Genomic DNA, 107,084 nt, shown 5'->3' with positions numbered 1-107,084 from the left:
GTAAAACGCCGAAGGTAGATAAGGTGGCTTTTTGGGTTGCTGTTTTAGTGTTTACAGGAATCTTCAACACCTCATTTCGCTCCCACACCACCGCCTCTCTAATGGAGGTACCTGGTACTGTGAGCAGAGTAACATAACCTCAGTCTTAGTATGTGGGAGGGTTTTGGTGTGGTTGAAATTAAAAAAAATTGGTGTAGAAATGTGCAATTAATAAGCTTGCCTAGTGCCTACCTCCTAAACCCAGCAGCCATGCAGCAGTGCATGTATTTACCTACCACAGGGAACTGCTGCCTTCCAGCTTGTTTATAAATTCACACCAGAAAACTACTGGGGAAGCTCAAAGACTTTTCCTACACAGTGGTCACATACGTTCCTGATGCAAATATACATCTATCTTTACCCTGCACAAACAGAAAAGGTTGCTCAGGCAACCTTGCTCAGGTTGCTCAGCTTCGCGTGTGCTGCTGCCCCTCTGCACGGCTGCACGCTGCTGACCAGAGCAGCCCCTGGCAACGCAGCGCCTGCGGCAGCGCGGTGCCACGAGGGTCTCTTCGTGACTGAAGTCAGACCAGGGGTGCTCTGCTAGGGCTTCTGTTGCTTTTTTTTTTTTCCAAGTGGTTTGTGCTGAAATGCAGTAGTGAAGTCAACCTGCAAACACGTTGAAGGCAAACTTTTACACTTAAGGAAAAAAAAATGCCAGGAGCTGTCCCAGCCTCTCAGGCAGAAAAGCACAGCTGAATGTCTACCCCCTGGGCTTTCTGTATTGATAATTGGCAATAACCTGAGCTATTTGGAGCAGAGCAGAGGTGGGCTCCCAAGGCACCGTGAGCAGCAGAGGGGAGCTGGCACCGCGATCCTGTGGTGCGGCAGATGCGAAGCCCCGTGCTGCCCCCTCAGCCTTTGCTCCCCACATCCCCACACCCCAGCTCTGCCTTGTCCATCACCCCGAGCTGGGGGTCAATCCCTGCGCCCCGGCTCTGCCTCATCCATCACCCCGAGCCGGAGGGTCAATCCCTACGCCCCGGCTCTGCCTCATCCATCACTCCGAGGCGGGGGTCAATCCCTGCGCCCCAGCTCTGCCTCATCCATCACCCCGAGCCGGGGGGTCAGGCAGGGACCACTCCCACGGCTCCGAGCCGCTTACCCCCAACACAGCCACCTCCATGGGCTCATTTTTCTCTCTCCCCTGGGATTGTTTTCCCTTATTGGCTTGATTTAGCCTCTAAATTTTATCCTTGCCCGCTGCTTCGAAAACTCCGCGGTGCTTTTACTCTCCTGTTACTGTTGTTCTGACCCTGGCAGGAGACTGTAGCCTGAAAGCACGGCTTGAGCAGGAGTCTTCTGGTTGTGAATGAGGTGGAAATCTCTTTTTCTAGTGAGTAAAATCAAACTGATCACAACAGAAAGGTCTAAAAGGAAGGAAAAAAACCTGCTTTTTAACTTTACACTCCCACCTACAAATGCTAACAGAAAACTTCTCTAAAATAAATAAATCTGATGTAAAATTAAGAAAACTCTAGAAGTACAGAATTAACAACTTTACTGACCAATTTCCCTGTAAACCAAGTTATTCATTAAGTTTTTTCCTGAGGGAAAGCAGTGTTTTATATGGCTATTAAGGGCTTGACTTGTAGAAAGCAGGAATAAGCCATTTGACAGGCACAAGTAAAAGAATACCGGTGTCTGATTTGAAATGGGTTGGTTGTGTGTCCAAGTACTGTGACTTTGACCTGTTTGTGGGCAGAGGCTTTTAAAAGGTACCCATGCACATGCCTATTGCACCTCCCCTGTGCTGGAAACATTTGTGTGCTGGGGGTCCCTCATGCTGATCTCCCTGTGGTACCGATGCCCACCGCGCAGACCAGGAGCCATGATTAAGCTGTAAATCAGCAGGATATTCCCCCGCCATCCCCCTGCCCTGCAACTACTGACCGTGATTTATTAATTCCTAAAAAGAGATGAAAAAAATAAATGTTCTGGGACTCACAGCCACCAGCACTCAACAGGAAACTGCAGGATCAGGCTGTTAGTGATGCACCATCACTGGGGGGCAGGCGACCTCACTCACACCACAAAGGATGGATGCTTGACCATCCCAGCCCTTCCCAGGAGGAGCATCCCTGACCCCACGGTGGTCCCTATGTCTATCCCTTGCTCCCACCAGGGCTGGGAAGCTGCAAGTGGTGTGATTCTAAGGGCAGAGGAAGAACAACCCTTTCATCTTGGGGCTGAGCTTGCTCTGGAGGAGTTCGCTGCTGCAGTGATGGGTCTCTGGCCAAACCCTCAGGTGCTCCAGGTCCTCCAGACCCACCATGGCCCAAGTGCTGCCAGATGCTGCTTGGGTACTGGGCACCAGCACCCCCCACTCTGGCTGGGCCTGACCTGGGTACCCCGATGGTGGCTGTGGGGGCTGCATGGGTCTGCAGAAAGATGCTCCCTCCCATGGCAGGGCTTCCGCAGGAGCACCCCAGGCACAACCATGGGGCCCTTCCATCCCACCCAGCTGAAGCCCCAGTCCCCACCAGCCCTTGCACTCCCACAATGTCCCCCACACCCCCTCCCCAACTGCTGGAGGCAGGGTGCAGCTAAGGGCAAGCACCCAGGGGTGCCTTCCCCCCCCCCCCAGGCCCTCCCTCCCCACAGGAGATACTGGGGAAGGGCTTGGCACCGTCTCCCAGCTGATGCCCCTGTGCTGTGGCAGTGCCCTCTGCCCACTCCATCCCCAGGCTGGGGAATTGGGTACCCACCAGCACAGGGGTGCAGCCCCCTCCCCTGACCCCCTCCCCATTAACGACACCAAGCCCTCATTCGTTGCTGCCTCCGCAGTGGTTTATTGGTGTGGGAGACAAGAGCCCCCAAGCAGCACTGGGGAAGGCACCGTGCAGGTGCCGACGGGGCACCCCAAGAGCCAGAGCCCTGGCTCCTGCAGCAGGGACTGATTTCCAGCCTCACTAAAGCAGCAATGTAATACTGGAGAGCAACAGGTAATCCCAAACTCCAGTATTTACGTGCTGCTAGAGCACTGCTGACAGCTCTCCATCCTAAGCGCCTCTCCACAGCCTCCAGACCCCCCCCTTTAACCCCCAAACATGGGCCAATTGAGTACCTTGGCCAATCCTCTGCCCAGGAAAGGACTGCAGAGCAATAGGGGAGGGGTAAGGTGTCAGCTGAAGGCACAGTGCTCAAGCCACCGTCGGCCATGCCCACGTTGGAGAACAAAAAGGAGCTCTAGGTCCTTCCTGCCTGCAGGGCCAGCCCCACTGTGACACACACACGCACACAGACTCATAGGGAATGTATTTGTAGCTGCGAAGGATGTGCACAGATACAAGCACCAGAAGAACTTATCTACACATACCTGGTCAACTGAACTAAAGAGATACAAGGGAAGGTGTTAGCTTCCACATCTATGATAACCAGAAGCTCACTTTCTTGTCTTATCCTTGAGGTAATGCGGCAGCCCAGAATGGTCTGTATCTCCTTGTCCCTACAAACCATGATGTGCTGCTACATCTCCTCAAAGCCCACTGAATGTTGACATTCCAAATGGTATTTTGAATATATATGTATTTTTTTTTAAACCATGATATAAGGTACTGAAGAACACTCTACAATGAAGACATTTAACGTGCATGCATTACCACCACAGGACTTTTTTTTTTTCTTCACGGGTGCTATCAGAAAGTCTGTAACTATAAGAGAAGAAGCAGTTACACAGTGCAAACAAACCAGTTTCAGCAACAATATCAGAAATTAACTGTTCCCCCCACCCCCAAAGCATACTTAATATTTGGGTCCCGACAAATTCACACTTTCAGATCTAGCAGATCTGCTGCTTTTGCTACTGTAAAGAGCCTGCAGACCTTCCTGGCCCTTCCAAAGGGTCTGTGGGGAAATGTTACCTTCTACTTTCCTCTCAGGGGCTGCTGAACATCAGCACAGGGCAGAGGAGGCTGCAGCTCTGGAGCACGCAGCTGCCAGACGCACTTACACGCCAGCCTGCAAGGGCCGTACAGGAGCTGTGCAGATAGCCTGACGTTTTGTGTGTTTCCTTTTGACTTCCCCCCCCCCCTCCCCCCCTCCCCAGTTATGTGACAACTTCCTTCAATTCATTTTCTTAAAAAGCAGCATCACAAAAAACCCTGAACAATGTCAGAAATGACGCCATTAGTTCAAATGCTCGTGCCGTCCCCTCGTGCTCAGCTCAACACGCCGCTGCGCCGTTCCCGTCTGTCCTCCTCCTAGTCCCTGCCTGTTTAGCAAACTTAAAAATAGGAATTTCAAAAGCTCTCGTGACCCGTGCCGAATCATTGCAAATTTTAAATCAAATATTTGCCAACAAAAAAGCAGTATTTTTTTCGCCACTTCAGTCTCCTCAATGCCGACAGCACCAGCTCCAACTCTCTAACGAGCAACTGCTACTTGCTGCAAAGCCAACAAGTACCCAGAGAAAGTTAAACCTGCGCAAGCCAAAACAACCCCCACGTAATTTTACCATTAATTATTTGTGTAACAATATTTTACTTGACTGTACCTGGGTAGTCTTATTGCTTTCATCTCCTCAAGAGACTCAAAAAAAAAAAAAAGCAACAGCAAACAAGCTCAGCTCGAGAACCCACTTTGATTGTTTGAGGTTCACATTTTAATTAATGTTTCTTTATATATATAAACTAGTCTTTAGCCCAGTTTGACAAGGGGTGCAAGAGCTCTCTTCAGCAAGGAAGACTTTCCAAAGCGAGGGCTCAATACATCTCCGCCAGCCTATTCTCTAGCACAGAGAGAAAAATCAACGTTCACACCGAGTATTGGGCAAGTGGAAATTTGGGATAGGCAGTGAAATACGTATCTGAGCAACTATGCGTGTTTATGACATGACAGCATAATTATTTTAAGCAATAGAAAGCTCTGTGTTTGAATCAGCCCATCTCACACTTCAGCTTCTTTCAGACTTAGTTTGTGCTTTGGATTCTCAACGTTAACTCAGAAAGATGGCAGCTGAACAGGACGGCTGGAGCTTATCTCACCCTCTCCGAGGCGTTACCTGCAGCACCCGAGGAGGGATACGCATTGCAGAGGAACCTGCATTTCTCCAGAGGGATGCAGACGCTGCAGGTATTTCGGAGCAGGTCGGGCGCGCGAGCTTACCTTCCCCACTCACCTCTGAGCGCGGGCGCGTCGGCTCCTCCCGCGCTGACTCTCCCAGGACACAAGGCAACCGCTGTCTCAAGGGGAACTAGAAAGCAACACACAGGAGGGTTTACAAGGCGCTCGCAGAGGCACCGCCATGCTTCTGGGACCGGGGCAGCCCCAGAGCGGTTCCCTCCCTAGGTACGTGCAGACCACACAGGCTCGGGTGGGCACAAATATTTTTAAAATTAGGGGAAAAAAAAAAAAAAAAAAAAAAGTTTTCACCTCCAGATAGGCCAGACTGAAGCAGCACTTAAAGAGCATTCACATCCCTCCTCTCCCCGTTCCTGCAGCCGGGGCTACCGGCACCGTTGCCGCCAGGAGCGTGACTCTGGGCAGTGGTACCCAAGGCGCACTGGTAACCCCAAACCATAACCCAAGTGCTGCACAGCCAGGAGGGACAACACAGCTCCTGCCAGCCGAAACCAGCGGCAGCTCCGAGGTCACGCAGGAAAGCCACAGCACACAACCACGGCCGGCAGCAAGCCCACCTCCCCTCCCCGAAGGGGTTAAAACAGCAGCAGCAAGAGCAGCCTATTGGTCTTGGCAGACCAGAAGCAAAGGGAACATCTTATTTATGCTGTTTTAGGTGATAAACCACCTTCAGGACAAGCAGGCAAGATGCAGAGAGGCTATTTGGGGGTTGGGGTACTTCTGGTGGCACCATCAGGCACTCAGCTCCTCACTGCCGGGGGAGGCAGCATCCCAGGAGCACCCCCAGCCTTTGAGCAGCACCCCACCGCGGCTGGGACGGGGAACCCCTGCTGTGCTGTCAGCCCCAAATATCAAGAGAACTGCCCCAAAAGCTCTGCCTCGATGCAAAGGCATCGCAACAGCTCTTCTGCTGCCACAAGCTCCACGCCCGCAGTGCATACACGAGCTATTTCTAGAAATCGAGACTTCTACCTGTCACCTACGTAAGCCAGCCACCTACAGAGGTTTAATTAAATCCCCCAAATAACTGGGGAATTTGAACATGCAGGAATCCATTAACGTAGCTCACCAAAACAAAGCAACTTCTGCTTGCCAAAGTATATTGGGCAATTAAGTAAAAAACACCCCCTCTGCCCTGAGCCCAAACACACGCACAAAATCAAAAGGAATTCACCCTGAAATAAAGGGTTCCCTTAAAACACAACCTAGTCCCTCCTGACTGACACTGTAACCAGAAAAAAAAAAGTAAAAAAAAAAAAGTGAGAAAGAGCGCCATGGGAAAGGAAAGGAAATAAATATACGAGCCCATGACAGCATAGATTTGCATACAGAGCCGTCACTGACTCGCACACTTCAGGGCTAGGTAAGCTTAACGACAAGTAAATATTAAGCATTTCCTACATATGTATATATATAAAGCACAGGAAAAAGAACCACAACTCTGCTATAGAACAGTTTTTCAGGAGACATGCACAAACAAATCCTGAAGTCATTGTTCTCATTTGAAAGCAGAATTAAAAAAAAAAAGGCATTTACTATTTTACAAAAAGACTAAATCATCTCGTTACAGCTGAAGGTCCCAGACATTAATTAGCGAGACACAACTACAGTAACAAAACGAAAACACGGGGGCGAGTAGCACCACTGAAACATTTCATATCTGCCCGGGTCTGAAAATCACACCACTTTCATTCCCGCCTCCCTTTGAACGATGAAATTTAAACAAAAGTCACGTATTAGTATTTACAGATGTGGCTAATGGCTGGAACCAGACCCGATGCTCGATCGACAGCCACCAAACGGTCCCGGCTCTCACAGTGCCGACGCGACTTGCCTCGCGAGGCTGCCAGAACTGGGCGAGGGCTGTGTGAAGAGCAACGACTATCAGAGCACTAACAGCCGGCCGTGGGAACTGCACGCAGCCCAGCTACTTTCATTTGCATGGGCACCTACGGCTCATCTCATCTCCTCGGGCGCACGCGTCGCGCGAAAATCGCTGTCAACGCTTACGTTTTAGCCAGCTACGACTTCTTCCTGGGCAGCACAAAATAAAGGCATAAAATATGTTTTCTCCCTGTTCATATGGCAAAGCTGTATACAAGTGGGTAATTTCTCACATACTTTATTACAAATAATTTTTTCTCACTAATTTACCCAGAAAAAGGTCAGAGCAGCGGCATGTATTTCAGATAAATAACAGCGTCTTAGAGCTACATTTTAATTTTAGCACTGCGTACCTTTCGCGCCTTAAACCGCCCAACTTTAACGTGCTCTTAGGTGGGGCAGAACACCCAAAACCAAACCGCAGCCGCAAAGAGCAAATTCAAATAACGCGAAAAATTAATTCGTTGGCTTTGCTCGATTTGAAACTCGACCCCGGCACCGTTACTAGCGGGAGCGACCGTATTTCTCAAGATGGGTCTGAACACGAGGGAAAGCGACTGGTGCTCGCAAAGGCCTGCGGGATAAGACTTCAACTTACAGCACTCCAGAAAACCAGTAAAATCCACGGTAAAATTCCAGGATCCACAATTTTTTCTTGACACTGCTGAGGAGAAGAAAAGTACGATGCTTCTTGTTACTTCCATTTTTTTGCATTGTCATCTCATCCAGTTTTAAACAACAAGGGACAGATCTGGAAGCCCGACTCCTACAAAGTTTATTTGTTAAGAACAGGAAAAAAAAAAAAAAAAATATTTTTTTTTTGTCAGATGAACATTAATTCAAAACATCACAAGTGCACAGTAATATTTTTTTTTTATATATTTGGGGTCTGTTCGCCCGAAGCATTACTTAAAGCTTCCCTCTTATATTTCATAAATGTTTATTGCATTAGCAGTTCAGTTTTACTGTATTTCCCACCAAAGTGGATTAACTAAATACAGACTTTCACAGTTGACGGTGAGCAACGGAGTTCTTTGGATTTCTTCAGAGCAGAAGATGATGAAACTTGGCAGATGCTCCCTCACCTACACACGTACACACGCGCACAACACACAAGCACAATTTCTTTCTTTTTTTTCCGGGGGGGGGGGAGGCAGCAATTTATGTTTTAACCTTGGAAAACTCACTCTCTCAAAGCATAAAAATTGTCTTTATGTACCTGATGCACAGGTGGGAAAAATATTATATTTAGGATAAATTAAAAAGGGAAAAACCCCCAGCACGGTGCGTGTTGCTCCGGTCAGCTCAGCGAAGCTGCACTTGGAAGTCGGCCTTTGCCAGGATATTCAAATTTCCTGTACAAAGCAAGTAAAAAAAAATAGGAAAAGCTGGGTGCCAATTTTTTTGTTAATATTTTAAATTATTTCGCCGAATTATTTTTTTTTTGTTATACTAGTTAACTTTTAAAAAAAATGTATAAAGCTGTTTTCTCACGTGCGCCCGCTTTGGCAGCGGGAGCCGGGGCGAGCGCGGGTGGCCGTGGGGACGGGCGGGCCCGACGCCGGAACGACGCGGGGACCGGCAGCCACGGGGCTCCCCGGGTTTGCGTTAAAAAACGAGGGAAACGGGAAAAAAAACCCAAACAAACAAACAAAAAAACACCAAAAAACCCACCGCAAACCCCACCGACCCCGAGCCACGCCTGCGGGGGGCGGGCGCGGCTCCCCGCAACGCCAAAAAAAATATTAAAAAAATTATTAGGAATAAAAACCCACGAGCAAAAGGCGTCCCCGGGCGGGGGGGGCTCGGCGGGGCGCCCCGCACCCACGTGGGAACCGTCCCACCGCGCGGGACCAAGGCGCCGCGCGCCGCTCCCGCCCTAACGGTCCGGCGGCGGCCGCGGGGGGGGGGGGGCACCGCCCCGCCCGCCCCCCCCGGCCCCGGCACCTCCCGCTGTCACTGCCCGCTGCGTCACGGGCCGCCGCTTCGCCACCGCCGCCCCCCCGGGGCCGCCGACCCCCCCTCACCCCCCCCCGGTACCGCCTTTGTGCGGCACGGGCGGCGCCGCGCGGGCGGGCGGGGGGCGCTCTCGGTGCCGTCGCTCGCCCCACCACCCCCCCCGCCAAAAAAAGTTGTTTTTACACCTTTTTCCCCTTCTTCCCCCCCCCCCGCCAAGTTTCTCCCGGGCCCGTGTCCCCCCACCCCAGTCCCGGGGAGCGGCGCGACCCCACCCACGGCGGCGCGGGGGAGGGGGCGGGAGGGGGCCGCGCCGTGCCCCCCCCCCCCGCCCCGCCGACGGGCAGCGCAGCGCGCCCCGTCCCGCCGCCGCCCCCCCCCGCGCCGCCCCCCCCGCCATGCCGAGCCGGGCCGGGCCGTCCCGCCCGCGGGGAAGGGAGGGAGGGAAGCGGGGGGGCGGCGGGTCGGCCCCCCGCGGCGCCCCGGCCCCGCCGCCCTGCCCGCCCTCCCTCCTCACCTCCGAGTCCACTCGAAAATGGCGCCGAAACCGAAAAAACTTCGCAAATTTCATTGTAGGCGGTTGCAAAGGCTGCTGGGAGCGGGGGCGGTGGCAGCACCGCCCGCCGGGGCGGGACGGGGACGGGCACGGCCGCGGGGACGGGCAGCGGGGCGGGGCGGCTGCCGCCGGGCTCCGCGCTGGACGGGCCGGGTTGGGGTGATGCTCCCGGCGGGGGCCGAGCGGGCGGTACCGGCCTCGGTGGGGCGGGAGATGAGCATCCCCGTGGGCGCGTTCCCGCGGGGTGTGGAGGCTGGCCGCTCACCGGAGCGGCGGCGGGCAGCCCCGCGGGTCGCAGCGAGGCCGGGGAAGCGGAGGCAGGAGGCGGCCGGGGAGGTGGGTTCACCTGCCCCGGCTCTGGTGCCGTGGCGGTGCGGTGGGTCAGGACTTCTGGGGCTCCGCGGCAGCCAAGAGCTGCCTGCAGAAGAAAACTCTCTGGGAGTTTTCTCCCAGAAAATGGGAATATAGGGGGAAAAAAATCACAAGATCGATGGGTAAGCTCAGCTTTGCCCTTTGTGCAAACGGGCTCGTTCCGCTGCCTCTTTCCTCCATGGCTTACAGCCTCATATAAACCTTCCAGAGCGTGGATAATGCTTTTTCAGTCCTGGTTGGGTGAAAGTTGATTTCATGCTATTCGTGTGTGCCTCTGTCCACACACTGTACGCGGTATCAGACTGAGGTTTATAATTTATTCCCCTCCCTGTTACTGTGATACTCGAGTTCTCCACAAACACCGATCCCGTGTTCCCGTGCTTGGCTGGCACAGCTTTATAACCTGCCCGGAGCCAGCCAGGAGCAACGGGAACGGGATTTTGGGGCCCACATCACACCTCCTGGGTGCGGGATGGCACCACAACACACTTTCAGGGAAGATGGATGGTTTCGAGACATGGTTTTCTGAAGATTTTTGAATCTAAAGAGTCAGAGGTTGGGAGGATGGTAGTTTGTGCCAGTAGAAAGCCTGGGAAGCTGAGGCCTGAGGAAAAGTGTTGCTGGGGCAAAGTGGTCCCTTCCAAAGGGACAGCCTGGATCTGGAGGTCAGAAACTTCCAGGTTTTTCACACCATCTTTGGGAATGGGCAAAGCTGTGAAGTCTCTTGTTGGCTTGGTGGGTTCATAATCTTCCTGGTGCAGTTTTTAGTTCTGCCCCCACCCCAAACAGCAAAAATAACAAACTCTGTTGCTAAATAATTGCTCTGTTCTCACAGGTGAGCAGTGAAGCTCAATTAGTTATGCTTTGTGAAGCGCTTCTGATCCTCTGATGGAAACATGTAAGGGCAAAACACTATTATTTTGCAAACTTGCAAAGGCTGATAAGAGCGCTGAAAACGGAAAAGCTCTTACCACTTCAGGGTATTGCAGCCCTGCGCTTTTTTCCACTTGAGATCTTAGAAACTAGCTGATGGCTGCTGCTTTTCATTTAGAAGGGTTTTTCCCCCCCTTTTTGAAAGAAACGCAATCACTACCAAGTATTCTGGAGGGACTTCATCTTTAAACAACTAATGTTTTTCTTGTTGGGTGTGCACTATTATTTTCTTAATTATTCCTGGATTTCTGCCTGTTCCACCAAGAGTTTTCTCAGATGGCAGAAACAATTGGTCCTTTTTTTATTACGCTAATAGCCAAAAGTATCCCTAATAAAAAGACTCTGTACATCCCATAAACTCAAACAGGACACGTTTTGCCAACAATCACACCTCTTCATTGAGGCATCATATATAGGGTTTTTTTCTCTTTTTTTTTTTTCCCTACATTACTACTATTGTTTACTACTTGGCCTCGCTGGCTGACTGCGTTTTGGTGTCAAAACGAAAGGAATCGAGTCATTTATTTAGCACCAAAGCTCTCCCACTCACCCTTAGTGTGTATGTCAAGATCTTGGCAGATGTGGCAGGGAATGAATGGGCGAAGAGATTCACCTACACCTCTCACATCTACTTGTGGGTGGCCTCTAATTAATTTGGCTTCGAGACTCTGCTGCAAGGTAGATGGGTTAGGAAGTCTGGCTGGGAGTCGTCTGTTTGAATCATACCTATTTTATGGAGAACTTCATTGTGTAGTTGTGTCTGACCCGCACCCTTGTGAAAACTAATTTAAAAAAAAAAAAAAGCCCCACACTTATTGGAATGTCAAATATAAATATCAACCTTTGAAATGAAAAGGTATCTTGGGAGGCTCCTGCACATTTAATCAGCCGGTTGCACCATCTCTATTGTGGACTCAAAAGCAGCAGCAAGAACCACGAAAGGCACTGGCTTGACATCAGCAAAAGTGTTTGCCAAGCTTGGATTATGTCACTGCTTTATGATCTTGCTTTGTAAAGGGAGAATACTCTTGGGGAGAAAGGACTCGGCATGCCGGATCTACAGCGAGAGCAAGGAATGAACGCTGCTCGCAGAAACCGGGGGGGAGGGCGCAGGATTGTGTTTGCTGGGGTGTTTTTGCAGATGGATGCTTCACGGCCGCCTTCTTCGAGCAGAGATGCGCCCCGCAGATCACTCGGGCTGAAAGCAGAAAGCCCAAAATACCCCAGTGAAGCTGTTTGCTGCTTTCCCCCGCGCCGCCCTCCCACGGGCACACCTGCCGGGGCCGCTGCCTGGGTGCTGCCTGCCCGGCTCTTCGTGCATCGCTGTTTTGCTCCAGAGAAAGAGGCGAGCGGCGCCGAGATCTGCTGGCTTTCCCTACGTCTGCGGATACAGACACTCGACCGGGTTGGGGCTTGTTGAATAGTCACAATGTGATGCCTTTGCAGAGGTGGCAGCTATGGAACTGGTTAAAAAAATAAACATCCCTGCACCACACATATTAAATATGGCCTGCTGAAATGCTCCTGCCTCCTTGTAGCCGGGACGAGCATGGCCACCCCTTCTGTGCTGCAGGGTCGTGGCAAAGGTAGGAAGCTTTCTTTGAAGAGCCCAATTCTGTCCGTCCAGCACCAGCCTAAATGCCGGGCTCGCCTTTGCTCTCTGCAAGTGGAAGGAGAATAAAGCACAAAGCCTGGAGGAGTGCTGGTGGTGGGACGGGGGACATCGGAAGGGACAAATGGCTGAAGAGAGATGTCTCTTCAAAAGTAGCCCCTGGGGTTTGAGAGCTGTGCTGCCCGCGCTGCCCTTCCTTTCCTGTTGCAGCGAGAACCTTGTACGGACCCCACTCCCCCCCCAGCTCGCTGCTGGAGCATCCTGCCCAGCCTGGAAACTTTCCACAGCTACTGGGCTAATAAACTGCGGCTGCTTCTGAATGAGTGTCTGGCCAGCACGGAACTGCATCCCAGCACCAGGGTTTGGCATGGGAAGGGGGGTCCCTGTGTCTGCAGGGGCTCTGTGGGGACACAGGGAGTGCGGGTGGCAGCCTGGGGTGCCCGGGGCGGTGGCGAGGGGCATGCTCGGGTGTGCGTGGCCACAGCACCTCGTGGTTCCCCGCGTGCAAGAACAGGGAGCCGTGCCTTTGGTTTATCGCGTTACGCACGCGGCGCAGAGAGCTGCCCACCTCGAGCTCCGGCTTCTGCACTAACCCTTCCTCCAGCGTGTCGGCCCCCCTGCAAGCCAGACCGAAGGGTTGTGGTTTGGGCTTGGTTTCTTTGTGGGGTCTCCCTTTCATCTGCCCTTGTGCACCAGCCCTGGCATTTTGCAGTCCCCCCCACCTCTGTGCATGGCGTGGCAGTCCCAACCGCGGCTTTCCGAGCACCGTCAGTGTTTGTAGCGGCCTCAGCCACTCGCCCCAGTGTGGAAAATGGGTGTGGTGGTCGCGCCAACGGGTTTTTGGCAGCATCTCTTGCCTTCTCTTGGCTCAAAGTGTGCCCAGAGCATAGCACTGTCTGGACAGGGATTTCATTACCCGCCATCCAGCCTGCCAGCGCAACCTTGTCATTGCAATTTGTCACACATATTTGGTATGTGTTTAGTATCTCGCTGAGGGCTTGTTTGCCAGGCGATTCATCTAACCGCTCCAATTTGTCTGCTGCAAACAGCAGCTTGGCCTTTGCTGGGCCAACGCGGGGTTGTGCCGTGGGGCTGTGCCGTGCTCTTGGAGGGAGCGCTGGTCCTCCAGAGCAGAGAGGTGTGAACCAGAAGCATGATATTCCCTACCATCAGCCTCCTTTTTCCACTAGAGGGGGGTTATTTTTGTAGAAAATGACTATTTTTGTCAAAACAGTAATTTTAAAGGACTTTGTTGTTCAGGGATGGAAACTTTCTGCCGAGGCACTGGCTCCCCACTCCTGCCCTCCTTGTCTTTGCAGTTATTTGCTCTATTTATTTACTGCAAAATTTGCTGTATTGCCTGACATTTTTCGGTTATCAAAATATTTTGATTATGTGCAGGGGAGGGGGCGGGTTGATAGTGCGGCCAACATCTCCATAGAAAATTGCCTGTAAAATATCCTAACTAAATTCAGGGCAGGGAAGAGTGAGATACTCCAGCCTGTCTTAGGCAAAGCCTTAGCATTGCTGCTGCGACCTGGGCCTGTGCAGAGCCCCGGGTCAGCTCGGACGCATTTCCCTGGGATATTTCCAGCCCTTTTGGGTTCAAGAGCTTGGCTGGAGTGTGAGATCTCCCCATGGATGCATCAAATACAGCAACCATGGAAAGGAGGGCAGAGGAGGAGATGCTGCTGTACGAGACATGACCTGAAACTGCTGCGGAGGTTTTGATGCAGCGTGAGAGGGGATGGAGGCAGGATACAAAAAGCAGAGCTCGGAGGGGCGGGAGGGGAGTTGCACATCAAGGTCACTCCGAAAAGAGCTGCAGCAATTTCCACTTTGCTTTCTCTTGCTGCGAGAAGCAGAAGCCTGGCTCTCTGTGGGGTGACCACCAGCGCGTTGGCCGTGGAGATATCCCCTGGCTCTGTCCTTCAGCAAGTGCCATCAGCAGGAGACGGGCTGACATGTGAGTGAAGAACCGCTCACATCTTGAAAGCAAAGCTACTCTCACACATTCAGAATAGCATTGAGAAATTACATATTATAGCAGCTCTCGGACGTCCGCATGCAAATCTGTTAGCAGTTTTGAAGACCAATATTTATTGAAACAGCATACGATGACTTTGCTGTTGCAATTTTTCTATGTCTAAACAAGCTCGTCTTACTTACCCAAAGCCAGCACGTTTCAAACTTTTTCTGACTTGTGTTACCAAACTTGCAATTTGTCATTAATACGGTATCCTGTCAGAAAAGCAGGACCGTGGGCATGTACGTCTAAATATTGTGTTCTCCTGGCAAAGCAAAATGTCATGATAGGATAATGTGTTATTTAATACAGAGCTGTAGATTAGACAGGGATATTTGCAATACAAACCAGTCCTGACATCAGACATCTGCAAAAGTCCCTGTTATGCTGATACAATAGGAAAACTGATATTTTCAGCTGAATATTTTTCATATTGTGCTCCTTGACCATCCCATGGACCTCTGCTTTTTACCCTGAATTACTCGGTACGCTGAGTTGCACCTATTGTACAAAAGAGTGTTTTCTTCTCTGAGGAGATGAAGAAGCATTGCGTGTACTGTAACGTCAGCACTGGCAGAACTTGTGGCAGGCCCTTGGTTCTCATCTTCCCTTCTTCCAGAGCTTTCTGTTTCATGGTGCCTCCTACTTGCTGGGAGGCTTCAGAGGTGAATCTGGAATTTAAAGCCACACAGGATCTGACTTTCTGTGCAAAACTGCAGGCTTGCACCAGGAATTAATTCAGCAACGCACAGTGCAGAAGCAACAACAAAACAGGCTTCAAACTGTATTTCTCGTGTTGTCCTAGGTGCAAAGAGATGCTGCATGTGCAGGAGGCCAGAACCTGCGTGCAGTATGGAGAGTGATTGCACTACCCACTGCTCTGCACTTCCAATAGTGCCATTTGGGGTGGAAGACCAGACACTTACCTGCCACATCTGGCCCAATTCCAGTGAAAACTAGTAACAGCTTTATGCTTCCCACCGAAACTGCAAACTGTAACATTATTCGTAGAGAAAGAAGTAATACAAGGAAATGGTTGTTTAAGATCATGGCTGGATGTCTGTCTTTTCAAAGCTGCCGTCGTTCCTGGGGCTTGTGATGCCTCCGTGTCTCGGTACCTGTGACCTGCCCTGGCTTGTGCAGAAGGCTGCGGGTGGCTGGAGCTCTGCATGCAGGGGAAGGACGCCACACAGCCCGGGGAAACGAAGGTAAACTCCTGCCCTATGTCTGACCAAGGGGCAGCCATCGGGGCTTTGTGACCCCCAGGCACCAGAGCCAGCCGCCGTGGAAAACCCCTGCGGGGACGGCTGTAGGTGGAAATGAGCTGGGAAAAGCAGAGAGGAGAAAACGTGGGAGAGAGGGAAGTGGCAGCAAAACCAGTCTAACCCAAAAGGCAGAACGCTAAAATGAGACCACCCAGAATATGTTTAATTAGCACTTTTCCTAAATTAGTCTTTCTCTCTGCACTCGGTGCTCATCTGCACCTTCATGAAATGTCAAGTCAAATGGGTGTGATAACATGGTGCTCTCGTGGGGAATGGGTGTGCAGGCGGTCAGGAGAGGGTGCGGGCAGTAACTCAGGGCTGCCCTCAGGATGGGGTCCCAGCAGGACCCCAAAGCCGGTCCTGCTGGGAATGGGTTTGTTTTCAAATGGTGCCGGTGGGGGGGACACCACCAGGTGTGAAGGGACGGAGCAGAGCTGCTCGCAGAAACGTGCACGTACGTCCAAGCTGCTGCATACTGCAGAGTCCCCATCCACCGTGTGAGCTGCACAATTCAAAAAGCATGTGTGGTGTCTGAGTTAGCCCGACTTTATTTCAGTGGATGCTGAAAACTGTGAGAAATAATTAGTGGTTTTTAAGGGAGGGGCAGGGAGATCTCTGCTTGAAGAAGGAAAATCAAGTGCTTCAAAAACGGGGCTGTGTTCCCATCACCAGTGGAATTGCTGTCGCAGTGGTTTGCAGAAGGGAGATCTCTGAGCTCAGAGGCTGGTTTCTTGGCCGTGTGGGTGGTGGGCAAGGCATGAAGGTGGGTGTCTCGTGGGTTGGCTCCCACTGCTGCACCCTGGTTGCAGCCCTGGAGGGCGGTGGGAGAGCCACGGGTCATGGAAGGCATTGGCTTCCAGGGAGGCGGCTGGGAATGCTGCAGCTTGGCACCCTGCCCCAGCCAGACCCTGCCCACGGGGAATGCACGGAGCAGCCCAAAACGTGCCACTTTGCTGCGGAGGTGGGTCCTCCTCGCCCCCTCCTGCAGTGCAAGTGCCTGGCCCCAGGCAGGGGCAGATGTGCTGGGGTTGCTCCTCCTGCGAGCATGCCTCCCCTCTCGCCTGCACCGCATTTCACCTGCCATCATGTCACCCAACCTGTGACAGCCTCGCGCGGCCAGCTTGGCTGTTGCTTCCCAGATAGCTTCAAACTCTCTGCAAATTGCACGTCCCCAGGGCACCTGGCTCCTCACCCAGGGTTCAGCACCGCTCAGCCCTTCCTGGCAAGCCCATCGCCTGGGCAGACACATGCATTGCACGGTCCTGAGCATCCCGGCTTCACAGGAGCACGCTGAGGAGGTGGGAGACACGGAAACCCACAGAGCAGCAGGGCGGTGTAACCCACGGGGTGAAGCCAGGGAGGGAAGCAAGGCGCCTGCCTTTTTGTTTTCCAGTCTGATACGTGATTTGGGAGAGGTGACGATGAGACGGTCTGCTGGAGCTGCTGCCTTTTAGTTTGTTCTTTTGCACTGACTACATCTAATAAAATATTTTAATAAAAAGAATAATGAATTCTGAATCTTGCTTCTGGGAACGGGATCTACATTTCTGTACTCCTTACAGGAAAGAAATCCAGTTTTGTTTGAAAGAAAGAGAAATTTTTAGCCTCTTGGGAAAAATACCTGACTGTAAAGAGACAGAAGAAAAAGCCCAAATTAGTTTCATGATGTCAGTAAGTGATACCATGAATTGGGAAATCCATGAGTTTCGCTGAAACTAGTCACGGTTTCCACCTCCCCCTGCCTCTCATCTGCTTCGAAAAAACTTTGTTCAGGCTCGAGGCTGGAGGAGTGCAGAGGTAGCTAAATATTTCCACATCTGGTTTGGGGAAGATTTGGAAAAATAATTTCACTGAAGAATTAACAACAGTAATGGAGTTTATTTGTGTCTCTCAGTATATGGCAATATATTGTAGTGTTCGTCCTTGAGCACGTGTGTGCCAGGGCTGCCTAGCCTGCTGCTACCAACTCACCTACTCCTCAGAGAGGAAGGTTTGCTGCCTCCCTCGGAGATAACTGGGCTACTCTCAACCATGGAAAAACATTTACTGTTTCATTTTATCCGCCTCTGGTTGGGAAGGTTTCACCATCTGAGCCCTTGTTCTTCTACACTTTCAGTGACTTCAACTTTGCGGTTTCATGCACTGAAAGGAAAGCAGCTGTCGATGATACCAAGGAAAGTTAACACAGGAGACAACTACATGTGTTTAACTGTTTATTGGCATCCACAAAAATACTCCCAGAAAGCAGAGGGATCAATTTTGAAAGATGAGGGATTTCTCTCCGGAAAATATTCTGCCTGATGAGTTGTGCAAAGTGAAGGGGTCAATGATGAGGCTTCACCTGGTGAATGCTCCATGGTGTGGGTCACCGGCTGCGCCCGTCCAGCCTGCTATGGCTCTGCAGTAGTCGGTCAGGTGCAGAGTTTCACCTTCTCGCAGGCAAAGACCAATTTGCAAAATGCAGAAGCAGCGGGTTCCTTTTGGCAAGGATCACGGGTGGGTGCCTGCACTGATGGGCAGCCGTCCCCTGCCAGTGCTGCCAAGGCAGAGCAGGACACCTGGGAGGGACTCGGAGCGGTGGTTGGGTGGGAATAGCCCCATAATGCACAGAAACCAACTGCAAGCTCTCCACGAGAAGAGGTGTCCATGGGGCATCACCCAGCACGTGCAGTGCAGTTGGCGTTGGCAGAAGCTCCGGCCACTGGCAGCTCCTTCTGAGGGGGCTTTGACTGGGTGCCCTGTAGCAAGGAGGGTGCTCGGGGCTGGGGAGAAGCCACAGCTCATGATGCCAGTCACCTCTGTGATCTGACCGCGTTGGTGGAAGGCATCGGCACGTACCGAAACTTCTGGACAGGTTTTGTTTTCTCCAGCAGTCGCAGTTTACAAACCGGAGCCAGCGCTCACCTCCTCTCTGCCGCCTCTGCCGTCCCCCCAGGGAGGGCGGCGGGCAGGGAGCCACCGCGCTCAGGAAGAGCCTTTGTTGCAGGGCTCAGCCATTGAATTCAGCGACTTTCAGAGAACCCCACACTTCTTTTAAAGAATTCTTGTTCTCTCTGGAAAGCAGCCCTGGAACGCCAAGTCTGCACACCCCAAACACCGGCGGGTTGCCCCCAGAGAAGGCTGAATCTGGACCCTGTGCGGAGCTGCCCAGATTTTGGTGTGGTGATGGCAGAGGCCGGCGTGCATAGTGTGCCCAGCACAGCCTCTGCGGTCAGTGGTGCACAGTGGGTCGCTGGGGCTTCCTGGGGTGCAGTGGCGGTGGTAGGGAGGAGGAGGAGGCTGCGTGGAAAGCATAGCAGCATTCTTTTTGTTGTTGTTGTTCAATTTACATCCTCTTCCTTCTCCGCTGCCTTCAAGCTCCTGTCATGTCGGGCTGCTCCTGGGGCACAGCGAGGGTTTCAGCTCACTTGGGGCAGGTATTTCACCTCCTTTGCTGAGTGGCAGGTCCTCTCCAAGTCCCAGAAACATCAGGAGCATGACCAAACCATGGCAATGAGTGGGGCAGCTGGACATCACTGCAGGGACAGGGGTGGGGACGGGGACATGGGGCTCTGAGCCAGGAGGGCTGGCTGTGCGGCAGCAGCCTCCTGTGCCGGGTCACTCTCTGGGATGTCTGACTGAGACAAGGCAGCCTGAGCCATAACCAGGCTTTTATGGGGCCTTGGAGAAGGTGTCTTGGCAGCTGTCATTTAAGCCGTGCAGAGTCCAGCTCCCCCACCTCCGTCCCCAGTTGGCAATAACTGCTCGAAAGCAGCCTTGAAACAACAACCAGCTTTCTAATAAAGTATTGCCAAGACAGAAAATGCAGGAGAACCACGTGCGATCATGGAGCACAGCCTGCAAACCAGACCTTGCACTGCAACGTCCTCGCCCGATTCGGTGCTTCCTTGTCCCCTTCGGCAGGATGGTGGCTGGCAGCTGCTGAGCCTTTGCTCCATGCTGGTGTCCTTCTCTGCTGGTGGCATGTTGGTGGCCAGGTGTACCTGGGCAATGTAAGAGGGAGACAGGTCACCGCTGACGGTGGTAGTATGTTGCACAGGTTACACAAACAATGCAAGCTGTGGAGGCATTGGTGCAAAAAGCTGCACGGTGTGTTTGTAAAAAAATAGGCTGACAAATCCACAGTGTCCTGTCTGTGCCTGTGCGTGACTTTTTATTTAATAAAGTGATCCCTGCAGTACCAGTCCAGTTTGTGTAATCTCCATCATAGCCGTGTGTTGTAGTATCAATCCCAATAGCATTTTTCAAAGCTTTTATTTTGGGGGAAGGTTTTTGTGCTGTTTCTGAGGATGCACAGATCCTGTCTGGATCCTATGATGCTCTGCCCGGTGCGAGCCCAGCAGCACCCCTCTGCCCGGCTGGCACCAGGGACCTCTCCTTCGCTGCAGGCTGGCTCCAAGACATGCTTTGGGGTGTCGCTGGCCCTGGGGAGCAGGAGTGGCCCAAGGGCTTGGCAGCACCAGTGCTGTGCTGGAGTGGTGCCGGAGCGGTGCCGGAGCGGTGCTGGTGCGGTGCTGGTGCGGTGCTGGAGCGGTGCTGGTGTGGTGCTGGAGCGGTGCTGGAGCGGTGCTGGAGCGGTGCTGGTGCGGGGCTGAGGGCCAGCAGAGGGAGCACAAGAGTGCAAAAATCCCACCTGGGAACTGGGGGCGATGAAGGCTCTGGCTGCATTGGTGTGAACTGGTGTGCACTGGTCCAGCGTGGGCTCCACGGCTGCTCTGCCCTGCAGGTGAGACACCCGCTGCCCCATCCCAGAGCCGTGGGGCTCCCCATGGTCAGCGGGACCTACAGGGAAAGCACAGAGCGGCACAGCAGCCTCTGTCACTGGGGCTCTCCATCAGCAGCCCCCTGAGCCGCTTTATCCGTTGGGACACAGCGGAGATAAGGGCTCCCATGCTCAGGATGCAGCTTGTGCGGGCACTCCACATCTCTGTAAGGCACAGCACGGCCAGAGCTCTGCAGCGATGCTGCAAGCTCATCAGGTCTCATTTCAGTTCTGATTTTCTGTCCCCTGAAGCTGAGTCCCTCTCCTCAGCACGCTGCTGGAGCGAGCAAACCCCTCCTGCCCCAGCCCGTGCCTGCCGCTGGGGCCGGGGGGCAAGGCAGTGGGTCTGTGCTGTGCCCCAAAGTGCCAGGCTGCCCCCCAAGCCGTGCGAAGAACCTTTCAGCATCTCCGAGCCCAACTTGCTTTTGGAGTTTACTCTGTGAAAAAGACACCGTGGCGAAGTCCTGGGGGTTATTTTTGATGGAAATCTATGTTCGAACGAAAACAGAGCAGCCATCCAGCTGCTCTTGTAGCCAAAGGACCTGATGATACCCCAGCTGCAGCTTGGTGCTGCCTTTCTTGCTGCAACGCTTTTTCTCCTTGAGCCAAAGGTACCATAAGGCTCTGGTTTACACCAGGTTATTCACACCCAGGGCATCTGCTCTTGCGTTTAGTGTCCGCAGCCTGCCTGTCTTCCTTGAATAAGTCTCCAGATGCGAGGCCCATGCTGGGACCTCCTTCACCACCCTGTGCCCGGGAGCAGGGCAGGTTCCTGCACTGAACAGACCGTCAAAACTGGCTATCGCAGGGGCTCACAAAGTAAAAATACAAATTATTTCCAGCACGTCACTGCTGGTGGTGTGGTACTGAGGGCTGGTTTTGCTTGCTTGCTCAAGAAGAGGTGAATTCCACCCGGGAGGAATTCACTCCTCGCCTGTGCTGATATTAAAAACTTGCTGGATGGTTTAATTTTAGGCCCAGTTATCTTTCTCGCTGCAGAGTTTAACACAATTGCGTGGCAGGATGTCTGCAGAGGTCAGATGGGAATAATAGAGGTGTTAGTCACTCCAGAAAAGGAATTAAATTGTGCCGGGGAGTTTGTACAGTTACTTCTGGTGCCACCACGGGGAGAACTGCTAGGTCTTGTCTAACAAAGCTTCAGCATTTATTTAGGAAAGCATAACCAGCATTTTTTACATTTTCAACTGCCTTGCATGGCAGGGCAGCAGGTCCATGTGGCAGCTGCCGTGGGGGACTGTCCCACCGGCAGCTGGGCGCTGAGGGAGGGTCAGTGTCCCATTGCGCGGGTGGGAAATGCAAGTGCGGCAGTGCAGAGCTCTGCTCAGAGGTTCGCAGCGGCTGAGCTCGAGTCTCTGGGGGCCTCAGCCCAAACCTTAACTACAAAACCATCTCTCATGCTCTTCCGCGCACCGGGAGAGGCAGCGGGTTTCAGAGCAGCCCCCTCCCTGCTCATGACCCTTTGCCAGCAGCTTCCCTGCGCTTGCAGTGGGGTGTCTCTCTGGAAACCCTGCCACTCTCTCCAGCTTAGGCAACAGCATGGATAAACCTCCATTGCAAGAGCTTGAGCCCCAGCCAAATTTCCCAGAGACTAGCCTAGCTCCAGCAGTGAAGAGCCAGGCAGGGTCCAGCTTGCCCCAGCACCAATGCCCATCTCCAGACCCTGGGGGCTGGTCCCTGGGGTGTGGATGCCAGCGACGCCATGTGTGACGTCCATGAAGTAAGAGTGACCTGAGGACCTTCTTAGTCCCAAGGACCTCCTCAGCTTAAAACACAAGCTGCAGAGCGAAGCGTGCACCCGCCTGAAGCTGCTACGGAGGACAGGGGCTGAACTAGCGCCGGCGGGAGGGAATGGCAGTGTTGGAAATGTGTGAGTCATGCTTGGGGCTGACATTCGAGATAAAAAAGCTGAGATGTGAAGGCTGTGCTGGTTTTCTCAGCTGGCGAGAGGGCTCTGGTGGGTGCAACCTCGCAGGGCCCGGCCCCACCACCCCGGGGCATCCAGACACACAAGAGCAATTGTGGCTTTCTTGCTGTTGGGCAACGAATGGAGCCTGAATATTGTTGTGGATTTCAATAGAAAATGCTTTCAGATTGAAATGACCTTGATTACAGCTGGTTGTATAATCTGTTGTGAATAAGATTCTGTGCAAAGTTTGGCATTTTTGTTTTCATTGCATAATAATTAATGATTACATCTTTCCAGTATTTATCCTGTGCTAATCTTGATATGATCCTGAAATGCCCGCAGTGCCACGACAAGAACCAGCATCCACACCAACCAGGGCATTATTTGCTTTCTATAAGCCAGGAATACCAAGCAACCCAGTATGGCTTCTCTCTCAGAAACATACAACTCACTGATGCCCATTTGGCTATTTTTAATTTTATTAAGGGCTCTGCGAGTCCCCCTTGGGGGACAGATGCAAATAGGGAGATGTGTTCGTCAGGCCTGTGCACGCTGCGAACATAAACTTTCCACAAACATGTATTCCCATGTAAACCAATTTATTCCCACAGTGTTTCTTTCCATCATTATGGGATTATGGTTTTAGTAATGAAAATGAGGATGAATAGCCCTTGGTATTTACGCTGATCATTTACAGAAACAGAACTTCTTGCCTTCTATGCAATTTCTGTCAAAAACATGTCAACGGAATTATTTAACGAAATAATAATAAAAATCAGCGACTATTCATAGAAATGCAATTTAGATTCAATTCATCTTTTTGCACAAGATACGACTCTAAGGACATGCATGGAATTGCACTGATTAAACAACAGATGCAACATTTAAGGTGGGAAAAAACCTACATGAGCATCACTATGTCTTACCCTAAGGTAGAATATGTCTACTTTAAATTGTTTGGGAGTGGGTTTTAAGTAACCCACAAAAGAAGTCTGTTCTAAACCAACCTGATCGTGTCTGTACAGGAAGTTACATCTGTGTATTTAAGCTGATGCAAATTCATGTGCAGATGAACCCTGCGTGGCGTGTCCTTGTGGACGGTCACATTTCAAACTTACAGCATGCTGTACCTTTTGTATTGACTGCAAACCAGGTGAGCATGAAGAGCTAGGGTAGAAGCTTGAAAAAATGGGAGATGGTTAAGATTTGTCTGTGGTGATCGATGAATCCAGGACAAAAAAGTTGTACTAAGTTGTCAGCTGCAGTGAATTAATCACCTGGTATTTGTTTGCTGTTCTGCTTCCTCCATTGGGTCTCATCGAATAGTAGCATTCACAGGAACTTTGTAGCATTTATAGGAACTTCATTTTTTAGGTGAAATGTGATTTCTTTGAAGGATAACTATGAATTGCAGTCAATAACACCAATGACTTCAAATTCTTGCTCTGACTGTCATTGTGGTGGGTTGGCTGACATGAAGATGAGCCTGTTGTCTGTGCTCTGTATGTGTTCAGGCTGTTGTAAAGCACCAACAGGGCTCTGGGACTTGCTGCTACTCCAAATCCAGCAACACAAAGGGATGGCTCCAAGTATCCATGTGAATTGGGTGGGAAAGACATTGTTGGAGCATCTCCAATGGGGCATCTCCAATGGGGCATCTCCAGGGGCTGCACTGGAAGATGCACTTGTGCCTTCCTGGCACAGGCAAAAGCAAACGCAGAGCTGGAAGGTGGATTTGCAGCAGCAGAGCAGCCCTAGAAGAAGGGCTTGTCCAATGAAGGGGTGGGAGATGAGACCCGTCAGGCTTCTTCAGCCTGGACCCAGGGAAGTCCAGCCGGCTCAGCTGTAAATGTTATTGTGTATTTATAAACAAGAGCAGGCTGGAGGGAAGACATGGCTCTATTTACCCCAGTGGCATGTAAAAGTAAACACCCTAGATGAGTTGATCATTAACTCACCTCCCCTGCTTTGCTTTCGTGCCTTCTTATATGAATAGAAACATTCCCTCTCGACTCCTTTGCTCCGTCTGTTTTTGTTTGCTCTATCTCCACAGGGCTGATTTAATAGCCCTCCTTGAACTTGGAGAAGGCTATCATTTACTCGCAGATCAAAACAATGCTGGCTGCCTTACATCTGCAAAACCCCCACATTCAGCTTTACGATTGAGATAAAAATCCTCCTCTCAGTTTCAGAAAACAAGCAGCGAAAACTTTGCGTGGTTCAGGACAGTCCAGTGAAAACCAAGACTTCACTGAGAGCTTGGGAGCAAGCCAATTTGATGCATTAATCTCAAGAAATAAATCACATAAATAAGAGATAAGCACATGTTTCCCCCCAAGCAAACAGAGGCCACTTGGCTGTGAAAGGCACGTCCTTCTCAAATAATGAGTGGGAGACTCTAATTTCGTGCTTGCAGTCAGTGTTTCTTTAGGGTCTCGCAGGCTGCGAGTAGAGGAGTAGCTGAGCGTTATCAGCCATCTATTGAGAGGCCGTACGTCTCGCACAGCTCACATAGCTAGCAGAAAAGTCAGCGTAGACACTTTTCCCACCCACACACTTTCACAAGGAGTCAATGGCGCCACTACCGCACAGGTCTTGTAAAGGGTCAAGGATTTATTTTTCTTGAGCGAGCAACAAACTTCTTTTTCCACCAGCAATAATATTTTGTGACAGGCACCATCCTTAGGAAACAGTAGGCTCTGATACAACGGATGCTGAAACTGCAAGCTCGCTGTTGGGCGAGTGCCTGACCTTAGGTGGTGCACAGAAACCCCTCATTTGCACCGGGTAAGATTTCCAAGGCAGGTAGGAAAGGTAGGAAACACCTGAATTGCTGCTTGGGAAATCTTAATCCACCTCCTTCATTGCATGAGCCTCAGTAATGAGGGCTTTGCAGGCAGCTCCAGGGATCATAGAATCATAGAATCATAGAATTGTTTTTGTTGGAAAGGACCTTTAAGATCATGAAGTCCAACTGTTAACCTGGCACTGCCTAACACTAAACCATGTCCCTAAGCACCACATCTACTCGTCTTTTAAATACCTCCAGGGATGGTGACTCCACCACTTCCCTGGGCAGCCTGTTCCAGTGCTTGATAACCCTTTCTGTAAAAAAATTTTTCCTAATATCCAATCTAAACCTCCCCTGGTGCAACTGAGGATGCTGCTTGGGGTGTTGGGAGAGACAGACTGACAGTGCTAGTCCAACATCGGGCACCAGTGGGGCAGGAGGGGTCCCAGGTGGAGGCTAACAGGTACTGACAGAGACCGAGGCTGGATAGGAAATTAGGCAAAAAATCTGTGTTACTTTGCATCTACCTTGGTCTTTGTTTTCCCTTTGGACAGTGAAAAGCCAGGGGTTTCTGTATGGAGAAGCCACACGGGTGAGGTCTGGTGCAGACTTCAGCCATAACCTTGAGTGCCCTAACTTGACATGAGCAATTGAAGCAGCAAACTCTGGTTAATTTGGAGTTCAGCTTTTGCCGCTTAGGAAGGGATTTCATGAAAACCCAAACCAGCCAAGTCAAATCAGGGCAAGTTATAGATGCTCCTGAACAAGCACCCATGAGCTTGGCAGCCTGACTCTTTGCTGTAAGCACCCTGAGATGAGCTTTGCTTCTCTTTTCCTGCACATGAGCACTTTCCTAAACTTGTCTTTTCCTGATTTTCCTTCCTCTGCAGAATCCTCAGAGCCGAGCAATGCTGCAGTTCCCTGGGGCCACCCATCCCTGGCTCCCTCCTGGGCAGCCCCATTTCTGCGGTGCCCCCGAGGTGGCCCGGGCTGTGCTCCTTGGCCCTGGCGTTTCGCCTCTCTGTTCCTGCAGCCCCATCACAGCCTCTCACTTATTCTGGGCCATATTGGCAGCTGGCTTGATTCTTGCAGAGCTACCAAACCACATTTCATGAAGATTGATCACAGAAGCCATTGTTGTCCCGTGTTAAGCCATTTATTTGTTGGTTAATCCCCAGGGTCTCTCTGGCTGGAGAGGGGAAAAGTGGACAATAACGGGAGCGAAGGGATCCTGCTCTGCGCAGGCTTTCTCAGGGAGGCGAAACCCCCGGCTAACCACAGCATGCTTCCATCCAGACACCGGGCTATTTTTAGTGTAATATTTCAGCTGAGTTGCTGTTCCCTCCTCTCGGAGCCCAGATCTGCTCTCAGGAACTGACTAAGCACTGCCATCGCCAGTGGCCCGAGGCAGGCGGGTGGCACGGCTCTTCCCTGCACACTGGGCATTCATAAGGATACAAAATCAGGGCAGGTGGCAGATCTGACAGCCTTACCTACAAAGGGCTCTTCAGGGCATCCTCTGGTGGGTCTGGGCTGATAACTCAGTTATAGCACCAGCACGGGCATCTGCTGCCCTTTTTTCTCTGTTCAGTGCTACCAGCACTGCTTGCAACGTGCTCTAGGTGAACCTGCTTTGGCAGGGGGTTGGACTAGATGATCTCCAGAGGTCCCTCCCAAGCCCAACCATTCTGTGGTTCTGTGCAGCTCCCAAGCTGCAAGTCCCTTGTACTCGACCTGCAACACTGGACAGAAGTGGGGAGTGAGCTCCTGTGGTCTTGTGCTGTGTGTGCAGGGATGCTGGAGGCCTGTGAATGACATGGAGCTGAGCCGTGGTTGCTCTCGGATGCGTCTCCTCATGCTGTCAGCTCACGTCACACCTGCTTTGCGGAAGCTCTGCCATTGCAAAGGGTATACAGGAAAAAACAGGGGTCTAAAAAGCGAAGAACCATTGCTATGCTCTGCATCAGCTCTCTTCATGCTCTTCCCCCATGTGCAGGTGGGGAACTGCAGGAGGACACTTTGACCGCCTGCTCAGCAGAGCAGCCCTGACCCCAAAACCAGCTCCTTGTTCGCCTCCCAGCCAGCCCTGTCTGCAGGAGCCAGCCCCTCCTCGGGGGCTTTCCCCATCGGCTGGAGCCATCTGCTTGGGACAGCATCACTCCTGCTTGTGGGGTCCCAGTGCGCAGGGACAGGAATTATTGGTCTGCTGGTCCTGGGACACAATCATGTCCTCCAGGATAAACAGAAGGAGACAGAGAATAAATGCTCTATTATAATGATTGTCAACGGAGACAGAGGTGATAACCATCGCGAATGGAGTGTCCTTTGGGGGAAGAGAAGGGTTTCTGAGCAGAGCTGGGTTGCCTTTGTGTGTCGGGTGCTCACGGAGAGGTCTGGGCAGTGCTTTCTGCCAGGGCAGTGCCGATGAGCTCTGCCGCGCCGTGCGTGTGCCCAGCTGGCTGGGCACAGGGTGGTTGTTCCTGCGCCTCGACTGGGAACTTTTTAAACGGGAGACCAAAGAGTAGCAAATAATGAATCCCACACTCCGGTCTGGGTTTTTGGATGAATAATCATTGGTGTTGAAATATATGAGACTCTGTGAGTCTGGGCTCGGAGTGTTTTCACCAGTACCCAGCGGCTGTCCAAATACAATGAATAACAGGAACCGCAGCAAACGCGCTGTGGGGAAGGGCAGTGCCAGCTTTGCTCTGTCTCCCCTTTCTGTCACCGAGGAAGGGGACAGGGACTCATCAGATCTCTTGCGGATGCTGCGGCCACCACGTGTCTGGGCCACGCAGAGGATGTTTTGTGCCCAGAACCCTCCCTGGTTCCTGGTCCCCTCTCCCCACTCCTGCCCCTTCTGCTGCTGGGTGGCTGCAAACCTGGATGCGTTGGCTCCGAGGGGCTCTCGGCCACACACCCCCGCCCTGTCTGTGTCCAAGCACTGTGTCTAGGACTCAACCAGAGCTTTTCCATGAAGAAATTGCCCTGGGAGACCTCAGCCATGGCAAGAAGGCTCATGTTGCCTCCAACAACCTTTGGAAAAGGCCTATAGCCAGCTGAGGCTCGAGATGCCAGCTCCAACCAGAGAAGTGGGTTAGCAAAACAAAGACAGATGGCAGGGGTTTAACTCCAGTGCTTTTTCATTACTGCTATCATCACGATGCAGCCGTCAGGAGCGTCTCTGCTGCCTTCACTGTAACCGGAGGGCTGGGCTCCCTCTCACCCCTGGCTTGGTGGCATGCCGTGCCCTGGCTGGGGACTGTGGGCAGCCCCTGTGCCTCCCCTGGTGGGACTGGGACCAGTCTCTGTATACACAGCCATACTGGGAGTAGTGGTGCAGGTGCTGCTGTGTTCAGAGAGAAGGGGAGGCCAGGGGGTCTGATCTGCAGGGTAAGAGCCCTGTCTGAGAGCCATGTCCCACAGGGATGGGGAAGGAGATGGGCCAGGCAGGGAGGGACATGGGGAGGTGATGGAGCTGATGGGGATGGGCATGCATCCAGCCAGGGCCCAGCACCTGTGAACCAATCATGGTAGCAAATCTGCTGTTCCTCAGACCCCCAGCATCAGCCCTGACTATGCAGGTTCATTGAAAGACTTTGCTGCTGGATCGTGCAGAGACCACCCCGCTTCTCAGGGCACACAGGCATCCAGGCTGGGGTCTGGCTTTAGGGTGGGCAGCTAAAGGGTCCTGGGCCTCATGCAGCACCCACAGCACCCAGTCCAACACACTGCAAGGGATAACTGCACTGGTCATCCTGTTGCCCTGCAAATGGGGGGGGTTGCAGGCAACCTGCCTGCAAGTAATGCCTGGCTGGGTGTCCCCACATTCCTCATCCCTTGCACTGAGGTTTGCCCAGGGACAAGTCTGTCGGGGAAAGATGTGTCACTTGTTCTTCAAACATTGCTGGTTCAGGCCAACGTCCCCTCAGTCACACCTGGAGTCAGCCGGAGGCTGATTTCAAATCCAAATCGTTGCTAGATAAAAGCGAGAGTGATGTATCAGTGACAACATGAGAGATTCATTCCTTGCATGGGTGGAGAGAAAATACATCCCAGGCAATGTCTGGTTTCCTTTAGCAATTTAAATGGCTCTCTGGATGTGAGACAAATACGTCCCCTTACCGGGGAGCACGGCACTGCACTTGCAGGGCTTTTCCCTCTTCCACGCCTGGCTACTGCAGAAATGCAGGCAGGCAAAAGGGTCCGGGGTCAGGAGTCACCAGCACTTGGTTTTTAAACAGTTTGGCTGTTTTAAATGCTGATGGTGTTTGTTTGTTAGGCCACAAGCTTTGCACAGCCTCCCCCTCCCAAGCCACCTGAAGCGGAGCAGCTGGCTGCTGGCACAGGCACTGCTGCGGTGGCACCGCAGCGTGACATGTCTGCCAAGGGACACGGGAGATGTCCCCAGCTGCCACCGTGAGCAGCGTCATGGCAAACCCTCAGCCAGAGCCTCCCCGAGTGCTGGCTGCCAGGTGGGAGCCTCGTGTTGCTGTTTTAGGTGGTCCTGAGCAACATGTGGCCATGGGTTTTCTTGCCTGCGTCGGAGCCGCTGGTTTGTGCCGGTCGCTGTTTCTCTAGGTGGCTGTGCTGGGCGATTTCAGCTTAGCCAGCAAACTTTTTGTTCAAACACCAGCTGTACTAAATTTGTACGAAGCAATTCTCATGCTGTCCAGATGCCACTGCTTCTAAAAATAGTCCAGTCTAGTCCGTTTTCCCAGCTTCTTGCCTTTTATCAGTAATACTTTTAATAGTCTTTGCAATATTTTAAGGAGACGTTTGTCCATGTCAGGCCAGCAGCTACTGAGAACAAGGGTCCTTCCCCGTTCCCCTATACTCCCATTCATGGCCTACACAAAAAAGACAATGAAGAAGCTCTTTTTCCACTGGAAAACAGAAGTTTTGGGTGCACACTCAACAGAAGCTGTGTCGTGTTGAGCTGAGTCCAGGCTTTTCCTGCAGAACTCCCCAGCACACAAAAGCTGCTGTGGGTCCCTCCCTTGGCACCGGTGCAGCATCTGGATGGGAGCAGGATGTCCCTGAGGGTCCCCAACATGGTGGGTTGTTGTCCAATGTGGCCAGGAGATGGAGAGCCATAGGACAGGCTGGGATGGGATGGGTTGGGTTGGGATGGAGTGGGTTGGGATGGGGATGGAGATGGGGTAGGAGGGGGCAAGATGGGGTGCCAGGCCAGCATCTGGGGGCAGTTCCCTCCTGCTGCCAGCTTGGTGGGAAAAGCTGCGGCACACATTCGTGCCTCAGTTTCCCCATCTCTTGGTGAGTATGACTGTGCTGTTAGAAAACTTGGAAGATTTGTGGCTGGAGGTCACTGCATCAGCAGTGCTTTTATGAGTGCCAGAGACGGATACTGTCTGTGATACTCTCATTTGCTAATATTTTATTTAATGAAAAATTTATGCCATTTCTGAAGCCTTTTTTTCAAATACAAGCAGCTTTTAAGGACATTGGCATCATTTAAGGATCCAGCGACATTCTTGAATGCTGTGGCTTTTTCGGTTCTTAGTTTTCCTCCTCCTGGACCTTTTGCTCAGCAGACAGGCTGGGGTTTTTTCTTTTGGCTCTGCCTGCCTGGAGCAAGCGTCCCAGGAGGTGCAGCGTTGGCAGAGCCTGTGCGGGGCCATATTGAAGCCCCGAGGGTGGTCACAGGGATGCCCAGGGGATCAGGAGGAGATGCGTGTGCCAGGGATGGCCAGCAACCCTGCTCATGCTGGTGGCAGAAACAGAACCTTGAATTTCCTTGGCGACAGGTCCACGGGACCCACGGCGTCACCTCTGCCCGCTGGGGCAGGCCAGCAAGCGGGGACACCCCCCTCCGGGCCACCCTTTCCCAGGGCTGCTTTGTGCTCTGGGCTCTCGGTGTGCCCAGCAGCTGGGGTGAAATGACCCCAAGAAATCCCAGGCAGTCGGCTTGGAAAATCCCAGGGAGTTTGATTTACTTGCAGAACGTTTGCGTAACAATACAATGGGGGAGCCCTATTTTTGGTACAATGCGTCGCTCCGCGTGCCAAGATGTGCTGATACTACCTAGCTCGGGCAGGCACTGGCACAGCCACGCTGGGGTCATGTCCTGGCTGCACGTTCTCACCCTACAGCCCCCAAGCAAAGAGGGGTGCCTGGAGGGCTGGAGGACGTGGAGGGATACCTGACTTCTGGCAGGACCAACGCTGCTGCTTGCAGGGCTCCTGCTGCAGGAGTCACAGGACAAATATGCAGCTGCTGGGAGCCTCATCCGTGGCATCCCAGGAGGGCGATGGGTACCTCAAAGAATTAGTGCAAGGGGAGAGCAGGGACAGAGGCTTTCCTGCAACACAACCGGTGCCAGCCCAGCTGGCCCTGAGGTTACATTTGTGTTTCAAAGTGTGATGGACCAAACCAGGCATGCCTGGAGAGGCGATTTGGGAGAGAAACCTTAGTGCTCCTCCAAATGCAGCAGCATAGCTTCGTCTTTGCAGCTGCACAGGGCTCATACTGAGACCTTCCAGCAGCAAAGTTCTGCCTGTCCTCCCTGTAGGCGAGCCTTTGGACTGAGGGACACCGCCGTGCACCCAGGCATCTGCCCCTCTGGGCTGTTGGACACCACTTGCCTGGTTGATAACTGAAATCCTGGTTGTGTCCTTCCCCGGCAAAGGCACGGAGAAGGGACGTGTCCTGCCCACCCTCCCGGCAGCCGCGGTACCGCTTGCTGTGAGCATTCGCAGCACCACGGCCCTGGCGCTAGTGTTACCAGCCCTGTGCTGTGGCGATAGTTTGAACCATTTCGGGGACTGGGATGGGCCTCTCCAGTGGGCGATTTGGCCTGCCAGGATCGGATTGTATGTGGACCAGCATTAAGACGGGCCGGCTCTGCTGCGTGGGCACGAGCGCTTGTGCGGGCTGTGCCCAGGGAGGTTTGTGGGGGCTCAGTCAGGGCGTGCAGTCCTGCTGCCTGCCTGGGTCTCCTCCATGGGAGCCAGCTCCCGTACACTGCCCTTTATTCTCCTTCTTCTCAGCAGCTGCCGAGAGGACGCGGAACAAACAAACACGGGAACAATGCTTCCCAGGAACCGCGCGCTTCCTCCAAGAGCCCCAAGGTCGGGGTTACGAGCGCCACAGAAGCACCCTGCGCTCGACATAGCCAGCGAGCTGGAGCAGTGAGCATCCCACTGAGCTGTCAGGCAGGCATCTTCATTAAAAAAACAACAAAGAAAGAGATTTGCAACTTATCCCCCATCACCCCAAAAGAGCATGTGAATTTCCAGCAGCCTCTGGGGGTGCCGGTGCGAGCACCAGAGCACTCGTGCTTTTGCACGTTGGTGTTGCAGGGAAGGCTCAGGAAGTGCTGAAGAAGCATTTGGACTTTGGGTCTTACAAACCGGAGGGGAACATGCGTGGCGAGAGGCTTGTTCCCATAGCTCCTCCAAAAAAATCCTTGCCCAGGGTGCATTTGCGGAGTGGGCTGCATATAAATTATCCATAAATAAGCTTAACATTAGTGAGCAGGTGGAACAGGGCAGGGTTCAGGAAATTATGCGAAGAGAGGAGACAAAGAGCTGGGCTGCGATTGTTCTTTGTCTAGGGGAGCCAGGCTCACTTTCTGCAGTCACAACGAGTTAGCGCAGGGCACAAAGGCAGGCAATTTCAGATTTGATTAAACTGTTTGACAGCATTCATATGTTAAATGATTATATGCTACTACCTGCTGCTACAGTATGCATATCTCAGGAGAATCCCAACTGAATCCATTGAGGCCAGAGGGTAGTGTAACAGGAGACGTAATTAACAAGCTAAGCAAGAGGGGAAAAAAAGCAAATTTGTTGTGGTTTTTACCCAGTGACCAGGCATGTCAAGTCAAGAAGAGATGAGTAACATGGACGAACACAGACACATGTTCTGGCATTTGGGAGTCTAACCTGGATGCAAATATTTTTGGCAGGATCCTGTCTCCCATCTTCAAAACTTCAGACACACACGAGAGCTACGTGGCATCCCCCGCGCTGGCAGATGCCTGCGAAGTCAGGTCAGGGCTGTTCAAAGGCATTCCCAGCGTAAGGATTATTTTGCCTTTATGCTTGCTGCCCATTCAGTCTTTTGTGAGATGCCACGAGGAATGAAATGGCATTCAAAAGAGGAGGGAGGATTAGAACACCCCCCCACTCCCCCGTGTCAGCCGCACAATGTCCAGGCGCAGGAGCTGCGGAGGATGCTGCGAGGCAGAGGCGACGCACACCCCAGCATCATCTTCTCCGTGAGAGGGGAGCGCAGGGGATGTTGCACCCCAGGTGTGCTACCTTCAATCCCTGCCTCCCCTCACACGTGAAAAGATGTCTCTGAAACACGAGGCTTCCCGACAAAGCTGCACGATTTTGCTTGGTTGGCAGCCCCAGCCCATGAGAGAGGGGCAAAAGCCCCTTTTGCCAGGTGAGAGGATGTTCAGGGATGGTTCCTGGCTTTGTGTCTGCTCCAAGCAGGGCTGCATTGGCTGTGGGCATGTGTCCTGGGTCACAGAAAGGAAATCTGACCACGCAAACACCTTGGCCCACAGAAAGGTAATGCCAAACAGAGATACCACAGAGATGCCAAAAATGCTGGTGTTGCTGCTCAAGAGGTATCTGCAACGACTCCTTACACCTCCCTGCTCTCCAGGGGGAAAAATGTGGCCAGTCCCTGCCTGGGGCTGCGGTGTCACCCCGGGCTGCCCCATGGATGACAGTAGTATGAGGCAGGGTGATGTGCTCTTCTGCTGTGGCCCTGTCCAGGTGCGGACAGGTCCCTTCCTTATGCGCACAGGCATCAAGCAGAGCAGCTTGCCTTGGCTCCGGATCAAAATCACCGTAGGAAATGCAGAATAAAAGGAGTTAGAATGGGCTGAAAAAGCTGCCTCTATGCAAGTAGTTTAACAAGGAAAAAAAACAGCTACAAGAGGGATGGAAGGAGGGACTGGTCCTTGGTGGTCCTGATGGGTCACTGGGCTGGCTCTGTCCCCCAAAGCTCAGTGCTGGGAATGGGATAAAACATGGCACAGAGAATCCCAGCTGGCCAGAAAAGGCAGCCATGCCTGCAGCAGCAAGGAATTAATCGAGATCTGTGCTGACCAAGCAACTGGCAGTGCCGCTGGGGAGGGGATGAGCTTCAATTTGGTGAGACGATGAGCGGCAGCAGGAGGTGAGAGAGCGGGCAGCGTGCTGCCAGGTCCTCTGCCTGCAGAGCCGGCCTCAGTGTCCCCCTCCCCGCCACGGCCCTTCCTGACCGGCATTGGCACGGAGATGGGACCCGTCCCCCCTACGTTCCTATAGCCATTGCATCCATCTCAGGCTGCGTTCCCAAAGCAACCTCCAGCTGCATCATAGGCATGAGATTCTGTGAACCGGCTGCCTCTGCAGGCTTGGGATGCCCAAACGTCTGGTGTGAAGGTAAAATGTAGGTTTACAGGGGGCTGCAAAGGAATTGCCCCAGCTCCCAGGGCCCCGGAGCAGAGCTGGGCGGCTGCCTCGGGAGCTGCATCCCTACAGACACTGGAAATTAATTCACTGCTCTCGGTATGCTGATTGGCAGCCACCAGGTTTAAGTTGCTTGCAGAGAGATTCACCCAGGGACAGCTTAGAAATGTGTCTGTGGCCGGATCCAAAGCAAGGTGCACAGCGAGGGGTCCTGCAGTGTCACCCTGTCACCAGCCCTGCCCGGCTCCTGGCAGCACTTTGCAGCATGTTCAGGACAATATTTCCCCAAACCTTTTAATTCTCGCTTGCTATTCCCAACTGTCTTCTCCCAAAGCATTTCCCCCTCCCTCCAAAAGAACAAAAAAGAAGTCAAAAAGCCCACAAAGATTTTTAACTGGAGACAGAGGGCCCTCGGGGAGTGGCCGCCTGCCTCGCCACGGGGAGGGCAGGCCGCGCAGGGAGCCACGGCCGGGCTGCCTGGCTCGGCGCGGGGCTCGCCAGCACTCACAATGCACCAGATTGCAATGAAAGGTTTTATTGCCCAGTCATCTAGCCCCTATCAGTCAACTATTTGGCTGAAGGAGAGGCGTCCATTCAAAGCCAGTTTACAGCAGAGTCTTTATTTTTATTTTAAAAGCATCTGGAAATTAAAAATCCCCTTTGGCACTCGTCCACTGCGGAGAGAAAGCCAGGCCTGTCGTCTGGCCAAGCAGCCCCGCTCTAGCTGAATTGGGTGGATCCAGCGCTGGGACGTTTTTCTAACTTGAGCAGACATGGGCTGCTGGCTTTCTTCCAGCAGCTCCACAAACTTCCCACACCGAGCGTTGGTTTGGTCCTCGCACCATACGTGTGACACGGCGAGCACGTCACTCTGAGCCGTTCGGGGTGTGCTCTGCCCAGCCCCGTGCTCCTCCCCAAGCCAGGGATGTCTGTAAGGTGGTGCTTTGGCCAGGGCAAAGAGCAACAGGCCAGTCAGTGCATGTAGGGTTTGCCCCAGGTGAATGGCACCAATGCAAAACGTGGGTTATTTATGTTCATTTTGGGGTGGCTGCAGGTCTGACAGATGTTGGTCACCCCCAACAGCCTGTCCCCATGGGGAGTGCACATTGCTGCTGCTGCCTCTTCAGCAGCATGGCAGGAGGTGACACCACCCAGGGCTGGCTGAACTGGGTGGGACAGGCATGCTGAGTTTATAGCAGAGCCCTGGAAAGTTCTCCATGAGCAGTGTTTTACCCCCAAATCCAGAATGTTTCATGGAGCTCCTTCCTCAGCTGGCTGGTAAACTCCAGCTGGGTCATCCCTTGGGTCAAGGTGTGTTTTGGAAAAAGGAAAAAAAAAAGGAGAAACAAATACATGCCTGCATGCAGTTATAGTCATGCAGACCCATTTTTCATCATGCAGAAGTGCAGTCCCTGGACATCTCCAGCCTGCTCTAGCAGCTGGCACCTCTGGCTGCCCAGCCCCACTCATCCCTTCACCACGTCTCTGCAGCGGGAAGGTGGGTTGCTCTGAAACAAGGCAGAGGACAGAGCAATAACGATGATGTATCTGCTCAATGCTACAGAAGGAAAATTGAGAACTCACTGTCCAACAGGTTGGGATTGCCACTGAGGAGAATTAAACTTGCTGGGAGCATCAGCTGCAACCCGGGACAGTGTCTTTTATCCAAAAAAGTAAGTGAGATGAGCAAATGTATCTTCAGATGGAGGAAGAGTTGAGGATCTCCAGATACAGCATTTGCCTACGTCCCGCTGAGTGCCTGGGGCTGCCCTGCTCCCCTTGGGGTACACCACAACCCAGGGTGGCCACAGCAGTGGTCTGCCCTCACCCACACCTGGAGGAAACGAGGATTGTTCCTTTTGAGTGTCACTGATGTTTTCTGTCAGGAGAGGAAGGCAATACCCCATCAGGCTGGGGAGAGGAGATCGAACCGACACTGATCCATCACCCCTCAGCCTGCTCTGCCTGACCTGCCCCATCCCACCAGCTCCTGCTGCCAGGCACAGTCCACATCTCTGCTCCAGCATGCTGGGAGCTGTGGTGGATGGGCTTTCTCTTCTCCCTCCCAAAGTCCCACTCTTAGAGAGAGCTAGTCCTTACCAGGAAAGACCAATTTCACCACTTGTGCAGGCCAGTGAGGGCCAGGCATCAGGAGACACGAGCAGAGACTCTAATCTTAGCTAAGCTCTTGCAAAGCCCTACTGCACATACACAAACTAGACTTTTTCAAAGGCTCATAAAACTGAAACAACCATGGTCAAGATCCTAATGGCAATGGCAACATGCCCGTCTTTAGCACAAAGCCTATCTTCCCGCACTGGGTTTCAAGTCCCTGTTTCAAAGTATGGAAGCATTAGATCTTTCCCAAGAAAGGATTTCCTGAATTATTCTAACACTGAAAAAACAAAGTATTCTTCTCTGCCCTGGCTCTCGCAGGCAGTTGAAGTACTTGACTGAAATTTTCTCAAAAAAAAAGAAAAAGCCAGAGTCATGACATAAGAACAGGATCTTGCACTTCGAAGGGACAAGCAACCTCCAGAGCAGGCTGTACTACCAACTCTGCCTCTAATAATATCTGCCAACTTCGTGAGCATTGTACATTGTTTAAAGAACCTAATCAAGTTATATATTCCTTTTGAAGTCAGACAACTTTGATTTAACAATGGCTTCAGAGCTTTGAAAACCCCAATCTTTTCTAGTTTGTCTTCCATGATGGTTCCTTACCTGTCTCCCATCATTGAATAAATCACTATAAACATAAACCAGATGCCTGATGCTAACAATAACTTTAGAGAGCCCTGCTTCTCTTAAGACGTATGGGCAATGACTAACACACTTTTAGCCTCCAGACTTAATTTAAAGCATTCTGAAATTGTGCGCTGGTGAGATGAAGGCTGCCCGAGACAATAACTTTTACTTGAAAATAACCTCTGTCTTTAGCAGCAACAAAGTCAAGATTGTCCTCCTTCAGCCCTGGTGTCTCAGCCTGCCATGGGTGCTCTGCAAGCCGTGGGTTGCGCTTACATGAATTCATGCCTGAAGATGTTGGAAAAGGAAGACCTTGCACTGCCTTAAAGAAAACAAGGTGTCTGTGTTTAAATGCACGGGAGCAGTGGCTTATGCATCTTGTGGTGAGCATGCAGCAGCCAAGCATAGCTCCTTGCAGCAGCGTCGGCGTTATTTTCAGCTGAGATGAGACAAGGGACAGTGCTGAGTCTCCAGACGTGATGGCTTACTCCGGCAAGAGCAGCAAGCCATTGAGTTGACCTCAGCCTCTGCATCGCAAACTGAGCTAAAGCACTTTGAAACCTGGAACTCACCTTGCCTGAAGACAGATCACCAATGTGTGGAGCAGTTCAGGGGGACGTGCTGGTGGAAGCTGGAGCGTTTCTGACCCAGAGACCTCGGCCTGTGGAAAGCCTGTAGCTAACAGCTGCTCCAGAGCTGCTCTGCAGGGAATATGTTGCTTACCAGAGGAACGCACTCAAATGAATTACTAGTACAGCTAAATCAGTGTCTGGAAATTGAGCTCTGGCAAAGAAACAAAGTTTTGAAAGCTTCGTTCAATATTCTTTCACTTTCCTATGCCTGCACACACTGAGCCCACCATTGGGTTAATCTTGTCATTTTCTTTGCATATTTTTGTCATCCCTTATTTACAAGGTTTGCTGTCTTGTTCTTTTGAAACAATAACTAAAAAGTGGAGAGAAGAAGGAAGGATGGGAGGAAATCTTGGGATCTGCCAATGTCAGGGAAACTCGTATTAGTGAAAACCCTTCCACGCAGACACGTTTCACCCTTGTGACGTACCAGCACAGCGTGGCACAGCGGGAAGCTCAGTGCAAAGTTTCCTGACACAGAATGTACTAAAAATGGTCATTGCAAAAAATATACCAACAGGGAGGCTCATGGGGAGCTCGGGGACGATTATTTCTCTTCCCTGAACTTCATGGCGGTACCTCTGTTTTGTTTAAAGACCTTTGCATGACGGCCTGCCAAGCAACCTGGTCACACTTAAGCCCAATGCTGTGTTTGAAGCCATGGCAAAGATACCATGTGAAAAATAAAAGCCCATCAAGACAACCAGGGGGAGATTTTCCGGGAGCTCACCCTTTGTGTGAAGCTTATGTTACCTTGGCATCACAGCCTGGCTTTTCCTAATTTCCAGCTGCTTGCTGAAGCTTCAGCCCTGGACTTCTTTCATTCTGATTTTCAAATGAAAACTCACCAAATTATTTGACATGAGGAACAAGGCAAAGCACAGAGTGGCTTGAGGGGAGTAAAGACTCTGGACCCAACATCTCCCAGGAAACTTTTTCCACCTGCTTCACCTTTGTGCCCTTGTATGACAACAGAAGAGCTCCTTGCCAGAACAGACCCCACCAACTATCCAGCCACACTTGCATCAGTGCCAAGTCCATCTCCAGAGGAAGTTACTAGAGCACTAGAATATAAAAGATCATAATTTATGCATTTTAAGCCATGTTTTTGATTATGTCAAATACCGAGCAAAGCCTGAAAAGTCTCTTTTATAGAAAACATTAATTTTGTGTGATGTTTTTTCCTTATAAAAAATGATTTACCTGTGTCGTCTGGGGTTATGGTCTTTGTAGAACAGAGCACATGTCTGTTTTGGTTCCTTACATCTGAGATACAGATCCCAGGCAAACCGCTGTCCCATGGTATTGTGGGGTTTTCATGACAAATGGGAATCGTTTACAGGCAGCTTTCATTTTTCCATTTGAAAGTCTCAATACATTAGTAGTTGCCAGAGTCCTGTGAACTTTCATATCTATTATGCCATCACCACTACAAATGCTTTCAAATTAACAACCAGCCAGATTTCCTTTCTATGGCCAAGCAGGAAAATAAAGAGAAAAGACAGAAATTATTACATTACAGAATACCTTCTCCTCCGTCCCACTTAGCAATCACTTTGTAAAGTGATATGAAAGGTTATTTACATTGGGATACATCTAAGGGGATGAATAAGAGCAAATACTCCAAAAAGGGATCACAGCTGTTTCCTTACTTACCCTTGCCTGTCTCTGCTGCTGAGCCATCGCCCTCGTGCTGGTGAGCGAGCCGGGGCTGCTGCGCTCCTGGCCATGCTCGGATGGGACCCTGACACAGAGCAATAAAAATTTGTGAGAAATAAGCATTTAAGTAATCTCATAAATTCATGAACAATTTCATTTCCTTTTTAGCTCATTAATTTTTTCAATTCCTGTTTGATTTTGGAAAGGGGTGCCTTCAGTCTCTGTGCAGGGATGAGGGCAGGCACCTTTTCAGAGTAAGATGTCAGGATGCCAGGCATCCATTCGGTGCACCCGGCAAAAAGATTGTACATCTAAAAATAATGAGAGTGATACTCAAAAAATTAAGGAAATTCACTTTTATGTCTCTTCTCATGACTGAATTCTTCCTATTCACTGCTTCATCTTTTGACTGTGCCTTTTCAAACCCTTATGTGTGGTCCCATCTGCTTGGCAATGGGAAGTGGAGGCAGAATCTTTGGTGAGGTCTTGCAGGGCTCCGAGACCTTAGATGGTCACTGATGGGAGATCACGCTCAAGCAGCCCCAGGGATTCCCCTGGTCTGGCTGTCTATGGGTAAAACAACTTAATATCCTCAAAAATTGGCATGGTGAGTAATCCTCTGAGATTCGCTGTTACCCTCATAAACACAGACTTGACAAATATTGTCTTGGTTTTTTTTTCTAAACACATTTGCTGTTAAAGTGATGTTTAGTCATAATATTCTGTTCCTACAGGTCAGTTGCATTGTGGGGAGGACATAATTTCAAAATAAACGATGCAAGATCTGTTCTGCTAACTGAGTCGCTTGAAGAATTGTACATACAGCAGATGCCAATGCACAGTTCATTTATACTAGACACAACTGATGGTAGATTATGTTCTATCCTGGAAACGCACACACACATTTTATTTCTACCTTCACTGACAAGAGGACAGAATTTTGCATTCCTGTGCTTTTTTATAACTATTCCCTCCCCTTGCTATAGCTTGTGGCAAACCTTCAGCCTTGAAGAACTGGGGGGGGGGAAGCTTTTACCAGGGGGACTCCAGGGGCTGCTTCTATCTCTGTGCCATAGGTTCAATCAAAAGGGACCGCTGGGGAGTAGGTTCAGCCCCAATTTGTACAGATAAATGGTGATGCAAAAATCAGAAAAGTAGCAAATTTTATTATCCCTGAGCATCTTTGACCTCTTTTGATGCCTTCGGGACAAGTATGTCAGGACTGTTTCTTCGCATCCCTATTTCTTACATAGGTTTTAGTGTTGCATGTGAGGAGATCACAGCAGAGAGAAAGTAAGATACAAAACCTCTTTTCTTAGCCTCTTGGCTAAAACCCAAATATTTTAAACATTTCTGCTAGGGGTTGATTCCCTCAGCGAGTCTCAGAGCTCTCATCTCTGACTGCAATAAACCAACGACTGTTTACATGAGATCAGCACATGCCGATATTGCTTTACACTTTACGGTGCATGCACTTCACATACTGGTAATGATGGGCAACCCGTGCCTGCAAGGCCTTTAGCGATCTGGTGATTGGTTTTTTTATTTAGAGGACAGGGGAGAAAAGCATGATGGAAGTCATGCGAATGGTTAAATGCAAAGAGCTGTTGATCTTGTGAGACCACTGGTAAATAATTTAACAAAGATCTTTAACAAGTCTCACTCTAAAGGAAAAAGTAGGTCCACTTTAAACCCTGCTTTTCCAATTTGGACATCTAAATCAGTACTGTAGTCCTTTAAAACAGCCAAACTCTGTAGGAATTGCCATAGAGAGTCAGACACAGCATTCTGGCTGCCAAGTGTAAAAAAGAAAAACGTGAGAAACTCCATAACAGGCAAACGCGGGGTAATGTCCCTTCCCCCAGAAGAGCTCATCCGAGCCCTGGAGACTACCTAAAACATTAAAGCAAGAGGTTTTACCCCACCCAAACCACGGTTCGCGTGAACTCTCCAGCAATGGCTCTTCTCCACAGGAGGATTCTGCAAAGCTTTTGACAATTTTATGGAAACACCTCATTGTATATTTTAAGTATTCCCTTTACCATCTCCCTCCCAGAAGCATTTTAACTTTTCCAATAAAATACAACTAGACACATAACGTCTTGTGGTCTTTGGGTCCCTGACCGTATGGAGAAGCTTTCACTGGCATGGCTGTTTCAAAGCCGCGGGTGAGGCTCGTGCGAGGAGCGTGGGTTCCTCACCAGGAGACACCTGATTCTCAGGGAAGGGAGCTCAGGGCAATTAGTCACTGTAAAACAGTCTAACAAGGCTAAAGAATTAGGAATTGCCTAGGCCCCAGTAAAATGCAGCACTTTATATGACTCGAGATGCAGTTGAAGGAATCTGGCTAATCTTTTACTCTCCTAGTAAATCATTCATTGAGGCCATCTGTGAAACATGAGAAGAGCAGCTTCAACCCAAGATTCCCGCTTAGCAAAGCTCTTACTAGCTTGGCCGGAAAGAAGCTTTCCTGATAAAGTTGATAGCTAGTCCAAGCCCTCATGATTTCCAGCAGCAATAATCCTTCTGGGGAGATTAGAGAAGCAGTCCTTGAAGGCCCTGGAGCATGGTCGTGCATTTCAGCAAAGTTCAAGGGGAAAAACAAAAAAAAAAATCCACAGCACTTGCCAGAGGAGGGCCTGGCCCAGAGGTGCACCTCTTGACGCTTTCTTTTTCAGTGGCCTCTGCAGACAGGTCTGACAAACAGCCCCCAAACCTGCTGGTCACAGCCCTGCTGGGACAGGGAGCATTCGTGGGGCTCAAGGAGAGCATCAAGGAAGAAATCTGGTGCCTCAATGGCCAAGACTGAACTGCAGTTTTGTTCCAGGAGGGGCACGGACATCCATCTGGAAAGTGCTATTCAGCTCTCACAGCTGAACCCAGAACCCAAACTTCCCTGTTTCGGGAAAGTTCATGTGTGAATTGAATGAGTATGGTGTGGGATCGTGTCACTTGAGGAGGAATAATTCATCCAAAGCACCCCCACCAACTCTCCACGGCAGGCTGCTTATCTGTCCTCCACCCAGATTTGATTCAGTTTTTTAAGCAGCAGCTAGTCTTTCTCCACAGGCATTACTGCTAACTTGGCAATAGAAGAAAGTCCTTAGGCAAATACTTCACAGGGCAAAACAAATTTTAAAAAATTTAGCTTGCAGGAGGAATGGGCTGAACACCTAACCACAGCATTCATGAACTCCCTTAATCATCTTCGTGGCTCTGCACTGGACTCTCTCTAGCAGTTCCCTGTCCTTCTTGAACTGAGGGGCCCAGAACTGGACACAATATTCCAGATGCGGCCTCATCAGGGCAGAGTAGAGAGGGAGGAGAACCTCTCTTGACCTACTAACCACACTCCTTCTAATACACCCCAGGATGCCATTGGCCTTCTTGGCCGCAAGGGCACATTGCTGGCTCATGGTCATCCTTCTGTCCACTAGGACCAGGATGTCTGCCATGACCCTCTAACAGCTCACAGGAACACAGGAGGAATTAACCAGCAGTGAGGACTGGTTCATTCTTGTAGATCTGAAGAGTTTTATCTTAGTTCTTAACAGAAATACCCTTCCTCCTGCAAAAAAACAAACCCAAACACACACCACCTAGTCCTCCGTCGGTAATGTGCAGCTTCGCTATAGCTTATAGCACTCTCCTTTTTCCATCTAACCAAAACAGACCTAGGGCTTGTAACCTCTTTGGAGACTTCCCTGGGATGCAGCTGAGATGGTCAATGCAATGAGGAGCAGGCAACATTTCACAAATGGCAACCCTGGAGGAGCTGGTTCCAGAAAAGGTGAGAGGAAAGGGAAGTGGGAAGAGGATTACCAGGCTTAGAACCATTTGTCGCTTGCTCGTGGTTAGTATTTGTTCAGCTAACTGGCAACTGAGATCTACAGCTAGGATTTTTCCATCCAATCTAAGTCAGCTAGCAGTTGGGTTTCATTCAAGTAATTGTTCTAATGGATAATAATGTCTTATTATGACTGGAGGGCTTATTACTAGAATGTTGCACTAAATTCAATAACCCAAACTCACCGTACATTGTCCCTCTTGTGGGAGCTTCAGCTGATTGAGAAGAAGCCTCAGAGTTGCGTGATCATTCCTAAAACCTTCTCCTCTAAGTTCCAACTTTGGAGAACACGTTGTTCATCATATGCTGAATTCAGCCTTGGAGTAACTCCAGTGAAAACAAAAGGAGTAACAACAGGAATGGATTAGGCCCAATTGCTCTCACATTTCTCCAACTTGAATTTCCAATTCCAATACTAAAGGAGGAGTAAAAAAAAATAAAAAACCTCAACGTATGGCACAGTGACAAATACACTTCAAAACGTAAGTCTGCCTATGATGTGACCTCATGCCCTTTGGAAAGTGCACCAAGGTGAGCTTCCCCAAGCTCCCTGTAAACAAAACCCTGCTGTCATCTGGCAGGAGCAATATATATTCCTACTTCTGCCACTGTATTGTACCCATTTTTGCACAGAATGGCCAAACCCACCCTGCAGTTCTAGGCTGCTACACTTGTGACTATGACCTTACATATGTCTGAAAAAACTAGTATCTGCCAAGCTGAGACAGACAGTCATGAGGATTTAATTTCATAAAAACATACTGAGTAAGATTAAATAGTGGGTGTTCTGTACTGACCCCATTTTCCAGGGAGAGCTGTGCGCAGCTCAGGGGAGAGCAGGGTCTCACCTACAAATCCTTTTCTGATACATCATCACCTTGGCATCTCTCTGGTTAAACAGATGCAAACCAACAGAAAGCAAGGGAAATAAGGACCGAGACAGAGAATGCCAAGCTCCTCTGCTGGCTATTGAACCACACTTTCTCTCGATGTTTGCTGCACCACACACTCATTAGCTTTTAAGTAAGTTACTTCTAACTTTGCCCTGCTGTTTCCTGACGGGGCTGATGAGCCACGAGTGCAGTTGCTTCCTCTGGGCCAGTTCCTCAGTGCACATTTTCAGTGGCTGCCACATGAAGTTAGCCTAAGAAAAAATGTTGCTCTTGTTTTCACTGGAGTTATTGGTGGGCTACTTCAGTGTGTTACAAAGAGGGTAAGAGAGTCATCCAGTGATCAGAGAACTAAACAGCAAGTCAGAAGTTCTGAGTTCAATTTCTAGCTCATATTAAACCAACACTAACCATATGCCCTCTTTGTGCCTCCACAGACACATTTGAGAGTTTTAATAATAATGCTGACACTCGTTTTAAGTTATTCCTAAACAAAGAAGAAATTTATGAAACATCACAGCAGCACAAAGCATTAAGACCAGGTTTGACCCATGAGCTTTACAAAGTAAATGCACAGCTTCGTTCAACTGACAGGCTGGAAACGGAGGAGTTCAGCTCAGCTGCTATCTAGCTCAGAAATCACTGCACATTGTTTGCAAACTTATCAGGAGTGACTTGAATTGTGAATTAGCTTCAGCAAGGCAGCTGGCAGGCTGCTGAAGCGTACAATGCCTGCTGAATCTGCACTTCCTGCTGGAGACGTGCGAAGGAGAAGGCAAACTATGAAAGACCAGAGAAACCGCTCCCAACTCAAGTCAAAACTACGTGCAGCACAGGCACAATGGGGCCAGTTGCTGATCCAGGGGCCAAACCAGAATTCCCAGCAACAGCAGTGCTGATAGTACTCAGCCCTTGCACAGCACTTGCCATGGAGAGATCTCGCAGCACTTTGGGAAGATCAGGCTCATCCATCTTCTCTCACCTCCTTGGTAGGCTGGGTTAGACCACAGAGCTGGAAAGGCAGCAACCAGACCTTCCCAGACCCACACTGTAACCCTGCAGGCAGCTCTCCAGCACGCAGCCCAAGGGTGGTGCTTGCTTGTTTTTGCATCTTGGTTTGCAGTAAATAATCCAATCTATGTCAAAAGCAGCAGTGGACACGTTCTAGCCAGCCTTACCCAAGCACTCACCTGGGCACAAAGCCGGAGCACAGCTACACGGTCAGATACCCGCTCCATGCAGGTTACAGAGCCGCTGTAAATCCTTCAAGATTCAGGTCTGAGTGTGCCTGCACAGGGAAATAACAGAAAGATGCCTCCTGTGTGCAGTCTGATGGGAATGCTGCAGCATCAGCACTTCAGGAAAAAAAATCCCCAGCTTGTACACTGCAATTCACTAAAACCAACTGAAATATGCCACAGCATGCTTCTGAAAGACTTCATGGGGCTGGGAAAACAGCCAACACGCAATATACTCCTAGAAAACCTCTCTTGCTGTGAGTAGGGTCTTTTCATTCATTTCAGGTTGTCAGTGAATTTGATCAAAGTCTCCTCTAGCATGGGATTGTGTTATTCTTCTAACCAAAGAGCATCTGCCTTTTTTTTTAAAAATCAGTTTTAATGTTATTAATACAATGAAGTCCAAACATGACTCTGGAAAGTTAGTGTTTACCCTGAAAGGATGAGGTTACATTGCGAGTGAAAAGAAAACAAAACCATTAGAAATTTCTACCAACAGAAGCTGCAGGATGAAGGCAGTTCAGAGGCACTTGCGTCGTTATTACCACTGCTCATTAAATCCCGCTCTGCGCTTTGCAAGCTGCCATACGCCATCCTGCGGTCATCCACACCACCAGTAACTTCTTGCGACTGGTCCAAAGCACCCAGCGGGGTTAGACACACCTTGTGCATGCTGGCTATTACACTCATGGTGAGTACTATATGCACTAAGTTCCTTGTTGCTAATGCAAAGCAAGGCTGAAAAAATTCAGAAACTCTCCAAAACCCACCTGATAAATCCCAGAAAGTGCAAAGTGTAAGACGTGGCTGTGGCATGGCTGACTTGGTGTCTGCATGCAGCTATACCCCAACCCCTCTTCCTCAGCATAAGCTGCCTGTTGACAAGGATAACCATGACACTTCACAGGAAAACCATCGCTTTCTCCACACCAAGCAGGTGCACCAGCCTCCTGCCCCGCGATCTCCTTCCTGCTGGGTGACATTCCTCCTCCCGCTCCAGTGCTCTTTATACAGCCCCTTGTCCAACCAGGTCCCCCAAGCTTTCCCACTGGGCCCACAGCTTTACAGACATCTCTGTCCCACTCCTACACCCTCAGCTCCTCTCATTTCCCCTCTCCTCCCTATGAAGAGTTTTGCCCACTAATGTCTAGGACATACCCTGATGTTTGACGGAAGCTGGCAAGCCCATTCAGCTACGCTGCACCCAGCCTGGCTTTGCTTGGCCAACAAATACAATTACAGCTTTCAAGGGAAGGCAGGAGGGAAGCTGTGAAAGTCCACACAAATCCAGCTAGCCCTCCGTACCCCTCCCTAGCCAAGCTGCCTCACATTGCTCATGCTGCTGAGTTTTAATACAGGAGAGGAAAAAATAAGAAAAAAAAAAAAAAAAAAGTAGTGACCAGCAGCAATACCAGTCCTCCAAAGGCAAATGTTTCCTATTACAGTGCTAGTTCTTTCAGGCTCTTTGATGTCGCTTCTCCCACACAAAGCTGTTTCTTTCACAGTCTGTTCTTGCACACACACAAGATGTTACACGTACTATACGTAGCACATCCTCAACTCTTATTTAAAGCACATTTGTCCCAACTCACGATACTTTGTTCTCTGTATCATTTTTCAAACCAATACTCATATATCATAAGCACAGAGGTATTCTTATTCTAGGTCCCCCTTTCACATTTATTTTTCTTCCAAATTCTTGGACGTTCTGGTCATAAGTAAAGAAGTGTTGACACTTAACTAAGGTCTAGACCAAGCTGCTAAGTTCATAGCACTACCTGAATTTTTCCAAAATTTTACGGGCTTGTAGAGCAAAGGGTTTGCTTTGTCAGAGGTCAGATTCAACATTTAGATTTAGATTTAGGTTCTGGACTAGTTAACTTCAGTTACATTCTTTATTTTACTTCTGCCCATAGTTTTTGATACCACCTGCTTCCTACCTGCATATTACAGATCCTAACTTTTTCATACTTAAAAAATTGTTGTCCATGCATCACATTGATAAACCATTACAGTTCTCATCGCAAATTTAAATTGCAAATTATTTGGGGCAAGGGAAATCTTTTTGTTCTAGCACAATACGGTTTTCATAAGCTGCATTACAAACTACCCCAATACAAATAACAGCCTGGCGCTTCTGCCAACTTACTGAACTTTGGGGAAAGTTCAAAAGTGGTGTGGACTGCAGCAGAATAGAGGAGGTTTCTTTGGGTGATGCAAGGGTTAAACCAGTCAACTGCAGACAGAAATGCATCGCATTGTCTCCAAGATTCATTTGACTCATGGTGTTAAATAGGAGTTACTTCTGCATAAACTATATCCCAATACCTTGCAGAATTAAAACACAATGGATAATTCTTCCAGAAAACACACATTGCAGTATCTGAAAAAATAATCAAAAATCCCAAACTCTGCTATACCCTAAATAAGAGACATGCAAAAATCCACCAGGAATTTTACCACAGCTATTTAATAAGACAGTCAACCTCCAGTAATTAACAGCTAATAATAATATTGTTCGTAAAAAAGGTTAAAATCTCATGGCCCTCAGAAATAAGCTAAGGGAGTCTACAAGTGTTAGAATTATTATAAAGTGTAAGATGATGCTTTCTGGACAGAAAGGAACTGCTAGACAGCCTGGTGTCACTACGGGGCCTGCTGAATCACAGGGGATCGTTACTGCAAACTGTTACTCAGAGACCGAGACAAGCCGTGCCCTCTGTTTGTTAGAGATGAACAAAACTTGCGGTCTTTCAGCAATAAGTTCTTACTTTACAGTAAGAAGTGTTGCGGGGTGAAAGCATATTGGATTTCGTTGCTGTGTTACTGATGATATGTTCAAAAGATTATTGCCTGCATTTAAAAAAAGAGCCTGGTATCAAACCAGCCGAATTGGTTCATTAAAAATAGGTATTTCTTTGTTCTGTGTTTTCAGGTCTTATTTCTTTTAAAACCCCACAATCTTTTACGATCGCCAGAGCTAACATGCATTCTTTGTTAATAGCAAGAACCTCCCTACTCTGCATTTCCAAACTTATAATCCAAGAAGAACAAAACAAATTGCTCCAGGTTTAAAAAGAAAACGTTGGCCCTGGCGTGCTAATCAGAGGCAAGATTCAAACCCAAGGCCCAATAGGCCCCATATCAAAAGGCTTTAAGATCTAAAAGCAAGTAATAAAAAGCAGCTTTAATGCAAAACGGTTTGGATTGAAACAAGAGACTTCCGTTAAGTGCCCAGTACGCTAATAAAAAGGATAGCCTTGAGGTACATGGACAAGTTAGAAGTGGAAGCTGGGTGCGTTTGTATAGATGGGAACGGCAGCGCCAAGCCGGCAGCCCCGTCACTATAACCCACGTACATGAAGACTCTTCATCCACAGCAGGAAGCAAACTCAGGCGGTCAGGCTTAAACCAGCTCTGCAGCCTATTTACTCCCTCAGAAAACAGACCTGCCCTAAAACATCTACTTTTGATTTTAGCCTCATGACAAAGGTTCAAGCCGTGAATTAGATAACCAGCCCTTAAGGAAATCCAACCACCAACTCCCTGCCCTCTCCAAAGATGGCTAAAACCAAGACAACTGCTACTCTAATTCTGACTGACAAGCATAGCTCGATCTTTTGGGGGTGGATTGAGCAAAACAATCCTAGACTTGCCAACAAAGTGTCTTTTCCTCTAAGCCTGAACAGCGCAAACCCTCACAAAAACCTCAGTTACTTGAAAAACATGTTTTTCATTTGAAAATTAGTTGGATAAGCTAGGTCTACATTCAGGGCTAAAACTCTAAATTAAGAGTCAAAGGAGCTCGTTACTACATCCTTCTCATTGGGTCACGCAGTACCTTCAGTGACCCATCCTACATCAATCACTGAATTTGCTAAGGGTTATTTAACAGATCTCAAGAGAGACTGAAATACTGAATGGTAGGCAAAGTCCCTTTGCACTTACTATGGACAGTTGCCATTTCTATAACAGCCTTGGAATACAAGAGGCAGTTTGTACAGCTCCAAAAATATTTCTTGACCTTTATTCCAAAAAAGCAAATGAAACAGTCCTCTGACTTTATGAAATATTCTAACTCATATTAATGCAAAGCTTTTTTATTATGAAGTTACCAGGAAGATTATATGCAGATGAAATTCCTCCAGGAAAAACAAGTTCTCATCTTTGTTGTCACACAATGTATTAGCAGGGTCTACAGATTAAAATGCGAATATTTGCAAAAAATAATTTCCCAAGACTAGTCTATTGTGTTTGTACACCAGAATACGAGTTCCAAATCCATCTAAGCCTGCTCCAGTTAACCTCTGCATCCAGCCCCCAACGTGGTTCTGTCAAGAGAAGTGTGCCAAGTCAAAGCCTCACATTTAAAATGTTCTTGGCATTTTGAGTTGTTAAAAATGAGTACTCTTATTTTTATCAATACTTCAAAAAATAATCCCACTGGTTTTGTACAGTATAGCTTTCCTTGTGCATTTCAAGAATGAGTTTTCCAATAAAGTCTGCAGGACTCAGATTTACATCCTCACCCACTGACAGTTTAATTACTTTCGTTGTAGGAGAAAGTATTTAATCACACAGTCAGAAAAACAGCCCCTTAAATACAGGCTTTTGGGCCCACGATCCCCAATTTGAAATTCAATGAAGGAGAACGAAACACGCATACTGTGATCCATTTCCTGATTCAGAACACTTGATATTATCAAAACATACACAGTTCCACAGCTGACACACACATTTTTCTAGAGCATTGGTAAAATCCTTCCAGCATTTTAAGCCCACGAAATGAAGATTCAGCGTGCTTCCGATATGATCTAAAGGCAGTGCTAGTCAATGAGCCGTACAAAGACCAACATCCTAATGCTGTGCTAATTAACATATTTAAAATAGTCCATCTACAATGCTGCTTGAATTACACTGGTATTTTAACTTTCTTCTCAACAGTTACAACGTTAAAAGTAAGTCATCACTCGTGTTTCTCAGCAATAGATATGCATTAATGGTTCCTTATTAAAAAAAAAAAAAAAAAGGAGGGAGAAGAAAGACAAGAATTCTCAGACACTCATCGTGGCCATTCAGCACAAATAAGTCTGGTGAAGTCATAAAAAACAGTTGTTAATTGTGTCAATAGTTATATATTAAAGCTGACTACCAGCACCAGCTGGTCTTCTTCCTCAAACTGGTATCTAATTCATTACAGACAAGACAGTTAATAAATCCAGAAATGCAGCTTCTGGTTTAGTCAGAGTATGCTGTACTAGCCTTTACGCTGCAATAAAGATTAACTCTGTAAGCAGCAGCAACTCACATGCAGTTAAGTGCAAATATCAGCTATTAAGAGTATTAGAAAACTTAAAACCAAACAAGTGGTCTTACAGCTATGTGTGTGGAACAGAACACGGTCCTAGAGGGGACCCATTGCATTACCCAATGACATTCATTCTGAAACAACAGACATTGTCTGTGTGTGTGCATTACATGTGTATTTTATAAAAGAGCAATGTCTTCTGGAGCAGAGAATAGCTGGAACACTAAAAAAAAAATGCTGTAACAAGAGTGAACATTTGTGCGTTTGCTTTATGAAGCTTACATTCTAACATTTACAAAGGCCAGCACTTATATAAGACTCTCCACTAACAAACAAATCTGGAATACATAATTGTACAGGTATGTCAGCCAAAAATAAGCAATAGTTATGCTCATCTCCGTTTTAAGAAAGCATGCAATAGGCTTCCCCCTTCTGCCACCCCTTGTTCAGATTTCTAAATCACAGTACCAAGAGAAGCACGGTATAATGAAATGGGGGCACAGGTAACAGGTTGAATCTTATCACAGACCGTTTATCAGTATTTTGCAAATGTAAAAGCAGCCGCCTTTTACCATCAAGAAGGCAGAGAAGATACAAGAATGAGTAAAAAAATAATTAAGCGATTTAAGACATCAAAGATTCAAGAAATAGCACTGTGCATATACAAACAAAATTAACATTCAGTACTGTAGAGCTCATTTAAAAATGGCACCAATGGACAGTATTTTACAATATGCACATTTATTTGAGGTGGGGAACTAATGCTCCACAGGTGAAAATGATAATACAAATAATAGTGCCACTGTTGGCCCATTATGGTACTTCTTACAATTTAATGGAAACACTTTTAAAAATAATCTGGTATGTACACATCTCCTGGAAACTCAACGGCTTCTTCAGAACAGAAAAACCTATGGTTCTCCCCCTCCCCTTTTCAGCCAGACAGTATTGCCAGAGATTGTGCTCACTTTTAAAGCACATAATCTTACTTTAAATTCAGTGCTATATTCTTTCAAAAAAGATCAGAAGTTGTACTTTTAGATAACAAAAGCATTTATGTTACAAACATTCAAAAATGGAAGCTTATGATTCTGGCAGACAATGTTGCGTATTAAATACAAACCAGCCAGCAATTACTGAACATAAAAAACTTACTCAATCATAAAAAAATACTATAATTCATCACCACAGACTTTGTACATAGTTATAAATAATAAATAGCATAACACAGTAGATTACAAACAGATTTATTTTGCCCCGTTAAAGTCTTTAAAAAGTAAAATATCTATTGTCCTACCTCTGACTGACCAAGGTACTGTATCAAGACTACTCATAGCTCAAATATAACTCCTTAGCCAAACAATTTGCAGAGCTTGTATTCAAGTCAAACTTTGAAGTCTTTCCTTAGAAATCGAATGTTCACTTAGCTGCTTGCCCTGCTCATGACCAACAAAGGTATAAACGCTGTATGCAGCGGCCACAAAGGGTATTACATCGGCTGCCATCTCACAGCAGAGCTGGGGCTGCCCACAGCACCTTGCAACGGAGCACACTCCTTGGAAAGGAACATTAAGGAAAGCAGCATCGACGACAGATTCTGGTAAGCACTCTATAAACAAGCTGTACACAAAGGACTTTTCCCACCCCACCCCTCTGGTTTACATTCCATAATTTTGTAACAATGTCCCCTAAGGCACAAAAATACCTATGACCTCAATGCCACAGGAGACATCGATGGTGCCATACATGGTCCTCCTACACAGTAGTTTCAATAACTTACTTATCTGCACTGTATGTCTTTGATTGAGGCATGGATTAATTTTCCTTGGCCAAATCTTGCTGAATATTGACCTTATTTCATTCAATCTGTAGGATAAAGGATCTGGGGAGAGAACTATGCAGCTATTTTAATCATGTTCGTAAAGTATTGTTATTTCTTCACTGATTGCAAAAGTGCCAGTCATTAGTTATTTTCTTGTGTGGGTTTTTTTTTTTTAATGTAATAGAGTGAGATTTCCAGACCCACTGTGGTCTTCAGTAATACAAACAACTAGCAGCACTATTTTTTTTCTCCCTTCTGTATGAGAATTTGAGGCTAGTGACTGAAAAAAAGCAAGGAGAATAGTTTTACTCAATCGTAGAAGTGCCAGAGGATAAATTAGTATTTTCAAATCCTTCCAAACCAAATTATTTCCCTAGACATAGTGACCACGATAATAACAGAAGTATTTTCCTAAAAATTGCAACTCTAATAGGTAGATACCTATTCTCAGAATCAAAAGTGTATGCAAGTTCCTGAAAGCAAAAAGTTAGTATAATCTGAGCAGACATCTTGTTTAAAAAATAAATTCGCAAAACCAGACATTAATATGGTCTACAATGTCCATTAAATGGATAAATCAAAATCACTGGAAAGTCACCAAGGATTAGTTACAATAATTTTTCCTTTTAATAATCCTCGTGTTAATGGTTCAAGGATGAGAGTTTATTTCTCTGTACAAGTGTACAGTAAGGGAACAGCACAGCCAGACACTGACTCAGAACTTAGTAAGTCACTTCGGTGAGAGATCATCCATCAAAATGAATGAAGAGCACGAGTTTGAGCATGTTACTGGAGACTCTGTGGTTATGCTGCCTTTAGTCAGTGAATCAGAGGAAGAGCCAACACTGCTGCTACTCCCATCAAGAATATCCGAAGACAGGCTGGGGAAAAAGAAAAATGTTATTTAGTAACACGGGCGTGATGACTTTGCGTACAAAGCTGATGTACTTTTGCCTTTGTAGAAAAGATGTAGGAGACCTATACTACCACTCAGTCTTTACTTCAAGACTGGCAGCCCTGAAAACTCCTTGTTTTCTGTAGCATGTTATATATATATTCATGCTCCTTATGAGAATGAGGAGCAGAATTATTTTTTTTAACATGCAGGATAAATTGTGACTCTGATTTTAATCAGTTATAGAAAAGAGGTGAAAACTAATGAGTATAAAACCTTAAAAGGTTATATGAAAGAAATAATAAGAATCTAATCAGCAATGCAGCAAAGATGTCATTAATTAGCTAGTATGTTCTTTAATGTTTCACTACTCAAAGCAAGATTCTGGAACGTAATTTTCCCTCTTAAGTATGAAATCCACACACAGGAATTCCTAAGTCTTGATACAAGATTCCAGAGGGCACATAAATTGATGCTCTTGCAATTTACCTGGAAGCAACACAAAAAACACCCCCAACTTCTGGGCAGTTTCAAGTCTGTAGGTAAACTGAAATTATGGTAATACACAGTTGATATTTTAGAATACTTTGTATCTGACTCTTGATGCAAAAAGAACTCAGCTTTTTATGATCGTAATACAGAAAGGAGACAGACTATAACACTAAAAATCATGAATGTATCAACATGAGCTACGTAACTGCAGAAACTATCCACACACCCATTTTCTAAGTATTACGAGAAGTACCACAGATACTATATGATCACTGCCTGAACATACTGAAAGGAAGAAGCATCTTTGAAGCAGAGTAACTTTGTTTATGAACCAACAGGGATTTGTAACAATTATGTTCAGTATAAAAGTTCCCATGCACAAAATCTAGGCTAGAGTCTGCTCAGGAAGAATTGATCAAAGAAGCAGAAACATTGTTACATTACACTACCACACCAATAGTTCCCAGTAATATGCATATGCAAGCTACACACAAAGTATTTTTTTTCTGGGAAAAAAACTCAAAACAAGAAAGCTTGTGATAAATGCACATTCTCTGTTTCGGCATTTCAGGGCACATAAAATATTTTACCATGAACTGAGATCTGTCAGATGTGTCACATCTGGAGAAAGCATGTTGGTTGTTCCTTGAAAAAGTCTCTTTGGCTGACTTTCAGTTTCCATTTCACCTAAGGAAAATAGTGCAAATAATCAAACTCACTTGAGTCTCTGGAATGTCCATTTAATATTTATCTATTGTAAAAGAGAGGTTTGTCCCACAATAGAGCATGGTTGCATCTGTAACTTGGTAAGTCTTCCTATTCAGCCAACCAAGCACTTGGGTAAGACATTAATTCGATGCTAGCTGTTGTTTAATCATCTAGTCCATCCTTAATTTAACTAATGCTTCAGCAGTATCTGAGGCACTACAACGATCTCAAAGACATAAAACCAGGCACTTGCTATTTAGACTACAATCAGACAAAATAATCTAAAGCAAACTAATTACTGTGACTTAATTTTAAGTAAGCAGCTGAGATGAGACAACTGACAAGCCAAAATACAGACATTAAAATTCTTGATCATGAAAATAGGAACGCCAGCTTGGTTCACAGTTTCACTCTCCTGTGTACAACAAATTCTGATGCATATGTACACTTCTACAGAAAAGCTGAATAGAAAGAAAATTGGCATGCGTATGCATTTCCACTTACTCATCATGAATCACACTATCTTTGTACCTGTAATAATCTACTGACATTAAAAGATCAAACATGATGGGAAGAATTCATATCATCTGTTTAGTATAATCTGCCCCAAGAATGAGCTAGCTCATTAATAGCTTCTCTACAATAGACACATTGGAAATATCATGAACTTGCCAACTAAAAAAAGAAAACCAACCCTTTCAGTTACAGTATATTTTAATTTTTAGTTTGGCAACAAAAACATATTAAACAGAAATAAATTTTCTGGCTTTTTACCTACACTGCACAGCAGTTGTGGTGTCAGTTTGAAAAGCTGACAGAGGTTAAACACTACAGCAAACCAGTATATGTTAATATGTTATGCAAGAGAATTATACTACCACTCATTTAATAAAAGCCTGATAATCCCCCCAAATTTCCTATTTCCTTTAGCCCACAGGGATACATTCCCTTCTTTGAAGGGATGGAATAACAGCTTCTATCAAGCAGAATAGGCAAAACACATTTATAAAATAGGTGGTCTTATACAAAAATGAAGAAAACCCAAACCACCAACTTGGGTAACTCTTTTGCCACTTGAAATTTCACAAAGACAAACGTGCACTGCTACAGCACATTGCACAGTCTACCAGTATTAACTCCCTACAGCACTGAAATGTTCTTCAATACATTCCTTTCTTCACTCCACATATCATGGTAGCAATTTGTTATGATGTCACGTCTGTAGAATATGAACCGTAAAGCTAGTGCTAAAATTCAGAAAGTAATAGGATTATGTATTTAGGAAATTAGCTTCATTTATATGGATTAGATGCCTTAGAATCAAGTAACATTTTGAAAATTCCTTGTTATTTCGAGTAAAAAAGGCAAACTCATCTCTCCACTTTGTAAAAGATGCTCCACAAGAGCACACGGATCGGGTGAGGAAAGCTTGCCCTTTACCTGCACTGTTTTTAACACAATCTGTCTAAAGTCTATTGTAAAATGTTTAAAGTAAAACAACACAGTATTAATATCTATTGATCATTGAACTTGATAAACTTTTGTTCAATTTTTAATGCATCTAAAATTCACAGAAAATAACAGCCAAGATAGAATTGGCGTCTATGAGAAAACTTTTCTTTCCCCTGTCAATTCAATACAAATTAGACAACATTCTTTATCTGATAGGAAAAGCAGTCCTAAAAAAAACCAATAAACAGTTAACTTTTCTCAAAGGTTAAATATAATTCTTGTAAAATAAAAGGACATGCTTTTGGTGCAGTTGAGAATGCCTAAGTTAAAAAAATGCAGAAAGGATAAGCATAGCTAGAGGCACACTTGTAAATATTTCAATCTTACAGTTCTGCTATGGAGACTTATTCTGGGATGTAATTTGAATATCTTGAACATGGAATACCTCCAGGAAAGAATCCAGTTTTCCGCCTTCAGGAGGGAAGAGCACTGATCTATTCCATTTCTCTAAACTCTCACCTTCTGAACTTTCAGAGTAAAAACAAACATTCAGTACTAAGTTTGGAAGATACTGCATGATAAGCAACATTCCTAAGATGATCTGAAGGGTGTGCACCATACAGTGCTACTCTTAGGAATGTCAGGGCTTATGAATGTTCATAACATTTAATTTGATGTGAAATAAAGTTTGCCTCTTCCAAGCAGTAGCCACTTCTGAAGTTTTTCATTCTTGTGTTTTAGACTAGCTACTTTACATTGTATTTTTAAGTTACGACTAGCAAATTCCAGTTCACCATGGATACAAGTGCATTATATTTACAGAACAACAGAAAAAGATACGGAAGAGAGAGAAATGTATCCAGCTGCAAAACTATATGCGTATTAAAACATCTGATAATGTAAATACACATACCTTTTCTTTTAATGGGGCCAAGAACACTGGGCCTGATACAGTTGATTGGACTTTGACTCCTCCTGCTAGAGAGAGAATACTGATACTCAGTCAGGCCTGTAAAGGTTCCAAGTCTGAACAGCACCATACCTAGCATCAAATCAACACAACCACATCATATGAAATGTTCTTTAAAACTATTCCCACACAACTAGAATGCTTGGGGAGTCCAAATACATATATAACAAAGAAGTGCTGCCTATTAGAGATTATCTGCTACACGAAGCTGTAGTAAATTTTCTACTGTCTTATCCTTCCCTTAGTGCATCACATCCCCACTTCAATCCATTTACAAATTGTGTGTAATATTTACATAAAACTGATATGCTGACAAAGTTAATAAAGTTCACTTGAAGTACCCAGGAACTTCCTCACAAATTACCAAGTCTACTTTGAAGTTGACAAAGGCTCCTACAAGAACACCCACATAAAGCTACCATCAGTAAAAGTTGAACTTTCGCAGCATTTTTATGTGGCAATGCTTCAGCTATTCTAAAACTAAAGTCTCTTTTAATGTCTTAACATCAGCTTTAACTAATCTTTATGCTAGTCTTGGAATTTAAGCCTATGTATACCTGTTACCTGCAGAGGTTACTTACTTGGTGAATCGCCTTGTTGGACTGGGAATAGGACTTGGAGGTAATCCATTGCTGCTCACAAACATTTGCAATGATGGTGAAAAACATTGCTGCAGAAAAGGCCACATTAAGATGCTTCAGAATTTCCTTTTAAATACTGAGGTGTTTCCCCCCATCCTCCAAACAAAACATCCCCAAATAAAGAAAACCTAGTAACAGAATAAGGCAGAGATGATCAAACGTAATCTTAGAAGCATTAAAACTTAACTTGCAAAAATATACCGGCTAATGCACTACTGCTCAGGTTAACCTAAAATTCAAACTCACAAGGAATCTGAAATTGAAATAGACCCTGTTTTCTAAGTAAGACGGTTGTTTCTGTTCTTCCTGTTACACTTAAAAGTAGCAGTATAGTACTCAGGACCTACTTCTTTCAAGGGGTTTGTTAAACAAAAAAGTTGAGTTTACTCAAAATATATCTGACTTGAAAATTTAACACAATATTCCAGAGTAGAACAGAGTATTTAGCTCTGTAGTTCTGCAGCTAATCTGAGCTTAGCCCATGAATGCCCATAGCTAAGCACAAAAATGTTTCTGCCAAGTTATCTACCACTGCTTTACAGTTGTGATTCTAAAGGTACAGGACCAATTGCCAGCATCACTGTTATACTAGAAACACATTCACCCAGCACTCGTGCATGGCTGTTCCATGCAGCAACACTGGTAGAGGGATGCAATAAAATAGTAGCAACACAAAAAAGCAGAGCCACGAAAGAGGGTGAAAACAAGGTCAGGCAGACCATCTTTAAACACAGTTGCCAGTTTCTCTGTGCTACGTTTCAGTTTTCCAAACCTCACTGGAAAAAGTAGTTTACCTAAGATCCATCTCTTCCCTTCTTCCAGCACCTGCCATCAGTCTTCAGTGCAAATTCAGCATGCCCAAGTCCTTCACAGTGAGTTTACGCCTTCCTTTCCATAACTAACGGACATATTCTCATCCTCCTCACCACACAGATTTGCAGCTTCTGGTCTTTGCCTACACTCTTACTCTACACATATGATACATTCCGACTTTGGTGCCTCTTCCCCAGCATCTCCCCACTCATGCAGCTGAAGATCGTGTCCAAATCTGATTACTCTAATGACCTCTTCCAGCTTCCCTAGAACCAGAACCCTAATCTGTCCAAACACTGTGCAAATAGCAACTGAAAACATTCAGTGTGACAGAACTCACACGCTGCTTAAACTCTGCAGGCTCTAAGATGGTAGCACCTGATTCTCAGAAATCAGTAAAATGTGGGTTTGGGGTTTTTGTTGTTGTTTGGTTGCGTTTTCTTTAAAAACTATCAACAAATTTGTGAAGTTACACGTCTTCACAGTTCACCTTGGTCTAAAATTCTAAAATGTTCTCTCAGTTTTGTATTTCACTTATCTTACCTTTCCTATTCCTCTTGTAGGTGAAGGTGCAGGCGAAACTGGAATGAAGTCTATTCTCTTCGGGGAGGAAGATTTCTCAGACTTGTCCAAGTCATTGTCGCTCTGTAAATACAAGGTTTCAAACTTAACACTGGTACAGGACATTCCCTTGGAATCCAAGGCACAACCTTCTAATAGAAAGTCATTGGGCCAAATGCACAAAATAGCTAAAGCCAGATGAACTTAAGTTCTTCTTAAATTATTTTCACAGTTAATTCCTCTCTTTCCCTTAAATTCGTCAGTTGAGTGTAGAAGCAGAATTAAATAGGAAACATCTATAAAGAGATTACCAGGCTCAAGCTTTCCTCCCATGACTGGCTTATCTGCATTGCTGTTTGCACTTCCCTAGAATACAAAAAATCCCATCAGTAGCTACAAAGAGGATAACTCTGGCTATTTTATCATCTTGTTTCAATAATACTCACCTTTCATGTGCTGTTTCTCTGTTCATTAAATCCACTCCTTCCTCCTACAGGAGATAAATGTCGTAAGTTTTCCCATAACATTTAATTCATCCCAGGTACTCAGAATAACGCTCATTATTCAGTAATTTGAACAACAGGAGCACTCCAGAAAGAAGAGACTGCAACCAGCCCAGCTCACTGTTTCTCTTGAGAGAAACAACACCTCAAATATGCAAGGTAGTTTAAACACGACAACAATAAGCCTTGCAAGGACACTTCCTTGTTGAAATTAAGTCTTAAAAAAGATTACGTTTCCTCTAGTACTTGAAAAACTCAATAGGAAAGAAACTCCCACTATGTAAGTACTTCAATATTATATAATATGTTTCATTCTGTTATTAAATATACAGAGAAAAACTACACTTACCCTCCTAATCTGATGAAGTCGGCTACTAGGAATACGAATGGGAGATGATGACAACAACTGGAAAAAAAGTGACAGCCACAATGATAAAATCACACACCACCAGCTTGCATACATCCTATGTACCATCACCTACATTCCTAGTGAATTAAAAATGAGCTGCACAACATGTGGATGACTCAAATAATGTTGCAAAAAGAAAACACTGACCTTCACGAGAAAAGACTTGTCTTACCACTTACAAATTCATTCTATCACTCAGCAAGTGGCACAGATCTCAGGCTTGCAAGCAGATACTGCTTAGCATCTCAAATGCACAAATAGCTATATATGCTGTTTAAACAAGTGAAGTATTATAAAAGAAACCACAAACATGATACAATTCCCTACTGCCTTGAGTAAGATGACAAACCCCTGTACTAACTTACTCAACCAGCTGGCTATTATAAAGGAGAAATCTCAATTTTTCAGCTCAGTCTTGAACAACACTCCCTAAAACTTTACTTTTGCAATTCTTCAATTGCATACAATTTTATGCATCTATTCCTCTGGAACTTTGGCTACCATCACATACCAATGGGACAACAGTTCCCACTGAGGATCTCCATGTGTCAATTTAACACCTACTAATTTGAGTTCCAAAATTTTGGATTCTTATTTTTAAGAAATCTCATTAACAGAAGATTTTGAACTAAAATTCCAACTTGCTTTTTCTGAACAGAAGACATACAAGAAACATATTTCAGGACTTTAACTTCTATGGATTTTGAGAAAAACAATACTTAATCTTCACTACCCTCAGATCAGAAAGAAAAATTTTAGTGGAAAACGGCATACAGATGCCCAAATCAACAAGGAAAGGGTGAAAAAAAGAAATGCAACATCTTTGAAAAGTTAAATAACTGCAGCACTGTACACTACCAGACATAAAATACAGGGTAGAATATCACTCAGTAAATAAATTACTTTTCTTTAAATGATTTTCTGACGTCGTGTTTAGCCTTTGCAAAAAAAAAAAACCAAAAAAAAAAAAGAGCGTCCCTGTCAAACAAACAGGTCAACAAAGACTTGTGACTCTCTCTTCCATTGTTACAACAAATTGAAACACCTTTCAAGACTTTCAATTGTTGACAGCAGTTTTCTCTTCCAACCAGTGGTCAGGTCCAAATTAACTTTAAGACTGTACTTAATACTGGGAATTACACATAGCTTCAGCTTTTGTTCTCTTCTTGGGGACACAGACTTAATACACCAGTATTATTTCATTGTAGGTTGAAGTTACAGGTGAAAAAATGCATATTCTGCAGCCTGCAAGCTTGCTAGGATGCTTAGTGCAAATACAAATCAAGTTTAACTTCATTTCTCCAGCGCAATTATTTCTTGTTAGGTGTAAACAAAGCATGCTTAAGATTCCTTACCATACCGTGACGGCTCATAACTGTTGTACTGTTCCTGCGAGTTCGAAACACATAAGGCTGAAAAACCTGTGAGTTGTCACTGGAGGGGGGAAAAAAAAAAGTTTTGTGAACAACTTTCTAAGGTGTGCTTTACCAAAAGCTACACAGTGCTACGATAGAGGCCCCAATCTCCAGCGCACTGACAACGTCGATTTTGTTTCAACAGCAGCACTACTTCAGGGCAGGAGCCCAGCAAGCGCTTTTCTCCTGCCAGCCCGCAAGTTACCGGGGTAACTCGCTGCCTTGCCTCGAGCATTGCGAGAAACAAATGACACGTTTCGGAGGCCTCCACCGCGCACCAGCCACGGCGCGGGGAGAGCCGGGGGCCTGCGGGAAGCACGGCCAGCAGCGGGGCTCGGCACGCTCCGGGAGCGCAGGAACCCGGCTGGCTGCGACGGCGGCCCATGCTGCTCGGGCAGCCGAGCCCTGCCAGGCCGGGCGCTCCCGGGGCGGGCCCAGCAGCCGCCGGGGCTCCGGGCCCCGCCGCTGGCGCCGCGGGCCGGGCCGGGCCGCGCTCACCTGAGCCCGTGGATGAGGGGGGCGCTGTTCGATCTCCTCAGGCCGCCCCCGTCGCTCGGGGCCGCGGCGCTCCCCGGCGGCAGCTCCAGGTCCAGCTCCATTTTCTCCTGAGCCATCTCGGCAGCGGCGGCTCCGGCTCCTCCCGCTCCGCCACGATGCCCATTCACTGCCGGCGGCCGCAGCGGCTCCTCATGCCGCCGCTCTCCCCAGACAGGCGCGGCGCGACCGCCCCTACAGGCCCCGCGGGCGGCGCCGCAGGCAGAGGCCGGGGGCGCGCCGGGCCCGGCGAGGGGGGCGGCCCCAGCAGCGTCCCATGCCGGGGGCAGCCCGGGGGGCAGCCCGTTCCCCCACCCGCTGTCGCTGCCGGACGAGCTCCCCGGTCGCGGTCCCGCTGCCCGCGCCGGTGCTGCTGCCGCCTCCTCCTGAGTGGAGCGAGCGCCTCAGGCCGGACACCCCGCCGCGCCCGCCGCCGCACAGTGCGCATGTGCAGTAAACGGGGCGGAGGCAAAGCTGCCCGCTTCCCACGACGCATGCGTCCTGGAACTGCATCCCGCCTCTGCGCATGCGCACAGCACCGGCGTCAGGCCTGAGTGCCAGCGCCGCCGGCGGACCGGCTCCCGACAGGCTCCGGAGGCGTCCGGCGCCGACTGGCGGACGGGGCGGGGCGTGTGTTTGAAACGGCACAACGGTCGCGGAGAGGGAACGCCGCGTCAGGCGGGGGCGTGGCCTGGCGGGGGACGAGGGTTCGAGTCCGAGGGCGGCCCTAAGGCTCGGTGTATCCGTAACCGGGTGAATCCCGGGCTGGGCTTGTGCCCTGACCCGGCAGAGGGCAGCGGTAGCCGTGTTCAGGGTTAGATTCTTGCTCTCCAACTCATGCAGCCTTTTCCAGGGTTTGTCCCAGCGTTGTTTTACTGCTGAAGAATGTAATGGTTTTTTCATGAGTAACGAGAATGCGAGCTCTGCGCCGTTTTCAGAGATGTGGCATAAAGTTCGTTATGAGACACGGGATTCTAGTTCTTGGCTGTATTTAGGTTGTGTACAATTCAATTCCATTCCAGTATCAAAGTTTGTGCTTACTGATTTTTATTTTCTAATATTTTTCTACAACAACAATTGCAACATACTCATTTGTCTCGTATGTGCAGGGGGTCTTCAGGGTCTTTAACAGCACCAAATTAAAAAAGGTTCTCATTTTCTTCTGGGAAACAGCAATTCTTTTTCCAGAATGCTAGGTATGGAAACAGTTAAGATGGAAAAGTTAGGATTTTTAATCATTTCAACTTTCTTAAGTGGGAACACAGCTGTATGAATTATTCTCTTCAAAACGATTGAAGGTCAATGTTCCTAGATAACTGGGTAGAACTAGTGCCAACATAGCTTGCTATTTACTATGGTAGCTCCTTGCATTTTTTTGATAAGCAAGACTGACTCGAGCGTATTCCATTTTTCTACCTTCAGAGACGGTGTATATGTCTCACCAACTGTTTTTTGTTGATGTTCACATTTCTTACAATATACTGACACTATTAATGAAGAACTTTGTGTGAACTAGGTACCTGAGAGGAGTTAACAGGCCCACAAGATTACATTTTAAATATTTCCAGGATTTTTCAATATGTATTTAGATTGGAAAAACCTGGAGACAAAATTCCTTGCCTTATGTTACTGCAGAAGGAAAACCATTCATAATCCCGTGCCAGTGCTTACACTATGATACATTGTAGCCAGTAATGACACCTTTCTGTGAGACGACACAGAATTGCCATCTCCTCCAAAGATCAAGAAGGGAAATAATCTAGAACTGCCTTTTGCTTTATTTCTAATCATTATGATCAGTTACTGGAAAATTAAGATCTCTTGCTGCAAAAGGAAAAGGCTGTTAATTACCTTTCACTGCCACCACTCACTAAAACCAACATCCCACTTTTGAGCTTTAACACAGAACCTGCACCATTCTCCTTGTCTAGCGCTTCAGCATAAGCATTTCATATGACAGCCGGAGAGTGCCCAAAAGGCAATTCCAGTGACAGTATCTACCAAAACTCCCAGCCCTGAACAGAAATCTACTCATATATTTTGCTAATAAAAAAGCCACCTGCAAAATCTGACTCCATCACCAAACTATGTGGAATTTACCATTTTTTATTACTGTGGAATTATTATATTATGTCCTTGTCACTATGGACACCAAAAAGCTTCAAATGCTGTGTACCAGGATACCGTTAAGGAAAAAGTCAACAATATCCAAAATGTGGCTGAGAGCTCAAAAACATCTGCTTCATGTACTCACATTTTCCAGTGCCAGGCACCAACACATCAACCTACTGCCTGACCAGGGGTTTGCTATAGCCAAGAGAATCTTAATGGAAATATACACACAAGAGAAATTGGGGACTGTCAAGGTGACCCTCAAAGGCCTGAGGAGGAGGAGGGTAGTGAGGCAGAGAAAAGGGGATGTGGCTGTGGGAGAGTTGTGCTATTGAACAGAATGAGGCGAGAGATGGAACATCAGGAAATGACAGAGCTGAGTTAGAGAAACTGTGCAGATGACCATGGCAACAGGGATTAAGAAAGGAGGGAATATGTTAAACAGAGCCTTGGGAGGACACAGGTGAAGGGTGGAGATTCAAAATGGGGAAATGGAGACTGGGAGAATGAGACAGGTGGGTACAGTGATACTGAGGGACTGGTGGGCATGAAGTTATGGTATAGGCAACAGTGTGGGAGATATGTGATACCATCAGGGAAATATCCTCACGGGTCAAATACACACAGACACTCAAAGTTAGAAAATGCCATCGGCCTTAAATGAGTAAGCATGTGACCCATGAAAAAAATTGAAAAAAAATGGTTTAGCTATCTATAATCTACCTTTCTTCTCTGGTTATTTGTGTTCTTAAAGACTGCCTGAAAATCTCACCTGGAATATAATCTGATGAAAAGATGTCTGGGCCTGCAAAGAACCATCAACTGTATTTCTGAGAAGGGACAATGGTTAGGTATTAACTCAGATGCTTAGTTTTTGGTATTTAAAGGTCAGCATTGTAGCACTTGGCAAGAAAGTACTAATGAACATACTTTAGACATGTAAAATATTTACATCTGAGTTGTAAATGTCTAGCTACAGTTAGATAAAATGATTTAAGTACAGTTAGTCGGACAGGTACGTAGCAACAGGTAAGTATTGACATTGACACATAAGAGAGTAAGTGCAAGAGGGCAGAACTGCTCTCTACACAAATGTTTAGATTAGGCTTAACAGAAACTGCTATGGCACAGAAAAATAAGGGTACGGATGTCTTCTATAGCACTGAGTACCTGTGCCTCAGAGCCGAGCTCCACGCCTGTAACCCTGGGCGGGGGGTGGCCCGGGCCAAGCCGCCGGCCTGGGAGAAGCAGCCGGGCCAGGAAACCCCGGGGAGGCGGCAAGTGCGTTTTTAAGCTTTCTCACCGCTCGGAGCTGAGGCTGTAACGTCTCCAGGCACAAGGGAGCTCCGGCCCCCCACACCCCGCCGCCGGCGGGCAGTCCCGCTGGCAGGCCGCGCCGGCCCCTCGGGCACCTCACCCCAGCGGCGGAGGCTGTGCCCTTCCATCCCGCCTCACGTCTCCCAAGGATTTTTGGTTGTCCTCGCCTGAGGGGCTCGGCGGGAGCAGCAGCACCAAGACCGCACCTGGCTGGCCGCAAGCCCGGAGGAAAAGGGCCTCCGGGGCACCGGGCCACCCCGGCCCCGCCGCCGCGGGGACGCTCTGCGCATGCGCCCCGCCGCAGCGGGCCCACCGGCTCGGGCCCGCCGTGCGGGGGCTCCCTGCGGCGCATGCGCACTGTGCTGCGGCGGGCGCGGGGGGGTGTCCGGCCCGAGGCGCCCACTCCCCTCAGGAGGAGGCGGCGGCGGGACCGCGACCGGGGAGCTCGTCCGGCAGCGACAGCGGGTGGGGGAACGGGCTGCCCCCGGCATGGGACGCTGCTGGGGCCGCCCCCCTCGCCGGGCCCGGCGCGCCCCCGGCCTCTGCCTGCGGCGCCGCCCGCGGGGCCTGTAGGGGCGGTCGCACCGCGCCTGTCTGGGGAGAGCGGCGGCATGAGGAGCCGCTGCGGCCGCCGGCAGTGAATGGGCGTCGCGGCGGAGCGGGAGGAGCCGGAGCCGCCGCTGCCGAGATGGCTCAGGAGAAAATGGAGCTGGACCTGGAGCTGCCGCCGGGGAGCGCCGCGGCCCCGAGCGACGGGGGCGGCCTGAGGAGATCGAACAGCGCCCCCCTCATCCACGGGCTCAGGTGAGCGCGGCCCGGCCCGGTCCGCCCCGGGTCAGGCTGCCGGGGTGGGGGGGTTTCGGCAGCCCGGGTTGTAGCCCCGGGGGTTGCTCCGTGTTTATCCAGGCCGGGCTGGGAGGCGTGTTGGTGCCGCGCGGCTCAGTCGTTGCTCCTCACCGCCAGTCCCTCAGCGCAAAGCCGTAGTGATGTTTTGGGGTGCTTTGGGCGTATGGGGAAACGTGAGTTCCTGACCGCTGTCCGAAGCGGGGAGGGATTTAGGCAAGATACCCGTCTAAGTGCGGAGGGATGCAAGAAACCCTAGGTAGACGTGCTGTAGCTTTATTAAAACGGTTTGTTTTCGTCTAGGTCTGTGTGTTGTGTAGCTGAGAAACATACAGTGTGTAGTGTCAAGGTTGTGGCCGTTATTATAGATAAAGTAGCGATCTCTGTGATTTCTGTAATGGTTCAAGTTTGACCAAAAAAAATCACTGCACTGTGTATGACTACAACAGTAAAATCTTTCAGAACGACTGGGTGAATTCGGTGAAGAATATAATTTCGTGGGACCTTGAAAGATATGTAAGTTTTACATTTAGTGTAAAACAATGTATCAGTTGTCCTGGAGTTTTGCTGGAGGATACTAATTTTCTTAGTATGGATATTGCCATCAGCCTGCGGCAGGTGGTATTTGCAAGGTGGGTTGGATATTTGCCATGTGTTTTCAGCTCTCTTCAGCTGACAGGGCAGAGAGTGGCAGTCCCAGACTAGAGCTAGGAGGAAAGCTCTCAGATATTCATGGTCTCTTGTATGCTTTTGTGTTTGGGTAAGTTTGTAACTCTGAGTGCTATTTCTTGCCTCCTCTGGGCTGTGGTGAAGTTGGGAGATGCCCCCATCTGCTCTGTGGTGTGGCTACCATCTTACTTCATGGTGGTCCATGTGCTGCTACTAGTAGTATGTCTGCAGCTGGGGAGAGCATGTTGGCAATAAACTTTGTAAAAGATAGTATAATGCATAAGTACTTACTGTTTTTTTTCCTTAAGCTTCATGTTTCTGTAAGGAACTAGATATTAAGTGACAAATATTATAAATCTTTTGTACCAAAATGGTTAATAGTTCATTACAGTTAAGAGGAAATATTAATTCTTGCATATTCAGTCATGATTTAATGTTAAGTAAATATAATTGTGATGAAACAACTATCAGTTTACATTTCCATGCAGTATAGAAGTATTGTGAATGGCAGTTGTTCCTTGGGGAGATTTCTGAGCAGGTAAACTAATTATTTAACTGAGACGAGGTGTTTTTATAATCTCAGCATTTTATAAGTTGCTTCTTACAAACTGTGAGACTCTCTTAAAAAAAAAAATCCCATAACTATGCTGTAAACAAATTATTTATTTCAGGGCTTGGGCAAGTAGAAGGGTAAGCCTGAGCTCTTGCCTTGAAACTGTGCATACACTATACATTATGTGTTCAAACAAATTAAACTGAAATGCCACTGAACTAATTGGAGGTTGTTGCAGTGGTTTGCCTGTTAGTTAGGAATTTTCCAGTAGAAAACTGTTTTTGCAAGATTGCAGCTCTTGGCAAGAAACTTCAGTTTTTCCTAGAATGGCTTCGTTGGGTAAACTGAAACAAAAGCTCTTGCTCTTGAACAGCTTGCTTTTTCTACTCGGCCTCCTGTTTTGACTTCTTGATTAACAGATTTAGTAAGGAGCTTGGAGAATGAGTTACCGTAGAGCCAGAGAACATTTTTAAGTGGAATATTTTAGATCACAAGTTACCTTTCACAGAACTCTTGATTCTTGTTTTCATGTGAAATAAAATTGATTTTTAATGGGAACTGTAAGAATTTTCTGTGAAAGGAAGTCTGAGCTCTGACCAGCTCTGGTGTTTTTGCAAGGGAGATTAAAGGTGTAAGGATATTGTAGGGGTTTTCTTCTCTCCCTCTCTTCCTTTCTATTTAGCACTGAATATTGGACTCAGCCTATGGTAACGTGTCACAGAATCATTCCAACCTGTTTTCTCCATTCAAACTCTGTATTTCAGGATGTACTGTTTGTGTTGTGTTTGCGTACCAACCAGTACACTGCCACTAAAAAGGAGTTGTAGCTGTTGGCCTCAGCCAGCAAATCTCAGCCAGCAAATCTCATCTCTAAACATCAGCTCATGGATCCCCTAAATTTGTCCTGTTCCATCACCTACCAAATGGCAACTGTTTGATCTCTTGTGGGTGTAAACTGAGTGAAACTTCTTTGAAAATTGTGAATGATGTCTGGTCATTTGTACTTGATGTTTCAGAGAAAGAGAGTCAATGCATTCTTCTTGGCGAAGAGCACAGTGCTTATGCCGATTCCTACTGGCTTTTCTTTCACAGTATAAGCTTTGTTTATTTTTTATTTACAGCTAGATAAAAGCTATCTAAAACTTACGTGTCTTTAATCCTCCATTTTAAACTGGAGCATTCTGTTAGTGATGTGTCTTTAAACTGCATTATGATTATCAGTGTTTAGAACAAGGTAATACTATCGGTCGATTAGTTTTAAGAAATTGTATTTGTGTAGTGCTTTTGTTCATTGCAAGTTAGCAGCTGAAACAAAAAGATACAACCCAGTGACTTCTTGTAATTTGGATCTAATTGCAATCTTACATTTGGATCCGTTTGCCTGTGAAGTTCCTTGATGATTTATAGGCATGGGGATGTGGCTCAAATTTTTTATTCTAGTGACCATAAAACTCAATTTCTGCAGTCACATTCATTAAGTGCTGATCAATGGCTGTTGATACACTAGGGATGACCAGTGAAACTTACTTTAGGAATTAATAGAACTAAAGTTGCCTTGAGAAAGGAGCTCATTTTATATCAGATAACTAATTCTGTGTTATTTAAGTGTGTGTGCTGCTTCCTGGTTAGAAGCATGGCTGTGGTCAAAAGTCTTAGGGCTTTAAAAACTGGTTTTACTGTATGTTTAATTTAACCTCTCCTGGAAAAAAAGTTCAGAACTTATTAAATGTTTGTAGTGATAAGATTTATCAAGATACTGATCATTTTTTTCTATTTTATCTATGGCATTGAGGCTGGTTTCAGTTATTGGTTATGTGCCATTTATAAATTTGTTCTGTTGAATGACGTTCAAAGCAATACACAACCTGCAGCCGTTCCAAACATAACAAATTCCCACAGAAATGATCAGTCTTAATTTTTTTCAGTTATTCTGAAGACTCAATGTGATTAATTGGTCATTAATTGAAGTAGCTGGGATTTGAGGGGAAGAGCAATTTGGTTTCCACTCTGCCAACAAGCTAAAAGAGTTCTTACATACCTGTCTCTGGAGTGCTTTTCCTTGAAATGACAGCTGTCGTAGCATTTGAAACTGAACTTACATTAAGAGGTACTTTTTGATAGGAAGGAAATGGCTTTTGCATTTGACAAGTGTTTCTTTTCACAGCGATAATTCACAGGTGTTCCAGGCTAATGTTTTGCGAACCCGCAGGAACAGTACCACAGTTATGAATCGTCATAGTCTGGTAAGAAAACTATTAGACCAACCTCATTAGGTCCAAAGCAGAAGTGTGCAAACAAGGTTAAAGAAGAAAATTAGATTGTAGTCTGTGAAACTAATGCCACGTGTTTTCAGAAACAAGGCTCTAGACTGTGACATTGATACACTGTAGCTATAGTGAAATGTTATTTATAGACCATTTGGCCTTGGAGGGTACTTGTATTTCATTGTCATCATGACTTTGTTTATAACATGCAAGCAGATGTTCTAAGATAGAGTAAGAAAGGTAGTTCACAAGGAAAGCTAATTATACAGATGTGTTGTTCAGTAACCAGCATGCTAATAATATCTGATTTTTTTAAAAAGAAGGTGCAGTGATGTTCTGATCTTCAGTTGTCTTTTATATAGTAATGACAGAATAGACTGTTGTAATCAACAACTGATATAACAAGATATCACTGGCCAATAGAACATGAACCTTGAGACTTCCAGGCTGAATGATTCTATATCTCTTAGAGACATTCGTGATTTCAACTTTTGTCAGACTTCAGTTATTGCAACTCCCCAAATCTGAATTTTTAAAATATTAGTCTAAACCCAGAGAAAATATTGCATATCTTGTGTTTAGTATTGTACAAATTGTGGTTGAAGGGTGTGGCTTTGACTGATTTAGAACACCTGTACAGGATCACATAGACAGCATGATTTGCTGACCCTTAAAGGGTTAGGGAGCATGGGGTAGTTATTTCCTCTAACCAAAACAATTTTTCATCAGACTTTCATGTATAACCAGAAATGTAACTTTTTCCCCTAAGAAAGCCTTAAGAAACAGTTAGACACAGGTAACATCCAGCTGCATTCAGTTGGTTATTAATGTTTTGGAAAAATTAAGCTGTGTTGGGGTGGGAGGGGAGTAGTATCAATTTTCTTTTAAGTATGGGAAACAAAGTCCCTGTAATGCTTACAGCAATTACCCTGTTTTTCTTTATTACCTTTTGAAGATGCTTTAGAAATAATTTGTTAGCCCCATGTTAATGGCTAAAGAATACTACTCTCCCGTTTTCTTGACTGATGCCCCTTAGCTAAAATTCTGTTTTAAAATCAGGTCAGACAACTACTTCAGCAGAGGTTTGCATCAGTAAAGAACTGGGATACTTCTGTAAAAGTCTGAGAAGACTGGTGGAAAAGGCCTTTCTCCTGCTAGATAGAATGTATTATGGTAAAGATTTCTTAAACAACAGTCTCTTTCTTCATATGTATTTCCAGCATGGCAGCACAGGGTAAATTTGTTAATGCTTGTGGTGAGACGAAAGGTGAAAGCTCAGTTTATTATGTTTACTTCCTGAAGGTCCTCAATTGTTGGGAAAAAAACCCGCTAATTTAGGATGCATTGCCCCAGACTTGCTGGGAAGCAGGAGCTAGTTCATTGATGGGCTAGCTCTTCTGGCTGCCCCTAATAGGTGCTTCAGTCTTCTGGGCTGAACCAGTGTTCCCATCTTCATGGGATGGATGTTCTTTACCCTTCACCTTACTTGAAGGTTATTAAAAAGCATCCTGAAAGTTAACTTTCTTCTTCATCCCCGGCTGACCAGGTGTTGACAAAACAGAGTTGAAATTTTACTTATGCTAAAAATCAAGTGCTCCATTAACTGCTAGATCAGTGCCTTGGCCACTTTGAAATATTTCTTTGAATTATGGTCTGATTTATGATACTGTTGAAGATGGCAGGGAGGATGGCATTGGAAAGGAACCTAGAGATTATCTCATCCTTCTGTGGTCTTAAACCAGGATCATCCATAGATAAATGCTTTTGTGAAAATAAGTAAACTTTCAGTATTAAGGACCCTAAGCAACCTCACCTGGTATTCTTGCTATAGCGAAGTATTAAGTATAATTTTATGATATTAGAGATGTTCTAAGGACCTAGATGACATCTACTTTGGTAAATTAAATTTTACAACAAGTAGGTGATAAGGTGTACTTCAAAACCCACTTTTTTGCATTTAGGAAAACTAGTCCAAGTTTTAGTGCAGTGTAAGCTCTAATAAAGAGGGTTAAGATCAGGAAGTGACTGAAACTTGGTTAATTTAGTATTATAATACAGCTAAAATTTTATGTTTTGTTAAACTTTGTGGAAAAAAATTTATTAGTATTTGTCTAATCTGTGTTGTGTTCACTGTCATGGGAACAACGGGAGCTGCTAAAATGCTCTGATAACTGAAGGTCATACTCTATCTAATTCCATCTTCAGGGCTGTTGTGGTTGTCCCAGTTGCTCAGCTGAATTCTAAAATCTCTTCTTTTTTGAGTAGCTTCTCCAACTCTTTTCTAACGGTTACTACAGGGCAGCTATTGCATTGTGGCTGGGTCTTAATCTGCAGTTTTCTGACATTACATGTAATCGTCAAGGAAGGGTTAACTAGGCTCAATATCCACTGTTTATTTCCTTTCAGAAGATATCAGTGGCATTTAGTGAGTAAATGTTTTGGTGTTTTTTGTTTTGTTTGTGTGGTTGGGTGTTTTGTTTCGTTGTTTAAGCAAAGCATTTTAGTCTGTGGTTAGATGTTTAGCTACTGTTTCAGCAAAAGTTGATTTTTTTTAAATTTTTTTTTTTTTTTTTTTTTAAAGCTAGGTAAGTTCGCTACGTGGCCCCATGAATAGTTGTGTTGGCAGAAGGCAGAGGGCACTGCAGGGACAGCAGTGGAAGGGCAGAGGTGCCGGGGCAGGTGACTGCTTCCTTTGGCTGTGCTGCCTGCCAGACTGGCACTTCTGAAACTTTACCTTCAGTGAAAAAGCTTATCTAACGTACTGGAGAAGGGAGGAAGGGGAAGGTGTTTCTTTTCCATGTAATAGTTTGTAATGTTTTTTTTGTTAAGCTTTGTGCTTTCTTTAAACATTGGGAATTTGAGTAGCATAATTTTAACAAACATGTACAATCTGCTTGAGCAAGTATCCTTTAAAAGTGACCGAGGGGTTTTTTTGCAAGAAATAAATCAAAGGACTATGAACAGGCAAAAAGTGAGTTTTAAGCATTGACAAAGCAAGGATCATGACTTGTTGGAGATGAGCTGTAGGATCCTCAGAGCTAGTGGGTTTAGTTAGTGCATTAGATCCTGCAGAGGAACACTGAACTGTCTTTTATAATTTTTATTTTACACTGCGAGCCACTGGTTTTGTGTATATTCCATTAATGTCAAACCTTAAAGTATGTGGATCACAGTCATAAAACTAGACTATAATGAGTGGAACAAATGCGTTTCTTCTGTGGAGTGACAGAGTGAATGGGCAGGAATGTACTATTGTCCAGATCCTTTTCTCTGTGTGAGAATCAAGGTCAACTCAAGGTCTGCATTGGCTGGTACAACTTGGAGGAATTTTTATTGGTGCGCAGGATGTTTGGGAGCCTGGTATAATAGCAAAGCTGACCTAAACTGGACTGAAGAAGTAGCAGATCAAAACGTTATAGCCATTAGACTTTAGTAGTATATATTATGATGACTAAATTCTGGCACAAACATTAGATGTGCTCTGTGTGTGGTAGGGTAATATCTTTTGTGAGAAAACAGCGTGATGGCTTGATGGTTTTTTTAGAGGGAGGATTCTGGATATATGAAGCATTAATAGTCTGTGATAACTTACCGTAACCTTTTGTGCAAGACAGCAAAAATCTTTGTATTGTCCATGGCACTGATAAGATGGTGCAGTAAATGGTTAACAGAATGTTTGTTAGTTCTCCAACTTTAGTGTAATGAAGAGCTCTAGTAATGTTTTGTGAAGCTGATGAACCCTTACTGCATAAAGTGTATTAACACTTAGTAATAATACAAACCTTACTTGCTGCACATTTTAAAAAGGCACCTTGTTTTTTTGGAGGGGTTGTCAGGCTTACAGAGAAGTTGTTAAACCTCTCTGACAAAAACTTTGAATTTTTGATCCCTGAATGGGTTATGACAAAAGTCAGCTGATGGTCAGATGTTTGAGGGATGGGAAATACATGAAAGAAAATTACAATTTGAGAAAATAATCACTTTTAATTGATTGATTTTGAGTACACAGTTTTAGATCTTAGTATTCCAGTGAGGTGTTGATGCAAAACTGACAAAATTAACAGAAGACCATTTTTAGTGACATCGTGTCCGATTTCACCCCAATTGGTGAAGCTCTTGAGAAACCATAAGGTATTTAACTCTTTGCTAACCTTCTAATAGCTGGTATTTTTAACCTGACAAAGTACTTGTTTATAGGCAAACAACAATCCAGAAACCTTTTCATACAATGTGTGGTTTTGGCTTTGTGTTTTTAAATGATCTATTGGGGAGCTTTCTGGATCACTTAAACAAAAATATTTATGCTACCATATATATTAAGGGTGGCAGTGTGCTAGTTAAAAGCAGCTTCCTTCTGTAGAGAAGGCTGTGAGTTCTAGTTGCCTGGAAATGAAATGAAAGACAGGCTGATACCAACTAGCATCTGTGAGCATACAAAGCAGTATGATATGGGAATACATATTATGTTCTTGCAAGTAGTTATTGTAGTTTATGTACACTGAGAATGTTACGAATGTTTAAAAAAACAAAACCCAACAAACATACTTTTTTAGTTTGGGATACCACTGTAGAGTGATTACTAATATTCCTGCACTTTCTCTCCTTTCAGCTGTAGTTTCTAAGTGCGTTTCAGTTGTATGTGGCTTTGTTTTGCAGTTTGTGCCATCATCTCCTATCCGTATTCCTAGCAGCCGTCTTCATCAAATCAAACAGGTAAGCACAGATTCTAATTTTTTAAAAATTTTATTTTTTTTATGGGTGGTGGTTTTTTTTTTGCGGTTAATGTGTAATGTCCTTCAAATGGCAACAGATTTTACTTTGAAACTGTAGTACAGAGTCTGCAGAGTCTTATCACTTCAGGGCCTTTTCCAAAGTAAAAGCTGTATCTTGTCTGCAGAGTTCTAAATTTCATAGAGTGCATCTTATAGTGAGAAGATGATTTGAGCAGAAAGAGAAATCTTAAAACGGACATTTTAGAAAGGAAACCTTTAATGTAAACCCTTAGGGTAAAGTTTCACCAAGTTTTTGGCATTAGTGCCAGCATAAATATTGAGGGCCAATAACAAAGCGTTCTTTAACTTGTGTTGGCACAAGACTTTTGTGCAGCCACAACATGAACTTTTAGCACTCTGGCTAAAAAATAGTTTGAACTCTTCTGGCTGGGCTATTTTTTATCTGTATAATTTTTTTATGCAGATCACTGTACTTGTGCTGTCAGAGCATGAGCGGAGGGGGAAGGGCAGAAGAGCAAACACTTAGGAAGGGAGCGGGGTGTGTGGCAAATATCTGAGTAGGCTTAAATAGCACTGCTACCAGACAACAGACCGCAGTCTAAAGACTCAAGTTTTAAAATCAACAAGCTCAGACTCTGGTGGCTTCTCCATTTTATATGCTGACTTTTTGACAGTAGAATGTTTATAAAATTGGCTTGAAGATGCTTGATTTTTTTTTTTTATAATTTTTTTTTTTAGCTTGCTAGTTTTCAGTGGATAGGCTTGATTTTTACAGGGTGAAAAGTTAAGAGAACAGTTTAATGCTTCGGACAGCATTTTCAGGGTATGATGTCTGAAATGATGGAAGGCACTTCTGCTTCCCACCTCAGATATTTAAGGTGCATGTGTAGTAATCCTGAAGAAAATAACTGCTTGCTTTCATTATGCAAATAATTTACTGGCCTAAAGAGACTCTGAAGCACTCGAGTCAGTTGTAGAGCTGTTTTTATCACAGAATGTTAGGGATTGGAAGGGACCTCAAAAGATCATCTAGTCCAATCCCCCTGCTGGAGCAGGATTACCTAGATCATGTCAACATAAAAAAGATTAGGATTAATATGTAAATGTGATGGGAACAAGGGAATGAACTACTGTGGCCCTGCTATATTACATGAAGTAAAGCATGATAATTCAATTTTTTGGAAAATACTTCTGTATTCATCCTTGTTCCATACATTTATTAAAGCAAACAATGACATTTCCTCATTTGTGTTTGATCATTAAATTCACAAGTTGAAATTCCATGTCCTGTGTCCTTCCTGGCACAGATGGGAACCTGTGTGATTTATTTCAGATTTCTTTCAAATCTTAGCAAATAATCATACAGTTGAGCTATGTTAGTAAGACTCTTCCTACATATGATGATGATTGTGAAGATGTTTAGTTGAACTTTTAATCTTGAACTGGACTAAATTAGGGAATCTACTAATTCACTCAACAGACTGGACAGTTTTCAGTTAGTTTTAAGGAAAGGTGTGTACTTAAGAGGGGATTGAGTCAAGTTTATACTTTAACTTGGTGTTAACATTTAGTGTAATTTTACAACTTTGATCTATTTTAATAGTATTTTGTGGATGTTTTAGAAAAAAAAGCTACTGCATTGCAAATTAAATGCTGACAGAATCTAGTTAATTACTAATACACAGCATAAGATAAGGATCGAGTTATGCTTTTGAGGATTATCTGTACTCGTGTACAGTCTCTGTATTTTCTAGTATTTGTAACAGTCTGCATAAAGATGCACATGCAGAATTTTTGGTTCGTATTCTCGTTGTTCAGTTTTGTAACTACATCTTGGATAGTAACGAAAATAAAAAAGCTGCTTGAGAAACAACCAACTCCCATAAGCACTTCTTACGTGGTGGTGTCTCTTGCTACATCTCTTTCCCATCCTCTCCCCCTCACTCCTTTTCATGTAGTGAGAGCTTAAGGTTATTGTTGCTTAATTGAGTTGAATTAAATTTTCTGCATACTGAAGTGAAATGAAACTAGAGCTCTTCTGATTTGCTGCAGCAAAGCTTTTTTTTTGGTCTTTATTTTTCATCTGCTAATCTTTAGGAAGAAGGAATGAATTTGATGAACAGAGAAACAGTACGTGAAAGGTAAGCGTTAAGGCAAACTAGAATACTTATTGCAGTCTTCTGTGGGCCTGGGATGATACACTTCTTTTCTTCTTTATAGAGAAGTGCAAGTAGCAATGCAGATGAGCCACTCATGGGAGGAGAGCTTGAGCCTGGTAATGCATTCATGCTTTAATTTGTGTTTCTGTTATCGGTATTGGGACACTAGAGACTCTCATGTCAACATTTTCTTTTATAGTTTGACCTACAATTAAAGTGTTAGTATCTCACTGCTTTTGATCAGCGATTTTTCACACTAACAAGGCATAGAATTATCAGTTGTTCAAGGATACGTGTGGGTTCCTTGGGCTGGTATGTCAAAACAAAATCGCATGGATGTCTGCCCATTCAAATTTTCTTCCACGTTCTGATACTCACCAAGTAATGTTTAAGGCTTTTTTCTGTTGTTAAATATAAGCTTATAAATGGCTACCTAAAAATTATGAATATGATGGAGAATAACTGTGGAATCTTACTCAGTTCCACACCAATCAGTCCTTTTCATGTGAAGGTACTTGCTTATAAGATTAATTATATGTACTATTTACAGAGTGACAATGATTTTGAAAAATCATCATCACCAAAGCAAGTAGACTTTGTCCCAGTTTCTCCAGCTCCTTCACCTACCAGAGGAATAGGAAAGGTGAGCAAAATGTGGTAATAATGGTTTTCTCTTGAGTAGTGCTAAATAAATTCAACCGAATTAGTAGCAAAAGATTAAGCCATCTGCTCCTTTCTACCTCAGCTGCAGACAAGAAACTACAGAGTAAACAAAAAAAACCCCTAAAACCCCAAACCAGAAAATACCAGCTAGCAGTTGCACATCTTGTGGATGTACGTTTCTGGGGAGTGTTCAACTGTTAATCTGTGGTTAATAAACCTTATTCTTTATTTGCTTTCCTCTTGGAATAAGAAGTAGGGGCATACATTCTTATTTTATGAACCATAGTCTGATTAACCAGACTATGGTGAAATAAATCCCTGTCAACTTGCATGTATTCTGCATGAAAATGGAATCTGTCCAATTTTTAATTTTTTTGTTTTCCCCAGGAACAAAAAGTGGTATCTCGGTGTACTCAGCCATATTGACTGGTTGCATAAATTGATAGTGGGTTGCTTATTTACGTGTGATAAAGATCAGTTATTAGCATATGGGTATGATCCAGTTTTATACATAAATAACACAAACTGTTTTGCTCTCAGCAATGTTTCTCACCATCTTTGCAAAGTTTGGTGAGTAGCAGTGGATTACCTCCAAGTCCTAGCCCAAGTCCCACAAGGCGATTTTCAAGGTAAGTATCAGATCATATCAATAATAGAAAATTGACATAGCTTGTTCACAGTAGGCTTTTTGAAATACCAGAATTTGTTATATACATAATTGATTTCTGATCACAAATATAACTATATATTCATGTAAACTTCAGATTTTACAATACTCTAAAATATTTAAGATCCTTATGTCATAACAGCAGGGAAGTGGGCTGCATTGTGGCTTCTGTCTTCTCAGTGTAGTCTCTATATTGCTCTTAATGACATCTTAAGGAATTGATTTGAATTCTAAGGGGGGAAAAAAACCCAAACAAACAGATTTAGGGTTTGTTATTGATTCTGGTTTTAGTTGCATTGGATGTTGTTTTGAGTGATGTGGGCATACAATTAAATTTTATCAGGCCTTAACAGATCAGCAAATACTGCCTGTCAACTGAGATCTAGTCAGTGTCTCGATGTGAGCTTTTAGCCTGCCCCAGCTGTGAAATAATGTGATTAAACTTTTTCTGTTAAGGTCTATCTTCAGGAAAAAAAAAAAAGTCTTTCTTTGGATAAGCTGTTTTAAGGCCTATTTTCTTAATGTTTTTCACTTAGTAGTTTGTTATCTGAATATCTTTTGATTCTTTACATATATAGCATATGCCTTCTTTTAGCAGGAGAAGCCAGAGTCCAATTAACTGCATTCGACCAAGTGTTCTTGGGTCAATAAAAAGAAAAGGTACAGTATTTGGTTTTGGCTAATATGCCAACATGTTAATTTTATAATAATTCTTACAGCTTTCGTCATACTTCTGTTCAATTGGCTGATACTTCAAAGAGTGACTAGAAACAGACAATATTACGGATGACCAAAGAAATTGAACTGTTTGTAGGGATAAAACAGACAAATAGATAAATTAGCTTTTACTATTCCGTAAAACTAATAGTTGTTCTGTTCTAATGCCTCTCCACTGCTGTAACCTGCTTAACAAAATAAGAAATACAACTATTGGTGTATTTCACAAATAGAAAATTTTGAAAGTCCTGAAGCGCACAGGTACTGTAGATTTAAAATCACCCTTCACATCCAAAAACTGATGCAGAGACCTGGTAGACACCTTGCAGCTTTATTGGGAAATGTTTCTCTACCTTCCTACATCTTTCTTCAAGTTTAACTCCTGGTTATTTTATTGCATCTTCATGCTTCACCTTTTGTAACAGAACACTTCTGGCTCTGAGACAGCTTTTAAAATACTTTTATCTGAGTTCTGTCATAGCCTATTTAAGCAGGTATCTATCTTCTTGTCTTCTAGCGTATTTGGAAATCAAAGTCAGTATATAAGTTTAGTGATAATCCTGGACTTTGTTTTTATGATTGCAAGAGGAAAACAAGCTTTCCTTATTCTCAGCTTCTCTACTTTGGTGGAGCTAGTCAATGAACCGATAGCTGAATAAACTGAACAAAAAAGATTATTCGTCGCTACTGAAGAATAACTATGTGATATCTAAACCTGAGTTCATAACTCACTAAGCTTTTCTGAAGCTTGGACTAAAATGTTTCAAAGAAATATAGAGTCTTTAAAATTTCAGCACCAAAGGTCTCTGTTTTACATATAAAATAACAATGTATTGTAACAAGTTTGAACCTCTGTTCTGTTTGCTCTGTAGAAGTACATTGAAAGTAGACTTTAGTTCAAATGAGTAGTAATTTTTATCACTCCTTATCTCTTACCAAAGGTGTAACAGAGATAGAAGATCATCCAAAAAGATTATTCCAAGGATCCACCAACATGCTTACCTCTGAAGTTTCCCATCAGTCGGACCTTGGGGGATGGTAAATGCTGTGCTATTTATTGTGTTGATTTCATCAGAAGCACTGCAAGTCTTTTTCCATCTAGCAATGATCATGCTTGCAGTTTTTTGTTTTTTGTTTTTTTTATTATTAATATAGACATCCCATAATTCTGAAGCACTAAAATTATCACAGTAGACAGGCAGTAATACTCACTACAATTTTACAATATCTAGGACTGATTGTTAACATGCTTCACGTATATGGGAGTTGAGCATGTTTAGGAAAAGGTACCTCATGGCTGGCAATTTTTGGAGCCTGGTTTCAAGTTGCAATCAAATAGGAATGCTAATGCTTGTGGGCGGATTGGGGTTTTTTTCTTTTTTTTTTCTTTGCTCTTAGTCATATAGGAAGATGAGTCTGTCTGTCCCTTCCTGTTGGGAGGAGATAAAAAGTACTATGTAAAAAATTGTAATGACTTGAAATAGCAAGGGATTTTGATTTAGTATTTTAGTCAAGAGGTTAATAATACATAGGGTGTGCCCACACTGTTGAGACAGGGTTGTTCACAGTACGCTTGTCCTTTTTGCCCCTCAGCCAAGTTACGTAGCTGTGCACAAGCTTTGAGCCTATTGCAGTGGCAATAATAAAACAGATGTTTTAAAAGTACTTTAAAACAATACCTTTTTGCACACCCTAGTCACAGTAGGCATAGCAGTGCCAGTTCAGTTGCTGCATCTTGGTTTAGGAGATGGTAATTTTTAAAAACACTTTGATGATATCACTGATGAGAGATCACCTATAGTTATAATTTTGTGTCCTGTGAAACATGTAATGAAACAACTGAAGTACGTACAGTTTATCGTCGGCTCTCCTGACGAAAGAGGCCTCTGGATAGATGCTAGCCCAGGACCTTGTAGGAGATGGGGTAAAGTTGCAATGAATCACTCAGGCCGATGCTTCTAATCTGTGCGCTATTTCTGGGTGAGCTGAGGGAGGGAATCGGCAGAATGTTATCTGTCTGTTTGGAAGTGACTGCAAGGTGTGTAGTTGCAGATTTATTTCAAATCATAGGGCTTAGTGTTCCTTCAGAGATGTACATTTGTTTTTGAGATGGCTTTATAATGAATGGAAGCTAGCATTTGAAACTTACCAGGAGGAGTACCTCATTTCTTCTGTCTTGATGTCACTCTGTTTTCAGTCTGTCGTCACACGCTCTTGATGACAACAGAAGCAGTGCAGGCTCTTCCTGTGACTCACCAGCTGAAGTCGGCACCAACACAGACTCTCCAGTCTCACTTTCTGACTCCAGATCTCCTTTTTTACCGGTAGATCTTACAGCTAAGTTACCTATTAATTGAGGAGCAGAAGTCTGCTAATGGATGGCAAGAAACAGGCTGGATATCAATAAGACTTTCTGTTGTGTGTAACTGATTCTGTTCCTCATAGGAACTCCAGAAATGTCGTTATTTCTAGAAAACTCCCAGAATAGTTCCTTGAGGAGGAATTCACGTTTGTAGTGATTTGTATGACATTTACTAAAATACAGTAAGCATTGGAATTGCAAACATATTTGATGCTAACATCAGTAAGCAAGCTGTTGATTTACAATGGATATCGTCTGGTTGGCATAAGCTACAAATACTGTATGTACATTCTGCTCATGGAAGACTTGACTTTCCATCAGCCAACAGGCAGTGTCCTCACTAATATAAAGTGGTGCTTATGTAGTAACAGGTAACTTTCACATTTGTACTCAGTCTGAAACCAATGAAGCAGCTTACTAATTTGTTTTTATTCCCTGAGCGTTAGATATTTATATTTTTTGTTCTTTATATGAAAGGGGGAATATTGGGGTGGGGGATTGATTCTTGTGTTCTGTTATGATTGGCTGTTAATCAGTTCTGTATTCTAATAGATGTGAAAAGAACAAGTTGGTGAATTGTCAAATTTACATGTTGGATTTTATTCATAATCATGACTGCTGTTGTGACTAAATCCAAATTAGGTGTGGAACATTCTTCTGGGTTTTTGTATTATTTTTTTTTCTTCCCCATTTAGATGACGTATTAGAGTGGTAGATGGTCTGTTAAAGGTCTTTTAATAGGGAAAAATAGTAATGTTTGGAACAAAACATTAAATCTTGAGGTTTTAGTATTTAGTACTGGAGAAGTGCATTATTTTAACAGACAGTGTTTGTCCTCATATATGACTTCTATTGGACAAACACAGTGGGGTATCTTGATGCCTTTTTACAGGCTGAGGTGACCAAACATGTTTAATCTGTATTTAATCTCCTGATGTCACTTCCTCAAACAATGGCATCAAGTTATTTCTGCTGTTGAAAACTTCGGATGCTGATTGGGAGCCTAGAATTTGGTAATCTGAGGTGTTGCAGGATTCTTGTACTGTATGTGAAAAGTCAGTGGGCTGAGGCGTCCTGATCTCAACCCTGAAATTTCCCAAACGGGAGGAAAAATCTGCAAACCCCACCATAGACAGCTGTTTCAGATTTTCCAGTGGCAACCTCATTTTGGTTGTTCATTCCTGTTGTGCAATTGAACTTCCCCAGCTGGGTCCCCATTTGTACATGTGTATATGTCTGTAACTATGTGGTTTCAAGCCTTTTCTCTAGAAAGGTTAATAATGAAGCAAAATGTTTTATTTTTAAACACTAAATCTTTGTAATGTGTAATAAAGTGAGCAAAGTATGGAAGCTTCCTCAAGTAGGAGAAAAGCCCACTCTGAACTCTGCCGTGAAAGATTCACATGGATGAAGCTTTGGTTGACAGCAGCCATCAAAATTAGAATGGACAACTTGGAGCACAAAGACCTGGTAACCTGAGGACCAATGACCAGTTTCTGTATGTCCTTACTGTAGAAAGAAAATAGAATGTATTTAATAGTTTTACTCAGTTCAAGTAAGATACGACATGGTTTACTTCTGATTTCATTCCTCTTAAATTATTGTACTAGCCAACTTCCTGATTGCAGTTCCTTTTTAAATTCAGGCTGCCCTTCATCCCTGTGGCAGAGGGACAAGCTTGTGTTCAGTGTCTGTCTGCTCTCCGTCTAATACGGCATAGTTTCATTTCGCAGTTTCAGGTATGTGCCAAAGAGTTGCTGTGCATTCACTCTTTTGTGGTGAGGGCAAGACTTTTTTTTTTTTTTTTTTGTTAAATCTTGCTTATTTCTTAAGAATGAACCTCCTGGTGTCTCTTCCAGTCTTTTTAAAAAGATGCATCAGTAGAGGGGTTTAATAGTTGCATGTGAGTCAACTTGTCTCTTCTGTTGAATATTTATGCTATTTTTCAAATAAGTGCCAATAAATGGAAAAATAAATGTGTTTTGCTGTTTCTGCACTTTGTTACAGAGGTAACCATGTTCTTGTTTTCATCTGTGATTAAATGTTTTTCTTTTTAAATCAGAATATCTAGTGTAACCTACTTCCACCCAGTCTAGTTTACATTTAAGCTGGCCCTAAAACCTGCAGCAGACTTCTCTGTTTTCCTGGTGCGATGCTATCTTAAAAGTTCTGTGACAACTCTAGGAACACCAAAGAATAAACCCAAACATTCTCAAAAGACTTTAATAGCTAAACGTGTCTCTAGTTTATACCTAGAGGACGTTGTGGTGAAATAGTTTGGAAGGTAGCAGCTACAGCTGGCTGGTGGACAGTACTGAGGCTCCTACCTCTTGGAAAGAAGTGGGGAGTCTTTGTGTTTTGCCTTAATAGGGCAATTAATGCTGGTGGAGGAGAGAGAAATAGTTCTGTATCTGCAGTCGTTCATTTCCCTGCTTTTGCAAAATGGAAATCACTTTGAACTTGTGGAAAAAGGCATCTCCATTCTTGTCCGTCTGTGTCATCCAGAAGCTGCAGTTTTGCGCCCTGGAGCCAGGAGACACGTATAGTTTTTTTTCCACTGAAATGAAAGATTAAATTTACCAAATTATCCTGCAAAATATGTATCTGGATTCAGGGAATTAGGGTGTTACACAATGCATGTAATCAACCCTGTACTCACATAGTAATTCATGCTGTTAGTATTACCTGTATTTTACTAATTCCCCATTTACTCACGAACAATGAATATTGAAGCTTTGCTTGATTAAGTGTCATGGTTACGGGACTGTTGCATACGATGTTCCTTAACTGACCTGAGTTTATATTACAAGTGTCTATGCCTTTGTCTTTCTCTGAGAAGAAATGGGCACCTTTTTTGTCTCACGCTATATTGGAAATATTATGATCATATATATATATATAAAAGTATAATATATAAGTATATATTATCATATATAAAGTTTTTTATTCTGCAGCTCTTTTGGGGCATACAGCTGTTTGTCTCCAGGATTCTGCCACTCCTCTCAAATGGCACCCTTCCAAAGTCATGCTTGTGATCAGCACTTGTTTGGTCTGGTTGAAAACTATCCTGTAGGATTTGTTGGCAGCTAAATCGGGTCTTGGGCCAGTGTGCCTTCCTTGACAACTGATAGGTGTTCTTCTTCCTTCCACCTTCTCCAGAATGACATAGTTGCTGAGGGAACATCGATAACTGTGCCAGTGCTCGGGGGACTGTATTTTTGGAATGAGCGCTTCGGTGGTTACTGCATTTAGCAGAGGAATAGATACTTCACGCTAGAGGAGAGGTACAAATGCCAGGAAAAATGAGCCTGTGCATCAGCCAGATTAACTTGCTGGGGTCTTCTGTGTGTTGTCAGCAAGCCAGCTGATCTGAATGCTTAACAGCTGCCCATGGTCCTCCTGAGATTGGTGTAAGAACTTAATCCTAAATTCATTCTTTTCACCTTTCTTTGGAAAACTTGAGTGTAAATGATCACCAACCTGTACAAACCCAAGAGATCTCCAAAGTCCTGTATTGGTGAGTCTAAGAGAATTCCATTATAAATGTTAATTGTGGTTCTAATACCGGTGCTGTATTTGTGAGTCCAGCCTTGCTATTGGGAGATTATTTGCTAGTGAAGCGACGGAAGGCAGGAGTGACCCCAGAGCTCCATCAGCGAGCTTCCAGCCTGAGAACAGCTTGTGCATTTCTTAGCAGTAGTCGCTTCAGAAATGTTCACTTTATGCTGTTGTGTTCTTGCATATGGCGGAGTCATAACTCATTTCCTTAAAATAGAGAGCTTCAGGAGTCATAATTAAAACGTGTGAGCTCTTCATATCCTGTTTTAAGCAACCTTTCTCATCACCAACTGGCAGATGGAGTTTAAGTTGATCCCTCTTCTCCTGGAAGCACCAAGTTAAAATATTTGTAAATGTAATCGAATGTTTACACCTACAGTGCACTAATTAAAACCTTAGCGATCCGAAGAGGAGCGCTTGGCTTGCAAGAGTCCTTTTCAATAACTGGATGCAAAAATTGTCACCTCATGTTTTTGATTTGGCATCTCTTTCCTAAGGGTTTGTCTCAGATGATTCTTTCTTTCTTTGTTTTACCTGTAACAGTAGAGTCTTCCCACCTGTGTATATTTGCTGTGAGCATCCTTGTTTGATAAACTTGAGACCGGTTGACAGCCAGCCTAGGTCTTGGTCAGGAGATGCCTTTCCTCTGTGGGCCCCAAGCAGGGAGCTACCCTACATCTAAAAAACCCAGAGCCCATGTACGTGCTGGAAGAGAGAGATTGCTTCCCTTGTTGGGGTTTTGTGGTAGAAGCATGAGAGAGGAGGGGGGGAAAAAAAAACAACAACTGAAGGAGAACAACCTTGTTTGACTTTCAGTAGCTGGCTTGGGAACAGAAATTTGAGAGGGGGGAGGAGTTGAGTACATTTTAAACCAAAACCAAACACAGCCCCTTCACGCTGGTTCCCCTGTGTCTCCCTGTTTGCATGAAGATTCCTCAGACAAATCTGGCATTTATCAAACTTAAAATTCTGATAGTTTAGTTTCTTCTTCTTTTACTTGCTTCGTAAGAGCCTTGTAAAATGCTTGTTATTTAAGACTTCCTTCTATGATTAATAATGGCACGTAAATGTTCAGATTTTGCTGGATGTCAACTTAGGAAGAGCTGCTCAAGTGGGAGCAGTTTTTGGCGAAGGTACTAATCTTTGATTCTCGTGATTACGTGGTTCTCATGATTACTTTTTTCCCTTGTGCAGAGAAAAATCAAAACCACGGTATGCGTATCATGCATTGTTTTTTGTGGCACAGGAATAGCGCACTGTGTTGTCTTTCAAGCCAGCTTAAATCAGGCTGTGTGGCACTGAAATCGCTGCAAGAAACTTCCTGCTAAAAATAAATCAAGATCTTTTACATTTTAAGTGCCTTCACTTCAGCAGTTGGTTTTGATTTCGGAGATTCCTGAGGGAAAGGCGCTAATGGGTTTGGTGATGTTGATGGAACGCGGGATTCCAGAGCCTGAGTTTTATTTGTCTCCTGGTGGTGGTTTCTTGTTTGTCAAAGCACGTGCTTGTCTAATGCCTTGATGTTTGTACCTCAAGCTGCCTGAGTATCTGCAGTTTCCTAGAGAAGAATGCTCTCTTTTTTTTTGTTGTTGTTGTAAATTGTATTGTTAATTCCTCTCTTTTTTTAACCGTGAACATGGATTTAAGTTCCATTACAGACTGTTGGTTCTTTTGTTCCATGTCTTCGATATGCATTTTATCAGTCATCTGGGTTCCTTCTCAGTATCTCCTGTTCTGCTAGCACCAGGATGACTGCAGTTATGTGTCTGAATTGATATTCCACAACAGCGGTACTACAGGGAGCTTGTTACCCAGGTGGGCCTGCTTACTAGCCTTTTTCCTCATTGTGAGGAGACCATCCATTGCTTTGATCATGCTGCTGAAATGATGGTTATGCTCTTGCTTAAATTATTCCTTTGCAGAGTCTCTGCTGTTTCAAAGACCAGCGTGTGTTACTTTGCCTGCGTGTAATTCCACATTATACTGTCAGCGTGGTTATAGAGCTTTGCAAATTCTCAAGAGCTGATATGTATTGGCTATAGTTCATTATCCAAAGTAAAGAGCTAGTTAGCATACAGCAGAGAGCTTCTATAGAAGACAAAAATAGACCAGAAAGCGAGTGTATCCCCTTACTTGACTTTGGTTGTTATGCTGTGAGTGTCGCCTGCTTGTATTCATTCCTCCAGTACTCATTTGCTGAGGATACACAGGGTCTCTAGCCTCCTTTCATTTATATGTTTGTTATCTTTAAATGGCTCTCGCTAGGCTGTGTAGCAATGGCTTCGCAATCTTCACTAGCTTATGCCGAGCAGTACTCAGCAAGTGATATGCTGCTGGTAACAGCGTACTTCACTCTCCTTCAATGGTTTCAGTCTTAATTTAATTTCCTCAGGCAGCAAGCTATGCCTGCAGGGAAGATGCACTCCATTGCCAGCACCGTTAACGTTGGATGTTTCTGCTCCAGCTCTAGAGTGAGATGGTGCCTTCTCTAGCACTACCATGAGGAGGCGAGTACCCTGTTCCACAGGGACATAGGAGAGAACCTGGTTTGCTACGGCCACTCAGCCCCTACCTCTGCATGCAGTGAGGCAGGAGGATCCAGTACCAGGATTGCTCAGCCCTGTGTGCTTTGTATTGCAGTCTGTTCCCTCCCTTCTTTTTTTGGCCAGGAGAGTCTCATACAAGGTCAGATGGCAAAGTACCTGAGCTGCTCTGACCGAGGATTCAAACTCCCTCCTGGCAGAGAGGATGATTTTTTTTTTTTCTTTTTAAGAGCTCCAGTACAGCTTGGTCCCTGAATTTTGAGGTTGCCCTGGCTCACCACAGGCCCTTTGAAACACGTATCACTCGGCACCTGCAAACGAACTTTCCTGTAAACAAAGCATTCCTGGATCTGCTTTACTGGCTCAGGCAAGTTCCCTTCTGCAGTCTTGCCCTACCAGTGGGATGGATTGCCAACACACGTAAGTCTGAAGTACAGGATTCATACTCCTGAGAAAGGGGTGATGGAACTTGGCATTTACAAGGAAAGCTGTTACAAGGAGAGCAAAGTATCTTAAATATACACTGACAAATGAGGACTAAAATACGGTGATTTATTGCCAAACCGATGTGGCAGCCCCTTTCCAGTTTAGACTTGTTGGTTATCAGATGCTTGCTACATGTGAACATAAAACAAAATAATGTACGATTGGCTCTGACAATTCTTAGCTAGTTGATTCCAGGAAGGATTTCTCTGCTTCCTTGTTGAAGGCACAGCTCTGTGCACAGGCTTCTCTTGGAGCTGCCACAAATGCCACCATTAAGCTGTTTAAATAAGAGCGGTGACTGTGACCGTCTGACAGCACCCTTGGTTCTCTTCCTGGGGTGTGTTTCGAGACATGCCAGCAGTAGCTCAGCATTTCCCCTTGCAGGGACTGGATCTGTTTCCAGGTGGTTTCCATACAGAGCAGCTCAACCCACTCTCCCCTCTCGGGGGGGCTCCATCAGCTGTGATCCTTGGTGAAATGAACGGATTCTCTGAAAGCCCCGTCTGTCCTTGGAGCTCTGAAGCACTTGTATTGGGTCTGCTGTAGTTTGAAGCATTCTGTGATTCGCTCCTTTAGAGAAAACAGGCACAGGTAAGCATTTTCTGATCCAGACAAGTGCAAACACCTAGAGGAGGTGACATACCGAGCCTATAGCTAGTAGGAGTGATGCTAACAAAAGCCATCTCAGCAGCCCTCGCGTTTCCTGCCTGTCAGCATTGCTTGTGTGAGATATTGGTGCTGTAGCAAGTGCTGGGTAAACAAGATGATTGTTTCTGCTGGATGATCTTAAAGCCCTCTGTCTGCTCAAAATACTTCTCCATGTCAAGGAAATGACTGTTTTGTTTGTGTTGAGTCAGGAATGGGGAATGACGTGAACACTTTAACTGTTTTTCCTGGTGTTTTTAAGAGGAGGCACATTCACTGTCTCAGGTCTTATTTCCAAAGGCATTCAATGTTTTCCATAACCCTATTAAGTACTAGAGGTGTGTGCGTGCACATACGTGTGTGTATATATATATATATATATATATGTGCACATCAGAAAGTATCTTACAAAGCTTGTGTATCCACCTGGTAAAATTTTACCAGTGTCTCCCTGTGACTGTCCTGTAACATGAGTTGATACATTCCCCCTCACGGCGCTGAACTGAAACTGTCCTCAGGTCTTGTTTTCCCAACACTGGAATAGATCTGTGATGATGATAGAGTGTACTGTAATCTCCCTGAAGTCAAAAGAAGTCAGAATTCACATTTGTCATGCTTATTTTGCCCAAGCACCAGTTTTGTGTGCATCTGCTGAATTACACTGTGCATTTCATCTTCTTTATCTGTGTATTGCTCCTCGCTTGCCCTTGAGAAAGAAATGGTGCGATGTTTTAGTCCTCTTAGTTGCTGATAACTTTTTGTAACTGATCCCTTCGGTCAAGGTGTTTTTCTAAACCAATCGCTTCTCTTTAAATGCCTTGAAACCTGCTGCCCACCTGGGTCCCTGCTGCCCTGTGCTTTTGCTTCCCAAGCCTCATGTGTGCAGTGTCCTGCGGGACTAAGGTGTCTGCAGGTGGCAAGAGTTGGTTATCGTGACTCTGAGTTCCTGCACATGGGATTCTCTCTCCTGTACTTCTGCAAGTGCCTTGCAAAGCACAATCCTGGCCTATGACTGGAACTCCAGGATCTGGGGCGGGGGAAAAAAAGTTTGTGTTTTTCTTTTTTAATCAGCTTGGGCCTTTAAGACATTACTTTGTGTTAAGTCCTGCTACTCTTGCCCACAGAAAAAATGTAGGTATTGTAACACATAACAGCCAGGCTGATGTACCACGTGGCAGTTCTAGCTCCCTAACTCTGTTCAGTTCCCTTGCCTTCCTCAAGAAGAGGCAGGTTAAACAACTACCTCATGAAAATCAGAATTAACAGTGGAGGTACTAAAGAATAACAGCAAAGCTGGGAGAGTGCAGCTCTGCAGTGGCAGGAAAACACTATGACCCAAACAAGATCTCGGTGTTTGTTGTTTTTACAGATGTTAATGTTTGACTGTTTCTTTATCATCTTACACTGATAGATGACACAATCTCAGTTCCTCTGAGAATCAAACTCAAGTAACATATTATTGCCCTAGAGAGATTTACTTAGTTGTATGATAGAGAAGAAAAAATGTACAGTGATGAAACAACTTAAATTCAACCTTTCTCCTTTTTTAAATTTTTTAAACACCACTATTACCTGCATGGTTTCTTTGTACTGCCATGCATGGACAGAAAAGCGACCAAAGCATTCAGGGAGAAAGGAGGTTTAATTTCCAAAATGGTTTTTATACAGATCAACCCTTATTATATAGACATCTTAGAAACAAACACTTGTGTGTATGAATCAAATGCAGGAATAGCAGCCCTTCACTAGAAATATTCTTTGACATTTCATTGTTTAAGGAAGGGAAATACTTGTTATATGAAACAAGAAAAATGTTCACCTTGAATATAAAACTGGAGTTTTGAGCACGAGTTTCTCATACAGAAGAAATCCCGTCTTAGCCGGGGCATAAGGGAAGGTGTAGAGGAATGCCTTTGTTGCTACATTTAGTTTGGTCTTTAAAATAGAAAATATGCTGAATTTTATATTAGTGGGCAGTGTGAGTTCAACTTCTGTTCATGCCACGTAGTTCACACGGTGCATGCACCCCTCGGAAATGAAAGGATCTGATTATAGAAGGTGTTTTTATTGTCTGCAATTGGGATACAAAATGGCTGTTGCAGCAATTATTTCCCCAGGTAAGAAAACGAGCACTCAACAATAGATTGGTAATGATGAAGTAAGGAATTTGAGAATTACTTCTTCACCTAAAATTCATGGTTTATTTCAGTTTCACTGCTGGAATTTTTCATTTTCTTCAATGATTAGTCACAACTCTCATCCTTCTGGTATGTATACAGCAGTGTTAGGCACCAGCCTCAGCATGTACAACCACAAACCAAAGGAACGTTTTACATAAGACAGTTTGCTTTTATAGTGATCGCGCACTGATGTGAACATAGACTAAAAATAACAAATGTTGCTTTAATGAGGATTTTTTTTACAGTAGGTGTAGATATAAAAGTTTTTCAAATTATTTTCACAGGTATCACTGAACATTTCATAGCTGTCTGTTACAGAAGCACCGAGAGGTGCTTTGAGTCTTTCATTTATTATACATAGTTAAAATATATTACACTTCTGAAGGTATCTTAAATCACTGAACAGTTTTGCGAGCATCTTAATGAGCCACATGGGAGTAAAAGGCAGTCCACATTCATGATGTGAATATACAGTAAGGTGTTTGACATCCTATTAACTCATTGCTCATGTTCGCAAAATAACCATGGTGATGAGACCTGAAAGACAAGAATTAAGAACTAAACGCTTTAATTTCACTGAATAAAACATTTAAATAAAGGCAGTTTACCCTGTCACAGGCCAGAAAATAAGGTAAAAGTGCACAAATACATGCAGAATGAATTTATATACACACTTAAATATCAGAAGTATTGCTCTGAATTTTGAAGTAGTCAAAATGTGTGTAAAAACACCACCGCAGTGCAGTATATCTAGTAACTAAACTTCAAAGTAGCTATAAATACTCCAAACAATTATCGGTCTCACTACTGGAAAATCTTAACAGGGAGATTTTGACTGGGGTAAGTGTAACACTAGCACACACACACACACTCGGTTTCATGAGGGGCTCATCATGGGCAGTGTAATTCAAATACTGAATCATCCGTAAGGCAGATTAACTGAAAGCTCCAAGACATTTTTGTTTCTGCTCTGCAGAATAACTGACCACAGAGCAGTTCTAGATGTTGCGCTTCCTTGAAATCTGCATAGGGAGCTTCCTACAGACTCTTTGTTGTGACCTTTAAAGAGGGAGGGGGAAAAAAAATCTGCTCTGATAGAGGTTAAAAACAATTAAAGACAGGTGAAAGCAGGAAACATGGGGCTAATAAACCTACTCATGACACACTGAAAAGTTCACTTTAATTATGGGCTGATACAGGACAAAGTACAAATGTGCAAGTTCTTAACCATGAGTTATATTGCACAAGGCAAAGAGGCATATGGAAAAACATTCAGGCTCCTTGAATTCCAACCTTACATAACACCAAAACAGTAATTTATCAGTTCTTAGGCCATCTGACTTTCTTGCAGGCTCAGATGATGTTAATATAATAGCCTTTCACTGTAGAGAGCTTAGCTAAAGCCTATAGATCTCACCACAGATAAAGAAATTTCTGAGACTATTTTACTCTCCTGGCACTACAGACTGATTTAAATTATTTACTTTATAAAGATTTTAAAAGACAGAAGCAAGACAGAACAGAGTTGTAACTCTCCCTTCCATTAAATCAGCAATTTATCCATTAAAAAGGAATTATAGTTCAGCTATTTCTTAAGGTCTGTATTAGCTCAGACAACCAGTACTACCAGAATGGCTGTAGGCCTTAGCTTGGATTATCTAAATCACTGCAGAGTAATAACAGAGGCTTCTGGAAGGTGCTACAGGACACCCTACACCACTTGTAGAGGGACTTCCAGGCCATAAAGAGTTTAACTCATTTCTGTAAAGCAAATACTTCTCAAATGTCTCATAGCCCAGCTGGTGTGGTATTAACCTCCCTTTTCAATTAACTGCCACACAATCCAGTTGTACTTCGCTGTGGGAGAAAGCGGTTTCACCTTCTCAAGAGCAATCAACTTTCTAGATGAGCAAGAGTCACGCACAGAAGAATCTGTTCGTGAACACTAAAAACGCTGCTACCAAAGGAATCAAAACCCATGAGAACTCCATAGTGAATGTAGAAACAGGTTAAGTTGTTGCAAATGTATAAAGTCAAATGGTTTAATACTATAGTTAGCACCAGCAGAAACTGGAGTGATTTTCAAAACTAGAAATAAAGCAAGGATTACTGCAAGGTCCTGATCTGAAAATACATCATCATCAGCTCAGGCAAAGAGCGAGAAGTGAGTTTTCAAACCATTTCAGCAGACTGACACGCATGAGTCAGTCAGTCAGCTGAGTGTGCGCATTAACCATCGAGAACTCGCATCTTTTGCCATCACTACCTCACCTCTAGCTATCAGTTTGAAGCTGCCTAGCTCGCTTCCTTTAAATCCTCATTTCTGCCAGGTAGTGGGACAGGAGAACTGAGTGTAGTGTGACTGTTCTTCAAATCTGAAATAGTTATAGAAAGAGAGTCATAACAACTGAAATGGGCAACTTATCTATGCTGGCTAATTTAGGAGCAAGTTACAAATCAGGAAGAATCGTGGAGGGTAGTGGTCTCTGAGGAAGGGTTTACAACTTATTTTTACACATTTCAGCTGCTTATCAAGAAGGTAGCAAATGGAGCCTTTCAGATCAGCTCATCTGGGTTGGAGAGAGAAACAACAGAACAGCTCTAGGTTCTGCAATAGAGTCACTCTCTATTTCAATATAAGAATAAGAAACAGCACATTCCATTCAGCTTTGTTGGCAGGCAACTACAGTTGGCCAGTCATCAAATGAAGGTGAAATTAACGTGTAGGGGCCTGTATATAATAGATATCAACTAAAATCTGGTCTCAAATACTTCCAATAACTAATTTACCCTGATATCACGATGGCTGCAAGTTAAAATGTAAGTGGAGATGCAAAACAAAATGTAATGTGGTGCTTTGTCTCCATCAAGTTTCCTGAAGCCACTGGCAAACACTGGAGAAGTTTTCCAAATCACAGAAGTTGCAAGAAAACATTTACAAAATCCCAAATACTTACCTAAAACATAAGCAGCTACTAACTTTTGATTCACACTTAAATGGAGGTAGAGAGGCACCAGGGATTCCATTTCCCCCAATGTAGGTAGCATTAGTGCTGCAATACACACTATTCCTAGGAAGACTGTTAGTAAACTAGGTCCCGATGAGGCAGTTCTGTTTTCTGAAAAACATGACAGTACCAATTGTAAGGAACATCTAACCATTATAAACGTTAAATATTCTTCAAAAATGTTTGCGGTACATTGGAGCTGCAGTACCCTGAGATTTTATTTTGCCTTTGCAGTTTGGAGGGGGTGGAAAACTCACCCTCCTAAACTGCATTTTGCAGTGGAGAAGGCTGCTCCCAGTTCTGATGCTGGAACTTGTTTTCACAGGACTTCCCAAACCCCTCCTTTCTGGAGGAACAGAGCCTGCCAGGCCCAGTAGCTATATATACACACTTGTGACAGCTGGATGTTTCAGCAACGCTTGAGGTTTCACCATGCATCCTGACTCCGTTCCTTGATATGTTCCTTCAGTGATTAGTAATCAATTAGGAAAGAACACCTCAAGGAGCTGCACAGGCAGACACCTCTGCTTACACCTCCAGAACAAAACTTGCCTACAGCAAGAGCACAGATTCTTGGCCCAGATGAGTTCCCTTTCTTTCTTTAGAGGATTCAAGGGCTGCACCTGCCAGGACCAGTTTATGTGCCACAAATTAGTATCATTTGAAACTTACTTTAAAAAAAAAAAACACTGTAAGTGGACCACTCTGACAGTCCATTATCACCAGAACAAGGAAATGCAAACTATAGATGAACTGTCCTTCATATTCTTTATTGTGCTGCAGTTTAACAGCTGGAACCTACTCAAAGGTACACTGCGTAACCTTTAAAAAGAGCTTTTAACACATTAGTTGAATACCTCCTACCCAATTCTTAAGACCCATTAGAAATTAGCCAATGTTTTATCAAGTTTCTCTATCCTCAAAATCACTAGCAATATGCGTCCTGTTTTAATTCTATAAATCTGTTATTCCTAGGTAGCAGGTGATAGGCAAAGACTGTAGTTGCTCTGTTTACTGTTTTTCTGCCAGCAAGCAATATAATGTAGTCAACAAGGTTTTTAAAAGCAGAGAAATAGCATTTGGATTAAGACCAGCATCAGATTGTTCAGGATGATTCAAACCCTCTGTACTAGCACAACTATCATAGCAACACTTTGTTCCGTGAGCCCAGAGATCCTGTAGGTTTACTGTAACCGTGTATCTTCCTCCTACCTATCTTGAGGGCTTTTTTAGTAAAAGGTGTTTCACCAGCCAACAAAGTATGTATAAATAGTGAAACAATTTGGTTTTAACAGAAGGAACACTCTCAAGCAAGTTAATCTATTTCATGGAATTGATTTTTGTTCTTGACATGAAAAATGAAGCAGTGACAAAAATATTACAGTATAAATCAGTAAAAGTCAAGTCAAGAATCAATTTAAGTTCAGTTCCAGTAAAACACGATACTTTTTATATCTCTCCCTACCACTTCCATTTAACTGTTCGGTCCAGGTTTTGCCCAAGACTGTTGATTCACTTCCTCACGTACGAAACGTGCAAAGAGTTTCCAGCTCGCAACTGTGCTTTTCTGTGAGACAGACAAAGGAGATGGCGCAGAACAAGGAGCACTTCAGAAGATGTTTTGGCAGTATTTCCTGCTCATCAGGAAACAGAGGATTAAGGGTTTGGAACAAACTCAGCAGGGGCATATGTTCTGAAAGAGCCCAAGGGAAAAAAAATAACTACCATCCTTTTGCAGATAAATTCCCATTGGCTGTAACAGAACTTCTGCACCAGAGGAACACAGGATGTACTCCCCAAAGTATGACATGCAAACACGGGGCAGCAAAGGGTCTTGGTTAATCAAGATAGCATAAACAGAATAGCCACGGTTTGGGTTCTTGGCACTATCATCCCCCAGTGATAAAGACGGCAGTCTTACAGGTTAAGTACAAATAATTATTTCAAAACTTATTTTAGTCTAGTCTTTCCAGCCACTTAAGCTATTCATAACTGTTTCAGAAGACAGGAGGGGTAAAAAATTTCAGCTACCTGGTTGACACAAAGTCTGGTCAAAAAAGACACTTTCTGCCAGGTGTTCTTTTATTCGTTTTTCCTCCTCTTCCTTTTGTTGTTGTTGTTCCTTTGCAGATGGAAGTAGAGTAGCAATAATCTCCTTTTTCCCTAATGCTTTTCTCTGGCTCTGCTCAGACACTTGTAGACGGAATTTATCTATCACGCCATAGTAAGACGCCCGAACATCTCTGTGACGAATCACACTGCAGAGGAAAACAACATTTTCAAACAGAGGAACTAACAAAAAGCATTTCTCCTGGGGAATTACACCCTACATCCCGATGGTTCCTCTCTTTCTCCACCCCAGATACATTGCAATACTCCACACCGTCATTCCCTCCCCCTCACTCAATGTTCTTGAAGATCTGATCTTGCTTTCTCTCTTCCCTCATGTTCGCTCTGGTTCCCAAATATATCTGCTCCAATTGGCTGGCCAAAAAGAACAGTTAATTCTTTATCTCAAGCACACCTTTGCATCAGTCTGAGACCTCGCTGCCAATTTTCATGAAACATCAATTATCTGAAAGATGCCTCCTCCTTTATCAAAGTTTTCTGATGCTGGCCAATGATTTTAGAAGGTATGGGGGGACCGGAGTGGTCAGGGAAGGAAAGAAGAAAAGTAGGATTGCCAAATTCTTGGACAGGTGATGGCAAAAGTCTAGCTTTTTGAGGAAACCAGCCTCAAAGATTTACCATTACATTTTCTCAGAAGCAAGACTCATTCCCTCTGCAGACAAGAGTCAGCTTGCTGTAATGGGATTTTCAAAATCAGAAACTCACCCCTAAGAGCATGTAACACTGCAGTAAAAATGACAGCGACGTATCTACACAAACAGTTCTCACCTGTCTTTCAGTGAGTAAATTTGGATCCCAATAGTAAAGCTCTCTGCTGTCAGAGCTTTGCTCATCAATCTAGCTACCTTGAGCACATTTTGTAGCCTGCGCAGAAATGCATGATGCTGCAGATACTTCACCAGCTACCAAGAGCTAGGCTGGGTGTAGCTACACAAGCTGCAGTCATAACTCGGACTGCAGGGTAGATAGACCCTCTGAGTCACAGCTAGAGAGTCACTTATGTTCTTGGTAAACCTTCTCACTGTCCAGCAACCACTCTTGCTCTACTGTTTTGAACAGGTTGACCAAGATGGCTTCAATAGTAAGACAGGGTGATAGTTGTTGCATTCCTTCTAATTTTATGGCATTTCATGGGGAAAATTGTATGTGGGACCTACAAAAGGCACAGTTTTAAAAGAACACTGATCAAAGACAATACAGACCTCCAAGCAGTGCTCTGCTCAACTGCCTCCTCTCTGCATTTATGGCTAATTATGAAAATACATGCCTAGCACTAAAAAAGCTATAACGTTTAGGTTTTGAAGTTATATCAGTTCTTAGGAATAATAAGGATTTTAATTATTTTTCCAAAGTGGAAAACTTTGTTTGTGAAAGGCTACTCTAAATTTCTAAGATAACAATAGCTAATCTGAAAAAATACCTACTCATAAGTCATTTGGCTTCAAGAAGGTTGCCATCTCCTGAGGGGAAAAAAATTATTCTACCCTTAGTAATACAGGATAGTAGTCTTAAAATTGCTTCAAGAAACGTATCATTGTGATAATATAGACACTAAAATGCTGCCAGAAACAGATTTTTGTGATTCACTCTTCATTTAATGGAACTATATCACATCAAGATGTTTACAACCATTAACGCTTGGCCAGTGTTTGTAACTGGTATCTAGTTTTAATAGACTGTTCAATAAGGAAACAGAGACTAAGTCGTCCCCCAAGCTAGAAGGTTGCAGGAACGTACATAATTTTATGTCACTTTAGAGGCAAAAGAGTGTGCGTATGACAGGCTTTCAGCAAGCTGAGTGTTGGCTGGGCAACTGCCTTCACTAAAACAAAAGGATTGTCAGGAGCAAAAAAGCCCAATTCATACAACTCTCAGCATATCAGAACAGCAGATTCAACTCTTATTTCTTCCTTTAACACTTCCTTTTAAAATTTTGTTTCTACTTTTAGTACCATGGTACTACCAACCTAAACAGAATCTTTACATAACACTGTGCTATGAGAACATGCATCTGCTGCCAAGCAGAGATGTTTTCTGCAGACCCTTATAAACAGATACATTCTCCTGTTTCTTTTTAGAGACCATTGCATAATTGGAAGCTCTGTAGAATATCTGTTTATCTGGCAAATGGCCACACTTGCATAGTACTGCTCATATCCTAGCAGTAAACACTGCCCTTAGACAGCAACCATTGGAACAGGATGGGGTTTCTGCTGCACAAAAAATTCCCTTGGAAACATGCATATGTCTTATTTTCCTTTATTTAATAAAAAACATTTGTTTAAGATGAACTGAATGTAATCAAGCTTGTGTGTCTGATAAAGACTGGAATAGCTCACTGATACATTGGTATATTCTGACCTGTTTTGTTCCATTTTTAGGACTGTTGCCCCTGCCCACTGAAACTTTTTAGATCCATGTTTTAAACTTCCTTTCTATTTGATGAATCCTTGGAATTTTCCAAATTATACCTAAGGAAAACAGTCTACAGGAAAGAGCCATTCCTCAAGCACAGTGTTATTTATCTGACAAAAGACAGGTCATTCAATAGCAGGGGTTTTTGTACACGGCCATTTGTTAGCCAGACTCCAGAAGGTGTTTCATAGTTTGCAAATTTCTAGTCAGAAAGCTCAGTCTGCTCTATTAGATACTTCATACTTTAACTGGATCTGCACATCAGCACAGAAATAATGTGGCAAATGGAAGATGAAAAAAGTTGTGTCTATTTTAGCTTATATACCTAGTCTACTTTGAACTACAGCAGCCTACAGACCCTATACATTATTGTGGTCACTTAACTGGCCTTCTTATTTTCTCTGTTATTGGGTTGGGACCTGACAGGAGAAACAAGTAAAGGGGAGACAGAGAGGTCTGAGAATGAGAGAGGCGGTCGGGGTGAATAGGCAGAAGTACCTTTGTTACACATGGCCCAGGAAAGCGTGCTCAGTAAAACTGCATACATTTTCATTTTGCCAATCTGCAAACAAATATTTCTCACCAAGAAATCCCAGCCCTGGGGGTCTTGTTTTCTTGTTATTTCTAACAAAAGAGTACTCAGAGGAAGCTCACATTATTCTCACTGATGGGTTACAAACTATACTACAGGATGCATTTACTAGCATTTTATTTATGCCTAAAGACAAAATTAAAGAAGGAAATATCTCCAATATTGTAATATCTCTGTCCCACAGTGAAAGAACAGCAAAGACCAGATGGCCACAAGAATATAAGAGATTAGGAAAATATTGTATCTATATCCAACTTAGTTTATACTACGCATGCTGTCATTTACTGCATCTTAAATAATAAAAGAAATTAAGGTAATCAAGTGTCATACATTAGAAAAAAAAACACAACCAACTTTTACTTACATATCAACACAGCACTGAGGCTTCACTGCACCAGTAGCATCAACCACCGCATATTTATTTGGAGTTGTACAAAGAACTGCAACGAAAAGGACAGTAGTGGTAACAAATCATGAATTAATACCTCCCCAACAGATACACGTAAAGACAAATTTGGTTTTGTCACAAATACGCTTTGTTACATGAATTATAATTGGACTGCTCAAGATCACCAACTAACCCTTAAGTAGAACTTAACCTAAGAAACCCACCTTTGAATTTTAAGGCAAACTCATAGGGGTTATATAGAGTCAACACCTGCTTGTGTGTTGACTGGTCATCTGCATAAAATATAAGTTCTGTAGGAAAAACAAAAACAGGAAGATTTCCTTCCACTAACTCTGGCTGTCTTTTTTGTTGCTGCATTGGCACTGAATCCTCCTTGCTGCTTCTTGTGTTCTTATGATTTTGTATCCTCAGAGACTTCAGTTTTTGAATCGTTTAAGAATTCCAAAGCATTTTGGCAATTCTAAAGGAAAAAAGGGGAAAAAAAAGAGAAAAGGCAAGAAGATTATTTCCATAAGTCTATACTAAACTGTGGCAGTCAACAAAGGTGTAAAAAGATAGAACTTGGTGCTTGGTTATGAATCTACCTTTACTCAAGTTCCTTCAAAAATACGGAAATAGAAAAAGTACTTGCATCAGGTTTCCATCTATTTAACAAACTGCTATAAAATAAATGGACAAGCACTTCTTCAGTGTATCATGACAGCGTTTTGGGGTCCCAGTCCATGACTAGGGTTGCTTACGCTGGGTCTTTGCAACACAAACCAAACACCAACACCACAAAGATATCCCATCCTTTCCTCAGGACACTAACACTTGAGAAAAAACAGAGCAGAAACAAGGAAACCCAAAGACCTAAGGCAGAGGTAGTCACCATTTAGGCAGGAATCTCTCTGCAGTTGTGTCCCACCCGGAGCATTCCCGGATGAGGTATAATAACGTAGGTATCTGCTCACATAGGCACTGAGGTATGTCAAATCCCAGAGATTCAGAACAAAAGAATGGGGAACACCTTCACACCTTGTTTAAACTAAACTAGTTACAACTACTTACAGGCAACAAATTGAAAAATAACTGGGATGAATAATACCAAACATCTGGGATTTACTATTTGATTAAAAAATAAGACAGGTTTTCAGCCACCGCTACCTCTAACCAAACTATAACCATCGTAATTCTCCCTCTGCCACCCCCCGTTTTGTTTTGAGTGACATTCCAGAACTAAAACCAGAACCCATGACCCGACCAAGCAACAATCCCAAACGTATTTCATAAAATAAAGGCCAGACTCCTCAGCACACATACCATTGACTTTACACACTCCAGACATAACAAAGTGAAACAGCTACATATATTTTTCCCCCAAGAACATCATATTTTACTGTAGCTCCTATAGGTTAATTATCAAACTGAAGGTGTCCTTTGAGGCTTAATTTTATTATATAGTAGAAAATATTAAAAGAACAAAAAGTTCCTACTGACTCATTAGCTGTAATTTCTACTTCCAATGAAGCTTTACAAAACAAGGGCCATTTCAGCTGTTCTCCAGTCTAATAAACTGACTTGGCTACACCTTAAGCAATTTAGTTTCTGGATTTTCTAGCAGCGACCTGCCCTCGTGTTGTGGGCAATCAAAACCAAATGCTTATTTTCGCATTCTAAACATCACGATGTTCACATTTCCAAGAACCAGATACATGTTTCATACTTGAAACATGACACATGTTTAGGTGTTTACTAGAGTATATGTGTCATATCTGTAGATTTACAGGTTCTGATTCTTATTCACAAACTAAGCTGTTATTTTTTTTTAACAGCAAATCAACCCTGTAGAATTTAAATTCTTACTGTAATGCCTTTCCCCAAGATCCAGTTTCTTTTCAGAGCACAGGTTTGTTTCCACTTCACTCAAATGCTACTAATAATATTCTGAAAACAAATCCCCAATGATGGTGTTCCAAGTTGATGTTCTGCTGCCTTATTAAGAAGAGTCTAGAAAAAGAACTAGCTCTGTAAGTGGCAATTTGGGTTCCGAGTGCTTCTGAGAATTTTGGTGAATCCCTTTTGTTTCAGAAGAATTAACAAACTCTGGAATCACTTTGTGCGGCAAGTGTAAGCACTGTTTCTTGAACAACTTTACATACTATTGCAAAGTGAGATTCATGTTCCATACAAATACATTAAGAATATATGAAGAGCTAATGTGGAAAAACTGCCAGCTTGTAGGAATACAAAATACCTTCTTTTGAAACTTCTCATAGGCATAGGTTAGCTCAATGCAGTATGCAGTAAGCGTATGTAAGAGTCTTTGGTTCTCATACGTATCTATGCTGCATACATTACATGTAACAGAAATACAGGCAATCTTTGAAATTAACAAAAGGTTTGTTTTCCTAATAAATGTTTTAAACTACCATACAACCAATAGCAAACTATTGCTAGATATTTTAAGTGACTATATTTAATAAAAAATTTAAAAGAGTATTTATAATAACTAATATTATTTTCATGCTTTGTTTTTTTATTTAAACGCTGCACAGGTTTCATTCTGCTTCCTGGCATCACACCACAAGTCCAGTTTCTTCAGCTCTGCCAGCGGCAAGTGTATAGGTGTTCAAAAAAACCCATAAATCACATCAGTGGAGGTATGGATCACAAAGCCTGTAACAAGCTCGTTTTTCTTATGCATCTGTTGAAAAGACAGTGCACAAACCTCCCAGGATGCCACAACTTGCAGGCAGAAAGCCACAAATCTTAAAAAAGTATACCCCATTATTGCTTCCTTTTCTTATTTAACTTGGCTGGATAAGAAGTTTTGGCTCAAACTGGCAAAAGTAAATCTGGCAAACCCAGGCCTACAGTAGACGCATTTGCTGATGGCAGTGTCACTCAGGATATAAATTTCTGGATTTCTAAGCAAGTAAGCAGCATCCTTTTTGAGACAATCATTTGGCTTAGAGGTCACCTTGCCGGGATATCTCACCAAGTAATATCAGTAAAAGTACTTTCCCCAAAGACTGCATTATAAACTATACATACGCTGGGGAGATTTGATGCTTTAGTGTTAATAACAGAGTACCTTTCATATGGCACTCGTCAACAAGAAACTGCAAAGACTTCTACAGAGAAAGTCTGTATCATCAGAACTTCTTTGCACAGACTAACCCTAAAGCAGCAGTCCTGTAAGTGTCCAGAACAAGGCTGCACAGCTGGCTGCCGTTGGCACAGCCAGTTCACTGAAAAGAAATTCAGCTGCCGCTCTTCTACGCTGTGCACCGCGGCGCAGCGCATTCACACCACGATCACTACAGTTTGTTGTCAACAGTCACCACAATTACTTGCAGAACGTAAAGGTAAGCACAAACACATCTGTACAAAACCAGCATCTGTGGTCTCAAGTCTGTGACCCAGACCGTGCAGATGGGCTTCTCCGAGCACCGCCAGTGAAACTCCCCGCAGGTACAGGAACCTGTCAAATGTTAATGCTCATTACAGGACACGGGCCAAAGTGCAACACCTGAACAATGCCAGCTTGCTTTCCAACCCTCTTTGAAGTCCAAACAATTGTCACTGATATTTTTTCTAGCACAATAAGGATCCTTCCCCCCTGAAGTTACTAAATATATACTGTTGGTGTCACAATAGCACAGATCTGCCAGCGTTTCCTTTGAAATCCCTTTCTTCATAAATTATACTTGACAGAGAAAAACACAAAGTAAAACATAACTTCTCTCTAGGCTCAGAAATGACACTGATTGTGATTTGTTTTTACTTAACAAGCATCTGCTGAAAAAATAAATCAAGTGAGGAAGTTTTTTGTTCCCATTTTAACTTCCAGCAGCCTCATCACCATGGCTTCCAAGCACATTTGTTCATTGTTTTTTTTCCCCGCACGACTACAAATAACTCTACAGAATGTCATCTGGCAAACACTTTACTCAGAAGGTAACCTTTTTACAGGGATAGTCTCCACATTCTCCTTTTAAAAACTGTCTAATCACAGTGTAATGTTTTTGTTGTATCTCATGATCTACCCTCTAAATCTACACAATAAGCCTTCCTACACTACATACTCATAAAATTGATGCCTTTTGAGCACATATTTACAAAATAAGCCACAAAGACTCCTTCAAACTTCCCTCCTACATCAAGCAGTGCAATTACTTGAAGCTACATCCAAATACAGCATAAGATCTGACTGAAGCAGATCTATTAACATTTATTTTCTCCAAAAGTTTTTGAAGGTCTTAACACGCACTTACGCAAACCAATGTTTAAACTACCTGCAGTTATTTGCGAGAGTCACCCAATGATTAGAGCACAGACCCAGCAGCCAGGATGGCTGGATTCCATTATTGCTAACTCTGTCACTGACACTCCATGACCTTGAGCAAGTTGGTTAACCTCACCTCAATTTGCTAATCTATGAAGGCACATACTCTGCAAAGTATTTAAGTAGGTGGATAGTCACACTTAAACCAGCAGAACTACTCCAATACTTTGCAAAGCCCGGGCTGAAATATGCTACTGTTTACCTCTTTACAGGGTGATGAGAAATGTAATTAGTAACTGTCTCCAGGATGCTGTAAAATGAAATAGTCTCAGAGAGTTACCCATTAGCATCGATGACTACAACACGCATAAATCATGCTGATACTGACAGCAAAATTTATTAGGACCACATTATTTTTTTCCTGTATTTTTTCAAATGATGAAAAGGTGACAGCAACAAAAAAAAATCATTCAAATGCAACTAAGAGACATGCAAAAACACGGAAAAACGAAATAACAGCTATGCATTGCTTCTGATCCATTCTACTATACGGCTCAGAAGAACCCTATGGAAGATTTTCAAGGGCACATCTGCTTTAGCCTCTATTTTCTCACTTCCAGGTTGTATTTAACACACTAAACTGGCTGTTTTTTAAACGTGGAATGTGCTCATTAGCGCTACGTGGCCTTTTCCCCTGCCTCACACCAGGTTCAAATACTCAGCTCAAATGCCAAGATGCCACAGATTGACGGAGGAAAGCACTCTTTCCTCGGAGACCGGGAAGAAAGGCGTTCCACTTCGACTCTCAGAGCGCACCTACCGAAGGCGGAGAAACAGCAGTAATTGCACACGCTTAATTGACCCTCTTTGTTCTCCAGCAACGAGCAGCAGAGATAAAGGCTGAGGCATCTGCGCTCTAACGGCCTCTCTCCACAGCTGCGCCCTGCCCGTGACAATATCGCAGCCTGCACCGCCGCACCGGCACCGTCCCGCACCGCTCCCCCGGCCACAGCTCGGAGCCAGCTCAAGCGAGCCCCGTCCCCACGGACGGCCGGCCCGCACTCACCCCCGGCCCCGACTGCGCCGCTCCCCGCCCAGCAGCCCCGCGGTGAGAGGGGGCCAGGCCGGACAGGCGGCGCCGCCGGGGCCTCGGACTGCGGCCGCCGCCCCGCTCCTCACGGCCCTGCCGAGGGAAAGGCCCGCGGGAGCCGGGCTCCGCCAGCGCTGCCTGCGCCGGGGACAAGCCCCGCGCTCCCCGCCGGAGGGCCCGGCCTGTCAGGGCCCCTCGCTGCCCGGCCCGGTAACCGGGGGGGGGGTGTGGGGGTGTCTCGCCCCGCCGCGCGGCGCCCCCGCCCCGAACTCACCCCTCCGGGGCCGCTGGGTGCGGGCTCGCGCGGCGCCCCCTTTGTCCGCCGCCCCCCCCCGCCTGCTCCCGTCACTGCAGGTAGCGTCGTCGCTATGGCTGCCGGGATCGCGGCGGACTGCCGCCCGCCCGCCGGCCCTCGCGAGACGTGACGGGGCCCCGCCCCTCGCCCGCCACCGCGGCCCGCCCTCCGCGCCGCCATGTCAGCCCGGGCTGGCGGGGAGCGGTGAGGTGTCGGGGTGGACCGCGTTCCTCGGCTGCACCCCCGCTCCCTGCGGGGAGGTGGCGGGGGCCTTCCTCAGCCGGCAGCCCGGGGCCGCGCCGCCCTGCCGTTCTGGGGAGCCCCGGTGCGGTGGGGAGGGGGTGAGGAGCGGCTCCGGCCTGCGCTCCCCGGGCAGCAGAGCGAGGGGCGGCCCGGTGGCGGGCAGCGGGGGATTTTGTAAGGGGCCCGGCTCTCCTCTCGTACGGGAAGTTGTTTTTTTAAGAATAATTTACCTTGCCTAATGGTTTCTGAGGCCTAACCCCTTCCCGAAAGGGTTCCTGGGCCCCCTCATGGCCGTTGACCTTGGGGCTGCTGGCATTTCCCGGATCGCAGGGCCCGAGCGCGGCTTCAGGCTCACGGCGGACGTGGCTCTGGAGCTCTGACTCGGAGCGATCCTGCCGATTACTTAAGAGATCCCCCGGCAGGAGGGGTCAGCGTGTCTCACCCGCTCTGAATGCGGAATAAAGCTGGTAACAAGTAGAACGCACATCCACGATCACCTGATCGTACAGCAGCACAGCTTAAATGGCACATGCTGTCTCTCTAAACTGTTTCTGTTGCTCTTACCTTTGTTTTATATTCCTTTTATTTACTTAATGTGTTTTTATTAAATTAAACTATTTGTGGACTTTTAACTCGTTTTATGCAGTATCCACTATCATATTTGTCTTTTTTTTTTTTTCTCACTTCGGCTTTTAAGCCCTGTATAATAAAAAAATATGCAGCAGCAAAATCACTGACTAAAATAATTCCCAACTTTAAGATTATTAATGCAGCAAAAGGATTTTTATTGCAAGTCAGGTGAATAATTAAGATTTATATTAAGGCATCCAGTCAGCAGGATTGCAAAATCTTTTTCCTATTAGCAGACTTTACCCACCAGTGAAATGACTACACTTCTATGGTGAAATAAACACAGCAGCCATTAGTATTTCACAATAACATCATGAAACAATCCAGGACAGGAAGTAACATATTTTGTCTATTTAAAATCATGGAAGACATTAAATAAAAAAAAAATCCTTAATTTTGTAACTTTGCCAAGATGCGTGTGTTAGCAGTTATCTTTTTCCAAGTATTTCCTTCTGCAGGTCTTATAGTTGCTAGTAGGTCATTAACAGTTGCAGTCTTACAGCCACAAATTACATAATGTTACAGTTAAGTTGTTATATATAGAAATCATAATCTTGTCAGAATTTCTGAAAATGTATGCAGTGAAAACTGGTAAAATTTTTTGTTTCTTGACAAGTGTCAATCAGCTCCTAGAGTTTAACATGTTTAAAAATAAACTGGAATTCTTGTTTTTTAAACAGACTATCAGACTTTAGCCTTTGGGATACATTCAGAAAATCATTATGTTTTTACTGAGTATTAATCAAATGTAGGGTGTTGTTTGGAAACCTGCCTCAGGAGAAGCAGCAGACATGAACGTGCTTCAGAGGTATTCAAATTAATGATAAACAGAATGATCAAATTAGAAAAAACATGATTTAAAATGGCTAGACTTAGAAGCATATTCATACGCCAAGTTGGTATTTTCCAGTTCATCCAGCTCATTTACAAAGAAAGTTCAGAATCTCTAAAAGCAGGTTTTAGGTCTCCCTTTATAGGTTTCCCAGGATTCAACTTTGGTTTTTCTATTACATATGCAGTAACGTTTGCATCCACTGGCCACCTGTTGACAATCAGAAATAGTGCTGATCTGCTTCCTCTTCCACCCCTCTGTCGCTGCAGCTTGTTTCTAGGTTATTTTGTTATTTTAAAAGCCCTGTGTTAACTCCAATTAAATGTGAAAACTATTGTACGCGTACGAGTAGGACTCAGTGTTCTGCCCTTGTTGCTAGTGCCTGATGCTTCAGGGAGCACAAACCCCACATCACTGACAATTGTGCAATAATGCACCCTTGAGGGAGATATGCCCCATCCCAGACATGATGAAAGGTGCGTATGTGCCATCACTACTTAACCAGCACTGACATACGCAA

At 45.1% G+C, this 107,084-nt stretch overlaps 3 protein-coding genes, 1 long non-coding RNA gene and 1 other non-coding gene across 9 annotated transcripts; 1 reads left to right on the top strand and 4 right to left on the bottom strand.

Moving 5' to 3' along the window:
* Window positions 1-3,627: 3,627 nt before the first annotated feature.
* Window positions 3,628-7,757, bottom strand: LOC137669803 (uncharacterized). Of its 2 annotated transcripts, none has more exons than XR_011049172.1 (3): window positions 7,604-7,757; window positions 5,159-5,233; window positions 3,628-3,692 (listed from the first exon to the last, which is right to left on the bottom strand). It is a non-coding gene; the product is annotated as an uncharacterized lncRNA (long non-coding RNA). The 2 variants fall into 2 exon arrangements; XR_011049171.1 differs by lacking the exon at window positions 3,628-3,692 and adding an exon at window positions 4,747-5,041.
* A 43,456-nt stretch (window positions 7,758-51,213) lies between these two features.
* PABIR2 (PABIR family member 2) lies at window positions 51,214-62,564 on the bottom strand. The gene is made up of 10 exons (XM_068411965.1): window positions 62,144-62,564; window positions 61,586-61,664; window positions 60,171-60,227; window positions 59,765-59,808; window positions 59,630-59,684; window positions 59,301-59,402; window positions 57,885-57,973; window positions 57,247-57,311; window positions 54,764-54,860; window positions 51,214-53,667 (listed from the first exon to the last, which is right to left on the bottom strand). Exons 1-10 carry the CDS (start codon window positions 62,257-62,259, stop codon window positions 53,517-53,519), a joined length of 855 nt encoding a protein of 284 aa, XP_068268066.1. The 5' UTR covers window positions 62,260-62,564; the 3' UTR covers window positions 51,214-53,516.
* LOC137669841 (small nucleolar RNA U109) lies at window positions 53,752-53,893 on the bottom strand. The gene has a single exon (XR_011049185.1). It is a non-coding gene; the product is annotated as a small nucleolar RNA U109 (small nucleolar RNA).
* A 3,416-nt stretch (window positions 62,565-65,980) lies between the features above and the next one.
* On the top strand, window positions 65,981-83,213 carry LOC137669619 (P2R1A-PPP2R2A-interacting phosphatase regulator 1). Of its 2 annotated transcripts, none has more exons than XM_068411809.1 (10): window positions 65,981-66,412; window positions 69,838-69,916; window positions 74,594-74,650; window positions 76,768-76,811; window positions 76,891-76,945; window positions 77,380-77,472; window positions 78,033-78,121; window positions 78,755-78,819; window positions 79,818-79,914; window positions 81,074-83,213. In XM_068411809.1, exons 1-10 carry the CDS (start codon window positions 66,297-66,299, stop codon window positions 81,231-81,233), a joined length of 855 nt encoding a protein of 284 aa, XP_068267910.1. In that variant the 5' UTR covers window positions 65,981-66,296; the 3' UTR covers window positions 81,234-83,213. The 2 variants fall into 2 exon arrangements, with proteins under 2 accessions (XP_068267910.1, XP_068267909.1); XM_068411808.1 differs by having other exon boundaries at window positions 66,216-66,412; window positions 78,758-78,819.
* Window positions 83,214-87,870: 4,657 nt separating this feature from the next.
* MOSPD1 (motile sperm domain containing 1) lies at window positions 87,871-105,506 on the bottom strand. 3 transcript variants are annotated; one of them, XM_068411775.1, is made up of 6 exons: window positions 105,333-105,506; window positions 99,408-99,664; window positions 99,160-99,235; window positions 95,690-95,916; window positions 93,608-93,769; window positions 87,871-88,395 (listed from the first exon to the last, which is right to left on the bottom strand). In XM_068411775.1, exons 2-6 carry the CDS (start codon window positions 99,559-99,561, stop codon window positions 88,250-88,252), a joined length of 765 nt encoding a protein of 254 aa, XP_068267876.1. In that variant the 5' UTR covers window positions 99,562-99,664; window positions 105,333-105,506; the 3' UTR covers window positions 87,871-88,249. The 3 variants fall into 3 exon arrangements, with proteins under 3 accessions (XP_068267876.1, XP_068267875.1, XP_068267877.1); XM_068411774.1 differs by lacking the exon at window positions 105,333-105,506 and adding an exon at window positions 104,839-104,927; XM_068411776.1 differs by lacking the exons at window positions 87,871-88,395; window positions 105,333-105,506 and adding exons at window positions 90,649-91,187; window positions 104,839-104,927.
* Between the last annotated feature and the right edge of the window lie 1,578 nt (window positions 105,507-107,084).

The sequence above is a fragment of the Nyctibius grandis genome, chromosome 13 (assembly GCF_013368605.1).
Source record: "Nyctibius grandis isolate bNycGra1 chromosome 13, bNycGra1.pri, whole genome shotgun sequence".
NCBI lineage: Eukaryota > Metazoa > Chordata > Aves > Nyctibiiformes > Nyctibiidae > Nyctibius > Nyctibius grandis.
This window is presented reverse-complemented; position numbering and strand designations above follow the sequence as displayed.

Excerpts from the sequence above, each read along its gene's own strand:
- LOC137669619 (XM_068411809.1), top strand. The coding sequence starts at position 66,297 with ATGGCTCAGGAGAAAATGGAGCTGGACCTGGAGCTGCCGCCGGGGAGC. Across the intron at positions 66,413-69,837 it reads CCCCTCATCCACGGGCTCAG|CGATAATTCACAGGTGTTCC; the intron begins GTGAGCGCGGCC and ends TTCTTTTCACAG. Across the intron at positions 76,946-77,379 it reads GGGAGGAGAGCTTGAGCCTG|AGTGACAATGATTTTGAAAA; the intron begins GTAATGCATTCA and ends TACTATTTACAG.
- MOSPD1 (XM_068411775.1), bottom strand. The coding sequence starts at position 99,561 with ATGCAGCAACAAAAAAGACAGCCAGAGTTAGTGGAAGGAAATCTTCCT. Across the intron at positions 99,236-99,407 it reads GTTTGCCTTAAAATTCAAAG|TTCTTTGTACAACTCCAAAT; the intron begins GTGGGTTTCTTA and ends TTTTCGTTGCAG. Across the intron at positions 95,917-99,159 it reads CCTCAGTGCTGTGTTGATAT|TGTGATTCGTCACAGAGATG; the intron begins GTAAGTAAAAGT and ends TTTCCTCTGCAG.
- PABIR2 (XM_068411965.1), bottom strand. The coding sequence starts at position 62,259 with ATGGCTCAGGAGAAAATGGAGCTGGACCTGGAGCTGCCGCCGGGGAGC. Across the intron at positions 59,809-60,170 it reads GACTTCATCAGATTAGGAGG|GAGGAAGGAGTGGATTTAAT; the intron begins GTAAGTGTAGTT and ends TATCTCCTGTAG. Across the intron at positions 59,685-59,764 it reads AGAGAAACAGCACATGAAAG|GGAAGTGCAAACAGCAATGC; the intron begins GTGAGTATTATT and ends TTTGTATTCTAG.